The sequence below is a fragment of the Hypomesus transpacificus genome, chromosome 23 (genome assembly GCF_021917145.1).
Source record: "Hypomesus transpacificus isolate Combined female chromosome 23, fHypTra1, whole genome shotgun sequence".
Classification (NCBI taxonomy): Eukaryota; Metazoa; Chordata; class Actinopteri; order Osmeriformes; family Osmeridae; genus Hypomesus; species Hypomesus transpacificus.
Window position 1 is genome coordinate 18,336,101 of NC_061082.1, and position 135,612 is coordinate 18,471,712.

Consider the following 135,612-nt stretch of genomic DNA (forward strand, 5'->3'; position numbering starts at 1 on the left):
AATGTAATTTCTGTTTCAAGAATTGAGCTAAAGCAATCGAGAAAAACTGTAATAGAATAAAAACGACCGAAAGAGTCGGAAACCTAACCGTACATGCAATACCACCTACATCCACCGGGGCCGTTGCTTCAAGCCGAGGGGCGAGGGGTGGGGGCTTGGTAGCTAACTGTAGGAAAAATGAAACGCACATTTGAAAGCGGTGCCCAAAAGCGGCATTCCCCCCCAAAAAAATCTGAATTAAATGCCAAATTTACAAAACTTACTAGTCTATTTCGACTAGCCGGTGAAGGAGGGTGCACAGAAGAGACAGGTATTAGCCTACTGTTTGCTATTGCTAACATTACTGTACCATGTAGGCGCCCCATTATCGTCCACTCTAAATCTCCAACGTTTGGGGCCCCGTTATCGTTCACAACCGTTTCTTCTGTTAATTTCTTAAAGAAGATATGCAGCAGCAACGAAAGAAAGTAAGTTATCGATATGTACACATCTTATATTGTTGCACACCAAATTACAGCTTCTTACTTTGAAATTTGAGTATCTAAATACGCTCTCAAACCGCAGCATCTGCCTTGCGCAGCGTCAAACTGACATTTCTCCATTGAAAGTGGTTGGGTGGATGATAATGGGACCCCTGGCTAACTGCTAAAATCAGGAAAATAGCTAGCTAACGTTATACTTTGACAGCTGTACTGCTCTGTCTGTGTTGTGCTTCCTAGCGTTAACAGAGAGCCTCCTCAAGAGCCAGGAAAATGTGCCTTCTTGTTCCTTTATTGACTTCCTATCAAGCTGACAACATTGAAATGGAGTGAAAAGAGAAAGTAGAAAAAGTGCGTAATTAGCCTATAAAATATATTACATAACTGACATTATTAGCAAACATGTTAACGTATGCGACATGGTAGTATCGTGCAGTTGCAGCGATTGCGTTTGACTATTTACAGTAAACATACAAAAAACATAATCAGTTACAATAACTCATTGTATTTCAGTTATATACATATTATGATCGTGTAAAACGTAGGCTACAGTCATTGCTTTCTACAAGTTTCACACGACAGATCGAAAATTCATTAAACTTCACAGCTATTTGACTGTTGCAATGTGAACGATGCCCGGTTTGTGTGGGCTACGTGACGTTGCCTACGTCAGTGTATAGCCGCTCAACATCTACCGCACATTTTTAAAAACTGGATGACTTTTCGCTTACTCGCTTCAGATCAAAGACAGTATATAAGAAGATGGATATCCGTAAGTGGTTGAAAAGCCCAATAACAGTCTCCTCTGCCACAATTGAAACGACACCGACACCTGATGCTGGAGAAGGAGACCCTGGACGACAGTCTGAGCCTGATGCTAGCTCCGTGGAGCCCGACCCTGGGCCTGGCAGGTCAAGTGCAACCGCGACTGCGGCAGCATTTGGGTCACAACAACTGCCTGTTGAATCAGTGAGTGTAGCGTTAAGTGACCTCGGCACAGACAAACCCAAACAGGTTGTGTCGAGGAAATATCCTGTTAAAATGTTTGGTCCAAAAAAGCGATAATTTTCCTATAGCTGGTAGGCCTAATTGAACAGGGACTGGCTTGAGTACTCGGTGGAAAAGGACTCCGCATTTTGTTATGCCTGCAGGAAATTCAAATCTGCATCATCTGACGCGACCTTCTCAATTATGTGATTCAATGATTGGAAACATGCAATCGAAACAGTCAAGGACTTAGATAAGCATGCCGCTTCAAAATAACATTTAGCATGTAAAGCAATGTGGAGAGATTGGTTATGTTCAACGTGATGATTATGTGCTGCGCGAATAGAGTATACGATTATTATAAGTACCTTCTGTAGGTTAATAATAAGTGGGCCCTCCCATGCATTTCATATTTACCCCTTAAGACTGAGGTCTGGCGACGGGTCTGTATAGGGGCGGATGTAGAAGCAATGGCGGAGCCAGGGGGTGGCCGGGGGGCCACCCCCCGTAGAATCCACCCCAATGGAAATTCTCTGGCTCCGCCACTGTGTAGAAGGTCGATTAACACTTGTGTCAACATATCCTTTAACCTCAACAGCTTTTTACAAACTGAGATATGCTAATGTATCCATTACAACGTGTTTCACGCAACCGCTACATCAGTGGTTCTTACCCCTGTCCTCAGGGAACCCGTCCTGCATGTTTTAGATGTTTCCCTGCTCCAACACACCTGATTTAATTAATAATAAATCTAGCTCTGTAGAATCCTGGTAATGAGCATGTATTTGAATCAGGTGTGTTAGAGCCAAGAAACATCTAAAACATGCTGGACAGGGGTTTCCCGAGGACAGGGTTGAGAACCACTGCTCTACACGTTTTCAAGATGAACACAAGTGTTCGAATCGAAGTTCACTAAATACTGCAGTTTGCAGTAAATGCTGTGGAGTGTGGCTCCCTCTAGTGGATGGAGATTGCAGGCTTTGAACGGGAAAGAAACGGAAAGCAGGTGCATCTCAACAGATAATTCGGTCACAATAGACTAGTAATCAAATCTAAATGTATTTGTAAAGTCCTTTTTACACACAAGCATGTCACAAAGGGCTTCACATATGCCCCATAACCAACCTAAACTTACCAGAAAAACTCACTGGAGGAGAAAAAATGGAAGAAACCTTGGGAGGAGCAATTCAGCGAGGGATCCTCCAGAGACGGTTGGTGAAAGGGAGGACCAGCACACAGGCTTAACATAGTCATACAGCAGGAAAGTGTCAATGGGTTTTGAAACACCAAAATCCATTGTTCAACTTGGTAGATATGGGAGGGGACCGGGAAACTTGCTGTTGGTCGTCATGGAGACTGGTTTCCGGTTGACGACCAGGTCCAGCGTTGGCAGGCCGACGACCAGGCAGGTGCTGACAGCTCAAACCCCCCCACACCACTAATAAACTGAGCACATTTGTAAAACGCACAAACCATAAACTTCACCATTAATTGTATAAATGTAAGACCTAAAAAAGGTCTATGTCTTGTGTTTTGGACAAATCCCAGAATATATAATATCCTCCAGTTCCATACATATTTTCACGTACAACCCTCAAACAAAAGAACAGTGTAGGGTTCCATTCAGAACCTTACTTGTTATCTTGGATCCTGGCATCTGTCTGAGGGGCTTTTCTATTATCATCAAACATCTTGACAACGGTGGAACATAAAGCTACACTACTGCTGAGGACACACCAGTAAATGACAAGAGGTTTCCCCCATGGATTTGACTTATGAACAGTTTAGTCCCTCTTGAAAACACTATTATCACACGCTCGTTCAGTTCCACCAGGGGGCACTGTTTGGCTACCACAATGTGAGGTAAGACTATCGCATCCATCCAGTAACCTACTTGGGAAGCGACGGCAGTCACCCAGTCCGGGTCGCAACCTCCTATTATGATGGACATTTTCTTCGCTGTTAGGGTGGTAGGTAGCTCAGTTACAATCAAATAAACCGGGAAACCCGTTAAAGAAGAGTTGCACGGTGAAGCCGATGACTTGAGAGTTATAAGAAGATTTTTGGAGTGATGAATTCATTCACATGACGAAGTCGACCGTGGAGTGTAGCCAACCCTCCTCACCTTCTTATATCTCCTCCCCTCCTCACTTCCCCCATCTCTCCTCCCTTCCCCCATTCCTCCTCCCCTCCTTCCTTTCTCCCCTCCTGTTAGGGCATGCATGTAGCCTTGCAGAAGTCAGTTCTAGTAATGACACTCCAAACAGTGAGGGGTTTATGTTTGCATTGTGAATTATGCGTAATGTATATACACCACACTAATTAGAGCTTAAAATAAAAATGTTTTTCCATGATTGTTTGATAATTACTGTATATTTACCCATAATTCTCAGAAGTCATGGGACCTACAAATCTTGGCAACAGCCATCATTTCTGCTGGCAGCGTCAAGTTCAAAACAACTGCATTTCCTCATGCATGAACTTGCATGAAGAACAGAGGCTGACAGACAAATAGACATCAGACATGAGCAGGAATGCTCTGTACAGTTGAGGACTGGATGCCTGTAGAAGAAGAGATTCATATCAGTTTTCTATATCAGTAATATATTCCATCAGTTACAAAAAGAAAAGATAAAGACATTGTGAACATTTAATAATTAATAAATGTCCAAGTCTTTGTACTTTCTGCAGAAGCTCCCAGTGAATGTCACCAACTCTCTTCATCTCTCTTTCCCCTTTTCCTCCCCCTCTTTCTCTCTCTACGTCCATCTCTACCTCCCTCTCTCTCGTCTTCTTCTTTCTCTTCCTCCCTTCTATTTTTCTTTCTCTTCCTTTCTCTCCCCCTTAACTCAAACCCTATCTCTGTTTTCCTCCCTCCACTTTCTCTCTTTGTCTCTTTTCTCTATCTCTCTCTTCCACCCTTCTCTCTCCACTCTCTCTCCCTGTCTCTCTCTCTGTCTCCTCCCTCTTTCTCTTCCAATCTTTCTTTCTGCTCTTCTCTCTCCCTCTCCCTCCACTTCTCTCTTTCTCCATTTCAATCAGGAGACACCTGGGTTGATTCAAGTGTTATTTATGTACAAAAGATGCTGTATTTAACAACAGGTGTTTGGCACTTAGACCCCACAGGGAAATCAATGATCAGTGGGCATCAGCCCTGCAGCCAAAGAGAATCCCCCCCATGGAGTCCAGGCTCTGGTGGTGGTGGCAGCAGCTGACCAGCCAGCCAGACGGGCGGGGGATCAGAAGAGACAAATACCATCGGGCGGCGGGGAGGTGAAGGGTCGCACACAGTGGTATCGTGGACAAACTAAACAGGGAGGGAAACGTATTTAAAGGCACGGCATCATTATGAGGCATTGCCCTGTGCTAACTTATGACAGCCCCGGCGTAGAGGGAAAGGAGAGAGCGTGTGTAGCGGGAGGAGTGAGTAGGGAGACATGTGTGGCCTGAGCATGCAGAGTTCAGTCCTGCCTGACTGAACTGGTGCTAAGCTTCTGCTCTGTCTTCCTCCCCCTTTTCTCTCTCTTCATCTCTTTGTCTCTTTCCTTTAGTCTCTCCACCCCTGCTGTAAGGAGCCCTACAGACAGTTTAACTCCCCTCAGTCTCACAATGTCTCCATCTCTGGGTTAACTTTGTCTCAAATGCTCTCAGATGAACCAACCTCTGGTACCTGAACCGGTCAGGTTAGCTTTGTCATCTGTTACAGGGAGGGACATGGTCACAACAACTGCCTTTCCTCATTCCTGCCATGGATTCTACAGAATAGAGGCTGACAGACTGATAGGCATCAGACATGAGCAGGAGTGATGAGCACAGTTGAGGAATGACTCTGAGAAGGCTGCTTCTCAGAAAGTAAGATTCATATAATAAACTTTTAGACATTCCATCAGTTACACAAGAGATAACGTTAATAATGTAATATTTAATAATAATGTAATATTTCTACATGAAGCAAGTCTAAATAAAAGTAGTGCCATCTTCCAAGTTAGAGGCATCTCCTTTTTTATCTCTCTGTCCCTCTCTCTCTCTATCTGCCTCACAGTCTTGTCCTCTTCTTCTGTTCTCTCCCCCCCTTCTCTCAATCCCTTTCTCTCTTCCTCTCCCCACTTTCTCTGTGTATTTCTCTGTCATTTTTCCCTCTTTCCCCTCTCTCTCCCTCCTCTCTTTCTGTCTCCTCTTCCTCTCTCTCTCTTCCTCTGTAGCCACACTGTAGCCAGCCAATGTGAGCAGCTAACCCTGCCTCAAAGATAAACACGCCTGCTCTACATATGGTGGCTGTTCAAGACACACACGGGCACACACGTACTTATACATGCTGTTCTGTTGGACTGTATTGCTTTGCTTCTTACCTAAAGTACTCTCTGCCTTTGCCATACATGTTACTGCACTCCTCGGCCAGGGAATGTTGCTACCCCCTAGATGTGAAAACTTTATAAACATTTAACAATCGATTGAGGGATGTATGTTGTCTTGGTGTTTGTGTGTGTACATGCATGTACAGGATGCAGGTGACGTCCTGTAATGAAACTCCAAACAGGATCAACTGGTCCAAACAGAAGTGTGTGTGAGTGGACGTATGTGTGTGTGACACATTCCATGAACAGTACCAATAACAACAGCAGTAAGAGCAGTCTTCAAGGCTGGGGTCAGATGAGTACAAGGCAGCATTACAGGTGATCAGACTGTCAGCATTACTGTCAGACACACACAGAACCAGAGCACAGAGAGGAGGCTGATGGGGAAACCAGAGTTTTATAAAGGTCAGTAGAAGGGTGTTTATTCATATGTTGGAGAGTGAAGGATTTACTGTCAGTCTAGGATAAACTGCTAAATGACAACATGTAAATGTAGGATAGGTTATGATTAAGTACATTTGCATCTTTACTCCAAGTTGGAATTCTTATCCTTTGAAATACTGGATGTGTGTTTGTTTGACAGCATGGATCCTAGTCTGTCAAAAACTAAACTATACAGTGGAAAAAGAGAGAGTGGGCAGGCAGAGGGATTAAGAAGGGAGGTGAGAGAAAGAGAGAGAGGAAAGATGGACATGGATCAGGACTGTGTACAGGAGCATCTGTTCAGAAAGGAGGAGAAAAGAGAGAGAGGGGGAGGCAGAGGGGCAGTCATACTTCCTGACTACCTCCACCTGTATCTCCCTCCTGCTCTCCTTATGTCTCACCTGACAAATGCTGACTGTATCCACTATGATTTCTACAGAACAGAAGCTGACAGACTGATAGGCATTAGACATGAGCAGGAATGATGTGTACAGTTGAGTAGTGAGTGTGGTTAGGGTTAGAAAAAAGAGATTTAGTTGTGTTCAACTTATAATCTATAAAGCAAACCAAATTAGTGACACTCCAATAAATAATGCTGTTTTTGTGATGAATTAGATAGTGTGTGTTTCGAAATTAATCAATATTACCAGTTTAATTAATCCCAGGACACATAACGTTCAAACTGAACCCTGGTGTGAGTCCTTTTCCAAAATGTAGCCCTCTACCTCTGAAATGTTGTTTTGATGGACAATTCTGTGGTAGCACTGTCTGACTTCAGCAAACCGCTCTTGTTCACTTTACTCAGGTGTTGTCTTCTGTACACACCCCGTGTCGTCCAGGCGTGACACCCCCCCCCCCCCCCCCCCCCCCCCCCCCTGGCCGAAGCCCCGCTCAGTGGGACAGTGGGGCATGTAGGGCATGTGGGGCATGTGGGGCATGTGGGGCATGTAGGGCATGTGGGGCATGTGGGGCAGTGGGACACGTGGGGCAGTGGGACACGTGGGGCATGTGGGGCAGTATACATGCGAACAAGCTCTGCAGACTTGCCTCTTACACCCGCTAGAAACGGAGAACATTTTACAGTCCTTCTTCACCATCTCTTCCTCATACTGGCAGAGACCGGTGAGGCCAGTTCTACTGATCAGGGGCGTGTTCAGGGAGTGGCCTAGGGTGGCATGGGCCACCCCTGAAATCTGATTGGCCACCCCAATATATGATTGGCTATATGCCCAGTCAGAGGCGGGCCACCCCGGTGCCACCCCTATCAAAAATGTCTGGACACGCCCCTGCTACCGATGCTGCAGCATCTTCAGGTTTTGTATCAGGAAATATCAGGATGTTGTCCTCAGGAATGATGCTAACCCAGCCTGGGTTCTGGAGGATTCTTCTGCTGCTCCACACAGCAAACTGCGGTAAACAAATCACTGTCATAGAGTCGTGTGTTTTACCATCTAGTTATCTGTAAGGTTTTGTCTCTTAGGTACACTATAATAGTCATAGTCATAGTTAATAGTAGTAGTAACAGTAACAGTTTTATAGTATGTTTGATAGTAACAGTTTTAAGTGATGCAGATCAACTAGATTGCAGGCCTCCATCAGACCAGAGCAAGTTGAGGAGAGAGGATGTTTGTCCTCTGAGATTCACTCTTTATCTGTTCTCTTCTCTTCAGTTACTCGTACAGTCATTACTCCAGTTCAGCAAATCACTGTTGTGGTGGGTGAAAGTGTAGTTCTGCCGTGCTACGTCGACCCCAGCCTCAGTGCTGAGGGCTGGACGGTGGAGTGGTTGAAACTCTCAGTAGACAGAGACCAACGCAACATCCATCTTTACAAAGACGGCAGAGATGACAATGAAAATCAGAATCCCTCCTTCAAGGCAAGAACAACTCTGTTTAAAGAGGAACTGAAGACAGGCAACACCTCCTTGAAGCTGCTCTGGGTTAAAGGCACTGATGAAGGAACTTACAAATGTTTTGTTTGGTCACGTACCTTGGAATGGTATGATGATTCCAACATCACAGTCAGTGTTAAAGGTGAATTTACTTATCAAGTCTAGTTTTTGTAACTTGCTGATGTAACTAAATTAAGCTGACTGAATGACTGAAACATGACTGAATCAGTGAATCTGTAGTTTACCTGTCCTTCTAATAACATGATTGAATCTGTATCTGTGTGTTTGTAGCTGAAGGATCCCAGCCAGTGGTCTCCATTGAGGGACACAGAGGGGCCGGGATAGGTCTGGTGTGTGAGACACAAGGCTGGTACCCTGAACCAGAGGTGGAGTGGCAGGACAGTGAAGGAGTCCCTCTCTCTGCTGATCTTCCAGAGACGACCACAGACTCTGAGGGACTCTACACACTCAGACTGAGGGTCACTGTTCAGAAGACAGATAGAAATCGCTTTAACTGTAGAGTTAAACAGAAATACATGAAGGGAGATGAGACGGCAAGGATTCATGTTCCTGGTGAGTTATTCAGCCTCACATCTTCCTCTGAGAATCCAGAAGGTTTGGGATTTTCTGGGAACGTGGGAATTTCTACTAGTGAAAAAGAGGGGAAGGACAAAAACAACCAAAAGCACCACAACAAAAAGGACAATGCTATACACTTCAAAACCAATATATACATAGTGATAGACAGACATTGCAGCACTAGGTGTAAACAATTGTAAAATAATAGCACTGCTTTAAATATGCATGTTTCAGGTGAGCTGTTCTATCAAGATCACTCTTGGAAAGTGCCCTTGGCTGTGGTGTTTGGTGTCTGTGTCGTGGGATTAGCTGTGGCCATCTGTGTCCTAGTGAAGAGACATAGAGATAAAGGTAAATGATGGAGGAATACAAGACAGACATGTTCCATTGAATTATCCTTCATAGTCATGTCATTAGTCAAATCTCATGTCTTACGTGTAAATGAATCATGAGTGGATTCATATTCTATATCTGACCTGACCTCTACAGAGTCATGTTCTATATCTGACCTCTACAGAGTCATGTTTTATATCTGACCTCCACAGAGTCATGTTCTACATGTGACCCATAGAGAGTCATGTTCTATATCTGACCTCCACAGAGTCATGTTCTATATGTGACCTCTACAGAGTCATGTTCTATATCTGACCTCTACAGAGTCATGTTCTATATCTGACCTCCACAGAGTCATGTTCTATATCTGACCTCTACAGAGTCATGTTCTATATCTGACCTCCACAGAGTCATGTTCTATATCTGACCTCCACAGAGTCATGTTCTATATCTGACCTCCACAGAGTCATGTTCTACATGTGATCAGCTGTTGTTCTCACTGTTGTGTTCCCACCTCTGTGTTTCCTTTGCAGAGAAGAGTTTTAAGGCCCAGAAAAGTAATAACCAGCATTAATCTGCAGAGGGAAGTGACCTCACTATCAGGACAGAAGCAAGTATAGAAAGGTTAACATGTTCTTAAAGGGTTAATGTTTTGAGATGGTCAGTGCATGTTCTTATCAGATAACATTGTACATTTAAACACCATCTGACTGATTGTAAACTCAGATTATACATCAGTTGCTACTGCAGAGTAGTCTCAAGGTAAGATGTGAAGTGATGTTAAATTAAAACTGTTAACAAAAGACTTCTGATGAACAGTCACTAGAGTACAGTAGGTAGTGGTAGGGTGCCCAGTCACTAGAGTACAGTAGGTAGTGGTAGGGTGCCCAGTCACTAGAGTACAGTAGGTAGTGGTAGGGTGCCCAGTCACTAGAGTACAGTAGGTAGTGGTAGGGTGCCCAGTCACTAGAGTACAGTAGGTAGTGGTAGGGTGCCCAGTCACTAGAGTACAGTAGGTAGTGGTAGGGTGCCCAGTCACTAGAGTACAGTAGGTAGTGGTAGGGTGCCCAGTCACTAGAGTACAGTAGGTAGTGGTAGGGTGCCCTTACAGCTGCTCACTATAGATCCAAGTTCTTATTCAGATTCTGGTGTTCTGCTCTCACTGTGGCTCATCTCACTTCATTTACAGATCGTCTTAAGCTAAAGAAGGGTAAGTAATATCCAGTTTATCACTATGTGATGATGTTGAAGCACCACTGTCATGGTAGAACAGCTGTGCAGCGTGGTGGAACTGTAAATGCTGGTCTAATACAACATTGTTGACAAATAAAAATGGGACAAAATGTGGTTTACAAAATAAAAACGAGACGAAATGTTATAGCAATATTTCGTCTAGTTTTTATTATTAGCCAACTCATGAGGTTGTGGTTACGTAATGTGTCTCATTTTAATGTTAGCTATAGACGTTAGCTTTAAACGTTAGCCACTGGAGCTGAAAACAACTGAGACAAACGTGTGTGACTAGCTTGTGTGTGTTGTTTGTGAGAGAGTGTAAATTGCGTTAACATGTGTGACTAGTGTGTGTGTGTGTATTTGTGTATTTGTTTGTATGAGAGAGTGTAAAGTGGGTTCTTAGTTCCTACCTGACTGACTGCATGTGTACTAAGCATCCCTTGTTGGCCTAATACTGTAGCTAGTTTTGTCATTCACATAGAAATCACACTGAACTGAATTTGGCATCAACAACATGACTTTGAATACATTGAGACCAATACAGTAAACAAACGGTTTTGACATTACAGTAACATGCCTCCCGAGACTACTGCTTAGACTACTTCTGTTTTGGTTCAAAAGAGACTAAAATACAATTTTCATCGACTTAGACTAGACAAAAATAGTCATGGATAAGACTAAAATGCTCAGAATTTTTGTAGACTGAAACTTGACGAGACTAAAAAGAGTATGAACGTGACTAAAACGAATAAAAACTCAAATGACAGCTTGACACAAAGACTAAACTAAAACTAAATTTAAAACAGGCCGCCAAAAACAACACTACTCACCACTGACCTACGCTCTCGTCTTGTCCTCCTCTCGTCTCTCCTCCTCCACTCCCCTCTCCATTCCACCTCTTTAATCTCCCAGTTCCTCATCTCCTTTCATCCCCTCTTCCCCTCCTCCTCTCCTCTCCTCTCCCCCTCCTCCCTCTCCTCTCCTCCTCCCCTCTTCTCCTCTTCTCTTGTCCTCTCCACCTTTCACCCCCTCCTTACCCCCCCCCCCCCCTCCCAGTGTCTGCTCTAAGCTCCAGTCACTGATTGTGTGTAAGCGTGTGTTTTCCCTCTCTCCCCTCCCTCCCTTCTCATCTCAGCTCTTCTCCATTCTCCTCCTTTCTTCTTCTCTCTCGTCCTCTCTTCTCCTCCCCCCTTTCCTCTTCTCTCCCCCTTTCCTCTCCCCCTCTCCTTTCTCATTTCCTTTCCTTATCTCCTCTCTTTCCCTCGTCCCTCCTCCATTCCTCCCCATCGCTCCTCTTCTCCCTCCCTTCTCATCTCATCTCCTTCACCCCCCCTTCTCCCCTCCCCTCTCCTCCTCCACTCTCCAACATTATTGAGATGATGGGATGGAGATCCAGAGAGAGAGAGGGGAGGAGAGAGGGGGAGACCATGGGTACAAAGTGGTTGTAGAGGAACACAGGATGGATAGTTGAGAGAGAAAGGAGGATGAGGAGAGAAAAGTAAAGAGTAGAGAGGGGTGGGATAGAGAAAGAAAGAAAAGGGGGAATGAAATAAAATGTGAAGGAAACAGGAGGATAGAAAGATGGAGTGATGGGGGCATATCAGGGGTAAGGAGATGGGATGATGGACAAATGGGATTTGGAGGGAGGGAGGGAGGGAGAGAGACAGGGGGGGGGGCAGGAAGAGGGACACATTCTAATGTGAATGACGATGATCAGTAATGCATTGTGTCTTGGTCTCCCCCATCAGATGCCTGTGAGCTCACACTGGACCCAAAAACAGCACACAGATATCTCTCTCTGTCTGAGGAGAACAGAAAGGTGATAAGGAAAGAGGAGCAGCCGTATCCTGATCACCCAGAGAGATTTGAGGAGTGTCCACAGGTGCTGTGTAGAGAGGGTCTGTCCGGGTGCTGTTACTGGGAGGCAGAGAGGCGTGAAGGATGTGTTGATATAGCAGTGACATATAAAGGAATCAGCAGGAGAGGAAAGAGTGAAGACTGTTGGCTAGGATACAATAACAAGTCCTGGAGTCTGTACTGTGGTAGTAACAGTTACGCTGCCTGGCACAATAATAAGAAAACTGACATACCTGTCCCCCCCTCCAGCTCCCACAGAGTAGGAGTGTATCTGAACTGTCCGGCTGGCACTCTGTCCTTCTACACAGTCTCCTCTGACACACTGACCCACCTGCACACATTCCACAGCACATTCACTGAGCTCCTCTATCCTGGGTTTGGGGTTTATACTGACTCCTCAGTGTCCCTGTGTCAGGTAGAATAGCCCACACACACTCTCACACTGTGCTCACATAGATGTTATTGAAGATTGAACTGTATACAGTTGGAATTGATATCTCAGGAGGTTGGAAATATTGATGTGTAGAATGTTTGTTTTGTGTCAGTTCCACTTAATGTGATGAATATAGACTGCCTGTGTGTCTAGTGTGATCCCTTATCTCCTTGACCTGCCCCCCCCCCACCCTCCCTACCTAGTGCCTACTCTCTCCCCCATCTCCTCTCCCACACACCTCTTACCTAGAGAGAGAGGAAGTGAAAGATCATATTCTGCTCCCGTCCTTCTCACATGCAATCTACAACCTTTCTCTCTCGCCATCTCTCTCCCCTCTGACAGAGGCACAAACACATCCCTTTTCCCTTAAATCTGTATCAAAAGCAGTGCCGGTCCTAGCACATTCGGCGCCCCAGGCAAGTTTCTCTGGTGTTTAGAGAGGAGCTGGTGTTTAGGAGTTTCTCTGGTGTTAACCCTCCCGCTGTCCTCATTGTCTGTATAGGCAGCACATGTCAGGTGGCGCTGTCTGACTTCAGCAAACCCCTCTCCCATTTACTCACTGTCTGTATAGGCAGCACATGAAAATGCCCATACAAAATGTGAAACCATTCCTTTTTGTAGGTTGAGAATGCAGTCAGGCAAGGTGAGACAGGGACAGCATGTACTGATGTGCAAAGGGAATGGAATAGTGGTGCAAAAAAGAATGTAGGTCTGGTAAAGGCAAAGCATATTAAGTTTAGGCGCCACAGACCCCAGGACACATATCCCCACCCATCAAGGCGAGAACAAATCAATTCCACACCATCTCCCCGACTCTTCAGAAACCATGAGGATTTCAAAACACAACTCCTCAGTAATGGCCCCACTCTATCAGCTCCAAACTAATGGTCGTATCCAGCTTCCTTACAGAGCAGATGTAGAGAACAACACTGAGCCAAGCCTAAATTCAGAATTGAGAATCACACTGATCATAGTACACGTCTGACATGTAGGAAGTGTTCAGGGTTTTACCAATCCTACATTGCTTTATCCCCCGATCAAATATCTACATTGGAAATAGAAACAAAGACCCAGAGTAGGTCAAAGGTGTGGCATGATGCTAGGAGACTGCGTCTAACTGCAAGCACAGTGAAACAAGTCCCCAAACGACACACCACAGACCCCCAAAGATTCCTCCATGAGCACGTGTACCCCACCTTCACTGGGAACGCAGCCACAAAATATGGCTCTGAAAATGAAGTGAGGGTCATCACACTCCTTGAGAGCAGAGGGCATGCTGTGCACAACAGAGGCCTTGTGGTTTATCCTGACCACCCCTGGTTGGCAGCCAGTCCAGATGGGATCCTTGATGGGACAAAACTTCTCGAGATCAAGTGCCCCTTCAAGAGTCAGATTGTCTCTTGAAGAACTTCTCACCCGGCCAAACGGTGACATCAAAATCTTGGAGGATGGAAAGTACCTCATTTGTCCAAATGGAAGAGCTGGATACTACCTTCAGGTAAACTGGATTGTTTTCAAGGGCAAGATATACTAGTTGCATTATTACAAGAGATAATTTGAGCTAATATTCTTAATTTGGTGCCAATTAAATGTACGGTATGTTTTATTCTTTCAGACACAAGTGGCTATGATGTGCCTAGGTCTACAGAGCTGCAAACTGGTTTTCTGGACACCAAAGGAACATTTAGAATTGGACATTCCATTCGACAAAGATTACACTGACAAACAAGTAGAGCAACTGGAACATTTTATTTTCAACATATGATTCCCAGGTTGGCTGATGATTTTGGAGGAAAGAAACTACATCTCTGCCCCAAGTTCCTCTTACTGTTTTGTAATGAACCCACATATCAGTTGGCAATGTAAGTCTCACTCTGTGAGATGCAAACAATGGTTCAAATACATTTGTAGTATATTTTACAATTTGAAAACAGGAATAAATAAATATATTCAGAAATATACAAGATGTTGTGTAAGATTATCTAAAACATTACAGATTAGATTGTGTAAGATCAGTGGTGTATAAAGTACCCAAAATCCATACTTGAATAAAAGTAAAGATACCTTAATGGAAAATGACTCAAGTAAAAGTAACCTTTTAGAATACTACTTGAGTAAAAGTCTTAAAGTATCTGATCTTTACTGTACTTAAGTATCAAAAGTAATTTTCTGATAAAAAATGTACTGAAGTATTGAAAGTAGAAGTACAAGTAAAGGCTGTTAATAAAAAAGCAAAGGGTCAGAATTCTTTGAATTATGAAGTTTATTCCGACTACAATGAGCATACCTATAAACTGGGCCTTATTAGAACACAATTTTAACACACTAGGCAATACTAAAGCAGCACCGAAAGTAACAACCCAGTCATTACTTATACTGTAAATGATTTTTTTGTTTGTTCATCTTCTAAAGAAGGTATGCATAAGGCACAACCTGAGAGCAATAACCTGGTGATCTGATACAAAGCCATAGCATTACATCAGGATCCTCAGTTTAACAAGCAAGTTATCAGTACAGTGACTGTGAAATACTTTCATCAACATGCACACACATCCCTTGAACAATATTGTTACTAGCAGCTACTTGCTCCACACTGCTACGTTACTGTACTACTGTACTTTAGATTGTCACCATCCTAGCTAGTGCTAGCTAGCTAGCTAGATACCTCGCCAGAGATGGAATAAAAAATAATAACAATCTTTGTAGTTTATTAGCTAGCTTGAAATATGATATACAGATCTTACCTAGCGGTGAAATAAAGTGACTACAGTCTAGGTTGTGCTGGTGGCATTAAATGAAGAGGTCGTGGGGTTTCTCATTTTTGGATTGAGACCTTTTTTTGCTTTGATTATTGTTGTGTCCCCTTCGTTGTTGGTCTTAATGTTTTGGATACATCCTTCCACTGCATATTATTGCAGTCCATTTTGCCTTGATCTGGAGGATATCGCAAAGATATTATTCCAAAAAGAATCACTGACACTGACAGACAGTGTTGTGCATGAACGAGTTCAAAAGACGTAGCAACAGTAACTAAGGGCGCGGGGCTTTTGCAAACGGTCATAGTGCATTAACATGCGCTTATACCATGGTCTGGGTGAATACTCAATTTTGATTGGCTGCAGGGGTGTACATTATAGGGTGATAACGGACACCTGCTGCGTCATTGCAGAAAAACTGTCTTTTCACCGTTCTAAATTATTCCGCTGGCTACACAGGAGCCTGTACACAATATCTTAAATATGTAACCATAACAACAGTGACGTAGTCAAAGCCTCCATTTACAATGAGTGAAATACTTTAACAAGCTAACTTGTATTTACAACAATGAGTGACTTCAATATTTATTTTAACCTATTTGAAAAATGTTTCTTTTCTGAATGTAGTGTGTCAGTGTCAAGTAACCGCTCATCTCACATCCCATTCGCTATTCACCTCGCTTGTCAATCTACTTCAGACAGTCTGCGGCTAGCAGCAACTCTACACATGGCCGATTATTTTCTTCTTAAAAATCTTGATTTTATTTGGGGATAATAACATGGCTTGATAGCTGGCTAGTCATGGTGTTAAACATACTGTCAAATTATAATCACTGATTGGAGAAAATGTAAACTTTGATGCGATCATCTCACATCCATTTGCTATTCAACTCGCTCCACAGGCTGCGGCCATACTGTAGCCCTAGTACTAGTATATGGCCGATATTGTTTGTGAAAATCTTGATATTGATTTTGGGACAGTGACATGGCTGGTTAGCTAGCAAATCTTATTGTCAAACATACTGTAAAATTATATTTACTGTTTGTCAACCGTACACAATGTTATTGGCTTTGAATCCTGCCAGCATAACGTTAGCTTTTGGGCTAAAAGCTCAGCCAAAGGAAAACCGGTGTTGGTTCTATGAGCTGAGCGGATCAGAATTATCAGAGTTGGCTGACGTTAAAAAAACGTTAGATTTCTATTGCAAAACGCCTTAAAACATAAATTAATGTTTGTAAAAAGAAATCGTTGGCAAGTGACCATGGTATAAGCGGGATAATGCCCTTCGAGGTGTGCAATATCATCTGATAACGGACTCCGCGGAAGCTCCGCTGCGCGTCGGACGGTTCACGCCTCTGCATCGTCCGTTATCAGATGATATTGGACACCTCGTCGGGCATTATCCCTTACTTGGACCACTGATTCGCCAAACCTGCTTGCTGTCTGTGTTCTATCACAGTCCTCGACGTTTGGTCTCATCACTCTCATGATAAAAAAAAAATTCTAAACATGATTTGATTTTGTAACGAGTAACAAAGGTTTCAGGGGTAATGTATCGGAGTAAAAGTATCAGTTTTCTCTGCATAATGTAGCAAAGTAAAAGTAAAAGTAAACAGAAATATAAGTAGTAAAGTCAAGTACAGATATCCAAAAAAACGACTTAAGTACAATAACGAAGTATTTGTACTTCGTTACAATACAACACTACTTACTAAGTCATTACTTAAGACATTACTTGCTGGAGATAAGCTCTCCTCTCAGATTTATGAGAGCTGCACAAATCTGAAGTATCTTATCGATTTTAGGAACTAAGCTTATTGGCACGGTTTGGGACAGGATCTTGTAGCCTACACTTTGAGACGCCTTATAGCCCGTTCCACATGAATGTGTACATTTGCTATCCGTCTCATCTGAGTCACTTGTTCATTAGTTAGTTGGCTTTGTTTGCGTGTAAACGCAGGTATGACTAGCTTTACCCTCCTCTCCTCCACAAGATCTCTAATTGTGAACCCACGGTCCCCCATCACCAAATCACCAGGACGTAAACAATCAAGAAACCCTGAGTTCTCAGTTAAAAGTATTTTAGCCTCATTGTCACTAGGCAGTGGATGGAAGCTGTACCATTTCGGGCACGAACACTCTTTTTTATTCTTTGGCTTGTGGTCAAAACACTCCGATTTCACCAAGTGTTGAGTTTAGTCTGGTTGTAAGTCCACCCTCGAACGGCACATGCTTCACTTTAGTTTTGTATTAGGTAAAGATGTCACAACACGACGGTGGATCACAATGACTCGAAGGCAGCACAAGGGTTAAGACAATGGCAGTTAGGTCTTTGTTTGTGCATGTGCAAACAGTAGTAAGAGCAGGGTGAATCTGTTCCAAGCCTATGTAGCGTTCTTATAATAGAAGTATACTATCGCGAGATCATAACAAGACTAGAATGTTAGAGTGTGAACCGTTGATGCACATGTGTCCATGCGAGGTGAATGTGTTTAATAAAGCGCCATAAAACTGACATACTTTCGTGTGTGTGATTGCTAACACACCACAACCTACCAATGCAAACACACACAAACCCACCAAAAAAACAAACAGACTCACTACACGCATCAATTAATTGCTGCTGCACCAATATATACCTGTCCAGCAGGGGGCGTTATAAGACATTACTGCTGCATCAATACTATCCAGCAGGAGACATTGACCAGCATGACATGACGAGGAACATCCCAGTCTAGACAGATTCTACTGAGACGTAGAAATAGCACTTTAGAAATTATATTTTAAGAAGGAAAGACTGGATTTGTGAGCTTTCATTGTCAGATAAACTACAGACATTACCACTGCTACGCTGACGACACGCAGCTGTACCTGTCATTCCCTCCGACCGATCCGGGGATCTCAGCCAGGATTGAGGCCTGCCTCGCAGACATCTCCGCCTGGATGACTGAGCACCATCTCCAGCTGAACCTTGCCAAAACAGAACTTCTCATCATCCCGGCCAAACCTTCCATCTCCCATGACTTCTCAATCACCCTGGGATCTGCGACGGTGACCCCCTCATCCTCTGCCAGGAACCTTGGGGTTACCATGGATGACGAGCTCTCCCTCACGGCCCACATTGCTGCGGTCTCCCGGTCGTGTAGATTCACCCTCTACAACATCCGGAAGATTAGGAGATACCTGTCTGAGCACTCCACCCAGCTGCTTGTCCAAGCACTTGTCCTCTCCAAGTTGGACTACTGCAACTCGCTGCTCGCCGGTCTCCCATCATGCGCAAACCGCCCTCTTCAGAGAATTCAGAATGCAGCGGCCCGTCTGGTCTACAATCTACCCAGACGCTCCCACATTACCCCGCTCCTCATCTCCCTCCACTGGCTACCCATAACGGCCCGCATCAGATTCAAGACCCTGGTACTGACCTTCCGAGCAGTGAACGGGACTGCGCCCGACTACATCAAGTCTCTCCTGCAGCCTTACACCCCCACCCGCCACCTACGGTCTTCTTCAGACAACCGCCTGGTGGTCCCACCTCTCAAGACCGCCCGGTCCCAGCACAAGCTCTTCTCCTGCCTGGCACCCCAGTGGTGGAATCGACTCCCCACCTCCATCAGAGACACGGACTGTCTCTCCACCTTCAAGAGAAGGCTCAAGACGCACTTGTTCCGGGAGTACAATGGTACTTAGGAATGGTTTGCTGAATCCAACGCTAGTTCCCTCAAGGTTCACAATGACTCTTGCCTAGACTGTTGCTCTTGTTGGTTAGTGGTAGCTGATTTAAACTGCTGTATTCTTCGTTTTTAGTTAATCCTATTTTTATTGCTTTCCTACAGGTACACCTGCACTTAGAGATTAATGTTGTGTAATTTTGACTTGTTTAACTACATGCTCTTATGGTTTCTTCCCTTTAGCACTATTTTTTTGGTTGTTCACAATATGTACTTCTTGTTTTTTGACTACCCGCAATGCTGTGGGGCTATCTTGTTGTTATTATCAGTGACCTATGCACTTTGTGAAGCTCTCTCTTGGAAGTCGCTTTGGATAAAAGCGTCTGCTAAATGAATAAATGTAAATGTCTGCTAAATGAATAAATGTAGACATTCAAACTGAAGTTACCTTTACTAACCTTTTCTGCATCTCTCACTTCATCCTCTCTCCTGATATTTAATCTTTCACTTATTGTCTCTCTCTCTCTCCTCACTCCCCCCCCCTCCCTTTTAACTCCACCCTCTGACAGAACCAGGAAGTCAGTCCCTCCTCCCTCAACAGCTGTTCTTCAGACCAGACTAAACACTCTTTCATTACCTCTCTCCCTCCCCTCTCCATCTCTGTTTCTGTGAGACTCACTACTACTACCACTCAGGAATGGCCCAGCAGGGAGCTGTGCTGGACCAGAACCAGTTCTGCTGTTCTGTTTGTCTGGACCTCTCAAAGGATCCTGTCACCCTCCCCTGTGGTAACAGCTTCAATTCAACATGTTGAATGCTTACGATCAGAAATCCTGATGTGTGGGGGGAACCCCGAGGACAAACCCGCGCACGCTCTGGAGATTATCACGTGAAACTAAACTAGGGCTGTCCCCACTCAGTTGACTCGTCGATTTTCTGGTCGATATGCTCTTGGTTGACTAAGATTTTTTTAGTCGAGCTGCCGTATGGCAGTGTGAGATCTGATTCCCGCTTGAGTCATCATTGCTGAATTAACTAAATGTTCTACAGAAATTGTATATTATATTATTTAGGACAAATAAACCAACTCTAAAAATATATAATTTCAAAGAAAAGGTGCTACTATTTTCCCTTTCGTTAATCTGCGGTTTGTTTTGGTTTGGTATTTTGCACACGGCACGAGCACAATTGGCTGCAGAACTACAATGCTACAACGCTCATGCTAATGCGCTGGGTTGAAAAATGAACATGCCTATTATAAGAATCACATCCAAATCGAATGACATTATCTTCTCCGGCCAAGACAACAAAATATTTATCTTTTGCACCGTTCCCCACTCAGCTTCTACGTAAGTTCGCATGCTGCAAGTTCGGGCAGTGATAAGCGCGCTCTGATGATTCGCGTGTAAACAAACAATATTTTTAATTTGTAGTACATTGTAAGAGATACTAAATACCATCGGCATTCGGTTACAACAGGACTGGTGATACGAGTCTTATTATTAGTAGGCTATTAGCGGCTGAATCTGCAATGTCCAGCAGCCATTGAGTCAGGTCGCGAAAATGTTGGTAATTTTTTTGGGGAGGAGGTGAGAGGGAGGGTGGAGGGAGAGGATGTGAGAGGGAGAGGAGGTGAGAGGGAGGGTGGAGGGAGAGGAGGTGAGAGTGTAGTGGAAATTTTGGTCATATGCATAGATGTATGTGTATGAAATCTATAATCTTCTATGTTCATTGGTAAGAGACAGGAAGGGAAGATAATTAAGTTGAGTTCAAAGGAATGTGAGGTGCTGATGGCTCTGTGGGCAGCTTGCCCTGGGGGATGGGTGAAGCATCTTATATGGCCTTCTGTCCTCTGGTTACTGTAAGGGGTCAATGAGACAGTTGCTCTGAACTTTGGCTAGAAGGACTGTGTCCTGTTTCATTGTTTGTGTTAATTAAAAGTATTGTTTGAAGATGGTCACACAAAGGACAGTTGACCATTTGACTGGTCAACCCCTGTGGCTTTATTATCTACTGCTCTGGAGAGAGCTGTGACATCAAAGAACTTTGGGACACACCGGAGATGTATTGTTTCAAACTGTCACTAAGTTGAGTTAGCCAATCACAGAGTTTGCTACATTGATTGATTGACCTTATAGAATGCCATTTGATCTTAAGTTTATATAAGTCAGTGCATGTGTGATGGTTGGCCATCACTCCTGCGAACGACCTGTGTGGAAGGCACCTCCTTCGTTGAGACTGATCAGCAAAGCTTTGTTTATGTAATTGTATAGTCTAAATAAATCGTATTGAAACCATATCCCTTGACTATTCAGATCTACACAGTGCCACTCGAATTCTTCCATAACAAGAGGGAGGGTGGAGGGCGAGGAGGTGAGAGGGAGGGTGGAGGGAGAGGAGGTGAGAGGGAGGGTGGAGGGAGAGGGAGGGTGGATGGAGAAGAGGTGAGAGGGAGGGTGGAGGGAGAGGAGGTGAGAGGGAGAGAGGGGATCACACTAGACACACACAGTGTATATTTAAGTGGGTAATACTGTCATATTACTGGTTATAAAGGTAGTGTTTCCAGTGTATGTGTGTGTATGTGTGTGTACACGTGTGTGTGTCCATGTGTGTGTGTGTGTCTAGGGCCACTGGGTCACCAACAAACACACAGTATGTCTTCTATCATCCTGTATAAAACATCTTTATTTCTCCTTATTTAGTCACTAAGACACTATTTAGTTCATCACATTCAGTGGAACTGAGATCAAAGACAGGATTGTTGTTTGTCAAATGAAAACAAAACAAACATTCTACACAAATCAATATACAAACTTTCCGGGATATCAAGTCCAACTGTATACAGTTCAATCTTCAGTAACATCTATGTGAGCATAGTGTGTGAGAGTATGTGTGGGCTATTCTACCTGACACAGGGACACTGAGGAGTCATAATCAACCCCAAACCCAGGATAGAGGGGCTCAGTGAATGTGTTGTGGAATGTGTGCAGGTGGGTCAGTGTGTCAGAGGAGACTGTGTAGAAGGACAGAGTGCCGGCCGGCCAGTCCAGACACACTCCTACTCTGTGGGAGCTGGAGGGGGGGACAGGTATGTCAGTTTTCTTATTATTGTGCCGGGCAGCGTAACTGTTACTACCACAGTACAGACTCCAGGACTTGTTATTTTGTCCAAGCAGACATTCATTACCCATTCCTCTCCTGCTGATTCCTTTATATGTCACTGCTATATAAACCAGTTCTCCACTCCACTCAGCCTCCCAGTAACAGCACCCAGACAGACCCTCTCTACACAGCACCTGGTGAAGGTCCTCAAATCTCTCTGGGTGATCAAGATACGGCTGCTCCTCTGTCCTTGTCACCTTTCTGTTCTCCTCAGACAGAGAGAGTTTTCTGTTTGCTGTGTTTGGGTCCAGTGTGAGCTCACAGGCATCTGATGGGGGAGACCAAGACACAATAGATTACTGATCAACATCATTCACATTAGAATGTCTCTCCTTCCCCCCCCCCCCCACCCATGTTGGGGGGGTGGAGAAGGCAGGGGAGGGAGAGAGGAGAAGATAGATAAAAGGAGGGAGGGAGGAATGGAAGATGAGGCGAGGGAAAGGTAGTAGATAAGAAAATGATTAAAAAGGAGAGGGGGGAGGAGAGGAGAGGGGGGAGGAAAAGAGCTGAGATAAGGGAGGAAGGAGAGGGAAAACACACACAGAGACTGGACCTTAGAGCAGACACTGGGAGAGGGAGGGGAGAGCAAAGGTAAGGAGGGGGGGGAAGGTGTTGAGGAGAAGAGGGGCAGTCAGGTGGAGGAGGGAAGAGGGAGAACTTCCCAGAGAAGTACACATCTTATCCATCATTCTGATACAGTGACCCATCTTTTGTGACAGATGTCCATGATCACCAGCAACAGTCCCCTGGTTTGTTACAGAGATTCTGCTGGACTTCCTGCTGTAATTGTTCCATCATAAAGGGAATTACGTTAAGTTGTGTTCTGTTCTTTCCACTTCTTCCACAACCAACGTTTTAATTCCTTGTAACATTTTCCCCATTTAATTTTCTTGTTCAGCTTTGCTGTCTGTTACAACTGTATTAGGTTCATAATTTCGTCTCCTGTTCTGACTGCAAAAGACTTGAGTCTGGCTTCTAGATGGAAATGATTCTGTGACGTTTCTTTAGTAAGAGCAATGATGGTCTGCTCATCCATGTTCCCAAGCGCTATTCACGCTGTGATGAGGTGTCTTATCCAGAGACGGAAGGTGGAGTTACCAGTGACATGTCCTCAGTACTTGCCAGGTAGGGTGGTGATTGTGTAGCCTCCACTGGAGGATCTGGACTAGCCTGTGAAGTCTCAAGTAGCAGCCTAAAGAAGTTCGATTCAAGCGTACATAGTACTCTTTTACTAAATAACCCAAACAATAAACACACAATCAAATATCTCTCCTTTCACTCACGTCAAGGCAAACGCAACAAAAGCGACGTTAATAGACACCAAGGATCTGCCCCGGTCCACATGGAAATAAAACGGCAGGTTGGCGGTTCAGGTTGACGACCAATTTTGAAACTCCTTGAGAGGAATCCGGGCTTTTAATATATCGGGTGGTTTTCCGTGTTGCGTCTGGAGGACTTCTCCGGACCACAAACTCCAGCACTGACTTTTAGTGTGAAACGCTGACAGAACCAGCAGAATTCAGGCCATTTAAAGTACCCGGATGGCGCACTGCAAACGGTCAAAAAATGCAGTGTAAAATGATGGACACTACTGTTACGGTCGTCGTTGTTTAGGGGGAATATTAAGGCTAAACCAGATGCTACACTAAACAGCGGCCGGCCCCAACAGGTGGAAAGGGGAAAGAGAAAACGGGAACACTCACCCTCATTCCAGTGGACTCCCACCCCGGTCTCCAGGACACCCCAAGCCGCCGTTCGGTTCGGCGGACAGCTCGCTCGCGGTGGGTCGGGTCGATCAGAATATAAATGTTCGGTACATTAAGCACACACTTGATGTACCGACATCACTCTGAAGGTTCCCCCCTTCTTTCCACCATCCGTGAGTTCAAAAACAGTAAACTCCTCCCCTTAATTACCCGGGGCCCAATCAGGACACCGTTCCACCCCCCTTTCCAATCACCACCATGTGCAAGGCCGCCGCGCCACTAAAGTGTTATATTTAAAAGTTACTTTGAGAAAGGCCAATAAACCTCCCTCTCACCCTGCCACTAGGCGTGCGCGTAACACTACTCACCCTAAAACAAGCGCCATCTTGGCTATGTAGCGGAAGAGGAGGAGCCCTTTTATGCAGCTTTTCTATTCATGGGCTGGAGAAAGGGGTAAACGAGGGACAAGAAGATGGCAAGAAGCACGTTCATTTTGGCAGGTGCCGCGAGCGTATTTGCCTCCGTCACTTCCGCAAAGTGGTTAACGTAAGTGTTCCATTTGAGACGGCACTAATCAGCGACGGAGTGCACTACAGATGTAAGTGCACTGTATTGCAGTGTACTGTTTTGCAGTGTACGTGTAAAGTGTTCGGTATTAGACACAGTCTCACTTTGACTCTCTGCTACGTGGCTGTGTCTCCATCTGTTTCTTACTCTGCCGCCATTGATTCTGTGAGCACTCTACAGGAACCACTCCCACATTGACGTGACACTGACGTGTATTGGAAACTACGTTGTAAAAAGACATCTGGAGATCAAAAATACTGTTTTTCTGTCCTGACAGTTCAGTTAAATCCACTCTGCAGGAATCCTTCTAACAGTTCCACCACGCTGCACAGCTGTTCTACCATGACAGTGGTGCTTCAACATCATAACATAGTGATAAACTGGATTTTACTTACCAATCTCATCCTTGAACTGAACTGTAAATAAAGTGAGATGAGAGACAGTGAGAATCAGACATATGAACACCAGAATCTGAACAAGAACTTGGATCTATAGCAATCATCTGAACCAGCACCCTACCACTAATGACGACACTAAACAGTCCTGACCCTACTCCTCAGTCAAGAACTACCAGTGTGAACAGTAGGGGTCAGCACAGCACAAAGATATGAATGGAAAGACTGGAGATTGTAAATAAGGCTTTCGGTCCCATTTGTGGCCAATTTTCTCAACTTTTCAGAAAAGCGCTGTGTGACGTCAAGTGCCTTTTTGACAGCTGACCAATCAGGACGAGGAGAGTAGGTACGAGTGTGCCTTCCCTAGTAACCTAACTTAGTTACCAGGCTAGGGCTCGGGCTCGGGCTATGGCTATGGCTATGGCTATGGCTATGGCTAGGGCTATGACTAGGGCTATGGCTATGGCTAGGGCTATGGCTCCTCAAATGCCAAAGCTAAAGCAAGTATTGCATTTTATTCGCCATACTAGCTAGCTGTCGATAAGTAACTAACGGAAAATAATGGATAATAATGTATCGCTAGACTATATGATTCCCGTTCAGGTTACAAAATTCTCATCAGAAAGGCGCTTGACGTCACCCAGCGCTTTTCTGAAAAGGCGTTCAAAAGGCACTGAAGGCAGCGCTTTTATCTGAAAAAAGAAGTCAAGCGTGAACGCGGCCTTAACTAATGCTTTTATAGCCAGAGAATGTCTCATATGGGTGCTTTGGCCACTGAGGGAAAACTTGGGAAACTCGATCAAAGAGTATGGGAGTTGAATCTGTGTGCGTGAAGCTGTTTGTCTAGAAATTGCGGAATGGAATTCTATTGCTATGGGTATTCTCCCTACGGATGAAGTGGAACGGATTTGATTGTGAAGCAATGCAAAGATCGCTGGACTAGTAGACCAGTCATGCACTAATATTTTGATCGCAAATGTGGGGGGGTCCAAACAACTTTTTTAAAGTGAGGGGGACGCGACCCCCCCAAGTTACATTGCGGCGATGCCCATGCCACTACCTGAAAAACGTTGGTCTAGCCCTACTTCGCTCATGCTAATGCGCTGGGTTGAAAAATATGGAGTTAGATTAGTTTCATAATTCAAACAAACAAACGCAACACGATTCAAACAAACTTACCACGATCCAAACAAACGTAACACGATTCATACAAACATAACACGATTCAAACAAACGTAACACGATTCAAACAAACGTGACACGATTCACAAATGTATTTCGTGATTCTCAAATGTAACGCGATTCACAAATAAATGACCCTATTACATTCGTTTGCAACCTGACAAACACAAGTTATGAATCCCTGCATTCGCTCGTGTGAATCCCTGCATTCGTTTGTGTGGATTTTTGGAACTTTCCTGACGCGCTTAGATTCACAAATGCATTTTTTCTAAAAGATATCCTCTGCAGCCTATCAGATGTCTCCAATTTTAGCACATCACCGGAGAATGTCTAATATGGGTAAACGGGCTCTGCGTTAGCCTAGGAAACACGGAAAATGACTAAACATAAATCCAGCCATTCTCAACCATATTTAATCACGTATGATCATCGGTTTAATAAGATTAACAAGCAACATTTCACCTACATGCTACCAGACGACATTGCTCGTGATCTGAAGGAGACGATGTCCGTCATTATGGCAGGTTGTTGAAGACCACATAGACACGTTAATGTGATTGGCTAAAATTGGAAGAGACGATCTGATAGGCTGCAGAGGATATCTTTTAGAAAAAATGCATTTGTGAATCTAAGCGCGTCAGGAAAGTTCCAAAAATCCACACGAACGAATGCAGGGATTCACACCAACGAATGCAGGGATTCACACCAACGAATGCAGGGATTTGTAACTTGTGTTTGTCAGGTTGCAAACGAATGTAACAGGGTCATTTATTTGTGAATCGCGTTACATTTGAGAATCACAAAATACATTTGTAAATTGTGTTACGTTTGTTTGAATCGTGTTACGTTTGTTTGTTTGAATCGTGTTATGTTTGTATGAATCGTGTTACGTTTGTTTGGATTGTGTTAAGTTTGTTTGAATCGTGTTACGTTTGTTTGTTTGAATCGTGTTATGTTTGTATGAATCGTGTTACGTTTGTTTGGATTGTGTTAAGCTTGTTTGAATCGTGTTGCGTTTGTTTGTTTGAATTATGAAACTAATCTAACTCCATAGAAAAATGAATATGCCTATTATAAGAATCACATCCAAATCGAATGACATTATCTTCTCCGGCCAAGACAACAACATCTTTCTCTGTTGCAACGTTCCCCACTCAGCTTCTACGTAAGTTCGCATGCTGCAAGTTTTCAGGCAATGATAAGCGCTCTGATGATTTGTATGTTAAACAGACAATATTTTTAAAGGTCACATGAAATGCTGTTTTTGGATGCTTTTATATAGGCCTTAGTGGTCCCCTAATACTGTATCTGAAGTCTCTTTCCCGAAATTCAGCCTTGGTGCAGAATTATAGCCTCTACGAGTAGTCCCACAATGAGCTTTCCTCAGAACGCGCTGTTTCTGTGTCTGTAGCTTTAAATACTAAATGAGGAGGAGAGAGGCTGCACCATGCACTAATGTTTACAGTGGATGTATCGCAATGGCTCGTAGCCCCCGTTGCTGTAAGATGCCTCGAATTTGCCCATTCTCATCTGATAACACTGGTTTGCAGAGCTGTACACTCAGTCATTTCAATGTGGGGAAAGGCAGATATCGCGCGCGCCATAACACCAACAGCAGAACGTTATCCACATAACAACGAAGCGTACAACACTGCGTTACAGAATGTGTATTCACACACATACTTGATGCTATCAACCTTTACATTAGCGACAGTACCTCAGCTGATAGCTGCAGAGCTAATGTTTCAGCCAGATTCTAAGGGTAGCAAGCTACAGTGGGTAAACATATAGTAAGCAACAAAATGATATAGCGTTAGTTGACTTACTTGTCCGAGGTCTGTAGCTGGACCAAGGAGTACTGATCCAGAATTTAATTTCAGACGGTCAGCAAGGCCAACTTTGTATTGGCTCAAGTTAAGGAAACAGTGGTGGCTGAAATGTTTGGCGCAGACATGCAAAACTTTGAGAGGTTGTGTCGGCGCATTTCCAGCAAAAATAAAATTAAGATACTGGTTGTGCAGAGGCTCCTTGTGACGTCATAAGGAGCAGATTTTCAAACAGCGTTTGAGCCTTCATTTCTCAAAGGCGGAGAAGAACACCCAGGGCTTGGTTTACACCTATCGAAAATTCTCATCAATGTTAAATAACCTCCTATAGTGAAGTTTTCATGTCATGTGACCTTTAATTTGTAGTACATTGTAAGAGATACTAAATACCATCGGCATTCGGTTACAACAGGACTGGTGATACGAGTCTTATTATTAGTAGGCTATTAGCGGCTGAATCTGCAATGTCCAACAGCCATTGAGTCAGATCGCAAAAAAGTTGCGACCAAAGAAAATTTTAGTCTGGGACAGCCCTAGAGACCACACACATGAAGAGAAACAATCCTAGATTTTAGCCATTTTGCTCCTACAGTGTGTGGTGTGCCATGATTTGACAAGACAGCACACACAAAGATTTCCAACCAGTGTCCCAACTGTTACCACAAGAAATCTCGCAAAATCTGTCGAGATTTAAGAATAAGCATGGTGGACGATATGCAGGAAGAAATTGCGATGATAGTGTTTGGAATGATTTTCACAGAAAATTCACAGAAAAAAAGAAAATGGTTTGCTGTTGCCACAAATCAATTCTATTTAACTTTGTGCTGCGCCATGACTCAGTTTGTTATGCTTCTGTCTTCTCTCAGCTTGCTTTCTGATTGGATATCGTTTCATTTCACGTGATAAACTCGGCGTTTGTCCTCGGGGTTGCCCCCACACATCAGGATTCCTGATCGCAAATATTCAACATGTTCGCGATCGGGGCGCCTCCGACTAGCCTGACGTTGTCATACTCATAATTCTAGTCAGAATATGAGTCTGAGAACTCTCCGTTGGGCTTTGACTACAGGGCGTGTTTCAAACGAGCCTGGAAAACAAATGCCTCTTCGCTCAATTGGATAGATCTACAACCAATCAGAGCAACAGAGTATGTGACGTATGTTAAGCACCGCATAGTTGTTGTCAACAGAACTAAACTACAAGCAGACTTGAAGTATGCTTGAAGAATGAATACAAACGATTTTTGCCTGTGTTGTAAAATTAATTTACGGGTAGGGAGAGTACTTGTTCACACGGTCAACCTTTTTGAGCGAAACAATAAAGGGCAATGCATATACAAAGTTCTCCGTTTAGGATTACAACTCCATCGGGGCCAGCTGATAAATTAAACTTTTACCGAATCCCGTAGGAAGGACGGCAAAAACATCTTTTCCATCGACAAATGCCTTGATTGCGTCTCTCTGTTCCTCTTTCAAAATTAATGCGCTGTCGATGTCTTCTAAAACAGACTCGATGGCAGTATCATAACATCCCAGATCTCCAGCGGTAGCCATGTTTGTTCAAAACGAATTCAACTTAAGCGCTCTTTTGTGACGTGGGTGATTACGTTACTGTTGATCATCTGTCCATCATCGTATAAAGCCCGCTCTGGCAATTTCATTGGTTCGCCCAGATTCTGGTTTTCTGTAGTTGGTCCCCAATACGAGACCCTCCAGACCCAATTTCCCGAACAAATTTCTTTTGGGCGGGGAGAAGTTGGGCTGGCAGCCAGGCTAGCCTCCGACGTCCTTCCGAGCAGATTCGGAAGGGGCGAAATCGTCCCGATTATCCTGTAGTGTGTCCCCAGCATAACTGTGTCTCTAATGCGGACACACTACAGGATCATCGGTCCGATTTCGCCCCTTCCGAATCTGACAGTTCCATCACGCTGCACAGCTGTTCTACCATGACAGTTACATTTAGTCATTTAGCAGACGCTCTTATCCAGAGCGACAGTTGTGCGTCAACATTATCATATAATGATTAACTGGATATTACTTACATTTCTTATGAAGGAGCTGACCTGTAAATGAAGTGAGATGAGAGACAGTGAGAATCAGACATGAACACCAGAATCTGAACAAGAACTGGGATCTATTGTGACCAGCTAAAACAGCACGTTACCATTACCTACTCGCCCTCTAATGACGACACTTAACAGTCCTGACCCTAGTCCTCAGTCAAGAACTACCAGTGTGAACAGTAGGGGGCAGCACAGCACAGAGATATGAATGGAAAGACTGGACATTATAAATGAGGCTTTCGGGCCCATTTGTGGTCAGACCAGAGATACTGACATGAAGAGATACAGCAGTACATCACTGTTCTTCATGCTTTGTAACAACCATGTACATGTGACAACCTCTTCAACTCTGTATGACATCAAGATATCAAGGTCTTTATCAGTGTTCAAATAACAGCTGAACAAGAGGAGACATTCCTGAACAGTCTCCTGTCCTGACAGTGCAGTTAAATCCACTCTGCAGGAATCCTTCTGACAGTTCCACCATGCTGCACAGCTGTTCTACCATGACAGTGGTGCTTCAACATCATCATATAGTGTTAAACTGGATATTACTTACATTTCTTAACAAGGAGCCGAACTGTAAATTAAGTGAGATGAGAGACAGTGAGAACAGAACAGAATCTGTGTACGATCTTGGATCTATAGTGACCAGCTGAACCAGTATCCTACCACTACCTACTCTACTTTAGTGACTGTTCATCAGAAGTCTTTTGTTAACAGTTGTAATTTAACACCATTGTACAGCTTACCTTAAGACCACTCTGCAGTAACAACTGATGTATAATCTGAGTTTACAATGAGTCAGATGGTGTTTAAATGTACAATGTTATCTGATAAGAACATACACTGACCTAAAAAATTAGCCTTTTAAGAATATGTTAACCTTTCTATACATGCTCCTGTCCTGATAGTGAAGTCACTTCCCTCTGCAGACTAATGGTGGTTATTACCTTTCTGGGCCTTGAAAATCGTCTCTGCAAAGGAAACACAGAGGTGGGAGAACACAACCGTGAGAACACAACCGTGAGAACACAACAGGGAGAACACAACCCTGAGAACACAACCGTGAAAACACAACCGTGAGAACACAACAGGGAGAACACAATAGGGAGAACACAACAGTGAGAACACAACAGCTGATCACATGTAGAACATGACTCTGAAGAGGTCAGATATAGAACATGACTCTGTAGAGGTCAGATCAGATATAGAACAGGACTTTGTAGAGGTCAGATATAGAACATGACTCTGTAGAGGTCAGATATAGAACATGACTTTGTAAAGGTCAGTTTAGATATAGATTATGACTCTGTATAGGTCAGATCAGGTATAGAAAATGAATCCACACATGGATCATCTACACGCAAGACTTGAGATCTGACTAATGGATAGTTGAATGGAACATGTCTGTCAATCTTGTATTCCTCCATCATTTACCTTTATCTCTATGTCTCTTCACCAGGACACAGATGGCTACAGCTGATGCTAAGGCACAGACACCAAACACCACAGCCAAGGGCACTTTCCAAGAGTGATCTTGATAGAACAGCTCACCTGAAACATGCATGTTTAAAGCATTGCTTATATTTTACAATTGTTTACACCTAGCGCTGCAATGTCTGTCTATCACTATGTATATATTGGTTTTGAAGTGTAGAATGTTGTCCTGTTTGTTGTGGTGGTTGTGTGATGTTGTTGTTCTTCCTCTCTTATTCACTAGTAGAAATTCCCACGGTCCCAGAAAATCCCAAACCTTGTGGATTCTCAGAGGAAGATGTGAGGCTGAATAACTCACCAGGAACATCAATCCATGCCGTCTCATCTCTCTTCATGTATTTCTGTTTAACTCTACAGTTAAAGCGGTTTGTATCTGTCTTCTGAACAGTGACCCTCAGTTTGAGTGTGTAGAGTCCCTCAGAGTCTGTGGTCGTCTCTGGAGGATCAGCAGAGAGAGAGACTCCTTCACTGTCCTGCCACTCCACCTCTGGTTCAGGGTACCAGCCTTGTGTCTCACACAGCAGACCCATCCTTGTCACTCTGTGTCCCTCGATAGAGACCACTGGATGAGATCCTACAGCTACAAGCACACAGATACAAATTCAATCATGTTATTAGAAGGATGGACTTGGTTTAGGCACAATAGAAAGTTACCAAAACTCGACTTGAAAACTAAATTCACCTTTAACATGGACTTCAATGTTGGAATCATCATACCATTTCGAGGTAGGTGACATAACAAAACATTTGTAAGTTCCTTCATCAGTGCCTCTAACCCAGAGCAGCTTCAAGGAGGTGTTGCCTGTCTTCAGTTCCTCTTTAAACAGAGCTGTTCTTGCCTTGAAGGAGGGATTCTGATTTTCATTGTCATCTCTGCCGTCTTTGTAAAGATGGATGTTGCGTTGGTCTCTGTCTACTGAGAGTTTCAACCACTCCACCGTCCAGCCCTCAGCACTGACGCTGGGGTTGACGTAGCACGGCAGAACTAGACTTTCACCAGCCACAACAGTGATTTGCTGAACTGGAGTAATGACTGTACGAGTAACTGAAGAGAAGAGAACAGATAAAGAGTGAATCTCAGAGGACAAACATCCTCTCTCCTCAACTTGCTCTGGTCTGATGGAGGCCTGCAATCTAGTTGATCTGCATCACTTAAAACTGTTACTATCAGTCCTACTATTAACTATTACTATTACTATTATAGTGTACCTAAAAGACAAAACTTTACAGATAGCTAGATGGTAAAACACACGACTCCATGACAGTGATTTGTTTACCGCAGTTTGCTGTGTGGAGCAGTAGGAGAATCCTCCAGAACACACAGTCAGGCAGGGTCAGCATCATTCCTGGGAACAACATCCAGAACACACAGCCAGGCAGGGTCAGCATCATTCCTGAGGACAACATCCAGAACACAGTCAGGCAGGGTCAGCATCATTCCTGAGGACAACATCCAGAACACAGTCAGGCAGGGTCAGCATCATTCCTGAAGACAACATCCAGAACACACAGCCAGGCAGGGTCAGCATCATTCCTGAAGACAACATCCAGAACACACAGCCAGGCAGGGTCAGCATCATTCCTGAGGACAACATCCAGAACACAGTCAGGCAGGGTCAGCATCATTCCTGAGGACAACATCCAGAACACAGTCAGGCAGGGTCAGCATCATTCCTGAAGACAACATCCAGAACACACAGCCAGGCAGGGTCAGCATCATTCCTGAAGACAACATCCAGAACACACAGTCAGGCAGGGTCAGCATCATTCCTGAAGACAACATCCAGAACACACAGTCAGGCAGGGTCAGCATCATTCCTGGGAACAACATCCAGAACACACAGCCAGGCAGGGTCAGCATCATTCCTGAAGACAACATCCAGAACACACAGTCAGGCAGGGTCAGCATCATTCCTGAGGACAACATCCAGAGCACTCACTCAAATATCTTTTTCATAAACTTTCATGGTCAATACGTCCAGAAATGACCAAAGATACATTAAAATGTATTTAAAAATAAAATGCCAAATAACTTAATTGTAAGTGTATCAAAATAAAGCACAAATACAGCAGCCACAACATAATGATATACTACTGTGTTTTTACATTAAAAAAATACTCAAAATACTTATACAAGGGAGCATTAAATCACTTGACCAACCTATCTACCGGCCTATTTGATCTATTGCTTCACCAGTACACTAATACAGTTTAAAGTAGACAACGTTTGATAGCAACAGCTTTTCTCTGCTTACAAGTCAGGCAGTGAATCTGACATGTGCATTCAGTTGACAAAACAAATATCCCTGTGATAACCCAGATGGAGGTTAGTTTTAAAGTAACAAACAGTTTAATGTTTAACCCTTGTGCTGTCTTCAGGTCATTGTAACCCACTGTCGTGTTGCCACAACTTTACCTAATACAAAAATAAAATGAAGCATTTTATTTTAACCTTCGCGCTGTCTCAGGGTCATGTGACCCCCTGCCGTGTCGGCGCAACTTTTCCACTTTTTACAACAACGTAGATGCGTTGGGGAGGGAATGTGAAGGGGGGGTATATGGGTATACACGTTATATCACTAGTTACCACTAGGAGGAACCCTCTCACTGTCTCCGGGTCGTTGTGACCCACCACCGTGTCACAACAATATTTCCTAATACAAAACCCGAAGATGCTGCAGCATCGGTAAAACTGGCCTCACCGGTCTACCAGGAAGAGGAGGAGATGTCAAGTCTGCCCTGTGAAGGACTGTAAAACGTTCACCGTTTGTCACGGGTGTAAGAGGCATGTCTGCAGCGCCTGTTACCATGTGTACTGCCCCACATGCCCCACATGCCCCACATGCCCCACTGCCCCACATGTCCCACTGTCCCACTGAGCGGGGTTTCGGCCAAGGGGGGGGGGGGGGGGGGGGGGGGGTTACTCCTGGACGACAAGGGGTGTGTACAGAAGACAACAACTGAGTAAAGTGAACAAGAGGGGTTTGCTGAAGTCAGACAGTGCAACCACAGAATTGTTCATTGACAAAACAACATTTCAGAGGTACAGAGCTACATTTTGGAAAAGGGTCAGGGTTCAGTTTAAACACTGTGTATCCTGGGATCAATTATACTGATAAAATTGATTCATTTTGAAACACATACTCTCCAATTCATCATGACAAAAGCATTATTTATTGGAGTGTCACTCATTTGGTTTGAGTCATAGATTATAAGGTGAACAACACAACTAAATCTCTTGTTTCTAACCCTAACCACGATGGAGGTAATCAGGTGGAAGAGAGCAGGAGGGAGATACAGGTGGAGGTAGTCAGGAAGTATGACTGCCCCTCTGCCTCCCCCTCTCTCTTTTTCTCCTCCTTTCTGTACAGATGCTCCTGTACCCAGTCCTGATCCTTCTCTCACCTCCCTTAATCCCTCTGCCTGCTCACTCTCTCCCTCTCACTCTCTCTCTCTCACTCCCTCTCCCTCTTTCACTCTCTCCCTCCCTCTCTCTCTCTTACATTTACATTACATTTACATTTAGTCATTTAGCAGACGCTCTTATCCAGAGCGACTTACAGTAAGTACAGGGACATTCCCCCCGAGGCAAGTTGGATGAAGTGCCTTGCCCAAGGACACAACGTCATTTGGCACGGCAGGGAATCGATCCAGCAACCTTCTGATTACTAGCCCAACTCCCTCACCGCTCAGCCATCCGACTCCCTCCTCTTCCTCTCTCTCTCTCTCTCTCTCTCTCTCTCTCTCTCTCTCCTCTCTCTCTCTCTCTCTCTCTCTCTCTCTCTCTCTCTCTCTCTCTCTCTCTCTCTCTCTCTCTCTCTCTCTCTCTCTATCTCTCTCTCCCTCTCTCACTCCCTCTCCCTCTCTCTCTCTCCCTCTGTCTCTCTCTCTCTCTCTCTCTTTCTCTCACCTCCTTTCTTAATCTCTCTTTCTGCACCACTCTATCTTTTTCCACTGTATAGTTTAGTTTTCGACAGCCTAGGATCTATGCTGTCAAACAAACACACATCCAGTATTTCAAAGGATAAGACATCCGACTAGGAATAGGGATGCTAATTTACTTAATCATAACCTATCCTGGACTGACAGTAAATCCTTCACCCTCCAACATATGAATAAACACCTTCTACTGACCTTTATACCATCAGCCTCCTCTCTGTGCTCCATCTGGTTCTGTGTGTGTCTGACAGTAATGCTGACAGTCTGATCACCTGTAGTGCTGCCTTGTACTCATCTGATCCCAACATTAAAGACTCCTCTTACTGCTGTTGTTATTGTTACTGTTCATGGAACGTTCTGTAGATATCTGAATGTGTCACACCCACATACATACCTTCACACACACACTTCTGTTTGGACCTGTTGATCTTGTTTGGAGTCTTATTACTTGAACTGATTTTTGTAAGGATACATGCATGCCAAAACAGGATGGGAGAATGGCAGAGGTTTGAAGGAGAGAGGGGGAGGTGTAGAAGAGGAAAGAGGAGGTAAAGGAGACAGGGGGTGAGGAGGAGAGCGGGTGAGGAGGAGAGAGGGGCAGGAGTAGAGGAGGTGAGAGGAGGTAAAGGAGACAGGGGGTGAGGAGGAGAGAGGGGGAGGATTTGATCCTGGTTAAGGCACGTTGTGACTCGCACTTTAGATGTAATTTTTTTTCTAAACCTGAATCTTGATTGGAAGGAGAGAGAGATACAGAAAAAGAAAGAGAATGTACACTATGTATATGTGTGAATTAAATTGTATCAGTGTAGCTACTGTATATATAAATATATGTTTGTAGGTGCGAGTGGAGGAGAATGTAGTACACCACTGTGTGGTGTCTGTATTTATGTGTATGTATGTAGGTTTATATAATAATAATATTATATGTGTATGTTTGTAGGTTTGCTCTATTTATACTGTGCAGTATTGTGTTTTATGAATATTTGATCTATAATATCTTAACTTGCCAATAAAGCACTTAAAATGTTTTGATAAAAAGTGAAAGAGATAAAGAGGAAGTGAGAGAGAGAGAGAGAGAGAGAGAGAGAGAGAGAGAGAGAGAGAGAGAGAGAGAGAGGGAGGGATAGAGTGTTTTCCATTACTGTGTGTGGAAGCACTAATAAGTGGTTCACAATGCAGCCATGTCCTAGTGCTACCCCCTAGTGGTACTACAGGACACTTGTCTCATTAAAACAATGTCAAGACTTTAAAAGTGTTTAAGTCCTCAATGTGTTTCTTCTGGTATTAGTCACCTCTTCATGGGCTGACAATGCAGTTAAAGCCACTCTGCAGGAATCCTTCTGACAGTTCCACCATGCTGCACAGCTGTTCTACCATGACAGTGGTGCTTCAACATCATCACATAGTGATAAACTGGATATTACTTACCCTTCTTTAGCTTAAGACGATCTGTAAATGAAGTGAGATGAGCCACAGTGAGAGCAGAACACCAGAATCTGAATAAGAACTTGGATCTATAGTGAGCAGCTGTAAGGGCACCCTACCACTACCTACTGTACTCTAGTGACTGGGCACCCTACCACTACCTACTGTACTCTAGTGACTGGGCACCCTACCACTACCTACTGTACTCTAGTGACTGGGCACCCTACCACTACCTACTGTACTCTAGTGATTTGGCACCCTACCACTACCTACTGTACTCTAGTGACTGGCCACCCTACCACTACCTACTGTACTCTAGTGACTGGGCACCCTACCACTACCTACTGTACTCTAGTGACTGGGCACCCTACCACTACCTACTGTACTCTAGTGACTGGGCACCCTACCACTACCTACTGTACTCTAGTGACTGGGCACCCTACCACTACCTACTGTACTCTAGTGACTGGGCACCCTACCACTACCTACTGTACTCTAGTGACTGGGCACCCTACCACTACCTACTGTACTCTAGTGACTGTTCATTAGAAGTATTTTGTTAACAGTTTTAATTTAACATCACTTCACATCTTACCTTAAGACTACTCTGCAGTAGCAACTGATGTATAATCTGAGTTTACAATGAGTCAGATGGTGTTTAAATGTACAATGTTATCTGATAAGAACATGCACTGACCATCTCAAAACATTAGATATATAACATGACTCTCTATGGGTCACATATAGAACATGACTCTGTAGAGGTCAGATATAAAACATGAATCTGTAGAGGTCAGATATAGAACATGACTCTGTAGAGGTCAGATATAGAACATGACTCTGTGGAGGTCAGATATAGAACATGACTCTGTGGAGGTCAGATATAGAACATGACTCTCTAGAGGTCAGATATAGGGAGTCAGATGGCTGAGCGGTGAGTGAGTCGGGCTAGTAATCAGAAGGTTGCCGGATGGATTCCCCGTCGTGCCAAATGACGTTGTGTCCTTGGTCAAGGCACTTCACCCTACTTGTCTCGGGGGGAATGTCCCTGTACTTACTGTAAGTCGCCCTGGATAAGAGCGTCTGCTAAATGACTAAAGGTAAATGTATATAGAACATGACTCTGTAGAGGTCAGATATAGAGCATGACTCTGTAGATGTCAGGTTAGATATAGATTATGACTCTGTATAGGTATAGAAAATGAACCACTCATGGATCATCTACATGTAAGACATTTGAGATCTGACTAATGGATAGTTGAATGGAACATGTCTGTCAATCTTGTATTCCTCCATCATTTACCTTTATCTCTATGTCTCTTCACCAGGACACAGATGGCTACAGCTGATGCTAAGGCACAGACACCAAACACCACAGCCAAGGGCACTTTCCAAGAGTGATCTTGATAGAACAGCTCACCTGAAACATGCATGTTTAAAGCATTGCTTATATTTTACAATTGTTTACACCTAGTGCTGCAATGTCTGTCTATCACTATGTATATATTGGTTTTGAAGTGTGTAATATTGTCCTATTTGTTGTGGTGGTTGTGTGATGTTGCTGTCCTTCCTCTCTTATTCCCACGGTCCCAGAAAATCCAAAACCTTGTGGATTCTCAGAGGAAGATGTGAGGCTGAATAACTCACCAGGAACATGAATCATACATACATAGGCCAATCCCCCCCATGGAGTCCAGGCTCTGGTGGTGGCAGCAGCTGACCAGCCAGCCAGACGGGCGGGGGGATCAGAAGAGACAAAACCATGATGAGTACAGTTGAGGAATGACTGGCTGGTTCTCAGAAAGTAAGATTCATATAATAAACATTTAGACTTTCCATCAGTTACACAAGAGCTAATGTTAATAATGTAACATTTAATAATAATGTAATATTTCTACATGAAACAAGTCTAAATAAACCTAGTGCCATCTTCCAAGTTGGAGGCATCTCCTTCTTTATCTCTCTGTCCCTCTCTCTCTCTATCTGCATCACAGTCTGGTCCTCTTCTTCTGTTCTCTCCCCCCCCCCCCCCTTCACTCAATCCCTTTTCTCTTCCTCTCCCCACTTTCTCTGTGTATTTGTCTCTCTGTCATTTTTCCCTCTTTCCCCTCTCTCTCCCTCCTCTCTTTCTGTCTCCTCTTCCTATCTCTCTCTTCCTCTGTAGCCACACTGTAGCCAGCCAATGTGAGCAGCTAACCCTGCCTCAAGGATAAACACTCCTGCTATACATGTGGTGGCTGTTCAAGACACACATGTGCACACAATGCGGCAGAGATGACAATGAAAATATAGCCTTTATAACAGCTAGTTACACGGATTATTCCAATAGTTAGATTTTAAAAGACCAAAAAGGTCGAGGAGGACGACCTTATTGGGAGAAAGCGATTCCACATTGATCTGTCACATTAGAATTTTGATTTGGGGCACGAAAGTCTTGAAATTTGAGTGAGAATGTCGCCCGGTAGACCGCATAGGCGGCAGCCATGTCTTCACGTCATGACAAACTTAATCTTTTTTACAGTTTTACAGTCAGTCCTACAACAACAAAAAAGTCTAGCATGGCAGCTTTCAAGAGATCTGGGAATTCTGCTTTTTGCCAGCTGGTCCAATTATTTTTGTGATTTGTGTGAAACTGGCAATCTGAGTGAGACTGCGTCCCCGTTACTGTACAGTAGTGTTTTGACGTTAGCCTCAGTCAGACTCGGGTCGCTCACTGGCAGTGTGCACAATGTTGTTTGTCACTCCATTCTACACTTACTAGAACGTCAGGGAGGATTGCCTTTGGAAGATACAAGCCTGCTGAAGATAGCCAGAATCTCAGATTTCTTCAACCAAACCATCATTTGTCTGAGAAAGCGACCTCCGTTACTAGCTAGCCAGGCTAGTTTTGCCCGTTTCACTCCTCAGGCTATTTAAAGGTACATGTTAGCCAATGAACGCCAGCAAGATTGGCACGTGACTTGAGCATATAAATTGATGTGTTCCTGTCAAATAAATATTTCTCTCGTTTCTCTCCCATGAGAGCTAGTTCAGAAAACGTGTTTCTTTCAACTGCAATGTTAACACTGGGTCAAATACTTATATCCACTACAGTAGGTAGTGGTAGGGTGCCCAGTCACTAGAGTACAGTAGGTAGTGGTAGGGTGCCCAGTCACTAGAGTACAGTAGGTAGTGGTAGGGTGCCCAGTCACTAGAGTACAGTAGGTAGTGGTAGGGTGCCCAGTCACTAGAGTACAGTAGGTAGTGGTAGGGTGCCCAGTCACTAGAGTACAGTAGGTAGTGGTAGGGTGCCCAGTCACTAGAGTACAGTAGGTAGTGGTAGGGTGCCCAGTCACTAGAGTACAGTAGGTAGTGGTAGGGTGCCCTTACAGCTGCTAACTATAGATCCAAGTTCTTATTCAGATTCTGGTGTTCTGCTCTCACTGTGGCTCATCTCACTTCATTTACAGATCGTCTTAAGCTAAAGAAGGGTAAGTAATATCCAGTTTATCACTATGTGATGATGTTGAAGCACCACTGTCATGGTAGAACAGCTGTGCAGCATGGTGGAACTGTCAGAAGGATTCCTGCAGAGTGGCTTTAACTGCATTCCAATCAAGATTCAGGTTTAGAAAAAAAATTCACAACGTGCCTTAACCAGGATCAAATCCTCCCCCTCTCTCCTCCTCACCCCCTGTCTCCTTTACCTCCTCTCACCTCCTCTACTCCTGCCCCTCTCTCCTCCTCACCCGCTCTCCTCCTCACCCCCTGTCTCCTTTACCTCCTCTTTCCTCTTCTACACCTCCCCCTCTCTCCTTCAAACCTCTGCCATTCTCCCATCCTGTTTTGGCATGCATGTATCCTTACAAAAATCAGTTCAAGTAATAAGACTCCAAACAAGATCAACAGGTCCAAACAGAAGTGTGTGTGTGAAGGTATGTATGTGGGTGTGACACATTCAGATATCTACAGAACGTTCCATGAACAGTAACAATAACAACAGCAGTAAGAGGAGTCTTTAATGTTGGGATCAGATGAGTACAAGGCAGCACTACAGGTGATCAGACTGTCAGCATTACTGTCAGACACACACAGAACCAGATGGAGCACAGAGAGGAGGCTGATGGTATAAAGGTCAGTAGAAGGTGTTTATTCATATGTTGGAGGGTGAAGGATTTACTGTCAGTCCAGGATAGGTTATGATTAAGTAAATTAGCATCCCTATTCCTAGTCGGATGTCTTATCCTTTGAAATACTGGATGTGTGTTTGTTTGACAGCATAGATCCTAGGCTGTCGAAAACTAAACTATACAGTGGAAAAAGATAGAGTGGTGCAGAAAGAGAGATTAAGAAAGGAGGTGAGAGAAAGAGAGAGAGAGAGAGAGAGACAGAGGGAGAGAGAGAGAGGGAGAGGGAGTGAGAGAGGGAGAGAGAGAGAGAGAGAGAGAGAGAGAGAGAGAGAGAGAGAGAGAGAGAGAGAGAGAGAGAGAGAGAGGAAGAGAGAGAGAGGGAGGGAGAGAGTGAAAGAGGGAGAGGGAGTGAGAGAGAGAGAGTGAGAGGGAGAGAGTGAGCAGGCAGAGGGATTAAGGGAGGTGAGAGAAGGATCAGGACTGGGTACAGGAGCATCTGTACAGAAAGGAGGAGAAAAAGAGAGAGGGGGAGGCAGAGGGGCAGTCATACTTCCTGACTACCTCCACCTGTATCTCCCTCCTGCTCTCTTCCACCTGATTACCTCCATCGTGGTTAGGGTTAGAAACAAGAGATTTAGTTGTGTTGTTCACCTTATAATCTATGACTCAAACCAAATGAGTGACACTCCAATAAATAATGCTTTTGTCATGATGAATTGGAGAGTATGTGTTTCAAAATGAATCAATTTTACCAGTATAATTGATCCCAGGATACACAGTGTTTAAACTGAACCCTGACCCTTTTCCAAAATGTAGCTCTGTACCTCTGAAATGTTGTTTTGTCAATGAACAATTCTGTGGTTGCACTGTCTGACTTCAGCAAACCCCTCTTGTTCACTTTACTCAGTTGTTGTCTTCTGTACACACCCCTTGTCGTCCAGGCGTAACCCCCCCCCCCCCCCCCCCCCCCCCCCCCCCCCCCCCCCCCTTGGCCGAAACCCCGCTCAGTGGGACAGTGGGACATGTGGGGCAGTGGGGCATGTGGGGCATGTGGGGCATGTGGGGCAGTACACATGGTAACAGGCGCTGCAGACATGCCTCTTACACCCGTGACAAACGGTGAACGTTTTACAGTCCTTCACAGGGCAGACTTGACATCTCCTCCTCTTCCTGGTAGACCGGTGAGGCCAGTTTTACCGATGCTGCAGCATCTTCGGGTTTTGTATTAGGAAATATTGTTGTGACACGGTGGTGGGTCACAACGACCCGGAGACAGTGAGAGGGTTCCTCCTAGTGGTAACTAGTGATATAACGTGTATACCCATATACCCCCCCCTTCACATTCCCTCCCCAACGCATCTACGTTGTTGTAAAAAGTGGAAAAGTTGCGCCGACACGGCAGGGGGTCACATGACCCTGAGACAGCGCGAAGGTTAAAATAAAATGCTTCATTTTATTTTTGTATTAGGTAAAGTTGTGGCAACACGACAGTGGGTTACAATGACCTGAAGACAGCACAAGGGTTAAACATTAAACTGTTTGTTACTTTAAAACTAACCTCCATCTGGGTTATCACAGGGATATTTGTTTTGTCAACTGAATGCACATGTCAGATTCACTGCCTGACTTGTAAGCAGAGAAAAGCTGTTGCTATCAAACGTTGTCTACTTTAAACTGTATTAGTGTACTGGTGAAGCAATAGATCAAATAGGCCGGTAGATAGGTTGGTCAAGTGATTTAATGCTCCCTTGTATAAGTATTTTGAGTATTTTTTTAATGTAAAAACACAGTAGTATATCATTATGTTGTGGCTGCTGTATTTGTGCTTTATTTTGATACACTTACAATTAAGTTATTTGGCATTTTATTTTTAAATACATTTTAATGTATCTTTGGTCATTTCTGGACGTATTGACCATGAAAGTTTATGAAAAAGATATTTGAGTGAGTGCTCTGGATGTTGTCCTCAGGAATGATGCTGACCCTGCCTGACTGTGTGTTCTGGATGTTGTCTTCAGGAATGATGCTGACCCTGCCTGACTGTGTTCTGGATGTTGTCCTCAGGAATGATGCTGACCCTGCCTGGCTGTGTGTTCTGGATGTTGTTCCCAGGAATGATGCTGACCCTGCCTGACTGTGTGTTCTGGAGGATTCTCCTACTGCTCCACACAGCAAACTGCGGTAAACAAATCACTGTCATGGAGTCGTGTGTTTTACCATCTAGCTATCTGTAAAGTTTTGTCTTTTAGGTACACTATAATAGTAATAGTAATAGTTAATAGTAGGACTGATAGTAACAGTTTTAAGTGATGCAGATCAACTAGATTGCAGGCCTCCATCAGACCAGAGCAAGTTGAGGAGAGAGGATGTTTGTCCTCTGAGATTCACTCTTTATCTGTTCTCTTCTCTTCAGTTACTCGTACAGTCATTACTCCAGTTCAGCAAATCACTGTTGTGGCTGGTGAAAGTCTAGTTCTGCCGTGCTACGTCAACCCCAGCGTCAGTGCTGAGGGCTGGACGGTGGAGTGGTTGAAACTCTCAGTAGACAGAGACCAACGCAACATCCATCTTTACAAAGACGGCAGAGATGACAATGAAAATCAGAATCCCTCCTTCAAGGCAAGAACAGCTCTGTTTAAAGAGGAACTGAAGACAGGCAACACCTCCTTGAAGCTGCTCTGGGTTAGAGGCACTGATGAAGGAACTTACAAATGTATTGTTATGTCACCTACCTCGAAATGGTATGATGATTCCAACATTGAAGTCCATGTTAAAGGTGAATTTAGTTTTCAAGTCGAGTTTTGGTAACTTTCTATTGTGCCTAAACCAAGTCCATCCTTCTAATAACATGATTGAATTTGTATCTGTGTGCTTGTAGCTGTAGGATCTCATCCAGTGGTCTCTATCGAGGGACACAGAGTGACAAGGATGGGTCTGCTGTGTGAGACACAAGGCTGGTACCCTGAACCAGAGGTGGAGTGGCAGGACAGTGAAGGAGTCTCTCTCTCTGCTGATCCTCCAGAGACGACCACAGACTCTGTGGGTCGCTACACACTCAAACTGAGGGTCACTGTTCAGAACACACATAGAAACCGCTTTAACTGTAGAGTTAAACAGAAATACATGAAGAGAGATGAGACGGCAAGGATTGATGTTCCTGGTGAGTTATTCAGCCTCACATCTTCCTCTGAGAATCCACAAGGTTTGGGATTTTCTGGGACCGTGGGAATTTCTACTAGTGAATAAGAGAGGAAGGACAACAACATCACACAACCACCACAACAAACAGGACAACATTCTACACTTCAAAACCAATATATACATAGTGATAGACAGACATTGCAGCGCTAGGTGTAAACAATTGTAAAATATAAGCAATGCTTTAAACATGCATGTTTCAGGTGAGCTGTTCTATCAAGATCACTCTTGGAAAGTGCCCTTGGCTGTGGTGTTTGGTGTCTGTGCCTTAGCATCAGCTGTAGCCATCTGTGTCCTGGTGAAGAGACATAGAGATAAAGGTAAATGATGGAGGAATACAAGATTGACAGACATGTTCCATTCAACTATCCATTAGTCAGATCTCAAGTCTTGCGTGTAGATGATCCATGTGTGGATTCATTTTCTATACCTGATCTGACCTATACAGAGTCATAATCTATATCTAAACTGACCTTTACAAAGTCATGTTCTATATCTGACCTCTACAGAGTCATGTTCTATATCTGACCTCTACAAAGTCCTGTTCTATATCTGATCTGACCTCTACAGAGTCATGTTCTATATCTGACCTCTTCAGAGTCATGTTCTACATGTGATCAGCTGTTGTGTTCTCACTGTTGTGTTCTCCCTATTGTGTTCTCCCTGTTGTGTTCTCACGGTTGTGTTTTCACGGTTGTGTTCTCAGGGTTGTGTTCTCCCTGTTGTGTTCTCACGGTTGTGTTCTCACGGTTGTGTTCTCCCTGTTGTGTTCTCACTGTTGTGTTCTCACGGTTGTGTTTTCACGGTTGTGTTCTCAGGGTTGTGTTCTCCCTGTTGTGTTCTCACGGTTGTGTTCTCACGGTTGTGTTCTCCCACCTCTGTGTTTCCTTTGCAGAGACGATTTTCAAGGCCCAGAAAGGTAATAACCACCATTAGTCTGCAGAGGGAAGTGACTTCACTATCAGGACAGGAGCATGTATAGAAAGGTTAACATATTCTTAAAAGGCTAATTTTTTAGGTCAGTGTATGTTCTTATCAGATAACATTGTACATTTAAACACCATCTGACTCATTGTAAACTCAGATTATACATCAGTTGTTACTGCAGAGTGGTCTTAAGGTAAGCTGTACAATGGTGTTAAATTACAACTGTTAACAAAAGACTTCTGATGAACAGTCACTAAAGTAGAGTAGGTAGTGGTAGGATACTGGTTCAGCTGGTCACTATAGATCCAAGATCGTACACAGATTCTGTTCTGTTCTCACTGTCTCTCATCTCACTTAATTTACAGTTCGGCTCCTTGTTAAGAAATGTAAGTAATATCCAGTTTAACACTATATGATGATGTTGAAGCACCACTGTCATGGTAGAACAGCTGTGCAGCATGGTGGAACTGTCAGAAGGATTCCTGCAGAGTGGATTTAACTGCACTGTCAGGACAGGAGACTGTTCAGGAATGTCTCCTCTTGTTCAGCTGTTATTTGAACACTGATAAAGACCTTGATATCTTGATGTCATACAGAGTTGAAGAGGTTGTCACATGTACATGGTTGTTACAAAGCATGAAGAACAGTGATGTACTGCTGTATCTCTTCATGTCAGTATCTCTGGTCTGACCACAAATGGGCCCGAAAGCCTCATTTATAATGTCCAGTCTTTCCATTCATATCTCTGTGCTGTGCTGCCCCCTACTGTTCACACTGGTAGTTCTTGACTGAGGACTAGGGTCAGGACTGTTAAGTGTCGTCATTAGAGGGCGAGTAGGTAATGGTAACGTGCTGTTTTAGCTGGTCACAATAGATCCCAGTTCTTGTTCAGATTCTGGTGTTCATGTCTGATTCTCACTGTCTCTCATCTCACTTCATTTACAGGTCAGCTCCTTCATAAGAAATGTAAGTAATATCCAGTTAATCATTATATGATAATGTTGACGCACAACTGTCGCTCTGGATAAGAGCGTCTGCTAAATGACTAAATGTAACTGTCATGGTAGAACAGCTGTGCAGCGTGATGGAACTGTCAGATTCGGAAGGGGCGAAATCGGACCGATGATCCTGTAGTGTGTCCGCATTAGAGACACAGTTATGCTGGGGACACACTACAGGATAATCGGGACGATTTCGCCCCTTCCGAATCTGCTCGGAAGGACGTCGGAGGCGCCCCGATCGCGAACATGTTGAATATTTGCGATCAGGAATGCTGATGTGTGGGGGGAACCCCGAGGGCAAACGCCGAGTTTATCATGTGAAATGAAACGATATCCAATCAGAAAGCAAGCTGAGAGAAGACTGAAGCATAACAAACGGAGTCACGGCGCAGCACAAAGTTAAATAGAATTGATTTGTGGCAACAGCAAACCCTTTTATTTTTTTCTGTGAATTTTCTGTGAAAATCATTCCAAACACTATCATCGCAATTTCTTCCAGCAGATCGTCCACCATGCTTATTCTTAAATCTCGACAGATTTTGCAAGATTTGTTGTGTTAACAGTTGGGACACTGGTTGGAAATCTGTTTGTGTGTGGTGTACTGTCTTTGTCAAATCATGGCACACCACACACTGTAGGAGCAAAACGGCTAAATCTAGGATTTTTTGTCTTCATGTGTGTGGTCTCTAGGGCTGTCCCAAACTAAGATTTTCTTTGGTCGACCAAGACTCGACTAAAACGTCTGAAAATCGACTAATCGAACTTTGAAATCGCTTAAAAAAAAAAAAAATACAAACATTTTTGCGATCTGACTCAATGGCTGTTGGACATTGCAGATTCAGCCGCAATAGCCTACTAATAATAAGACTCGTATCACCAGTCCTGTTGTAACCGAATGCCGATGGTATTTAGTATCTCTTACAATGTACTACAAATTAAAGGTCACATGACATGAAAACTTCACTACAGGAGGTTATTTAACATTAATGAGAATTTTCGATAGGTGTAAACCAAGCCCTGGGTGTTCTTCTCCGCCTTTGAGAAATGAAGGCTCAAACGCTGTTTGAAAATCTGCTCCTTATGACGTCACAAGGAGCCTCTGCACAACCAGTATCTTAATTTTATTTTCGCTGGAAATGCGCCGACACAACCTCTCAAAGTTTTGCATGTCTGCGCCAAACATTTCAGCCACCACTGTTTCCTTAACTTGAGCCAATACAAAGTTGGCCTTGCTGACCGTCTGAAATTAAATTCTGGATCAGTACTCCTTGGTCCAGCTACAAACCTCGGACAAGTAAGTCAACTAACGCTATATCATTTTGTTGCTTACTATGTGTATACCTACTGTAGCTTGCTACCCTTAGAATCTGGCTGTAACATTAGCTCTGCAGCTATCAGCTGAGGTACTGTCGCTAATGTAAAGGTTGATAGCATCAAGTATGTGTGTGAATACACATTCTGTAACACAGTGTTGTACGCTTCGTTGTTATGTGGATAACGTTCCTCTGTTGGTGTTATGGCGTGCGATATCCGCCTTTCCCCACATTGAAATGACTGAGTGTGCAGCTCTGCAAACCAGGGATATCAGATGAGAATGGGCAAATTCGAGGCATCTTACAGCAACGGGTCTACGAGCCATTGCGATACATCCACTGTAAACATTAGCGCATGTTGCCGCCTCTCTCCTCCTCATTTAGTATTTAAAGCTACAGACACAGAAACAGCGCGTTCTGAGGAAAGCTCATTGTGGGACTACTCGTAGAGGCTATAATTCTGCACCAAGGCTGAATTTCGGGAAAGAGACTTCAGATACAGTATTAGGGGACCACTAAGGCCTATATAAAAGCATCCAAAAACAGCATTTCATGTGACCTTTAAAAATATTGTTTGTTTAACATACAAATCATCAGAGCGCTTATCATTGCCTGAAAACTTGCAGCATGCGAACTTACGTAGAAGCTGAGTGGGGAACGTTGCAACAGTCAAAGGTGTTGTTGTCTTGGCCGAAGAAGATAATGTCATTCGATTTGGATGTAATTCTTATAATAGGCATATTCATTTTTCAACACAGCGCATTAGCATGAGCGAAGTAGGGCTAGACCAACTTACGTTTTTCAGGTGGTGGCATGGGCGTCGCCGCTATGTAACTTGGGGGGGTCGCGTCCCCCTCACTTTAAAAAGTCTTTGGACCCCCCCACATTTGTGATTAAAATATTAGTGCACGACTGGTCTACTAGTCCAGCGATCTTTGCATTGCTTCACAATCAAATCCGTTCCACTTCATCCGTAGGGAGAATACCCATAGCAATAGAATTCCACTCCGCGATTTCTAGACAAACAGCATCACGCACGCAGATTCAACTCCCATACTCTTTGATCGACGCATCACGCTTTTTTTCGAGGAAGAGGAAACTAAGTCAGAGTTTCCCAAGTTTTCCCTCAGTGGCCAAAGCACCCATATGAGACATTCTCTGGCTATAAAAGCATTAGTTAAGGCCGCGTTCACGCTTGACTTGAAAAAAGTGCTGCCTTCAGTGCCTTTTGAACGCCTTTTCAGAAAAGCGTTGGGTGACGTCAAGCGCCTTTCTGACGAGAATTTTGTAACCTGAACGGGAATCATATAGTCTAGCGATACATTATTATCCGTTATTCTCCGTTGGTTACTTATCGACAGCTAGCTAGTATGGCGAATAAAATGCAATACTTGCTTTAGCTTTGGCGTTTGAGGAGCCATAGCCATAGCCTGGTAACTAAGGTAGGTTACTAGGGAAGGCACACTCGTACCTACTCTCCTCGTCCTGATTGGTCAGCTGTCAAAAAGGCACTTGACGTCACACAGCGCTTTTCTGAAAAGTTGAGAAAATTGGCCACAAATGGGACCGAAAGCCTTATTTACAATCTCCAGTCTTTCCATTCATATCTCTGTGCTGTGCTGCCCCCTACTGTTCACACTGGTAGTTCTTGACTGAGGACTAGGGTCAGGACTGTTTAGTGTCGTCATTAGTGGTAGGGTGCTGGTTCAGATGATTGCTATAGATCCAAGTTCTTGTTCAGATTCTGGTGTTCATATGTCTGATTCTCACTGTCTCTCATCTCACTTTATTTACAGTTCAGTTCAAGGATGAGATTGGTAAGTAATATCCAGTTTATCACTATGTTATGATGTTGAAGCACCACTGTCATGGTAGAACAGTTGTGCAGTGTGGTGGAACTGTCAGAAGGATTCCTGTCAGGACAGAAAAACGGTATTTATGATCTCCAGATGTCTTTTTACAACGTAGTTTCCAATACACGTCAGTGTCACGTCAATGTGGGAGTGGTTCCTGTGCATATAGGGTGCTCACAGAATCAATGGCGGCAGAGTAAGAAACAGATGGAGACACAGCCAAGTAGCAGAGAGTCAAAGTGAGACTGCAAAGATTCGCCACCCCTGGTTTAGACTGTTTTGTAGTGGACTGCAAAACCGACGTATTGCAACACCACATACACACCAACACTGAAGTATCGATGAATCACACCTTAGTAAAGTGGCAGGATTTTGGGCCTGTCTGGCCTTCCCTCTCCACTGCCCTACCCTCTCCTCTTGTCCTCCTCTTCCCTCCAACACTTTACGAATACACTGCAATACATTACCAGGGCTCTCAAGTGTCACGCATTGAGAGTGACAGTCATTCATTTCGGTCTTTAGTCACGCCCTCCCGCCACACATTGTATTTCTCACGCCAACATTTTTTTTTAAATAATGTATTTAATATGCCTCAGCATCCAACCAAAATTCCTCTGGCCGCCCCACTCTCACTATGGAACCGGCAGTCAAGCGCGTCTCCCCTGGAGTTCTTAGTCGAGCCTGCCACGTATCAGCCAATCCAAAAAAAGAAAGAGTCTATACAATAGCCAATCGGAAAATAGCACCATTGTATCTGGGTAAGATTTAATGCAACAACCAATGGAAAAAAGCATATCCTGTCATTTTTCGGGATTCTGCTACGTCTTCCGAAAGTTTTGTTCACCTACAAAGCAAACCGCTGGAGCTCGAGCATCACTTTGAGTACAGTCATGATCTCCTGTTTTGATGTTACACAAAATTCACAACTTGTTTGACACAAACAATGGCCGGGTTTCCCAGATTCGTTAAGAAGATCTTAACGCTCAGAGCTTCTTTGGAGCGTTCTAAGAACACTCTAGAACGCTCTTAAAACGTTCTTAAGAAGTTCTGAGCGTTAAGAGCTTCTTAACGAATCTGGGAAACCCGGCCAATGACAACTTGACTGCTGTTAAAAAATGTTTCCCAGATTATTAGCATCAGTTTTTCAGGAGTCTCTTAACCAACAGTTTTACAACCTGTTCACTGACAACACCTGCTCAGAACAAGTAGTTCATAGATGTAGCCGGTGTGTATCGGTGAAACTCACTGGTCAGGTAAGTAAGAGGCCACCCGCAGCAACGGTTATCTAGCTTTTCGTTGGCGTAGTTGGTAGTGGCGGCGGTTGGGATGTGAGAGGCGGCAGGATCGAACCCAGTGCGGGATGTAAATAGGCCCGATTCCTTTGACTTTTAAAATAATGTCATATTTTATTATTATATCCTGGCCATGGATGCATTAATCACAGCTGCCTTTCAAAGATGTCAGGTCAAAAGCAATTAATAAATTAATTAATTTTGACCCCCTGACGAGGGGGGGGGGAATGTCACTCTTGCCTGTCTTCAAAACTTGAGAGCCCTGCAGTACACTGCAATACAGTGCACTTACATCTGTAGTGCACTCCGTCGCTGATTAGTGCCGTCTCAAATGGAACACTTACGTTAACCACTTTGCGCAAGTGACGGAGGCAAATCTGATAGTAGGCACCTGCGAATCCTGCAAAAATGAACGCTCTTCTTGCCATCTTCTTGTCCCTCGTTTACCCCTTTCTCTACCCCATGAAAAGCTGCCGAACGGGCTCCTCCTTTTCCGCGACGTAGCCAAAATGGCGCTCGTTTAGGGCGAGTAGTGTCCAAGACTCCACCCCTCGCCCCTCGGCTTGAAGCAACGGCCCCGGTGGATGTAGGTGGTATTGCATTTCTTGTTAGACTTCCGGCTCTTCCGGTCGTTTTAATTCTATTAACTCAAGTCAACATTTACAAAACGATCTCCCCCCCAAAAAATTGTTCGATTCTTGAACCTGTCTCATACTACTAGCTTTTTCATCGAAGAATTTTGAAACCAATCTGAATTGGGTAAACTAACACCCCATGTATTTGCTTACGTCAATAAAAGTTGCCTGCAAATGTGCTCGCGGATACTAACAGGGCACGAGCACAAAAGTTCACATTGGCCGATAGCCGATTTACCTGGAGCTGAAAGAAATGGCTTGAGTTTCCTGCCTTGTTGTAGAAAGTTTAGCAAATGGTTGTCACACATACAAGAAATGTTGGTAATATAGTTTATTCCCGTTATTTTAAAACAGATTTGATTTTTCGTAAAAACGTTCTTGACATGATGGCAAATATTATATTATGTTAAGCGTGAGCATATATTGTTGACATGTCTATCTGGAGCAAAGATGAAGATTAATACATCAACTGATAACCATAATAGGAAATTATACATATTAAAATAATATTAGTCTTGCCTTCAGAAGCTTTTGCTAAACACACTCATTATTCTTTTTTTGATCGTGTCATCAAGCCAGACTGCTTTTGTAGGACAATATAGGTCCTCAGTGACTCTGTTTCACCCCCACATATATCTGATGGAAACGTCTTGTATATAGTTCTGTTAATATGCCCCTTTCAAAGGCAATAAAGTAGACTATATTTTAGACACACTTCTCAATTTATTACATTATTACCAAGTCTTGTTAGATCACGTTTTAACCATTAATAGGCATTTGGTTTTGTAGGTTGAACATATAAAACACAAGCTACATTTCTACACTGGCAGAGTGAATTTCGTGGCATTTCGTTTGAATATGAAGTTGACAGTAAGCTATGGTAAGTCTGCATTGTGGAAGATTTCTTTTACAAAAATAACTAAGCTTTCTTTGCCTGGCGAGAACAACGACAGAGCTAAGTGTTCATGTTAACAGTTTATTTAATCCGATACAATGCGTTGGAAATCATACTCATATCACAAAGAAAAAAAGCAACATATGTGATGAGTTCCATCTAGAATAACCCTATATTTAGCCCTATAGCCTATTTCTAAAAACAAGTGAAAGGAATACTATACAGTGACAGAATACATTTCCGTTCTCACACGCTCGTAACCATAAATCGTATAAATCTATGCTGGCGGTTGTCGAAAAGTATGACGTGTACAGCTAGTTGCAAGCGTGCACGAGGTCTCGGAGCTAAGGAAAAAAAGAGCCACTGGCTGTGTCTACTACCACGCACTTTACTAAGTACACTGCAATACAGTGCACTTACATCTGTAGTGCACTCCGTCGCTGAGTAGTGCTGTCTCAAATGGAACACTTACTTTAACCACTTGACTGAAGTGTCGGACGCAAATCTGATTGTGACACCCGCGAATCTAAGGTGGAAGTGACGGACTCAAATCTGCTCGCGGGTCACAAGTGCGCGGGTCACAAGTGCGCGGGTCACAAGTGCTTAGGGTGCTTACACTCACAAAACCAGCAGAATTCAGGGCACTGAAAGTACCCGGATGGCGCACTGCAAAAAAAAATGCAGTGTACAACGATGGATACTACTCGCCCTAAACGGCGCCATATTGGCTACATAGCGGAAGAGGAGGAGCCCTTCCGCAGCTTTTCATTTCATTTCTAAAATAATGGCGGACGAAATGACTCGCGAGCAGATTTGAGTCCGTCTCTTCCACCTTAGATTCGCGGGTGTCACAATCAGATTTGCGTCCGTCACTTCTGCCAAGTGGTTAATGTAAGTGTTCCATTTGAGACAGCACTACTCAGCGACGGAGTGCACTGCAGATGTAAGTGCACTGTATTGCAGTGCACTGTAGGCTATTAATAAAGTGCGCGGTAGTTGACACTGTTTAAAGCTAGACCGGAAGAGACGAAAGTGGAAAGATGGTGCGGTCCAGTTCCGTGCTCTCGCTTGCCTCACTGCGCCTCTGAGCACTTTTCATAGAAATGAATAGGGATGCCATCTTGGAAGACAAAAGTTGCTTCCTCTAGTTATATTAACTCTATGGTAGTGTCCATCGTTTTACACTGCATCTTTTGACCGTTTGCAGTGCGCCATCCGGGTACTTTAAGTGCCCTAAATTCTGCTGGTTCTGTCAGCGTTCTGCACTGAAAGTCAGTGCCCGAAGTGCACAAGTGCTCGGTAGTAGACAGAGCCTCAGAGCCTGAAGGAGTTAGCTAGTTAATTGGAACACGTGTCATATTGCCTACCGCAAAGAGTGCTGGAGTTCGTGGTCTGGAGATGTCCTCCAGACGCAACACGGAAAACCACCCGACATATTAAAACCTCGGATTTCTCTCACAGAGTTTCAAAATTGGTCGTCAACCTGCCGTTCTATTTCCATTTGGACTGGGGAAGATCCTTGGTGTCTATCAACGTTGCCGTGAGTTCAGACTGGAGAGCCCCTTGCTTATGGAGTGAAATTAGTGTCGATAATAATTTGCAGTCGCAGAAAACGATTAGCAGTCGCAGAAAACGATTTGCAGGAGCAAAAAACAATTTGCAGGAGCAGAAAAAGATTTGCATGAGCAGGAATAGTTTTGCATTCGTAAAAAATGCGACTGCTAATCGTTGTCTGCGACTGCTAATCGCTTTCTGCGATTATGGATACAGGCATTGAAGTTGCTTATGTTTTTTTTGCTTTTGCCTTGACATGAATTAAAGGAGATTTGTGATTTTTGATTGTGTTCATTTTTTGGATTATTTAGTAAAAGAGTACTATATACGCTTGAATCAAACTTCTGAGCTTTTCTTCTTATTTACATTTGCTATTTTTTGTTACATTGCTGATGGTATCACACCTTAGTTATGTGGCAGGATTCTGGGCCTCCTGGCGCCCGAACTTACACTACCTGGGGTTTCCACCGTTACAAAATGGCGCCCAAACAGGGACTTGAACTGAACAATTCGAGATTTGGCTGTTGAACTTGTTGAACTCTGTCCACTTTTCTTGGATAATGTAGAAACAGACACACCTCTTGGCTGGTCTGAAGGGACCATTGATTTAAGTCACGATGCTTGCACCTTACCCGCACGGAGACTGTCCATAACTACTCTCCCCTCCCTCTCCCAGTGTCTGATCTAAGCTCCAGTTGCTGTGTGTGTTTTCCCTCTCCTTCCTCCCTTCTTATCTCAGCTCTTCTCCCCCCTCCCCTCCTCGTCTTTTCGCCTTTCTAATCATTTCCTTATCTACTACCTTTCCCTCGCCTCATCTTCCATTCCTTCCGCCCTCCTTTCATCTCTCTTCTCCTCTCTCCCTCCCCTGCCTCCTCCACCCCCCAACATACGGAGGGAGAGACAGACATTCTAATGTGAATGATGATGATCAGTAATATGTTGTGTCTTGGTCTCCCCCATCAGATGCCTGTGAGCTCACACTGGACCCAAACACAGCACACAGAAAACTCTCTCTGTCTGAGGACAACAGAAAAGTGACAAGGACAGAGGAGCAGCCGTACCCTGATGGCTCAGAGAGATTTGAGGACCGTTACCAGGTGCTGTGTAAAGAGGGTCTGTCTGGGCGCTGTTACTGGGAGGCAGAGTGGAGTGGAGGACTGGTTTATATAGCAGTGACATATAAAGGAATCAGTAGAAAAGGAATGGGTGATGACTGTGTGCTTGGATCCAATAACAAGTCCTGGAGTCTGGACTGTGATAACAGTTACTCTGCCAGGCATAATAAAAAGATCACTGACATACCTGTCCCCCTCTCCAGCTCCCACAGAGTAGGAGTGTATCTGGACCGGCCGGCCGGTACTCTTTCCTTCTACACAGTCTCCTCTGACACACTGACCCACCTGCACACATTCCACAGCACATTCACTGAGCCCCTCTATCCTGGGTTCTGTGTTCATCCTGACTCCTCAGTGTCCCTGTGTCAGGTAGAATGGCCCACACACACTGTGCTCACATAGATGTCATTGAAGATTGAACCCTATGCAGTACCGGTCGTGGCACATCTGGCGCCGCCCCCCCCCCACCCCCCCGGGCCGCCCCCCCCCAAACGCAACACGAAGATATGACGTGGCGTGGTTGGCGTCTTCTGCTGGTTGTGCGGGAGGGTTCATCAATGGAGGCACTTGGGAAAATGCCCCTTCTTCATGACGCCCTAGGCAGCTGCCTATGTCGCCTGTAGGAAGGACCGGCCCTGACTATATACAGTTGGAATTGATATCCCAGTGTGTTTGTTAATATCGGTGTGTGTAGAATATTACGTTTTGTTTTCATTGTTGACAAACAACAATCCTGTCTCTGATCTCAGTTCCACTGAATGTGATGAACTAAATAGTGTCTTAGTGACTAAATAAGGAAAAATAAAGATGTTTTATACAAGATGATAGAAGACATGCTGTGTGTTTGTTGGTGACCCAGTGGTCCTAGACACACACACACACATGTACACACACACTCACACACACATGTACACACACACATTTACGTTTACATTTATGCATTTATGCATTTAGCAGACGCTTTTATCCAAAGCGACTTCCAAGAGAGAGCTTTACAAAAAGAGCATAGGTCACTGATCATAACAACGAGGTAGTCCCAAACATTGCAAGCAGCCAAAACATGAAGCATACATTGTGAAAAAACTAAACAAACATTGTGAAAAAACTAAACAAGTGCCAAAAGAGAAGACCCATAAGAGCATGCAGTTACACAAGTTTACAAATTAAAACAACATGAACCATAAAAAAAAAAAGTGCAGGACTGTACCTGTGGAAGAACAATCAATAGTAAAATATTTCCCAGCGAGTACAAGACTTAACTTCATTATAACTAACCTACAAGAGCAACAAGTCACTCAATAAGAGTGTGACACACACAAGGTAAACACTGGAAACACTACATTTAGGACCAGTAATATGACTGTATTACCCACTTGAATATACACTGTCTGTGTGTGTGTCTAGTGTGATCCCCCCCTCCCCTGTGGCTTGCCCCCCCACCCTCCCTACCTACTCTCCCCCCCACCCTCCCTACCTACTCTCCCCCCCAACCTCCCTACCTACTCTCCCCCCCACCCTCCCTACCTACTCTCCCCCCCCCAACCTCCCTACCTATTCTCCCCCCCACCCTCCCTACCTACTCTCCCCTCCAACCTCCCTACCTACTCTCCCCCCCCAACCTCCCTACCTACTCTCCCCCCCACCCTCCCTACCTACTCTCCCCCCCCCCCAACCTCCCTACCTACTCTCCCCCCCCCCCCCAACCTCCCTACCTACTCTCCCCCCCACCCTCCCTACCTCCTCTCTCCCTCCACCTCCTGTCCCCCCACCCTCCTTACCTAGAGAGAGAGGGAGAGAAAGATCCTATTCTCCCTGCCAACTTAACAAACACATTTTCTGCGGGAAACCCTGCATGCACTCTACAACCTTTCTCTCTCTCCTCTATCCATCTCTCTCCGCTCACTCAGAGTCACAAAATCTCTTTTCTGGTTAAATCTGTATCAGAAGCAGTGCCGGTCCTAGCACATTTAGGGCCCTCTGCAAGGGTTAGGAGTTTCTCTGGTGTTTAGAGAGGAGCTGGTGTTTAGGAGTTTCATCATGAGAGCTGTTAACCCTTCAGGTAGAAGGCCCCTGGGTGTACTGTCACATCAGAACATCAGACACAAGTGAAGTTACAGACCTACGACTAGCTGAAGAAAGATAATATCCCTGAGACAAGATCTTTATAGATGCAGAGTTGTTGGTCTGGATATCTACAGGACTTCAGGTGACAGAATCCACCTCTCCACTGCCCTTGTTACCTGAGATCACAGTGACTTCACAATACCCATGGTGGCAACACACTCTAGAATGTTGAATCATTAACATGAACATCATAAAGCAGATTATTACACTCTGACCAGAAGTTCTTCTCTCCTGTATAAACCCTGCCCTACCCCCCCTGTCACACACACACACACGCACACACACACACAGTACACACACACACACAGTACACACACACACAGTACACACACGCAGTACACACACACACACAGTACACCGTTCTGGTCTGGATGATGTCTGTGTTGTTTGTTCACTCCCTTCCTCTCATTCAATCGCTCAGGTCCCAATTCGCTGTCTGATTGGACCTGGGAGGGGACCGGAATGGACCAATCAACTGCCACTATCCCAACCATCAGCACGACCTGCCTCCCATAGAAGATGCTCCTTTCTTCAGCCCCAGGAGAGGGAACTGATCCATGATCTGTAAAGAGCTGTTTGTATGAGGACTGTGTTTTGTGTTGACTTTGTTTGTACTTGGTAGAAAAATGGCCATAGTTTATTTTAGTCTTTATGCGAGGAGATCATTTTATACACTCCAGGAAATCACCCCCACATAATCATGAGTTGACAGAAACACATCTTGTCATTGCATATCTGTTCCCTGTTTCCAGTCTGGCTGTTTGATCAGTCCTGTTTGTGTTTTGTCAGCACTTCTTATCAATGTCACAGTGTTTCTGTCTCCTAAACAGGTCACATCTGTGCTTTGGGGCTTATCTAGCTCCAACTGGTTTCTGGGCCTATCTGGGTTTGGTCTTGTTTACCTGAGGACATTTCAGACAGTTTGTCTACAGTCGGCATGCTGCTCTCAACAGCACACACCAAACAGCTCAACTCTCCATCTCTGTTCCTGTAGCAACGGCCACCGGGTCATAGTACGCGGTTGCTGAGGCGGCGGTGGTCTCAGTAGAGGAGTGGGTGTCCTTACTTCCTGTTGCCAGGTCGTGGGTGGTGCTGACGGCTCGTGTGTCTCCCTCTCTGGTCTCCCCCCGTCGTACCTCCCTCCCCAGGCTGGAGGCTCTTGGCTTTGGGGGGCAAGCGGGGGGAATTGAACCTCCAGGGCTGGGGCAGGGAGCGCAGTCTGTGGTACTGGAGATTGGCTCTGGCCTGAGGCGGAGAGGGATGGGGACCAGGAGAGAGAGGGGGTGCAGACGGTGGGCTGGGACAAAGGCTGGGGGGGCCAGAGAGAGGGAGGGCTGAGGCTGGACTGGCTGCCTGACTTGGCCTGCCCCAGCTGGGGCTTGCAACACATGGACAGATTGCTTACAGTCATTTTGTTTTACAATCGCTAAGACCTATTTTTCAATACTTAGGTCACATCTACAAAACTCAATACACGGAGCTAAACTGTGGATACTTGTTCATTGCATACACACATAATGCATTCATTTCCAACATCTTTCAAACTGCATGAATTATTTTCTCACTCGGACACAACCACCATCAAAACTTGATGTACCCATGTTGTAGAAAAAAGCTGAATCACTGCTCAAGGCAAGTATGAAATACCTTTAATATGTAATATCACAATAGTTACTTTTGTAAATTGGACGAAACTGCAACAGATCGTGTTAACCAACAGTCTGTTCCCAGTCTGACAAACTCCTCCCTGCTCAGACACACATTTTAAAGGAGCTTTTAAGGAGGGTGGAGGGAGAGAGGAGGTGAGAGAGAAGATAAGGGGGGGGGGGGGGGTCAAGGGAGTGAGGGGATCACACTAGACACACACAGTGTATATTCAAGTGGGTAATACTGTCATATTACTGGTCCTAAATGTAGTGTTTCCAGTGCATGTATGTGTGTGTGTGTCCATGTGTGTGTGTGTGCGTGTGTGTGTGTGTCCATGTGTGTGTGTGTGTGTGTCCATGTGTGTGTGTGTGTGTCCATGTGTGTGTGTGTGTGTGTGTCCATGTGTGTGTGTGTGTGTATCATCCTGTATAAACCATCTTTATTTCTCCTTATTTAGTCACTAAGACACTATTTCGTTGATCACATTCAGTGGAACTGAGATCAAAGACAGGATTGTTGTTTGTCAACAATTAAAACAAAACAAACATTCTACACACCAATATTTACAAACACTGGGATATCAATTCCAACTGTATACAGTTCAATCTTCAATGACATATATGTGAGCACAGTGTGTGAGAGTGTGTGTGGGCTATTCTACCTGACCCAGGGACACTGAGGAGTCGGGATAAACCCAGAACCCAGGATAGAGGGGCTCAGTGAATGTGCGGTGGAATGTGTGCAGGTGAGTCAGTGTGTCAGAAGAGACTGTGTAGAAGGACAGAGTGCCGGCCGGCCAGTCCAGATACACTCCTACTCTGTGGGGGCTGGAGGGGGGGACAGGTATGTCAGTGCTCTTATTATTGTGCCAGGCAGAGTAACTGTTACCACCACACTCCAGACTCCAGGACTTTTTATTGAGTCCAAGCACACAGTCAGCACCCTCTCCTCTCCTGCTGATTCCTTTATATGTCACTGCTATATGAACCCCTCCTCCACTCCACTCTGCCTCCCAGTAACAGCGCCCAGACAGACCCTCTCTACACAGCACCTGTGTCCAGTTCTCAAATCTCTCTGGGTGATCAGGATATGGCTGCTCCTCTCTCCTCCATGTCACCTTTCTGTTCTCCTCAGACAGAGAGAGTTCTCTGTGTGCCGTGTTTGGGTCCAGTGTAAGCTCACAGGCATCTGATGGGGGAGACCAAGACCCAATATATTACTGATCATTATCATTCACATTAGAATGTCTCCCTCTTCCTGCCCTCCCCCTTTCATTCATTCATTCTCTCTCTCTCTCTCTCTCTCTCTCTCTCTCTCTCTCTCTCTCTCTCTCTCTCTCTCTGTCTATCTGTCTGTCCGTCCGTCCGTCCGTCCGTCCCTCTCTCTCTCTCTCTCTCTCTCTCTCTCTCTCTCTCTCTCTCTCTCTCTTCTCTCTCTCTCTCTCTCTCTCTCTCTCTCTCTCTCTCTCTCTCTCTGTCTGTCTGTCTGTCTGTCTGTCTGTCTGTCTGTCTGTCTGTCTGTCTGTCTCTCTCTCTCTCTCTCTCTCTCTCTCTCTGTCTGTCTGTCTGTCTGTCTTTCTCTCTCTCTCTCTCTCTCTCTCTCTCTCTCTCTCTCTCTCTCTCTCTCTCTCTCTCTCTCTCTCTCTATTTCTCTCTCTCTCTCTCTGTCTGTCTGTCTGTCTGTCTTTCTCTCTCTCTGTCTGTCTGTCTTTCTCTCTCTCTCTCTCTCTCTCTCTCCTCTCTCTCTCTCTCTCTCTCTCTCTCTCTTTCTCTCTCTCTGTCTGTCTGTCTTTCTCTCTCTCTCTCTCTCTCTCTCTCTCTCTCTCTCTCTCTCTCTCTCTCTCTCTCTCTCTCTCTCTCTTCCCCTTACTCCCTCCAGATCCCTCTCTCCATCATCTCTCATCTCCTTACCCCTGATATGCCCCCATCACTTCATCTTTCTATCCTCCTCCTGTTCCCTTCACATTTTCTTTAATTCCCCCTTTTCTTTCTCTCTCTATTCCACCCCTCTGTACTCTTTACTTTTCTCTTATCATCCTCCTTTCACACTCAGCTATCCATCCTCTACAACCACTATGTTCCCATGGTCCCCCCCTCTCTCCTCTCTCGCTCTCTGGATGACATCAGTATAATAGTACTAAAGCACAAGTGATGAGTGTATGACATATTTCTATCCACCTCATGTTCCCTCCATATTCCATTTCATCCCTCCTTTTCTTTCTCCCTCTATCCCACCTTTCTCTCCTCCTTCCTCCACTCCTCTCTCTCCGTTTTCTCCCCTCATCCTTCTCTCTCTCAATTATCCATCCAGAGGGGGGAAGAGAGGGATGGAGAGGAGAGAGGAGGAGGAGAGGGAGGAGAAGTGGGGGGAGGAGGAGAGAGAGGAGAAGTGGGGGGAGGAGGGGAGGGGAAGGGAAGAGGGGAGGCGAGAAGGAGGAAAGGATGAGAGGGAATGAAAGGAGGGGTAGAGGAGACAGGGAAGGGGAGTGGAGAAGAGGAGACGATAGAAGAGAGAAGATGTGAGGGAAGAGCAGAGAAGGGAAAGGTGTAGGAGAGAGGGCAGGGAAAAGAGGAGGAGAGGAGAGAGAAGGGAGGATGAAGGGAGGGGACACAGCACACACAGACATACACACAGTATTGATGTGGATAATTGTGTTAAATTACTGCTTCTAAAAGTAGTGTTTAAAGTGTGTGTGTCCATTTTTGACAGTGTCCATGTCAATAATGGTATTGTCCCTTGTATGACCTTGCGTGCTAGAACCAAGTAGCAGTCAACACTCACATTTCCAGGCCTTCAAAAAGCCAGGTTTGATCCAGCACTCTCCACCATGATCCACACTGCAGGGATAAGCAGAGGAATGATGAAAATACACTTGTTGATAAGTGACATAGCAACTGACTTTCTAAGTAAACATGTTGTTTCTCTCTCATCATCAGAGGTGTATTCCAGAAAGCAGGTTTTACAAACTCTGAGCCTAACCCCTGAACTCTGACTTGATGAACCCTGAGATGGGAAGCTCAGTTATCGCTTCCAGAACAGCTGATCTGAGTTCAATTCTAATTCACTGGAATTAGAAATTCTCATGCATGCAGGCGAGTATGAAGACATTTTCTGAAAGCAAAAAACAACTGCAACAGCAAAAGAGAGGCACTTGGTCATTCAGAACATTTCATTGCAGCAGTGTTTCCCACACAGACTAATTTGGCATCAACACCGGCCGCCACAGTTTGTGTTTCGTTATCATAATTTTTTTTACACTATTTAAAACAGCAGCGTATTCGTTCAGCTGCATTTTCTTTCCCTGCTCTCCCTCCGTCTCTCTGTCACTCACGCCTCTCACACACACACAGTCACAATGTTAACACACGTTAGCAGCCAGCCAGAACTGTGTGTAGTTTGTCCTTTGATGATCAACTCCAAACATGCTTTCATCAATCCAACAACATTAGTATTTTACTGATAATGCTGCAAAGTGCTGAACCATTCCAGTTTATAGCTTTTTGAGCCCTCACTGCCTCTTGCACTAAATCACTAACTAGGTGACGTCAGGTAAGTGTGTGAAGGTTCAGGGCTCAGGGTTTAGGGGGACATTGGGATTGTATGGTGGATTGGGCCTTATTATCATAATTCTCTGCACAAAGGTGTCCATAACTGATATCAAGTAAATGTAATAATATGTGTAGTTAAATACATTTGGCAAATATAACTATGAGTCCAATGTAATGTTTATAATACATGAGGCTCAAAAAACAATTTTGCGCTCAACTTAATGCAATTTTTAATTTTCTTGTTGAAGTCACAAGCTACATTCACTTCAAACCAACACTAGGACCTAGGTTTGAGCTGAGCTACATTTTACAACGTCTGGTTTTAGTGACCTCTCTTTCAGGAACTAAAAACCCAGTTTCCCTCATCTCAGGGTTTAAAATTGTGTTTTCATTAAACCCGCTTTCTGGAAAAAAGACCCCTGGAAATACAATTATGATTGTGGCTACAATCATAGTTGAACCATATTGTAGATTGTAAAGTAAACATGCAGTTTTTATTTGTATCATCATGAAATGCAAGGCCTATTAACGTAGTTTGATATGTGTTCAGTGTTAAGCAACATTACACAAAGAGGTATATAAAAAACAAACATCTCCTTACTTGAGTTTCTCCAGTCTGCAGTGTGGATCCTCCAGTCCAGCAGAGAGCAGCTTCAATCCCTTTTCTCCTGGATGATTGTAGCTCAGGTCCAGTTCCCTCAGGTGGAAGGGGTTGGACCTCAGAGCTGAGGCCAGAGAAGCACAGCCTTCCTCTGTGACCAGACAGCTGGACAGCCTGTGGAAAGAGGATCAATATTGTGACAGAATCCATCTGGGCCTCCAGAGTGAGTTGTTAATGTTGCGGGGCGGTGCCACAGTGTTGGAGTTTTATTTTAAATTCTGTCAGGAGTTGGTGCTACAGTGGCCGCAAAAGTGGCCTTGCAACATGCAAATTAAGAAAACATCTTCATTACACACACTCAGCGTTCAGCAAATTTGCTGCAAATAAACACAACACAACCAAATACATAAATGCGCTGCAAATATAGAAACAATGCAAAACGGGAAGTACACCAACTCCGAAAGAAATGTCAGAAAAAAACGCTGCATCCAGTTTTCACAATGAAAGTGCTCCAGGCCTCTAGGGGGAGCCCTCAGCTTTATTTTCGTGCGAGAGAGAGAGAGAGAGAGAGAGAGAGAGAGAGAGAGAGAGAGAGAGAGAGAGAGAGAGAGAGAGAGAGAGAGAGAGAGAGAGAGAGAGAGAGGAGAGTGCAGAGGAGAGTTTGTTTTGGAAATGGTAGGAAATAGTAGTCTACCTTTAATAGACCACAAGCTTACAACCAGTGTGTGGTTCAGTGCATGGTGTGAGATTATAACCATAGTTGTGTCATGTTGAACAAGAATACAGACCTCAGTGTCTCCAGCTTGCACAGTGGATTCCCCAGTCCAGCAGAGAGCAGCTTCATGCCTGAATCCCCCAGGTTGTTGTTACTCAAGTCCAGCTCTGTCAGATCTGAGGAGGGGAGAGCTGAGGCCAGCGCTTCACAGCACCGTTCTGAGAGGTTACAGTCATTCAGCCTACATGACATAAGGAGAACATGAGACATCATCAGAGTCATGTTTATCATACAATCATGAAATATAATATCTAACCCTTATACATACAGAGCAGTTTTTGAGTCTTTGACCACTGGCAGCAGCCTCAGAAAACCTTCCTCTGATCTGGAGTATATCTTCAGGTCAAACACGTCCATCTTCTCTTCTGAAGTCAGCAACACAAAGACTAGAGCTGACCACTGTGTAGATGAGAGCTTCTTCTCACTGGAGAGACTTCCTGAGCTCAGGTAGTGTTGGATCTCCTCCACCAGAGAATGGTCATTCAGTTCATTCAGACAGTGGAACAGATTCATGCATCTCTCTGGAGTGGGATCCTCTCTGATCTTCTCCTTGATGTACTTGACTGTTTCTTCATGGCTCTGCGTGTTGCTTCTTGTCTGAGTCAGTAGGCCTCGTAAGTCAGTTTGATTGGACTCCATTGAGAGGCCCAGGAGGAAGCGGAGGAAAAGGTCCAGTTGTCCATTCTTACTCTGCAAGGCCCTGTTCACAGCACTCTTGTAGAAACTGACTTCTGGTCTCTCTCTGAAAAGAGCCAACAGTTTGTTGGAACTGGAAGCTAATGGATTCTTAGACATCAGATTCTCATCGTTGTTGATGAATGAGAGAAACACAAACACAGCAGCCAGAAACTCCTGAAAGCTCAGATGGACAAAGCAGAACACTTTTTCCTGGAAGACTTTACCTTCCTGTCTGAATATCTGTGTGAACACTCCTGAGTACACTGAGGCATCACAGACATCAATGCCGCACTCTGTCAGATCTTTCTCATAGAAAATCAGGTTGCCTTTCTCCAGCTGGTGGAAGGCCAGTTTTCCCAGTGACAGAATACTCTGAATGCTCTCTTCATTCCAGTGTGGATCGGTCCCAGTTTTCCCAGCATACTTCACCTTCTTCTGTTTGGTCTGTAACACCAGGAAGGTTGTGTACATCTCAGTCAGGGTCTTGGGCATCTTCTCTTTCTTCTCTGTTCTCAGCATGTGTTCAAGGACTGTAACAGTAATCCAAGAGAAGACTGGTATGTGGCACATGATGTAGAGGATCCTTGATGTCTTGATGTGTGAGATGATTCTCCCGGCCAGGATCTCATCACTGCATCTCTTCATGATGTACTCATCCTTCTGTGGGTCATTGAACCCTCGTACCTCCGTCACCAGATCAACACACTCAGAAGGGATCTGATTGGCTGCTGCAGGTCGAGTGGTGATCCAGATGAGAGCAGAGGGAAGCAGGTTTCCTCTGATCAGGTTGGTCAGCAGCACATCCACTGAGGTGGACTCTGTGACATCACACCAGCTCTTGTTCTTTTTGAAGGCTAAGGGCAGTCGACACTCATCCAGACCATCAAAGACAAACAGAACGTTGTACTTGTTGTAGTTGAAGATTCCTGATTCTCTGGTTTCCGAGAAGAAGTGATGGACAAGTTCTGTCAGACTGAACTCTTCTCCATCCAACAAATTCAGCTCTCGAAACGGAAGAGGAAAGATGAACTGGATTTCCTGATTGGCTAGTCCCTCAGCCCAATCCGTGATGAACTTCTGCACAGAGACAGTTTTTCCGATGCCAGCAACTCCTTTTGTCAGAACAATTCTGATAGGTGTATCTCGTCCAGCTGAGGGTTTAAAGATGTTGTTGCATGTGATGGCTGTTTCTGTTCTTGCTGATTTCCTGGATGCTGTCTCAATCTGACTCAACTCATGTTCTTTATTGACCTCTCCACTCTCACCCTCTGTGATGTAGAGATCTGTGTAGATCTTATTGAGAAGAGTTGGGTTTCCTTGTTTAGCTATGCCCTCGAACACAGTTTCAAACTTCTTCCTTAGTTCAGATCTGAGTTTCTGTCGACAAATCTCAGGACGCTCATCTAACAAAAAAACAAGATTTATGTTAAGTGTGTGTTTTGTTAAACGTAGTTTTGATTATTCACAGATTCACAGATCATTTATCAGGTACACAATAATCAAACAGCTTAGTATTCTCACACATAAAAGATCTACTCAACATTGGGCTACTCTGAGTCTCATAACTTTCTTTGTATATCTAACCTTCATCATATACCATCAATCAGTCAACTCAGACTAAATATGGAGTCTCTTACTTTTCTCCAGAGTGTCAGCCAGCTCCTTCTGGTTCATGTTCCTCAGGATGAGCAGTGTGATCTTCAGAGCTCCCTCTCTGGCACTGCTCTCCTGCTTCTGATATTCAGGGTCCACCACTTCCTGGTCCTTCCTCTGACTCTCTAAGCCTTCTGGGAAATCTGAACTCAGAATCCTCTTCATCCTCTTCAGCTCTTCCTTCACAAACCTGATGACAGTCTCCTCAAGCACCTGAAACAGAGAGGGAAGATATCAGATGAACCAGGAACTCTATACACAGTAGAACAATATGATACAAATGATTCTGTGTTGTTTGTACTTTATACTAACACAAAACTCACGGTGAATATGGAGGACAAGTCCTCATGGTGACTCTGGTCTGACTTCTCCTGTTGATATCTGAAGACAAGAAATGACATTACTTAACCACATGTACAAGGGCTGATCTCCTAAAGAGTTTATCATACATAAGCATGAATGGTAAACTTAACTGTATCCACTCATGCATACACACAGACACACTGTATAAGTGTGATACCATCACTACCAAGTAAACCATCTTCTATACCACTACAAGGCACTATTCCTTTAATACATTCATCAAAGATAGGAGCACTGTCACCCCCAGGTAAACAAGTGTGTTGTGTTTCAACCAGACACTGAAGAATGACATCAGGGTCCACCTCACATAGGGCTGCATGTTTGCTAGCAGCCTGCTTTAGACACTGCAGCACTGCTCCACCCAGGAGTTGAAGACCTTCTGGTCTCAACCAGTCTAAGTGGGCTGAGCCCCACCTGGTCTGTGCTCATACCAGGCCTGGTACCTGCAGGGCTGGACACTGACTCTCATGCTGTCTGTGTGTGTGTGTGTAGGGAGGTTATTGTTGTCAAACTTTCACTAGAGCTGCACTCTCTTATTTGTATGTAAAGCTATTATAACAAAATTACATGTTTACAATAAATGTCAAGTCTTTTAAGGTGGAGAAGTAACTCACAGGCTTATCCTGGAGTTTGTTCTAGTCTCTACTGAATTAGAGAGAGCAGCTTAGAAAAAATGTTCTGCACCGACATGGAATGACCTAATGGTAGTACGGTATGGCTTGCATAACTGCATTAGTTTCAGGGAAGTTTGTCGCTAGTCGCTAGAATGTCGTAGCCTGGCTGCCAGCCCAACTTCTCCCCGCCCAAAAGAAAATTTTGTCGGGAAGTTGGGTCTGGAGGGTCTCGTATTGGGGACCAACTACAGAAAACCAGAATCTGGGCGAACCAATGAAATTGCCAGGGCGGGCTTTATACGATGATGGACAGATGATCAACAGTAACGTAATCACCCACGTCACAAAACAGCGCTTAGGTTGAATTCGTTTTGAACAAACATGGCTACCGCTGGAGATCTGGAATGTTATGTCTGCTATCGAGTCTGTTTTAGAAGACATCGACAGCGCATTAATTTTGAAAGAGGAACAGAGAGACGCAATCAAGGCATTTGTCGATGGAAAATATGTTTTTGCCGTCCTTCCTACGGATTCGGTAAAAGTTTAATTTATCAGCTGGCCCTGATGGTCGCGAAGAAGATGGGACACAATGAAAACCTAGTGGCCATTGTGGTTTCTCCTTTTCTTTTGTGGAGTTGTAATCCTAAACGGAGAACTTGTTCGTATATGCATTGCCCTTTATTGTTTCGCTCAAAAAGGTTGACTGTGTGAACAAGTACTCCCCTTACCCTTAAATTAATTTTACAACACCGGCAAAAATCGTTTGTATTCATTCTTCAAGCATACTTCAAGTCTACTTGTAGTTCAGTTCTGTTGACAACAACTATGCGGTGCTTAACATACGTCACATACTCTGTTGCTCTGATTGGTTGTAGATCTATCCAATTGAGCAAAGGCATTTGTTTTCCAGGCTCGTTTGAAACACGCCCTGTAGTCAAAGCCCAACGGAGAGTTCTCAGACTCATATTCTGACTAGAATTATGAGTATGACAACGTCAGGCTAAGAATGTCGGGCCGTAAACACAAATCAGGGTTTCGGAAAAGATCAGAGAAAAAACAAAGAGAGGATAGACAAAAGAGAGGGTTTGAATCAGTAACCCAGTTTTTTACCAAGAAAGGTGGGTAGCCAATCTGTGAGTGGTATTAACCTGTTGGTTTAATGTCCATATAAGCCATCTAGCTACCCAGCTAACAAGGGACGTCCTGGGGACGTCATTTTGTTTAATGGGTACAGTGTTAGCCTACATTTCATCAACATTTAATCAGTGCAGGGAAACATTTAGCAATTTTCAGATTAAATCATTGTCCCGACTCCCTACCCTTTTTAACAGACTTAACAACAGATGCGTCAGCAGCACCCCATTACTATCGAACTCCACGAGGCAAACATTTTAGTCATATGTACAATAAATGTGCTTTAATAGAAGTTTTAAGATAGATTTAAGAAGCTTTATACAATGACTGTTGATTTAACTCCATTTGGTAGAGATACCATTTGGAGACATGAAGTCTGGGTGACCTGAAAGAGTTTTTACACCCGGGGGGAAGAGACAGTTGGTCTAAGGACAATGAGAGTTCAGCTGTATTGTTCTTGTGACCTGGGGGAAGGTAGATAAATGGATCAAGCTGCTCTGACCCTTCCTGCTTCATAGGTGATGTAAATTAAATTCTTGTTTAAAGATGGTCACACAAAGGACAGTTGACCATTTGACTGGCCAACTCCTGCTGCTTCACTATCTATTGGTTTGGGGAGATATGCCCCATCAAAGAACAGTGGAACAATTGCTAGGGAGATGTATTGTTTCAAACTGTCACCAATTCGAGTGGGCCAATCAGAGTTGGTTACATTGATTGATTAACCTTATATAATGCCATTTGATCTGACGTGTATATGAGGTTGTGATCTTTGGATGTTCGGGATCACTCTTGCGAACGATTTGTGGCTAGCACACCTTTCGTAATGACCGATCACAAAGTACTTTGTTTAAATCATATGTAATTGTATAATCTAAATAATTTGTATTTGAAACCGCCATCTCCGACTATTCAAATCTACACAGTCCAGCTAGAATTTTCTTCTACAATACACAACAGGGAGGTCATAGGTGTCGATGTGTCTGATGGTGGTCTAGTGGTTAAACCATAGATACATAAAGAGAAGACCAACACCACATGTTAATGAATTAATATTAAATAACAGCTCCCTCTCACTGTGTAGCTCTACCTCATGGTCTGAACATAGCCGGGCTATGAGTTCTGACTTTGTTTAGCAGAAATGTCACATCCTGAATCTAATGATGATGTTATACTTCAAATTATTTATTGTGTGTTGTCAATGACTGTGTGAGGCCTACCTACCTGTATACAATAAACACAGACGGCTTCTTCACATCATGTCACCTTCATCATATAACATTGAACTCCAGCAGAGGTCAGTACATACCCTTCCTCATTAGAAGGTCCTCCTCCATCACTGAACTTGAAAGGTGGTTCCATAGACCTGTCACTCTTCATGGACACACAGCTGGGTACAGGTGAGGCTGGTCTCTGCTGGATTGGGCTTCAACACAACAGAGACAGACCCTCAGTCTCTCATTTATTCTGACTAATGATGATGTCATAATATCATTGCTGAGCTCTGAGATGGAGAATAGTCATGAACAGGTATGGATGATGTTTAGAATGCTGAACAGTATTCTCACAACTAGAAAAGGCTGTTCCTGCAAAACAGCAGTGAGAATGCTGAAAACCTGAATGGGGATAGCTGACCATGCTAAAAAAGCTGAAAAGTGAACATTTTGTAGAATGTTATAAGCTGAAGCTTCAAAGCAACCGAAAGGTATTTTTGAAAGGGGCTGGAGCAGCATTCCAACAATGATTTGAAAGGATTTACCATTACTTTTAAAGGTAGAATAATTTGCACAAAAACCTTTATATTTTAAAAAGTATAAAAGTGAGAAATGAGAAAATACCCGCAAGCTGAAATGAATTTCAAAAATGTGTGAGTGACACAAAAGAGGCAGTGTGGAAGCTGAACTGCATCATCTAACAAAGCTAAGAGCTAAAATAGCCTACATTGTGGGAGAAGCTGAACTGTTAAACAGAAGAAGTAGGCTAGCTAGTCGTAACAAGAATATTATCGTTTTACCAGCTGAAATTATATTTGGGATAGTAATAGCAGTAGCAGATGTAGCCTACCATTGAGTGCGTTTACTCGGCTTTCTTAGTAGGATTCAATGCGTTGATGGAATGAAACATACAGCAGTAGGGCCAATACAGGAAGACACAGCGACACTTTGTTGCAGAAGGATGATGGTGCAAGTTTTGTCCGTGGAGCATACAACAATTAATAAAAAAGAATCATGTAGACGCGTTTATTGAGTAATCGCGTAATTAATTACACATGTAAACGGAGTAATCGTATAATTGGCATAAACCGACAATTGCTAGTAATCGGGTTTCTCATTGTCAAGTAAACGCACCAATCACCTGTGTGAGAGACTGAGTGGTGCGTGTCTGTCGTTGCGGACAAGTTTTCCTATATTTTAAGGTATAACTTGTTTCTGTATTGTGTTTGACAATTTAGTTTGCCACTCTGCTGGCTGCTCAATCATAAAAATCAAGAAGGAGCTCATTTTTTCATGTATTTAAAACTGTCAAAATTCAAAATTGGCTGAATATATTTGAAAAAGCTGAATCATTTGGGAATAGCTGAATGTCTTGTGAACATTTTAAAGGTTGAATGGTGTCTCTAGCTGAAAGTATGCTGATGTAGTTAAGTTTGAAAGAGGAGGAAGCTTTTTAATAATTTGGAAGGATTTACCATTACTTTTAATGGGAGAATAATTTGCACAAAAACCTTAATTCTTGAAAAAGTATAAAAGTGAGAAATACCAAAAGTCATGGCCATCATCTCCTGAAGGAGCTGAATGTTTTGATACAAAAAAATGTAGGAATCTGTGAAAGTATGCAGGACTAGTTAAAGGCCAAAAAACGGCGGAAGAACTCAGAAGTTGAAAAACAATTGTGAGAATGCTGAACAGCATTCTCACAATAAATATATATGTGAGAGAACAAAGGTTATGCACTTGCCAAAGGCAAAGCACAACCAATAAGCAGTAGGGATAGAGGCTGGCAGGTTGTGCTCTGACATGAATAAGTAATGTTGCATTGATTCATGTGGGCCCAAATACATGTAAACACTATCGCTATCATCACATATAAACTATAAGACAAATATATTATAATCTAGGAATATTGAGTCCCAGTACAGACAGCTTCTTCACATAATGTCACTTTCATCATATAACATTGAAGACCATCTTAGGTCAGTACATACCCTTTCTCATTAGAAGGTCCTCCTCCATCACTGAACATGATAGGTTGATTCATAGACTTGTTACTCTTCATGGACACACAGCTGGGTACAGGTGAGGCTGGTCTCTGCTGCCCCATCCTGTCAACAAACACAACAAAGTGTCTTACAAACATAAACAGAGTAGAGCCACAAGATGTGTTGCTAAAATAATTCATTGGAATTGTCAGAACCAGGCTTGACTGTTCATGTTGCTGTTCAACATGAATGAGAGTCAGATAGGCAGGTTTCCAGACCTGTTGTTACTCTGTATCTCTCACTGTGAACCACCTTTACCACATGGTCTGTATGTCAGCCAGGCTGGCAGTCAGCAGCTCTAACCCTGTGTTTTAGTAGGGATGTGATGAGGGATACTTTAGTATCTACAGTCAGCAGCTCTGACCCTGTGTTTTAGTAGGGATGTGATGAGGGATACTTTAGTGTCCACAGTCAGCATCTCTAACCCTGTGTTTTAGTAGGGATGTGATGATGGATACTTTAGTGTCTACAATCAGCATCTCTGACCCTGTGTTTTAGTAGAGATTTAACATGATAAAGCAAAGGTCGGCATTGGACTTTTAGATTATAAATACTACTTTATACTTTGCTTCACTTAAAGAAAATCGATGTCTTTGCCAGTGAGCAGCATGTCCCCTTTCATAGATTCTTTCCAAACATTTTAACAGCTCAATTTTACCAACAAACAGGTGTTGGAAATTAATGGGTCTGGCCTGGCCAACTGTATACACTTAACAATCAGACCGTCAAGACAATAAACAGTAGGGATTACGGCTGGCAGGTTGTGCTCTGACATGAATAAGTAATGTTGCATTGATTCATATGGGCCCAAATACATGTAAACACTATCACTATCATCACATATAAACTACAAGACAAATATATTACAATCTAGGAATATTGAGTCCCAGTACAGACGGCTTCTTCACATCACGTCACTTTCATCACATAACATTGAACACCAGCAGAGGTCAGTACATACCCTTCCTCATTACAAGGTCCTCCTCCATCACTGAACTTGAAAGGTGGTTCCATAGACCTGTCACTCTTCATGGACACACAGCTGGGTACAGGTGAGGCTGGTCTCTGCTGGATTGGGCTTCAACACAACAGAGACAGACCCTCAGTCTCTCATTTATTCTGACTAATGATGATGTCATAATATCACTGCTGAGCTCTGAGATGGAGAACAGTCATGAACAGGTCTGGATTCTCATCTTACCTCTTAGCTTTGGTGTCCATGTCATGTTCCCCAGAAAGACTCATTTTAGAGGCAGGGCTCCCCTCCTCACTCTCCCCAGAGAGACTCATTTGAGAGGCAGGGACCCCTCCTCTCTCTCAAAGTCAGACCTTCTCTCCTCAGGGTCAGATTAGAAGGATTTTAAAGCCAGACCTGTAGACCTGTAAACAAATAACAGATATAATTCAACCCTGTCAGACTTTTACCTCAAGAGAGGAAGGAAACCTAACTTGATACCCTCATTAAGAACACACCATTATGATGTAAACAACTCAGTTAAAATTGATTCAGTACCTCAGTCATTTACCTTATAGTACTGACATAAAACAACAGAAGACAACAAGCTCCACTCCATCATACTGCACCATCAGCTGTACTGAGCACTACCTCACTTCCTCTTACAACAAGCTCAACTCCATCATACTGCACCATCAGCTGTACTGAGCACTACTTCCTCTTAGAAAACCTTGATGGATCAGTAACGTATGACATGTGTCTGTGTGGATGTATGATTATCTATGTTTATAGACTTTACAGGATAACAACAATGTCATTGTAATGACAGTATTTAGAATAACTTGATAAATGACCAACAACAGCATGGCTGGTTGATTAAGTGAAACAATAAAAGTTATTTTTATCTTGTTAGATCATAGTTGGATTTGTTTTAACTTGGTATTGAATGTCGGCCATCAGACTTGAGCAAAAGGCTGTTTCACTTCCTTTTAGAAAAATCTTGTTAGTTACTAAGATGAAGTAACTCTGGAACATCACATTCTCTGTTAATGTATGTGCACAATGATAATGTGAAGGAATATTATAAAATCACTTACTTTAAAGTCTGCTTTTCAGTTTGAGAATTTGCTTTACCGATTCTTGTAGTCACAAAATGGATCCTGTGCAAAATATTTAGACTTTCACTTTTACCTGTGCCTCACCCCAAGTCTCTCATGTCAGGCCCCACCCACCTCCATATATGGACCAAAAGGAAACAAAAGTGTGAGCCTACCTGCATATATGGACCAATAGGAACCAGAAGGAGGAACATTCCTGTGTATATACACCAATAGAAACCAGAAGGAGGAACATTCCTGTGTATACACACCAATAGGAACCAGAAGGTGGAACATTCCTGTGCATATACACCAATAGGAAGCAGGAGGAGGAGCTCAAAGTTGATTCTCAGAGCAGGAACTGAGAAACACACTAGGTGAAAAAACAGAAATGAGAAATTAAATAATTTATTTTGTTTCATTATTTTATATAATAGATTTTAATGACTCAACAACAAATGGCTAACAAGGTACAGTTACATCAATCTATTTTTTATGTATGATACAATTCAGTATGATTATCAATATTTACATTTAGTAATTTAGCAGACGCTCTTATCCAGAGCGACTTACAGTAAGTCATATATCATGGGGTTATGGTTTGTCTCTGACGGGCTAAATGATTTGTATAATATTATTGTGTAAATCCTAAATGAATGATTCAGTGTGTTAAGCTTCAGATATACATTAGTAACCTGAAGGCACTACATTTACATTTACATTTATTCATTTAGCAGACGCTTTTATCCAAAGCGACTTCCAAGAGAGAGCTTTACAAAGTGCATAAGTCACTGATAATAACAACAAGATAGCCCCAAAGCATTGCGGGTAGCCAAAAACAAGAAGTACATATTGTGAACAACCAAAAAATAAGTGCGAAAGGGAATAAACCATAAGAGCATGTAGTTAAGCAAGTTACAATTACACAACATGAATCTCTAAGAGCAAGTGAACCTGTAGGAAAGCAATAAAAATAGGATTAACTAAAATAGAATACAACAGTTTAAATCAGCTACCACTAACCAACAAGAGCAATAGTCTAAGCAAGAGTCATTGTGAACCTTGAGGAAACTAGCGTTGGGTCCAGCAAACCATTCCTAAGTACCATTGTACTCCCGGAACAAGTGCGTCTTGAGCCTTCTCTTGAAGGTGGAGAGACAGTCCGTGTCTCTCATGGAGGAGTTGATTCCACCACTGGGGTGCCAGGCAGGAGAAGAGCTTGTGCTGGGACCGGGCGGTCTTGAGCGGTGGGACCACCAGGCGGTTGTCTAAAGAAGACCGTAGGTGGCGGGTGGGGGTGTAAGGCTGCTACAGGCACTACTACAGCCTACAGTATTACACAGCCTTATACTGACATCTAGTGTACAACAGTGGAAAAAGTTAGGCTAGTTCGTCCTGATGACATGACCATGCTGACCACCTCCACTGTAATACCATGTTGCTGAACACACTCAGTTGAGGCAGCACTGCCAAGTCCCTCCACCAGGGGGAGCCGAGTTCTACACCCCTAGTTTCACACCAAACACCTGTTATTAAGTAGACTGGTGAGACATTATCATGAACAGTGTGAAAATCATGAAGCAGATTATTAGAATCTGACCAGAAGTTCTGCTATCCTTTGCAAACCCTGCCCTATCTCCCCTGTCCCCCTATAGACCTGCTGTACCTGGACTGACCCTCACCTGTCCCTGACCACCACGCTCCTATAGACCTGCTGTACCTGGACTGACCCTCACCTGTCCCTGACCACCACACTCCTATAGACCTGCTGTACCTGGACTGACCCTCACCTGTCCCTGACCACCACGCTCCTATAGACCTGCTGTACCTGGACTGACCCTCACCTGTCCCTGACCACCACGCTCCTATAGACCTGCTGTACCTGGACTGACCCTCACCTGTCCCTGACCACCACGCTCCTATAGACCTGCTGTACCTGGACTGACCCTCACCTGTCCCTGACCACCACGCTCTTATATACCTGCTGTACCTGGACTGACCCTCACCTGTCCCTGATCACCACGCTCCTATAGACCTGCTGTACCTGGACTGACCCTCACCTGTCCCTGACCACCATGCTCCTATAGACCTGCTGTACCTGGACTGACCCTCACCTGTCCCTGACCACCACGCTCCTATAAACCTGCTGTACCTGGACTGACCCTCACCTGTCCCTGACCACCACACTCCTATAGACCTGCTGTACCTGGACTGACCCTCCCCTGTTCCTGACCATGATTCTGGATCAGCTCTTGGTACATCTGAACCTGTGTTCTGATTAAAAGTTCTGCACTTGTGTTCCACACCTGGTCTCTCTTTTACAACCAAGAGTCTTCATGACCAAAAGAGACAACTGCTCTCTGCTGATTCAGCAGCAATGAAATGAGAGCCAAGTTGTCATGGCTGTGTGCTTGTGACGGCTTCCTCAGCCGTCAAGTGGCTACACCTGGGCCCAGTGGTTTCCTCCCCTTTAAGAGGACATCAGGAGAGAGAGACGGCCCTTCTGTTTGTCCACAGCACGTTTTGTTTTGAGTTGTGGCAACCTTTTGACTTTTGTTTTTACACCCTTCAACACCGCTCACTATCATGAGACAGGCACCCACACGTACACCACTGATTTACTGAATTACATACCTCACTTTTGTTATGTTATATTGATATTCTTTAATAAATTACCACAGCATTAGTCCTCGCGCATGTGTTTCCCTTTGTTTGTCTCAACCCCCGAGCCGGTTTCGTGACACTGACCACCACGCTCCTATAGACCTGCTGTACCTGGACTGACCCTCACCTGTCCCTGACCACCACACTCTTATAGACCCGCTGTACCTGGACTGACCCTCACCTGTCCCTGACCACCACGCTCCTATAGACCTGCTGTACCTGGACTGACCCTCACCTGTCCCTGACCACCACGCTCCTATAGACCTGCTGTACCTGGACTGACCCTCACCTGTCCCTGACCACCACGCTCCTATAGACCTGCTGTACCTGGACTGACCCTCACCTGTCCCTGACCACCACGCTCCTATAGACCTGCTGTACCTGGACTGACCCTCACCTGTCCCTGACCACCACGCTCCTATAGACTTGCTGTATTTGGACTGACCCTCACCTGTCCCTGACCACCACGCTCCTATAGACCTGCTGTACCTGGACTGACCCTCTCCTATCCCTGACCACCACGCTCCTGTATTAGACCTTGGTACAGAAGACAACAGAGAAGACAACAAGCTCCACTCCTTAATACTGCACCATCAGCTGTACTGAGCACTACCTCACTTCCTCTTACAACAAGCTCCACTCCATCATACTGCACCATCAGCTGTACTGAGCACTATCTCACTTCCTCTTACAACAAGCTCCACTCCATCATACTGCACCATCAGCTGTACTGAGCACTACCTCACTTCCTCTTACAACAAGCTCCATTCAATCATACTGCACCATCAGCTGTACTGAGCACTACCTCACTTCCTCTTACAACAAGCTCCACTCCATCATACTGCACCATCAGCTGTACTGAGCACTACCTCACTTCCTCTTACAACAAGCTCTACTCCATCATACTGCACCATCAGCTGTACTGAGCACTACCTCACTTCCTCTTAGAAAACCTTGATGGATCAGTAACGTATGACATGTGTCTGTGTGGATGTATGATTATCTATGTTTATAGACTTTACAGGATTACAACAATGTCATTGTAATTACGGTATTTAGAAATACTTGATATATGACCAACAACAGCAGTGAAACGATAAAAGTTATTTTGATCTTGTTTGATCATAGTTGGATTTGTTTTAACCTAGTATTGAATGTCGGCCATTTGACTTGAGCAAAAGGCTGTTTCACTTCCTCTTAGAGAAATTTGGTGATGAAGTAACTCTGAAACATCACATTCTGTGTTAATGAATGTGCACAATGATACTGTGAAGGAATATTGTAAATTTACTTACTGTTGTGTCCCGGTCAAAAGTGACCGATTTACTAGTTTTCTCCCTGAAAAAATGTAGTTAATTTATTCTGATTGCCATAAGGTTCCATGACTTTGTCCACACAGGGTTTCTAAACAGCCCAATTTTTTTTTTCTGAATTTCATAAAAATGTGGGTGTTTTATTTAACTTTTGTACACCTTTGGTGTTCCCGGTCAAAAATGACCGGTCATTCAAAAAATGGGTAAAACAAAAACATTTTTGATAACATTTTGTTCAGGCACACACCCATACAACAGATAGACACACTTAACCTCCCAGACCCAACATGCACATGTGTTTGAGTACATATGCACACACATACACACACACACAGAATATGATCCAGACGAAGAGACAACTGATGTTGAACAATCTAGTGATGAGGAAGAGGGCCCTGCTAAGGTTGTTGTGACATTCATGTCCAAGAATGGGAGTTTGTGGTTTGTTCTTCATCACCACTTGAGTGGAGAAGTCGACTGTCGACTGAAAATGTCATCAGGATGACCCCAGGGCCAACCAGATATGCCATCTCCCAGGTTGGTGACATCAAATCCTGCTTCAAGCTGTTCCTGACAGAGTCCATTGAAACCATAGTCATAAACATGACTAACTTGGAGGGTAGATGTGTTTACAAAGACAACTGGAAGGAGATAGAACGGACCAACATCCAAGCGTACATATTCAAAATGATCCATATATTATGCTTCTTTCACTCAAAAACGAGTTGCATACGCTTGTCTTAATGAGGCCTACAGGCCATAAATGGCAAACAGAAGTTTAATACTTGTAATGTTTGCAAGAACTTAAGTTGCTAAAAAGATGTAACACAACATTAGTTGATAATATACGTATTATTAGGGAATTATAGTCAGCTATAATGGGGCGGTCCCTTTTGACCGGGAACACAAAAGTGGTGAACAAGAAACAAACACAACAGGAGGGTTAAAGTCTGCTTTTCAGTTTGAGAATTTGCTTTACCGATTCTTGTAGTCACAAAATGGGAGCTTGGGGGTCTTCGGTTTGGTGCTCCAGAGACACTTGTGTCAATTTGTCTCTGACTCTTTGTTGATCAGGCCAAAACAGTGGCATCCAAAGGTGTGTCTTGGAAAAAAACTGGAACACGTGTGAACAGCAAGGTTGTTTGACTATGTGGTTGTGTAGATGTAGACAAGACCAGCCATGCAAAACACAACACAGTTGAAAGGGTACTTTGTTTGTGGCTTCTGTTGACATCCTGGTACTCTAGTAGAGAAACAGGTGAAGGACACTGTGCTGCTACAGAACATCCTGACAGAGAGGTAAAGAACATGCTGGAAGATACAGAGCAAGCAGAAGCACCAAACACAAGTGGAAGAGGAGTGAAGGTCCATCAGCACTCATAAACAGCCTTATTCTGATATAGTGTGGGCTTTGATCCAGACTAGATGAATGCTCTCTTACTTGGTGTCATTACACAGCTCACAGAGCTTCTTCTGTACAGTAGTGATCCACCCTACTACATGAGGGTACTGAAACAACAGGATCAAGGATATAAAGGCACCACACCTAATAACACGACTACCCAGACCCCCTGCAGCGTTCAAGTCCTGGAAAGCCTCACAGTGGAGAGCACAGCTCCTGTTCTACAGCTTAGCCAGTCCTGAATGGTGAACTGGAACCCAGCTGTGTGGAGCACCCAGGCCTGCTGGTGTCAGCAGTGTCTCTACCTCTGAAAGAAAAGGTCACCTTCCAAGACATCAACAAAGCAGATAACATGCTGGTCCAGTTTGGGATGAGGTTTCAGTTACTGTCTGGGGAAGCATCCATGACATGTCATGTGCACCTGCTAACTCACCTTGCAAAGTCAGTACGACTGTGGGGGGCACTCTGGGCACACTCAGCACTTGCTCACACTGGTTCATGGGACAACGTGTGTAACTCTGCAGATTGTAAACACATTCCTGTTGCACAGAGCAATGCCACTCCTCACCACAAGGTGTGCAGTTAGTGAGCAAGTTGACCGATTCATATCAAAGTAAACATATATTGTATTATTGGTGTAGAGTATGTTATGGGTAGAATTCTTCTGGCTTTGTTTTGCAGCAGCTGTGATTTTGGACCCCAACACTGCACATCCCCTGATCGATACTTAATCAACACATCATCAAGATAAACTGGGGAGGAAGGAAATATTCTCTAGTATGTGGGAAGTCCAACCATACATAAGCAGTTTCATCCTTCTCCAGATGAAGAGGAGCCCAGGACTGCAGTACTGATGAAAACACTGTAGCAGTAACAGTGAGAAATGTCAAGTTCCTGACTGGTTAATGGGAGTGGCTAAAAAGCCTGTGGGATAGAAGGGGGAGAGAATGAAACCAACCTAGGTTGGGGTCTACAGCCCAGAAGGATGGTCCATGTCCACAGGCAGCAGAGACCCCTACTGTGCAGAGGACACTCCAGAGGATCACAGTGCAGCTGGACTATGAGAAGGGGAGAGGTCCTTGCATGACTGCAAGGACAAAACTGAACATGTTTACAGGTTTCTCGCTCTGGATAAGAGCGTCTGCTAAATGACTAAATGTTTCTCAGAAGATGTCATACAAATGACTGAAACTCAAATCTAAAATTGATATTAAAATATTCCCAAATTGTTGTAAATACAGATTGTTGCTTTCAACACATACCATATTTCTTTGAATAAACGCTGCAGCGTTTATTAAAGAACATTGAATGAATGAATCATGCAGCTAAAAACGCAGGTTTCATTTACTATCGCTGACCTCCTTGTCTATTCTTTGTTTGTCTATGAGGGCGGCAACTCCCTTTCTCATTGGCTATCAATTAGGTGTGCGTTGGTAATACAACTGTCTCAAATACAAGTGTTCTACATTGTGTAGAAATCTGAAGCAGCATGCCGAAACGTTCATACACGTTAGCTTTCATACAGAAAGCTGTGCAGAAAGTTATGTACATGTGTAATAAATACTTTATGTAATAAATTTATGTAAATTACTTTATGTAAATAATTTATGGTTGAATTTACCGTTCAACCATAAATTGGTTGAATTTACCGTTTTCAACCAATTTTTTTGGGTGTAGCGTTTATTCGTGGGCGGTGTAAACACAACGTTCATGTTTGTCTGAAACAAACGTACTTCCACACCTTTTTAGACAATTTTCCTGGTGGAATGTTTCCACGTCTGAAGGAAAGACACCTCAACACTTCTGTTTGTGCGTGACAGTTTTCAGTGGAGGAGACTCTCTGTAATCTGTCTCTGTGACATGTACCTGTGTCAGCAGGCTCTGAGGTGCTCTGCAGTCTGCACAGTGACAGGAACCTGTGTGAGGCCTTGGTAGAGGAGAGAGTTCAGAGGGTCTGACATCCTCTGCAGGATATGAGGTGCTCTGCAGGATATGAGGTGCTCTGTAGGATATGAGGTGCTCTGCAGGATATGAGGTGCTCTGCAGGATATGAGGTGCTCTGCAGGATATGAGGTGCTCTGCAGGATATGAGGTCCTCAGGAGGATATGAGGTGCTCTGCAGGATATGAGGTGCTCTGCAGGATATGAGGTGCTCTGCAGTCTGCACAGTGAAAAACTCCAGCTCTTTTGTCTGGAGGATCAACGACTTATCTGCTTGGTGTGTCAGAACTCCAGAAAACACAGATGTCAGACCTGTGTTCCAATACATGAGGCTGCCCAGCATCACAGGGTAAGAAGGACAAAAACATGTTTGATATTATAGTAGAACATTATTTACTTATAATATGTTCTTCACACGATAAATACGATATGTTCAGGTTGTCAGTGTTTGTCATGTCACAGGTGAGACTTCCGACTGCCTTGGAGCGAACACCCTCGTCTGAACTGTTTGTTGAATGAATTTGAGTTTGTGTCATCATGAAAAATAAATATTGTGTAAGTACAGAGACTGTGCCTGCGCTTGGTTTAGTTGAGGTTGTTTTTGTACTCAGTGGGCAGCAGTTGTGGAGTCAGAAGGGAGGCCCTGGACCCCCTGATATCAGACTGGTGTGGTGAAATCTTATCATTAAAAGTCTGAGGTCAGAAGAATGTTTTTATCTGTTCATTCTTACAGGAAGGAGGAGCAGTTCTAAAACAGTACTGAAATCATGTCTGGAATAGAATGGCTCTCTGACATGACATTATCTGAGCACTACTTTGAACTACTTTTCAAACAGTTACATAATCAGTTCAATAGTTCATGTCTGTCAAAGGAGGAACTCCACAATATGTAAGGAAGCAAAAAGAAAACAGGCTGCAGAACTTAATACAGATGTTCAACACTAGAAACAGAGCTTAAGACAAGATAGAGGAACTTGAAGAATCCCTGCTGTGTGGGCAGAACAACCAGGGTCAAACAGTCAAACAGTCACATTTGTTACACGTTTGGTCAGCAAACAATAACTGTTCTAGGCCAAAGAATATTACAGACATCTTGAAGAAAGTACTTATATATTACATGAGTTAGACATTCCCCTACCAACACCCCTCTTTATCACACACAGTGAGTTAGATGTGTGTGTATGTGTGAGTGTGTGTGTATGTACAGTGTATGTGTGTGTGGTTGGGTTACAAGCATGTCTCTCTTGTCTGACACTGACAAAAGTGAAATCATGCAGTTTGAAAGAAAAACACACACCTCCACCAGGCGACATGGGCTTGTATTAAGGGTTTCTGAACAAAACACAGCTTTATTAAACATGCATGGCATGTCAGCAGTGGAGAATCTGGGTAAACACACAAACACACATTCCTGGTTCTCAACAGCACAGCTTTGGACATGTCAAACATGTCCCCAAGTTACCAAACACCAGCTCCTCTCTAAACACCAGAGAAACTCCTAAACACCAGCTCCTCTGTTAACATCAACCCCATCCCTACACCCCCCTACCCCACTCACCAACGAACAAGTATAAGAAGCAGTATAGAGAAAGGTGAGATCAGAAAGGAAAAGAAAAACATTTACTGAAACCACCAAGGACTAAGCTGGATACCATAGGAGTTCAGGGTTTCTGCTCAGCCGCTCTCAGTCTGTGGAATTCAATCCCTGATAATCTGAGGACACCACAGACTGTGTAAGTAACTAAGTGAGACACTATTTAGTTTATCACATTCAGTGGAACTGAGATCAAGACAGAATTGTTGTTTGTCAACAATTAAAACAAAACAAACATTCTACAGACACCAATATGTACAAACACTCTGGGATATCAATTCCAACTGTATACAGTTCAGTGTTTCCCCTAGGATTTTTTTTTTAGCAGTGGGGGCAGGTCAGGTCTAAACCCCCCCCCCCCCCCCCCCCCCTCCCCCCCCCCCCGGCCAAAACAAAGTGCTAACCCTATATTTCGGAGCAGCTTCATGTAATAGTCTAATAGCTAATGTAATATCGCACATATTTTCGTCCTATTTCCCCTAAATAAATAAAATTAGCATACTTACAGTATGTTCTAAATGGCATAAATGCTGCCAATCAATAATTGACGTAACAACTTATTGTAAATGCAGTGGCCTAGCCTACAGATTAAGGTAGGCCACTCGGAAGCATGTACACTGTCTGCTTCATTTGATCTTGATAGGCTAAGCATTCTGTAGCAAATAATAACAATATACCCACCATTTATTCATTAAAACTAGGCTACTTAAGCATAATAATGCACCTAAAATACAAACGTGAGCAAGGGCAGCAATCGCTATCGAATCAACAGACGTGCAATTTCGCTAGCAGGGGAAGAATACAAACAACGAAAATCACCAGTTAACTTAATTTAAATTTGCAAGAGCCATAGACTAATACAATAACGGGCTTAAATGAACTGACAACATAAGTTATACGACTTTCAGTTCTCAAGGATGCACACGCGCAATCTCAACTGCGCTGTATAGCGCGTCTGTGCTATTCTACGACATGCGCTCTAACAATCACGGCTGATAGACGGCCTAACATTTTGTACAGCTCTAATTCTGATACCGTGGCGGCAGAAATTTAACCGTGGCGGGCCGCCACGGTAAAATCAACATAGGGGAAACACTGCAGTTCAATCTTCAGTAATATCCATGTGAGCACAGTGTGTGAGAGTGTGTGTGGGCTATTCTACCTGACACAGAGACACTGAGGAGTCTGACCTAACATAGAACCCAGGATAGAGGGGCTCAGTGAATGTGCTGTGGAATGTGTGCAGATGGGTCAGTGTGTCAGAGCAGACTCTGTAGAAGGACAGAGTGCCGGCAGGCCAGTCCAGATACACTCCTACTCTGTGGGAGCTGGAGGGGGGGGCAGGTATGACAGTTCCTTTATCATTGTGCCAGGCATAGTATCTGTTATCATAACACTCCAGACTCCAGGACTTGTTATTGAGTCCAAGCCCACAGTCAGCACCCTCTCCTCTCCGGCTGATTCCTTTATATGTCACTGCTATATCAACCCCTCCTCCATTCCACTCTGCCTCCCAGTAACAGCGCCCAGACAGATCCTCTCTACACAGCACCTGTAGATAGTCCTCATATCTCTCTGGGTGATCAGGATACGGCTGCTCCTCTCCCCATGTCACCTTTCTGTTCTCCTCAGACAGAGAGAGGTTTCTGTGTGCTGTGTTTGGGTCCAGTGTGAGCTCACAGGCATCTGATGGGGGAGACCAAGACACAATATATTACTGATCATCATCATTCACATTAGAATGTCTCCCTCTTCCTTCCCTCCCCCTCTCTCTGCCCCCCCCCCCTCTCTCTCTCTCTCTCTCTCTCTCTCTCTTTCTCTCTCTTTCTCTCTCTCTCTCCACCTTTCATCCTCGCTCTCTTTCTCTATCTCCATTTCTGTTCCTACCTCTCTACCCTGCTCTCGGTCCCTCCCTCCATTCTTCTCTTCCACTCTACCTCTCCTTTTCATTCTCTCATTCTGTTCTCCCTCCCTAACATGCTACCTCTCTCCTCCAAATCCCTCCCTCCATCATCCCTCATCTCCTTTCCCCTGATATGCCCCCATCCCTCCATTTTTCTAGGGAGAAGGAGAGGGAGGAGGGGAGGAGAGTAGAGGAGAAGGAGGATGGAAAGAGGGGAGAGGGGAGGAAGAGAGCAGATGAGGGGGCGAGGGGAGGGGAGGAGAGGGAGGAGGGGAAAAGAGCAGAGGAGTTGAAGAGGGGAGGAGAGTAGAAAAGGGGAAGAGGGGATGAGAAGAGAGGGAGGAGGGGAAGAGTGAAGGAAAGGAGAGGGAGCAGGGAAAGAGGGGAGGAGAGGGAGGATGGGAATGGGAGGAGAGGAGGGGAAGAGGGGAGGAGAGCAGAGGAGGGGAGGACAAGAGGGGAGGAAGAGATGAGAGAAAAGGAGAGGAGGACAAGAGGGGAGGGTAGGGCAGTGGAGAGGGAAGGGAGCGAGGGGTGAGGGGGAGAGGAAACACACACCAGCTACTGGGAGGAAGAGAGGAGAGAAGAACAGAGCAGGAGGAAAGGAGAGAGGAGGGGAGAGGAGAGGAGGAGAGGCAGGAGGAGAAGAGGAGAGTTAGCTAGCTACCATCTTGGAGAAAAGAACTTGCGCTGTGGGGACTGTCGGAAATATTTAAACTCACGCATCTAAATGTTGATCTTAAAAGAAAAAGAAACACTGTCTGAACATTTCTGATCCAGTCAGTAGCCTAACAGAAACAGTATGGCACAGACAGCCACAGTGATCCTACTGTATGTGTATCACCGAGGGGCATCATATCTTTCATGATGAACGCTATTACTGCTTGAGTCATTTCGATCAATGATCCTGTCGGGTGTTATTTGTCTTATTTGACACACTGGTGTTCAGCATTTTAACTATGCATCGTACATGGCTTTGTGGTGTTTTTTAGGGCTGAAATGCGGTTGTTGGTGTTGCCCCGTGAGGGAGCAACGTTAGCCAGGAAGGTTTTGCACCATACCTGACACTTGCAGTATCTTTTTTAAAGGCAAAATTGGCAAAGTGTCTGTAGTGTCAGGTTCTGTGGAGCCTAAGGCCATCGTACAGGTCAAGGTAAAGTGTAACGTGCTCCAAAGTAAAATTGCAGCCTTTGTGATTACAAAATCTCGTTTTGTCACATTGCGATATAATCGCAATTAATTGTTCAGCCCCACCTCTCTCTCTCTCTCTCTGTCTGGAGTGGAGTGGAGAAGATAAGAGGAAAAGAAAGGAGACGTGAGGGGAAGGGAGGAGGGGAGAGGAGAGGGGAAGGAGGGTGAAGGGAGGTGACATAGCATACACAGATGTACACACAGTATTGATGTGGGTAATTGTGTTAAATTACTACTTCTAAAAGGAGTGTTTACAGTGTCTGTGTGTCCATTTGACAGTGTCCATGTCACTAATAGTATCGTCTCTTCTATGACCTTGTGTACTAGAACCAAGTAGCAGTCAATACTCACGTCTCCTAGGGCCAGGTTTGATCCTACACTCTCCACCATGATCCACACTGTAGGGATAAGCAGAGGAATGATGAAAATACACTTGTTGATAAGTGACATAGCAACTGACTTTCTAAGTAAACATGTTGTTTCTCTCTTATCATCAGAGGTGTATTCCAGAAAGCAGGTTTTACAAACTCTGAGCCTAACCCTGAACTCTGACTTGATGAACCCTGAGATGGGAAGCTCAGAGTTATCGCTTCCAGAACAGCTGATCTGAGTTCAATTGTAATTCACTGGAATTAGAAATGATCATGCGTGCCGGCGAGTATGAAGACATTTTCTGAAAGCAAAAAACAACTGCAACAGCAAAAGAGAGGCACTTGGTCATTCAGTACTTTTCATTGCAGCAGTGTTTCCCACACAGACTAATTTGTGGCGGTACACTTTCGTTAATATTATTATTTGTTTTAAGGTATTTAAAACAGGCAGCGTATTCGTTCAGCTGCATATCCTTTCCCTGCTCTCCCTCCGTCTCTCTGTCACTCACGCGTCTCTCTCACACACACACACGCAGTCACAATGTCAGCACACGTTAGCAACGACACATAGACACGCCGTTCTAGTAAGACAGACAGCGTTATCAGCGAGCCTTCAGCATTAGTACCGTAGCTAGTCTAGGAAAGGTTGAGGCTACTTTTCGCTAGGTACCTAAGAACATTTCTTTATCTGCTAGACAAGTGGGTTCCCATTCTTCTTTTGGTGAGCTGTCTCACGAGCCCTACTTACCCGGAGTCATGGAGCCGACCAGCTAAATAGTTCTTTAGAACTAGCGTTGCTACCTGCATATATGCAGAAATAGTTTACAATATTTTCAGGCTTCAACCAGTGCTGCTCAAGCAGAAAGACAGGGTCAGGGAGAGAAAGAGATAGATGCGTTAGGCATTGAAGAAAGAGTAGGAGAGGATGACAGCATCCATCATGCTGCTGTGAGAGAGCCAGCTGAAGCAACAGGTGAGGTGGACAAACAGATGTAGAAACAGGCAGGTAAGAAAGCAGGTCTCAGGACAAGGGAACTCATTTCTAGTCTTTGGTTTCTGGCAGATAGGACTTGAATGGGGTGTGAATTTTGTATAGGGTGTTAAATGTGTGGATTTGGGGTTGGGCGTGTGGATTTTGTGAAGGTGTGAATAATTTTTTATTCATATTAAATATAATAAAGTTATGTGTAACTAATTATTAACAAAGAAATTATTTGTCTGACAGTTGCTTCAGGCTCAGCATCTCAGGGTTTAAAAACTGTGTTTTCATTAAACCCGCTCTCTGGAAAAGACCCTTGGAAATACAATTATGATTGTGGCTACAATCATAGTTGAACCATATTGTAGATTGTGAAGTAAACATGCAGTTTTTAATTGTATCATCATGAAATGCAAGGCCTATTAACGTAGTTTGATATATGTTCAGTGTTAAGCAACATTACACAAAGAGGTATATAAAAAACAAACATCTCCTTACTTGAGTTTCTCCAGTCTGCAGTGTGGATCCTCCAGTCCAGCAGAGAGCAGCTTCAATCCTTTTTCTCCTGGATGATTGTAGCTCAGGTCCAGTTCCCTCAGGTGGAAGGGGTTGGATCTCAGAGCTGAGGCCAGAGAAGCACAGCCTTCCTCTGTGACCAGACAGCCTGACAGCCTGTAGAAAGATGATCAATGTTGTGACAGAATCCATCTTTCAGTCTTCTTCTTTCAGTCATCTTTCAAGCATTCAGTTTCTCTGACCCGTCCGCTTTGAATGCCCTTCAATCAGGGAATTCCAACTTAACTTAAAACTTAAAATTGCAAACCTTCTTCCTCTAAAAACATTCCGCTCTATTAAAAAAAAAAAAAGACAAAGGAGATCTTTTGAACAGTGCCTATGCTCTTAAATTGTTACTGTATCGATAACTTCTGCACTTTATTTTTGTCACTCTTAAGATTTTAAATGTTGTTTTGTCGGGGACAGGCATACCGGGGTGGTGGTTCCCCTCTTTAAAAAGGGGGACCGGAGGGTGTGCTCCAACTTTAGGGGGATCACACTCCTCAGCCTCCCTGGGAAAGTCTATTCAGGGGTTCTATTCAGGCTCTATACCCTCCGCAGAGTCCTGGAGGGTACATGGGAGTTCGCCCAACCAGTCTACACATGTTTTGTGGATTTGGAAAAGGCGTTTGACCGTGTCCCTCGGGGGCTCATGTGGGGGGTGCTCCGAGAGTACGGGGTACCGGATTTCCTGATCGGGGCTGTCCGGTCCCTGTACGACCGGTGCCAGAGTTTGGTCCGCATTGCCGGTAGTAAGTCGAACTTGTTTCCGGTGAGGGTTGGACTCCGCCAGGGCTGCCCTTTGTCACAGATTCTGTTCATTACTTATATGGACAGAATTTCTAGGCGCAGCCAAGGCGTTGAGGGGGTCCGGTTTGGTGACCTCAGGATCGGGTCGCTAGCCAATTCCCTGGCCTGAATATGTCCACTATTTAAACAGTTGTCATATTCCAAAGGAAGAAATCTTAGTGCATCTAAACCAGCCAAGATAAATTAGAGTAGGCTATAGGGAAGGGAATTGCACATTTGTGTGCCAGATAATATTTCCCCAAAAATTCCCCCTTTAAATACAATACATCATGACAGTTTTTATGATTGAATGGTCACTAATTATCACAAGTCACATGTTTTTGTATTCCACAAAATCTGGCTGCTATCCCAAATCAAGGGACATTGTCGTCACCTGCCCTGGTATGATTGACGGACATTGGTAACCCTGAAGTTCAACGTGCAGGGAGAGTGCGTATGGGCAGCATCAATCACGCTTTATTGATGCTATATAAGCCGTATTGGGAAACAGCTAATATAATGGGGTTGTTCGACTGAATGCTACAATCTTACAACAATATATGATAGATCGTGCCGTCGGCATACAACCTTTCCTGCATTACGCCAATGAGGTCTTTTGCTTAATAAACAACTAAACGGCAAATAAGGACTGGAAAATCTGATAAATTTTGCCTGCGTAAGATTACTCCTAAACTACCTGTGTATAATGGCAACAATATAGACGTGTTGGAAAACTAGAAAATTGCCATTACAGTACACTAACTACAGAGATCCTCCCTACCCAGATGTTACATTTGTCTCTATCTTTGAATTTTCTGAGCAGATATACATCGCTGGTTCCGACGCCATCAGTTAACGTTGTTCTTTTTAGCAACATGGCTAACTGATCCAGAGATGGAGATCACATGACAGAGCATGCAAACACGTCATGCTATTGGACAATATTATCATAGTCAAATAACACCAAGTTCTTCTGAAAAATCTAGGGTAATTAAATGGAGGTGAAATTAACCTATTGTATGCAAAAAAATATATATATATTTTTAAATAACAGAGAATGCTTATCAGTATGTATTTAATTATGTTAGGTCATTAGATAACCATATTCTGCTCCAAAGAGCAACATAACTGCCTGTTGGCTCTGCACTCCATCCTGAGAGAAGAGGAGCTGCTATATTCAGGTGCTGTTCATGGATAACGGTTAATCATTTAACCCCATCATGCCTATGTCTTTCTGTATTTCAACATTTTATATTCTTGCTAAATATATATATATATGTATATTATAGTTTAAAGTTGTAACATTCTTGTCTGCATTTTGTTCTCCTTTTGACACTTAAGACTAAATATACTTATATAAGTACGTGTTACATGCTGAATAGCTGCAGCACGTATCCTAAGTTTGTTTGGTGCGTACTTTGTGCACGTCTCCCTGGCCCTTAAATGTACAACAATATGATGAATAGTATATCTTAACCCTTGTGTTGTCATAAGGGTCAAAGAAGACTGCAGTTTTACTTAATAGCAGACAAAACTCCCAAATCTGTTTTTTTCCCCATCACAACAACCACAAAGACACACTTCCACAAGGGAAACTGATAATGTGTGCTACTGATTTAGATTACAGAGTCTATAAAGGTGCTGCAGATGATATTCCCTCCAGTTCTCTCTTTGATGAAGCCATGAGTGAAACTCTGTTGTCTAAATCAACCAGACAAATACATTATGTGATTATAACTTTACTAATGTCTCATGTAAAACATAAATACAGACCTCAGTGTGTCCAGTTTGCAGAGTGGATATCCCAGTCCAGCAGAGAGCAGCTTCATGCCGGCATCCTTCAGATCATTGTTACTTAGATCCAGTTGACTCAGGAAGGAGGTTGACTTCAAAGCTGAGCTCAGAGAAGCACATCCTTCCTCTGTGATGTGACAGCCTGACAGCCTGTAGAAGGTTATCATGATATGGATTACAAACACTACTATCTTCTAAGGTAGAAATAAAGAAAATCTGTCTGATCATTTCCTATGGGTGTTGTGGTGAGTTACTGTTGCAAGCTGAAAACAACAGGTGGACAAGTTGTTCTCATATAGAGCTTCTCTCCTTTGGAACAGACTTCATGTTTCAATCAGGGAGGCTGGCACTGTCTAGGTGTTCAGGGTTACATCGAGAACATTGAGTTGGAACTCTGATTATCTGTGTTCAACAGCCATTTGCACATGTTATTTTCACATGGTTGAAAGTGATGGTTTGGGGGCTCTTCTGCTGGATCCAGAGTCAGCGACTTCCACAGAGTGAGTGGCACCCTGAACCAAAACTGCTACCACAGCATTTTGCAGCATTTCAACCATCAACTTCCTGGTTTCCTGACGACATACCGCATGACGACATACCGCATGACGACATACCGCATGACGACATACCGCATGACGACATACCGCATGACGACATACCGCATGACGACATACCGCGCACCTGAGCTGCTCCAAACCTTTCCCAAAAGTTTTTTCTTGTTAACCGATATATATTACTTCATTTATTCATTTACTTTGTCGTTACCGATTTAATCTATACACCTACTGTCTTATTTATAGGTTTACTTGGCACGGCTTTTTTCCTTGGAGCTCGACGCTACTGTTCCTGTTGAACTAGCCAATTCAACGCTCTTCACGAATTATCTTGGCTGGCTTAAACTATTAACGTAAGTTAACTATAATGTCTCACACCCACTCACATTGTCCCACATGTGCCATTTTGTTCGAAAAGTTGACTCTGTTAGAGAGTCGCATCCAGTCGCTTGAGGAAGAACATATGCTAGTAACTTTAGATGCGACTGGCGCAACATCACAGACAGGGATTCCTAGCGTGAGGGAGGACTCAAGATTAGCCCCACTGGTTTCACCTTTGCAGCATGGTGGGAGTGGGACTCCTCAGACGTTGGTGATCGGTGACTCCATCACTCGTAACATTAGATTGGAGCAACCAGCGACAGTTTACTGTGTACCTGGGGCCAGAGCTACCGACATAGAAGCTAATCTTAGGGTGCTGGCTAGCACTAGGGCTAAGGCACATGGCTCACGCACTGATGATAGGTATGAGAATATTGTCATTCATGTCAGCACCAATGATGTTAGGCTGAGGCAGTCAGAGGTCACAAAGGTTAATATAGCTCGGGCATGTGACCTTGCTCAAAAGATGAGTCGGCATCGAGTAATAGTCTCTGGCCCACTACCTGCTAGGGGGACTGACGAGATCTACAGCAGGCTTGTCTCTCTCAACCGCTGGTTGGCTCGCTTTTGCCCAGAACAGGGTTTAGGATTTGTAGATAATTGGTCTCGTTTCTGGGCCAAACCTGGCTGGTTGAAAAGTGACGGGCTCCATCCTAGCTGGAGAGGTGCTTTTCTTTTGTCTAGGAATATTGAAGCTATTCTAAAGCAGACCTGACACTCACTAGAACAAGCCGGGCCACAGTCTCTTAGAGAGTCTGATAGGTATGTTGATAGGCATGTTGTGAGCTGTTGGGGCCCCGATAGCTCAGCTTGTAGTGTAGCCAGGTGGTTGTTGGTTGTCAACAACCACCTGGTGGTTGCTGATGTCGTTTTTCCCATTGAGACAGTGTTGGTCCCCGCCCTTTTTCCAAATTCCGGCCCTCAATTATTAGGAATTATACCAATTTAATATGTATTCAGCCTTGCTCACCCGTTGCTCTTCCTACTAAGTTTCCTGATAACAGTGCCACCTTTCCAGAAGTATTATCTACGTCTAAAGCTGCCAAAAACCCATACTGGAATGTTGGGCTCCTAAACATCAGATCTCTATCCACAAAGGCCGTTTTGATTAATGATCTGATGTCTGAATGCAGCCTGGACCTGATTGGTCTCACCGAAACCTTGCTAAAACCTGACGAATATTTCTCCCTGAATGAAGCATCGCCTCCGGATTTTGCGTACTCACACATCCCTCGTGTTTCAAAGACAGGTGGTGGTGTTGCTATGACATATAAAGCTAGCTTCAACCTCAGCCTAAAATCTGTAAATACCTTTAAATCATTTGAGATAATTTGCATGAAACCACCAACTACTAAAGGACTAATTCTACTACTGTTGCCCCCCCTCCCTCATTTTGTATAGTTGCTCTATACCGGCCCCCTGGCCCGTATTCCCTCTTCCTAGAGGAATTTGCTGATTTTAGTGCTGATCTTGTGACATATACTGACAATATCTTAATTATGGGTGTTTTTAACTTTCACGTGGATGACCCAAAAGATCCTCTAAGTAAAAGCCTTTACTGCTCTAATGGATTCCACAGGTCTCACTCAGGTGGTTTCCAAACCTACCCATCTTCACTCGCATACATTAGATTTAGTTCTCACGCGGGGAATCAAGATTAGTGATGTCATTGTCCATCCCCACAATCCTATATTATCAGACCACTGCCTGGTAACCTTTAAAATGGATCTCTGCCAGAGCCTTGGAGGCACCCAGAATTTCTATTAGCCGCTGCTTAACCCCAAACACAGCTCTGGAACTGGCTAGTATTCTACCCGCTGCACTAGAAGCACTTGACGTCCCAAATAAATCATTAAATGCTAAAACAAGGGATCTGAATTTGGTTCTTCAGCAATCCCTATATTCTGTTGCCCAACTCAAACCAAGGAAAAGAAAAGACAAGAAACTAGCTCCATGGTATTCAGAGGAAACCTGCACTCTCAAGAGGTCCACTAGAAAATTTGAGCATAAGTGGCGTACTACTAAATTGGAGGTTTTCCGCCTGGCCTGGAAGGACAGCCAAATGGAGTACAAGCTAGTCCTCATCAGGTACAGATCAGAATATTTCTCTAAGTTGATTAGTAAGAACAAACACAACACTAAGTTCCTTTTTGATACTGTTGCAAAACTCACTAAGAAAAGTACACTCTGTGTTAGTTCAGATCTCTCTCCCAATGATTTCTTAGATTTCTTTGACCAAAAAATCTATGCAATAAGGGACAAACTACAGACTAGTCCTGGAGGAGTGGCCATCAACACTGATTTTCCCTCTGTACCCAGCATGCTTCATGTTGAGGCTCTCACTCACTTTAACCCTATTTCTATGGAAGCGTTCATCAAGCTGATAGATTCCTCGAAACCCACGAGTTGCCTTGCCAACTTCAAATGTCTTACTTTTCTTAGTGACCCCAACATTCGTAAAATGTTAAAAATAATTAACATCACAACAACCACAAAGACACACTTCCACAAGGGAAACTGATAATGTGTGCTACTGATTTAGATTACAGAGTCTATAAAGGTGCTGCAGATGATATTCCCTCCAGTTCTCTCTTTGATGAAGCCATGAGTGAAACTCTGTTGTCTAAATCAACCAGACAAATACATCATGTGATTATAACTTTACTAATGTCTCATGTAAAACATAAATACAGACCTCAGTGTGTCCAGTTTGCAGAGTGGATATCCCAGTCCAGCAGAGAGCAGCTTCATGCCGGCATCCTTCAGATCATTGTTACTTAGATCCAGTTGACTCAGGAAGGAGGTTGACTTCAGAGCTGAGCTCAGTGAAGCACAGCCTTCCTCTGTGATGTGACAGCCTGACAGCCTGTAGAAGGTAATCATGATATGGATTACAAACACTACTATCTTCTGGAGGTAGAAATAAAGAAAATCTGTCTGATCATTTCCTATGGATGTTGTGGTGAGTTACTGTTGCAAGCTGAAAACAACAAGGGGACAAGGTGTTCTCATATAGAGCTTCTCTCCTCTGGAACAGACTTCATGTTTCAATCAGGGAGGCTGGCACTGTCTAGGTGTTCAGGGTTACATCGAGAACACTGAGTTGGAACTCTGATTATCTGTGTTCAACAGCCATTTGCACATGTTATTTTCACATGGTTGAAAGTGATGGTTTGGGGGCTCTTCTGCTGGATCCAGAGTCAGCGACTTCCACAGAGTGAGTGGCACCCTGAACCAAAACTGCTACCACAGCATTTTGCAGCATTTCAACCATCAACTGAGACTTGCTTACTTCGACCGGTGTTAAACTGTGCTTGAAGCTGTTGTCCTGTGAGCCGCCTATCACACAAGCTGTTGAATCTCAGTCTTGTCTTGTGATTCTGTTGTGGCTTTGGGTCTGCCAGACCTCTTCCTGTCAGAGTTTCCTCCAGTTTCCAGGTGCCTTTTGATGGTGTAGGAAACTGGACTCACTGACACCTTGGCTTTCTTGGCAATTTCCATCTAAAGTAAAGACCTACACTTTTAAGGGTTATAATGGTCTGTCTTCCTTTGTTAATTGAAAACCTAAACTATTTTTTTAACCTCTGGCAGTTTACCGCTTACCTTTGTACTGTGGTGGAATTTTAGAATATAGTTACAATGTATGTGTTTTATATAGATAGATAATGTAATGAACTGGGGCTTTGTAGGATGCAAGCTCTGTAGAATGGATGTAACAGATTGTCTTAAGGTATTTATGATACCTAACTAAGAGCCAGGGGCATGGAGAAGGAGGACGTCAGCTTGAGTTCCCGTGACCTGAGGATCGGTCATAGATGGATCAGTTGATCAGGCCGACCTGACCTTTTGGCTAAGGAGATGGCCAAGTCAGACATTCTATCTGTGTTTCATTAATTATCTTCTGACTTAGAGAAGTAGCTGCTACATCAAAGGACTGTGGGACATTGGCTTGGGAGTTTATTGTCTTAGACTGTCACTGATCAGTGCTAGACAATCACAGAGACCACTGCATTGATTGATTAGAACCATCTGTTCTAAGTTTGTATAAGGCTGGGTTTTATGGTTGTTCTTCACCTCTCTCTCGAACGATCTGTAGGTTACCGCTTGCATGTCCTTTGCTATGACGGGTCCAGAGTACTCTGTTAATCTTAAGTTTGTACAAACTAAATAAATGTTATTGAAACTGCCATTCTTGAGTCTTCGTCATTCTTGTCTAAATCAACCATACAAATATATCATGTGATTATAACTTTACTAATGTCTCATGTAGAACATAAATACAGACCTCAGTGTCTCCAGTTTGCAGAGTGGATTCCCCAGTCCAGCAGAAAGCAGCGTCATGCCGGCATCCTTCAGATCATTGTTACGTAGATCCAGTTGTCTCAGGAAGCAAGTTGACTTCAGAGCTGAGCTCAGAGAAGCACATCCTTCCTTTTTGATGTGACAGCCTGACAGCCTGTAGAATGTAATCATGATATGGATAACTAACACTACTATCTTCTATAGGTAGAAATAAAGAAAATCAGTCTGATCATTTCCTATGGGTGTTGTGGTGAGTTACTGTTGCAAGCTGAAACCAACAGGGGGACAAGGTGTTCTCATATAGAGCTTCTCTCCTCTGGAACAGACTTCATGTTTCAATCAGGGAGGCTTGCACTGTGTAGGTGTTCAGTGTTACATCAAGAGCACTGAATTGGAACTCTGATTATCTGTGTTCAACAGCCATTTGTACATTTTATTTCCATCTCTACTCTTGATGCATGATTATGCTTTGCTTATTGTCTGCACCTCTCTTTGTCACCGACCACCTCTGGAGAAGTGGAACTCTCACTGAATTGCTCCTCCCGGGCTTTCTTAAACGTTTTAACAGAGTTTTCCTGAGTTTTTCCATGTCTTCCTTGAGGGTTTAGGTTGGTTTAGGTGCAGTTCTATGGTAGTGTGTGAAGCCCTCTGCGACACTGCTTGTAGAAAGGGCTGTACAAATAACATTTGAATTGAACACAATGACACGGTAGTCAGTAACCAATGTGAAATTTTAACCTGTCTGAGAAGCTGATGTCAATGGGCTGGATTGTACCTGTGGAATATTCTATCTCTTGTCTACTGTGTTCATTTTAGGACATCCTCAGATCTCAGACTCAATTGTCAGACTCAAACGAAAAGGCATCAAGTCTCGGACCAAACGTCGTCAGACTCAGGCGAAACGGCTTCAGTCTCAGAAAAACCTCTGTCCTTCTCAGACAAAACGCCCTCAAACTAAACGCCGTCAGAAAAACCTCTGTCATTCTCAGACAAAACGCTCTCAAACCAAACGCCATCATTCTCAGACAAAACGCTCTCAAACCAAACGCCATCATTCTTAGACAAAACGCTCTCCAACTAAACGCCATCATTCTCAGACAAAACGCCCTCAAACTAAACGCCATCATTCTCAGACAAAACGCCCTCAAACTAAACTTTGTCCGAATTTTTGCTGCTGACTAGCTTTCTGAATTAGTTAAAGTAGCTTTTAAAATGAATACCATGGTGTTGTTTCTGTTAACTGGTACAGCAAGAAAACTTACTTTTGATATAGCTAATACAAAATAGTTGTTTTCTGCAAGCTAGTTCACTCGTGTAACGTAAACCCATGTGTAGTCCTCCGGTCGCCTGAGTCTGACGACTTATGGTCTGAGACTTGACGCCTTTTCGTTTAAGTCTGACAATTGAGTCTGAGATCTGAGGATGTCCTAAAATGAACACCGTACTTGTCGTATACTAAGACATCATGTGGTCATCCTGAGGTATTTCTATTATGATTATAAGAAGAATTATCAACACTACTACCCTCTGGAGGTAGAAATAAATAATATCAGTCTGTCATTTTCCTCTCAAACACCAAGGTTTGATCAGTCAGAGGACTGTCTGTTCAGGTTGACTGACTACTTTTATCCCAAATGGAATCGTACCAAACTATTGTGTCAGAAATTGTACCTGCAGTGCACCTTTTTCTTTCCTTTAAAAAAAAGTTGAGAAGGACCATTTTGAGGGTTGAACAGAAGGGTAATATTTGCAGTGGCCTCTTAAATCTTACCCTTCTGTTCCTCACAAAATCGTCATAGTAGTACAATACACCAAGAAAGTATTACATATTATATCCAATAGCAGGTCTGTCAGTATACCACACAGCATACGTTTCTGGTTATTTCTGACACACAACCCTTGATGCAGGGATAGTGGTGTCAAGCACACGGACAACAGTACACTAGCAGAGAGATACAATACACAATGCCATATAAATCTACAATAACATGATGAATTGGTATTCTTAGTAGCAGTCTTATATATATTCCTGTCCCATCCTGTTCTGTTTCACCCATCTCATGTTTGTCTCCACCCCCTCCAGGTGTCTCCCATCTACCTTCCTACCCTCATTTATCCCTGTGTTTTCTGCACTTAAAAAGCACTTTGAGCTGCAATTCTTGTATGAAAAGTGCTATATAAATAAAGTCTTACTTACTTATTGTTTGGGGTCAGTTCTTCTTGTTTGTCAAGCCTACAGTACCAGCATGTTTTTCTCTACCTCCTTTAGTATTTTCTGCCTGGTCCTTACATCGTGCCTGCCCTGACTCTGAGTCTGCCTGCTGCCCTGTACCTGAATGACTCTGCCTTGTGGATGACAAATCTAGCCTTCCCTGAATATTCTTTGTCCGGCCCCCTTGTACCTTTAATAGACCCCAAACTTACAACCAGTGTGTGGTGTGTGATTCAGTGTGTGGTGTGATTATAACTGTGGTTGTGATATGTTGAACAGGTATGCAGACCTGAACTACAAAGAGTTTACAATAACATCCAAAAGAAAACACAAACCTGGCTGGGACTAGGCCTACATAAAACCTTTACCGGCATTTCAAATTTCGTTTAAGTTGCTTGGCAGATTTTGTTTGTGATAACGAGCCAGGCCACCTAAAGCTATGTAGCTAATGATGAATATAAAGTTATGTTATGTTTGTGTGTTTTGAGTGGTCTGGTCTTGACCCGATATCGCCCTAACTTGGTCTCGGACTTGACTCGGTATCGCCCATTCTTGGTCTTAGTCTTGACCCGGTATCGACCCCTCAAAGTGTTAGTCTTGTCTCGGTCTCGACACACCTTGGTCTTGGTTTAGGTGATCATGACTACAACACTGTCCCCTGGTTGTGTCATGTTGAACATGAATACAGACCTCAGTGTTTCCAGCTTGCAGAGTGGATTCCCCAGTCCAGCAGAGAGCAGCTTCATGCCTGAATCCCCCAGGTTGTTGTTACTCAAGTCCAGCTCTGTCAGATCTGAGGAGGGGAGAGCTGAGGCCAGCGCTTCACAGCACCGTTCTGAGAGGTTACAGTCATTCAGCCTACATAACATAAGGAGAACATGAGACATCATCAGAGTCATGTTTTGTATTATGGGAACATATGATAATCAAACACTATCACAATATGTGCTGTTGTAATATTATAATAAAAAATCTAATGCCTTATACATACAGAGCAGTTTTGGAGTTTTTGACCACTGGCAGCAGCCTCAGAAGACCTTCCTCTGATCTGGAGTATTTCTTCAGGTCAAACACGTCCATCTTCTTTTCTGAAGTCATCAACACAAATACCAGAGCTGACCACTGTGTAGATGAGAGCTTCTTCTCACTGGAGGGACTTCCTGAGCTCAGGTAGTGTTGGATCTCCTCCACCAGAGAATGGTCATTCAATTCATTCAGACAGTGGAACAGATTTGTGCATCTCTCTGGAGAGATATTCTTTCTGATATTCTCCTTGATGTACTTGACTGTTTTCTCATGGCTCTGCGTGTTGCCTCTTGTCTGAGTCAGTAGGCCTCGTAAGTCAGTCTGGTTGGACTCCATTGAGAGGCCCAAGAGGAAGCGGAGGAAAAGGTCCATGTGTCCATTCTTACTCTGCAAGGCCTTGTCCACAGCACTCTTGTAGAATCGGACTTCTGGTTTCTCTCTGAAAAGAGCCAACACTTTTTTGGAGCTGGAAGCTGATTGAGTCTCAGACATCAGATTCTCATCGTTGTTGATGAATGACAGAAACACAAACACAGCAGCCAGAAACTCCTGAAAGCTCAGATGGACAAAGCAGAACACTTTCTCCTGAAAGACTTTACCATCCTGCCTGAAGATCTGTGTGAACACTCCTGAGTGCACTGAGGCATCATGGACATCAATTCCACACTCTGTCAGGTCTTTCTCATAGAAAATCAGGTTGCCTTTCTCCAGCTGGTGGAAGGCCAGTTTTCCCAGTGACAGAATACTCTGAATGCTCTCTTTATCCCAGTGTGGATCGGTCTCTGTTTTCCCAGCATACTTCACTTTCTTCTGTTTGGTCTGTAACACCAGGAAGGTTGTGTACATCTCAGTCAGGGTCTTGGGCATCTTCTCTTTCTTCTCTGTTCTCAGCATGTGTTCAAGGACAGTAACAGTAATCCAAGAGAAGACTGGTATGTGGCACATGATGTAGAGGATCCTTGATGTCTTGATGTGTGAGATGATTCTCCTGGCCAGGATCTCATCACTGCATCTCTTCATGATGTACTCATCCTTCTGTGGGTCATTGAACCCTCGTACCTCCGTCACCAGATCAACACACTCAGAAGGGATCTGATTGGCTGCTGCAGGTCGAGTGGTGATCCAGATGAGAGCAGAGGGAAGCAGCTTTCCTCTGATCAGGTTGGTCAGCAGCACATCCACTGAGGTGGACTCTGTGACATCACACCAGCTCTTGTTCTTTTTGAAGGCTAAGGGCAGTCGACACTCATCCAGACCGTCAAAGACAAACAGAACGTTGTACTTGTCGTAGTTGGAGATTCCTGATTCTCTGGTTTCCGAGAAGAAGTGATGGACAAGTTCCATCAGACTGAACTCTTCTCCATCCAACAAATTCAGCTCTCGAAACGGAAAAGGAAAGATGAACTGGATTTCCTGATTGGCTAGTCCCTCAGCCCAATCTGTGATGAACTTCTGCACAGAGACAGTTTTTCCGATGCCAGCAACTCCTTTTGTCAGAACAATTCTGATATGTGTATCTCGTCCAGCTGAGGGTTTAAAGATGTTGTTGCATGTGATGGCTGTTTCTGTTCTTGCTGACTTCCTGGATGCTATCTCAATCTGTCTCACCTCATGTTCTTTATTGATCTCTCCACTCTCACCCTCTGTGATGTAGAGATCTGTGTAGATCTTATTGAGAAGAGTTGGGTTTCCTTGTTCAACTATGCCCTCGAACACAGTTTCAAACTTCTTCCTTAGTTCAGATTTGAGTTTCTGTCGACAAATCTCAGCACGCTTGTCTAAACAAAGAACACATGTTAAGAGTGTTTTTTTATTAAACGTAGTTTTGATTATTCACAGAATATGAACTGACAATGTTTCCTCTATATTCAATTCAAAACCTATTTCAAATCTATGATCATTTATCAGGTACACAATAATGAAACAGTTTAGTATACTCACACATAGTACAAGGTCATAGGAAGATCTACACAACATTGTGCTACTCTGAATCTCATAACTTTCTTTATCTAACATTCATCATATACCATCAATCAGTCAACTCAGACTAAATATGGAGTCTCTTACTTTTCTCCAGAGTGTCAGCCAGCTCCTTCTGGTTCATGTTCCTCAGGACGTGCAGTGTGATCTTCAGAGCTCCCTCTCTGGCACTGCTCTCCTGCTTCTGATATTCAGGGTCCACCACTTCCTGGTCCTCCCTCTGACTCTCTAAGCCTTCTGAGAAATCTGAACTCAGAATCCTCTTCATCCTCTTCAGCTCTTCCTTCACAAACTTGATGACAGTTTCCTCAAGCACCTGAAACAGAGAGGGAAGATATCAGATGAACCAGGAACTCTATACACAGTAGAACAATATGATACAAATGATTCTGTCTTGTTTTTACTTTAGATTAACACAAAACTCACTGTGAATATGGAGGACAAGTCCTCATGGTGACTCTGGTCTGACTCAGACTCCTCCTGTTGATCTCTGAGGACAAGAGATTACATTACTTAAACACATGAACCACATGTACAAGGGCTGATAATCTACTAAAGAGTGTATCATACATACTAATTACTTCATCAATATTGTAGTTAAATTACTTTTGTAATTACTCTGTCTGAAAAGCAATTTAATTACTCAATAAGTAATGTAATGCATTACTTCTTACAATCCCTAAAAACCTTGACTGGATAGACAACAGAAAGGAAAGTCTTTCAATAATTAAATACACAAGTCAAACTTGGAACAGTTTAGCCTTTTAGCTTTTAAAACATAGCCTACTAGTACTTAACATTTTAGTAACACTTGTAACCTGTAACCAAATGTAACCTTCTTTCATCTTTAGTTACCAAACAATATGAGCATAACACAAAAGCTTAACTTTATGTTTAACATGACATCACAGGATTCTACAGTACGCAGCAGTAGCGTCTCCTCCTGCAATCTAGTTTGCAATATTTTTTTTAAGCTCACCTTAAGACACTTTCTGCACTGGCGATGTAAAATCAAGTTTTGCCTGCTTAATAGGTGTTGCTGAGATGTTATCTGTCGATGCCAAAGTAAATTCCTAGTCTGTGCAAACTTTCATGATGAACATGGATCACTCAAAACTGTTCGTCGATGCTGCCTTGAGAGGTGCTTAAGTAGGTTGTGCTAGCCGCAGCCGCATATCGTTTTTTCTCCCCAGGACATAGCTTGCACTTGACATTAATGTTTTTTTTAACCTGTGACAAAAAGGTAAAATACTTGGAATATTTCCATTTAGTAAAACAGCTAGAGCTACTTGCTGCAGCCGAGTCCGAAATCTTCCACTTCAAACAGCTAGATCCCGCGCTTATGCAGCAAAAACTCGCATCTCCCGTGCAACTGCACTACAGCTAACAATTTTAAAGAGGCACCCTTCACTTTTACCCTAAAACGATACATTTAGATTTTAATTCAATATTGATTTATACAGAACTGTTTGACTCATTTACAGTATGTAACGCAAGTACATTACAAGTAACTGTAATTAAATTACCTAAAAATGAACAGTAATCCCTTACTTTACTTTTTCAGTGGATAAGTAATTTAATTACAGTAACGCGTTACACCCAACACTGGTCAGTACATACCCTTTCCCATTAGAAGGTCCTCCTCCATCACTGAACACGATAGGTTGATTCATAGACCAGTCACTCTTCATGGACACACAGCTGGGTACAGGTGAGGCTGGTCTCTGCTGGCTCATACTGTCAACAAACACAACAAAGTGTCTTACAAACATAAATCACTAAAGTAGACACCACAGATATATCATACTGTCCAACATGTGTTGCTGCAGTCATTCATCAGTAGGGTCAGATCCAGGCTTGAATATTGTTGGTCAACATGAATGAGTCAGACAGGCAGGTTTCCAGACCTGTTGTTACTCTGTATCTCTCACTGTGAACCTTTACCACATGGTCTGTATGTCAGCCAGGCTGGCAGTCAGCAGCTCTAACCCTGTGTTTAGTAGGGATGTGATGAGGGGTACTTTAGTATCTACAGTCAGCAGCTCTAACCCTGTGTTTTAGTAGGGATGTGATGAGGGGTACTTTAGTATCTACAGTCAGCAGCTCTAACCCTGTGTTTTAGTAGGGATGTGATGAGGGATACTTTAGTTTCTACAGTCAGCAGCTCTAACCCTGTTTTAGGGTTAACCAGCAGAGGTCACTACATACCCTTTCTCAGTAGAAGGCCCTCCTCCATCACTGAACATGATAGGTGCTTCCATAGACTTGTCACTCTTCATGGACACACAGCTGGGTACAGGTGAGGCTGGTCTCTGTTGGATTGGGCTTCAACACAGAGACAGACCTTCAGTCTCTCATTTATTCTGACTAATGATGATGTCATAATCTCACTGCTGAGTTCTGAGATGGAGAACAGTCATGAACAGGTCTGGATTCTCATCTTACCTCCTAGCTTTGGTGTCCATGTCATGTTCCCCAGAGAGACTCGTTTTAGCGACAGCCCTCTGAAACACAGTAATGATTCATAAATTAATAATCATTGATAATAGGGAGACAGGGGCAAGTTGTCACAGGATCAAGTTGGAATACTGCTGTCAGACTGAGGTTTGATCTCAAAAGTTCAGAGAATAATTTATCTTTATCATTAGAGGCTATCTTCATTAGATGATGCAGTCTACAGTCATGAAGCCAAAACACTCAAACACAATTTTCAATATTATAGGATGACCTAACAATGCATTTTAAAAGCAAACACAAGCACATATTAAGTGACATGGATTAAAACTCAGTGTCACATGTTAACACTTTGTCAGGTGTTACCCACTGTCCTTGTACACATGCTCCCTGTGTTGTTTCAGGGAGGATCTGTACAGCATGTTTCAGGACAGTGTCTCATCCTTTAAAACAGTTCAATGTCCACTGCTGTAACACATCATTCTGCACACCACATTTCTAAACTAATAATGCTTCTAAATCTATGTGAATGGTTCTGTTTCTGTTATTTCACTGTCCCCCCATGTTGTTTTACATTCAGTACGACCCTGTTCCCCACACTGAAACCCACCTGTGGTGTCTTGTGTTGTTGTCTTGGCTCAGGGACTCTGGTGGTCTCTGGTCTGGGGGGGTGAGCAGGGTCCAGTGGGAACCTGCTGGGAAGTTCCCTGACACACCTGGGGGGGACGTTGAAGGGCTCGGTCCTCTCATCCTTGCAGACAAGCCACCATTCATCGCTGGTCTTCTCCAGGAGGAGGTATTCTTCATTAGGTTTGATGGAGATGATGCTGCCATTTCTATCTGTGTACTGATACGCAAACTCCACCACAACCACACCTGTGCTGCGCCTCTCATAGCTCATAGCTACAGCGACCACCCTGTGGCCACGCCCACTCCGAGGGAGGGGGGTTGACCTGCAGGTGCAGGCTGGGAAGGGTGAGGGGCGTGGGTCAGACTCAACAGCAGTCTTCCTAGGGAGGGAAAAGAAAACATTGCTACATATTAAAACACACTAACACACAGGCATGTAGACACTATCACAGGCACCGTGAAAGAAAGGCTGAGGGCAAAGGTGTTCTGTAGCTTTAGTCTAATGCAAACCCAAGCAGCTCCTCAGCTTGAAGGCCCTTATGGATCTTGGTGGTACACGGCTCTTTTGGGTTATTCCATTCCATGAACTTCATTTTAATATCCAAAACTATCTTCTCCATTAGTTTTTTCATGTCTAGTCCTATCCTACAAATGTTATTAATGGAAATGTACACAGAAATGTTTGTTTAGTTTAGGACTAAGCTTAATCCATGTCTGGGAAAGGTTACACCACTAGGAAACTGCAGAGAGGGGCAGGACCAAGAATGTACCTAAAGAAGGAGAACTGTATGTCCACTAGAACTAGACTGTCCTAACTCATCTAACTAATATTACTGATGCCTTCAATCCTGTTTTCCTGGTTTAATGCAACTTCATCAACCCAGCATTGATCAAATATCCACTTCCAAGGTGTTGGTACATCACTCAGGTCATTTATATCAGTCAAGCATCCTAGACCTCCTAAGATATGATCCTGACTGAACCATATAGACAGGTTATTCTTTCTCTTTCTCTGTTCCTTTCAGACAGAACAGTGATGATCCTGACAGAAAAACTGTAAACTTGGTAACAGTAATAACTAAATTACCTATTACCTATTATCTTCTGTGTTGCCAACCTCTGTGTTCTGTGTAAACTATGTAATGAATGAGGAAACACCTGTAGTTTAGCCCAGGCAGCACCAGCAGTTATGGATCCCATGACAAAGTACTGGGTACCTGGTTAGTTTGGGATTTGAAATAGTAACTTTGCTTTGGGTATATTTATAGGGAAGATATATGTCGATGTAGAGACAGTCATATTTACTAAAAACATGACCTGTCCCTTATGAATATAATCATGCCACTCATGACCCTTCACGCCAATGAATCATTTAGCAGTGTACAACGAAAAGTCTAATGGAGCAACAAAAGCTGTTTCTAAGCTAAACTTAACCCTACGCTGACAGTGCTAGCTAGTCCAATCTACCGTCTGAAGGTGCTCAAAATGAAATATAGAAATGTATATTTTAATTGCCACATTAATCATAATGACATTTTGTATTTATCAATTATTCTTCAAGAAAATGTCATTTTCCTGTCACTCAGCACCCTTCCCCCCCTCTATCTCCACTGTAGAGTTGAGTTTGATTCTCATCTATCTGGTTTGACCCATTTCTACATTCCAGTCCTGTGCTGCTACAGGGCTCTGTAGAAACCATGTCATGGATGAGGAAATGCAGTTTCACTTGACGCTACCAGTAGGAATGATGGGTGTTGGGTGGAATTGTGAGTCTCATGACTACTAAATTAATAAAAAACCTCTGCCAGTCTGATGTACAATCACCTGTAATCATTCCAGAAACATGACTTGTCACCCTGTCACATGATCATCACTGTACTGTGTTCTGTACTGTAACTCTGGATGTTTGTCCTCCCTCACCTGCAGCCTACATCACCTGCCCTGCCAGAACCCTCCTCTCTCTGTCCTGTCTCTGATCACCTGCCCTGCCAGAACCCTCCTCTCTCTGCCCTGTCTCTGATCACCTGCCCTGCCAGAACCCTCCTCTCTGCCCTGTCTCTGATCACCTGTCCTGCCAGAACCCTCCTCTCTCTGCCCTGTCTCTGATCACCTGCCCTGCCAGAACCCTCCTCTCTCTGCCCTGTCTCTGATCACCTGCCCTGCCAAAACCCTCCTCTCTCTGCCCTGTCTCTGATCAGGGTCTTTCTCATGCTCGGGATACTCTTGCACAGTGCAAATGAAACATTCACCGATGCACAGAGGAACACATGGAACAGGTTTACACTAGATGGTGTATTGAATGAAGGTTTATGTCATAATAGGTTGTCATAGGCTAGCCATCTCTTTGACCCACAATCAAAAGCTGTAAACACTAGCTCCTCAGTCTATAGAGGACCAAAGTAGTCTAAACAGGATATATACATTTGATATGTTCATTTAAACCCTTGATTACACATGTACAGTTTTCTGCTTCTCAAATGTCATAGTCTGTCTCCTTCCCTGGTCACTGTTTTCTGATAACACAGCCCCTCCTCTTCCTGTAAATCAACACAGGTGGGAGGTCCTAAACCACTGTAGTGGTTAACATACGTTAGCCTGTGATCACATTTACAGACACACTAGACATGTTTAATGGACATGAAATCATGTTATATTGTAGTCTCGGATCTATGCTGATAAACAAACACATGTCCAGGATTTGAAAAGATGAGACATCAGACCAGGATAGGGATGCTAATTTTCTTAATCATAACCTATCCTGGACTGACAGTAAATCCTTCACTCTCCAACATATGAATAAACACCCTTCTACTGACCTTTATAAATCTCTGGTTTCACCATCAGCCTCCTCTCTGTGCTCCATCTGGTTCTGTGTGTGTCTGACAGTAATGCTGACAGTCTGATCACCTGTAGTGCTACCTTGTACTCATCTGATCCCAACATTAAAGACTGCTCTTACTGCTGTTGTTATTGGTACTGTTCACGTAACATACAGTACATGTTTGAATGTGTCACACCCACATACATACACACACACACACACACACACACACTTATGCTTGGACCAGTTGATCCTGTTTGGAGTCTTATTACTGGAACTTTCTTATGTAAGGGTGCATGCATGCCAAAACAGGATGGGAGAATGGGAGGTTTGAAGGAGAGATGGGGAGGTGTAGAGGAGGAGAGAGGAGGTAAAGGAGAGAGGGGGAGGCGTAGAGGAGGAGAGAGGGGGTAAAGGGGACAGGGGGTGAGGAGGAGAGAGGAGGAGGAGTAGAGGAGGAGAGAGGAGGTAAAGGAGACAGGGTGAGGAGAGAGGGGGAGGATTTGATCCTGGTTAAGGTGTGTTGACTCACACTTGAGATCCATTTTCATAACCAGAGTCTTGACAGTAAGGAGAGAGAGATGGACAAAAAGATAGAGATTGTACACTGTGTATATGCGTGAATGTGTTTGTGTCAGTGTACTGTATATGTAAATATACTGTATGTAAGTGTGAGTGGAGGATAATGTAGTACAGCACTGTGTGGTGTGTGTGTTTGTATGTGTTGACTTTAGGAATGCACCGAATCCAGGATTCCGTTTCAGATTTAGCCGAATATTGGGCTTTTTGACAGGGTTCAGTTTCGGCCAAACCCCAACCCTACGCCCAGCACTACGCGCGCTACACTGGTTGACATAATGATGCCGCCGTTGATCACGGGAGGGTGTTTGTTTGTTTGCTGTTCAATGCAGTACGCTGACAGAAAGTGAAAATGGAACTCGTGATCAGAAAAAGTGTTGTTTGGCAGTAGGCTACTTTCAGTCAAAAAAAGGCGATTCAAGTCGAGTTACATGTTCAATTTGCAATAACGATTTGTATCGTGGTGGCAAGGACCCTAAACAATACACAAAATCTCCGCTGTTAAAACATTTGCGTATGAAACATCCAAAATAAATTCAAGAAATTGGTAAATGTCAGTTTAAACAGAGGTAGCCACAGGGCTGGGGACAGTGATCAGCGCAGCATCACAGGCAGTGCAGCATCACAGGCAGTGCAGCATCACAGGCAGCGCAGCATCACAGGCAGTGCAGCATCACAGGCAGTGCAGCATCACAGGCAGGTGGATGGACAGGAAGGGAAGGGACTAGGAACTAGCTGTTGTCCATCAGGGAGACCGATGTCCACTTGGCGACCAGGTCCAGCTTTGGCAGACCGACGACCAGGCAGGTGCTGACAGCTCAAACCCCCCACACCACAGGGGAGGTGTGGAGGGGGAACAGAGAGAGGAGAGCAGGAATTAGAGAATGCCTGGAGAAACTAACAGTTGCAGTTCTATTACTGTAAGAACGAGGTCCCCACCGGTCAGGTGTGGACTAGTGCAGCAGGTTAGGGTTAGGAGACCAAAAAGGGATTTAATGTTCCAGCCCCCCTCGGTTGGGTGATAGGGTGCAAAGACACCAGAGAGGTATGGTGGTGATAATCCATGGAGAGATTTGTAGGTTAGTAGTAGGACTCCTGTGGAAATCAGCACTGGCTTGGATAAGGAGCCAGTGTAGAGAGACGAGAGTAGATGTTATATGATCATACTTTCTGGTTCTGGTCAGTAGTCTAGCAGCAGCATTTTGCACCAGTTGGACATTTTTTATGTAGGTTCTTGGAAGGCCAGAGAATAATACTAACTACTTACTAACCGAGAGTGAGGTCATGCCGGGAAATATCAAACTGAGGCTTGAATGTATCGACCGAGCGATAGCGAGGCATGACCGAACGGTCGAGGTTAGTAAGTTGTTTATTATATGGCATTTTTAGCTCTTTTCATTTAGTAAATGAAAATAATTGGTAGGCTAATTGTAGCTAGCTCTCAAGTCTTCTCAACTTGTGTTTCAGGGGTTGCCTAGCACCCAATTACTTTTGATGCAACACGGACAACACGGTTCTGCTAAAATGGGTTTAATTCCAACACAAATAACAACTCTTTTAGAAAGTTAACAATTTCTTCGTCGCTGTTGATGTCTTCAGTATCTTCTGGATAGTAAACTCAGCTGACTCCTCGATATCGCTCATTTTGAAGATGACGTCAGAGGAGGGCAATAACGATCTATATCAGACCGTGGACCGGCGATGAGAGGTTAATACGCGGCTGGCATGACTACCCATTAGCCAATCAGACTGCTCGTACTGTCGTTGCCATATAATAAATTGCAGTAATCCAATCGGGATGTAACAAATGCATGTATTTGTTTTCAGCATCATCCTTTAAGAGGAAATATCTTATTTTAGCTGTGTTACGTAGATGGAAAAATGCTATGTTAGTAATATGCTTACAGTTTTTCACAATTGCTAAAACACTAAACCCCATTCTCTGAATCAAATGTTCAGTGGCCTAAACCCAAGGGGGTCACACTGTCTCTAGAGCTCTTTTACAGAAGAGACAAAAGGAAAGAGACAAAGAGAGGAAGAGAAAAGAGAGAGTGGGGAGGAGAATAAGACACAGATAGGGATTGAAGAAAGGGGGGAGAGAAAGGAAAAGAAAGACAAATAGAGAGGGACATAGAGAGAGAGAGACAGAGAGAGAAAGAGAGAGAGAGAGACAGAGAGAGGGGCGTAGAGAGAGAGGGGGGGAAGGGGGAAAGAGAGATAAAGAGTTGGTGACATTCATTGGGAGCTTCTGCAGAAAGTAGAAAGACTTGGACTTGCTTTATTTATAAATTATTAAATGTTTACAATGTCATTCTCTTTTCTTTTTGTAACTGATTGAATGTATTACTTAAACAGAAAACTACGGAGCCCCAGACATGACATCCGAAAAAAGATTCCCACGAAATACTAAATCGTTCCCACGAAATACAAATTCGTTCCCACGAAATACCATTTTGGAGATAACGATGTAGCCTAACTATATTGCGGGCAGTGTGGGGCACATATAGGCTACCCAGAGCACGCTAAAGGTGCAGTCATGGACAGAGCTGATTTGATTGTATTGTATTTTAGGCTGGTGAATGACCGTGGTAAAGTTGGTTTGAAGTTCGATATTCAAAAGATATGCTGACGCCCAGTATTGTGTTATTTTAACCGGTGTTAGCACCGCTACGACCTGCCGCTTAGCTAATGCTTTTGGCTGCCTAAACAACGCGTATGTTTAGGTACCGTCAACAAATTACACGTTTCAAAAGTCAATAGCTTCTCAACAACATGAACTAGGAGTGTCAAAATAATGTTAAACTGTTGAAGATGTATGCATTCATGCTGCACAGCCTTTATTTTGTTCATTTTCATCTCAAGGTATAAAAAATTTATTCTTTATTCAAAATAAGCCTTCAAAAGTCAATAGCTTTTTGGTCATGTGACCTATAATCCTCAAATTCATTTCAGTGTTCACTGACTATGCATACATGTTGCAGAGCCTTTATTTTGTTCATTTTCACCTCACACTGTTTTAGATGAATTTTTGAATATTTCAAACTTCAATAGCTATTTGGTCATGTGACCTGTATATTTCAAAGCCCTGTTTAACTACTAAGAAAGTACATGTCCATTTGGAGGCTGAGACTTTCTCTTATCTAATCACAATTTGTGTTAATGACAGTGACATATCCAAACTCTTCTACTCCTAGGAAGTGGAGTCAGGTGTAAAACCCAAAGGCCAACTGTAAAGTCAAATAGGCCTGGACTGGTAATCTGTCATACCGGGCAAATAACCGGCTGGCTGAGTCACCTTTTGGGCCGGTGTAAAATAAAAACGCAATAAAAAGAATAATAAATTGCCCATTGACCGGCCCCTGAACCAGGGACGGCATTGGTTCTGTCTATATGCTGACACTGGGATATCCCATTCACTTCTCTTAAGAGGCTCCGCCCCTCTCCCGCTGTTTCTTTTGTCAGATGCAGTGGCTCAGAGTCTGACCGATTGCGGTGGGCCGGTCTGAGAAAAAATGCCAGTCTAAAGCTACAGACTACTGTAAAAGAATGTGACTATACCTGCATGTATCTGCAGTTTGCACACTTAAGACATGTAAACTGTCTATGTGTTCAGGAGAAAACAATGGCTCATAATCACAACAAAAAAGCATAACCATCAAAGTGCTGAGATGAGGAGAAGGTACTCGTGCAAAAAAGGAAAGAAAATGTCGGTATGCGAGCCTCCCGAGAAGAGGTAAAATTGCCAGATCGATCCACAAAGGTGTGAGCAACTACTACTATCAGCAGCTCAGGAAGACTCCAAAAGACAAACTATATGGTGGTAATATCATCAGGAGTCTTACAAAAGATGTTCTGAAAATTATTTCCTCTGAAGTGCAAAAAAGTACAAGACTCCATAATGATGTCCTGCTGGAGCTGATGCTCACACAGACCATTATGAAGGAGTGCAGCAGCAATGTCTCTTCTGGTGGTTATATTCAGCACCTGCAGGTGGACCCATTTGGAGTCCATCTGTACATGGATGTAGCAATAAATGTATGGTCGAGCATCTTAAACAACCCACACCAGTTACTCTCCATATTGATGCTACTGGTGGTGTTGTGTCAAAGATCCCAAATAAAAACAAAAGGGTTCTGTACTACGCCCTCGTACTGCTAAGTATGGGTAAAGATAAGCCACCTGTCCCCATCTCTGAACTTATCACCAATGAACATCCTATACCAACATTAACATATTGGTTGATGGAAACAGTCAGAAAGGTCTCCAGGTGCACATCGTGCAGAGTCCGACAGGTAGAGATAGACTACAGCTGGGCTCTGATGGATAATGTGCTGCTGTCCTTTAACAGGGAGACTATATCTGCCTATCTTGAAAGAGCCCATATTGTCATAGAAATTCAGAAAATCCACAGTGACCTTCATAAGTTCACAGTTTTACACCTTTGCTCTGCCCACAATGTAAAAGCTGTCTCAGAGGGATTTGGTAAAAGGATGCAAGACAAAGGACTGAAGGAGTATGTCACATGTTGCTTTGCAATTTTGTTGAACAGTACAAGCATGGATGAAGCTCTTCCTGTGTTCCAACACGTGTGTACTTTTCACTTCAATGGAGGATGGTGATCTCGTCAAACATGAAAAAACAATCTGAGCATATCGCATGCTAAACACATAAAAGTATAGAGCATGTGAATGAAGACTCCGAAGATCAGTGTCATGGTGAAATGAACAATCCTTGTTTTCATTGTATTATATGCAGTCAAAAGCCCTATGGGGAAAAAACCTCTGATACCCGTTTTCCACTAATGCATTTTGGGTGCCGGTTCGGAGCCGGTGCCTAATCGCGAACCAGTTCTTCCTCTTTCGACAGACTGGGAACCAGAAAAGTGGTTCGTACGTGGTTCGTACGTGGTTCGCAACGAGCACCACTTCGGAGTTGGACTAGTTTACGAACCAACAAAGAACTGCTTGGGGCGGGGTTACCGTGACCAACAAAACGCTTTGGCCGCCATTGCTCTAAGTTTTACAATTCATATTTCAGCTAAACGGTACTGGTAAATCAGAATCTGATTGAAAATGTATCGAAAAGGGGGCAGGGTAGTTGCTGAAAATGTGCTTATTTTATTGATGAAACTGCTCATTTGTAAATTTTCTCCGACTTTTATTATTCTCGATTGTAATGTAAACATTTGGGATGCGCGCGCCATGTGGCTGCAGAAAACTGGGAAAGGATAGCATTTTTAATGGCAAAAGGACCACACGGATAATACAAATAGTTAGATTCAAAAAGACCAAAAAGGTCGAGGAGGACAGCATTTAAAAGAGAAAGCGATTACCCATTGATCTGTCCCATAACATTTTTGATTTGGGTCACGAAAGTCTTGACATTTTTGTGAGAATGTCGCCCGGTACAGACCGCTTAGTCGAGCGGCAACCATGTCTTCGTCATGTCACCAAGTTCATAATTTTACAGTTTTACAATCAATTTTACATTTAAAAGTCGACAAGGACAGCTTTCAAGAGAAATGGGAATTCTGCTTTTAGCCAGCTGGTGCGATTGTTTTTCTGATTTGTTCAAACTAGCAATCTGAGTGAGACTGCGTCCCCGTTACACTCTTTAGACGTTAGCCTCAGTCAGACTCGCTCACTGGCATTGTGCACAATGTTGTGATTCACTCAATTTTACACCAGAAACGTCAGGGGGGACTGCCTAATGTAGATACGAGCCTGATGAAGATAGCCAGCATCTCGGATTTCTTTAACCAAGCCTGTTTAATTCGTCATTTGCCTGAGAAAGCGACCTCCGTTAGCCAGGCTAGTTTTGGCCGATCACTTGGTCAGGCTATTTAAGGGTATCGGGGTCAAGTGAATTTTGTGCATAGACAAGTGAAACGTAAATGTATTTGTCCAAAGGCCAAGAGCCTCAAAAAGTTCATATCAAGCCCTGCAATCCAGTGGCCAGAGATATATGATGACCTGATAGACATTCCAAGTGTAATAGACCAGGGAGAAGTTCGTCTTTTACAACCGACATGCGCATTTGAGACTGCTTGACAGTTGTGTGACGTAGGGTGATAATTGGTCTATACAAATGGAGAGTTGAACAAACACGTCGGATGCGCCGTGTTTGGATGCCGATGTAGGTTCGCAAAACCATGAGCAACAACAGCAACGAGACGTCCGCCATTGTTGATGTTGTGTTTGGCGCTACCGTGCTAGCGTTGCTGTGAAATATGAGACGCATACAGTGACGTAATGACGTGGCTCTGTGGTGGCTCTCGCCCGTGGAAAAGCAAACCGGTTCTTAGTAAGCTCCATTCTTGAACCAGCTCCGAACTGGCTCTAGCACCAGCTCCGAACTAACTCCCAGTTCACTTTGGTGGAAAGGGGGTATGAGGTGGTGGTTTCACAATAATGTGCTTTAATTAATGTGAGATAGAAATGAAAAACCTAAAGGCTGTGCAACCTGTACGCATAGTCAGTGAACACTCTGAAATGAATTTGAGGATTATAGGTCACATGACCAAATAGCTACTGAAGTTTGGAGGTTTATATTGAATAAAGAATACATTTCTAATTAACTTGAGATGAAAATGAACAAAATAAAGGCTGTGCAGCATGAATGCATACAACTTCAACAGTTTAACATTATTTTGACGCTCCTTCATGTTGTTGAGAAGCTATTGACTTTTGAAAGTGTAATTTGTTGACGGTCCCTAAACATACGCGTTGTTTAGGCAGCCAAAAGCAGCCAGAAGCGGCAGGTCGGTTGAAATAACACAATACTGGGCGTCAGCATATCTGTTGAATATCTAACTTCAAACCAACTTTACAACGGTCATTCACCAGCCTAAAATACAATACAATCAAATCAGCTCTGTCCATGACTGCACCTTTAGCGTGCTCTGGGTAGCCTAAAGGCCTATGTGCCCCACACTGCCCGCTATATAGTTAGGCAACATCGTTATCCCCCAAATAGTATTTCGTGGCCACGAATGACTATTTCGTGGGAACGAATTACTATTTCGTGGGAACGAATTAGCATTTCGTGGGAACGATTTAGTATTTCGTGGGAACGATTTTTTTTTTTTTTTCTTCGGCTGTCATGTCTGGGGCTCGGTAGAAAACTGATATGAATCTCTTCTTCTAGAGGCATCTCCACTCCTCAGCTGTAGGCTACACAGCATTTCTGCTGTTGTCTGTCTGTCAGTCAGCCTCTGTTCTGTAGAAACCAAGTTAATGTATGAGGAAATGCAGTTGTTTTGAACTTGACGCTGAAATAATGTGTGTTGCCAAGATTTGTAGGTCCCATGACTTATTAGAATTATGGGTAAATATACAATAATTATTACATTGAACAAACATGGAAAAAGATTGTTTTATTTTAAGCTGTACTTAGGGTGGTGTATATACATTACTTAAAATTCAAAATGCAAACATAAACCCTTCACTGTTTGGAGTGTCATTACTAGAACTTACTAGGGTACATGCATGATCTAACAGTAGGTGAGAAAGGAAGGGGGGAGGAGGAAGGGGGTAGAGAGGAGAATGAGAGATAGGTGAAGTGAGGAGGAGAGGGGAGAAGGAAAGATCGGGGAGGGGAGATAGGGGAGGTGAGAAGTTGAGATTGGACCACCACCCTTTTCTAACCATTTCTCTTTCTTATCCCTCTCTTCATCTCTCTCTCTCTCTCTATGTCCCCAATGTCTGCTACATCCTGTATATCAATTATTAAATGGTTACAAAAGTGTTCTCCTCTCTTTTCGGAAACTAATGGAATGTTTTTAAACTGATATGAATCTCTTCTTTCTGAGACCCAGCCAGTCACTCATCACTCCTGCTCATGTCTGATGTCTATCAGTCTGTCAGCCTCTGTCCTGTAGAAACCATGTTCATGTATGAGGAAATGCAGTTGCTGTGAACATGTCCCTCCCTGTAACAGATGACAGAGCTAACCTGACCGGTTCAGGTACCAGAGAGGTTGTTTCATCTGAGAACATTTGAGACAAAGTGAACCCAGAGATGGACACATGGTGAGACTGAGGGGAGTCACACTGTCTGTAGGGCTCCCTTACAGCAGGGGTAGAGATACAAAAGGAAATAGAGAAAGAGAGGAAGACAGAAAAGGGGGAGGAAGACAGAGTTATGAAGCTTAGCACCAGTTCAGTCAGGCAGGACCGAACAGAATCAGACTCTTTTGGCAAAACTCTAAACACATTCTCATGCTGATGTCTGTCTGTCAGCCTGTGTTCTGTAGAAACCAACTTCATGTATGTGGAAATGCAGTTGTTTTGAAGTTGACGCTGCCAGCAGAAATGATGGGTGCAGCCAAGATTTGACTTATTAGAAATATGGGTAAATATACAGTAGGAAGGGAAATATAAGGAGGTGAGGATAGAAGTTGAGATATAGGAAGTAAGGTCCCCTCCAGTGGATCTCATCCTACCTACCGGGAAGATCCTACCAGGTCTCCTGGGGAGGCAAACCGTCAGGCCCTCGCCAGCTCTCCACTGGTGTCCCACAGGGCTCCGTCCTTGGACCCCTCCTCTTCTCCTTGTACACCACATTGCTTGGACCAATCATCACCTCCCATGGGTTCTCCTACCACTGCTAAGCTGACAACACACAGCTGTACCTGTCGTTCCCCCCGACCGATCCGGGGATCTCAGCTAGGATTCCGCTCAAGAGCGCCCGGTCCCAACACAAGCTTTTCTCATGTCTGCCCCCCAAATGGTGGAATCAACTCCCCACCTCCCCACCCATCAGAGACACTGACTGTCTCCCCACGTTCAAGAAAAGGCTCAAGACGCACTTTTTCCGGGAGTACAACGGTACTTAGGAATGATGTTAGTTTCCTCCAGGATCACAATGACTCTTATTGAGAGCATAGCTAGCATCAAGAGTGGAGCTAGCAAAAGGGAGACTCACCAAACTGTTTCTGTTGGTGTGCTTACACAGGAAATAAATATCACGTCTCAGCAACAGTTGTCCACGGGTCACATTTATTACAGAACACAGAAGTTACACCGGTTACACAATTGAGGGAACTGAAACTGCGTATGAAACGCCAATAATAGTTAGCAAACCCCCAAGAACCATTGCACCTCTTGATGCTTCGGGGGTTAAGTCCAGTCACGTACGGCCGAGATCTTCCCGTCGTCCATACCAACCCCTCCAGGTGACAGTATGTATTAAAGGAAGGTGCCAGAGTACTTAGCGGAGACGAGGTTGTCGCAGGGTTTTGTAGGAGTTCCTCAATTCGTTCTTCCTGTTGTGTATAGCTCCGCTGCATCCATCTTGTGGTAGTAAGGTGAGGTATTCTGTAACAAATACTCTGTGGAGACTGAGGACTACTCAGGGGCGTTGTTAGACCCTTTTTACTAGGGCACGCACCCCAGTATAAATCTGCTGTGCCCCAGTAAAATCGAAAGTTTGAGTTTTAACAATATATTATTCAGTGCATTCATTTAGATTAATAATCCCGTAAAGAATGTATGCCGTATCCCAATCATTGCTTGTAAAATCAAAGCAGTTTAACCGAAAACACAAACCGATGCCCGCAGTTGCCAAATAGCTACTGCAGCACGCACATAAAAGTATGGCACACAAGTCAGAATTGAGGCAGGCTAAGAAAACTTTACAAAACTAAAGAAAGTTTTTAAATGATAGGCCTACTGATCATCTTATTTTGACTAAAACATAAAAACAATATTACATGAAGCTCAAAAAACAGTATTTGCGCTCAAATCAATGCGGAAAAAAATGTGCGTGCTGGTATTAACTATTGATGTCCCAGCCAAAGTTGATATCAAACTTGCGTCCAGAACTATGGGTTAAGCAAGGGGAGTTTCTATAGCCGAGTAGTGGATTGTGCGCAGCAAGCTTGGGAGAAAAAAAGGGATATGAATAGGGGCCTGTGCCCCAGTAGAGCTTTATGTCTAATAACGCCCCTGGGACTACTGCAGTCTCTATGAGACTACAAGCGCAGAACGCACACTTTTATTACTCGGACAAAAAGGAGCTGGCAAAAGACAAAACATAAGGCCAGGCAGAGTTTGGTACACGTAGAGGCATCCAGCGGCAAACAAGGTCCAAGGCAGGTCAAAAAGGCTGGTCAAAAACACAAGAGCACAAGAGGTTAATGCACAGCTTGGTACCGAAAGCTATCACTAACAACAATACCTCACAAAGCACCAAGGGCAGATGGGAGGCATAAATAGGGAGTGCTTAAGGGACAACAGGTGCTAGTACTCAGGTGAGTGTGTTCTACGAGTGGAGTTGCGTTCAGGAGAGGGGGGTTGTGTGGGTGTTTGTGAAGGAGCTGCAGGTAGAGGGCGTGAAGGAGCTGGAGGCTGTTTGAGGGAAGACCTAACAGAGTCAGACTAGCAGGTTTCCAGACCTGTTGTTACTCTGTATCTCTCACTGTGAACCTTTACCACATGGTCTGTATGTCAGCTAGGCTGGCAGTCAGCAGCTCTAACCCTGTGTTTAGTAGAGATGTGATGAGGGGTACTTTAGTATCTACAGTCAGCAGCTCTAACCCTGTGTTTTAGTATCTACAGTCAGCAGCTCTAACCCTGTGTTTTAGTAGGGATGTGATGAGGGGTACTTTAGTATCTACAGTCAGCAGCTCTAACCCTTAGTTTTAGTATCTACAGTCAGCAGTTCTAACCCTGTGTTTTAGTATAAATTTTACATGATAAAGCAAAGGTCTACATTGGACTTTAAGATTATAAACAGGGCCGGCGCGAGTAGCCTACCTTCGCCGCCCTAGGCAAAATATTTCAACAGCACCCCCCCCGGCGCCCTCTGCTGGTGGTGCCGGACGGTTAATTAATGTAAGGTGTTTTCGCAACGTTACGGTGCGTTCACACTGCAGCGGGGCGGGCAGAGCGGGGCATCGGCTTACAATTCATTCATTCAATGAAACCAGGCGTTGACGCCCGCGTAGGGCATTGTGGGAAGGCAAGCGGGGCGTTGACGCTCGCGTAGGGCATTGTGGGAAGGCGAGCGGTGCGGCGAAAGTTGGATTTTCTCAACTTTATGTAAATGAGGAGTCTGAAAACGCCAGCGATGGCCAATCGGGTTGGTTTCTTGTTTCTTGTAACGTAGCAACTGTTGGTCATGGTAAACATTTCTAGGTTTGACAATTTCAAGATGGAAGAGCAACTCATCGTATGTGTGTCTTCATACCCAGTATTGTATGATACGTCTTTGTTCGATTACATAGACGTAAACAAAAAGAATGATGCCTGGCGCAGAATTGCTGAGGTTGTCGGCGTCCCTGGTGTGTATTTTGTACTTTAATTCATTTTCTTCACATGAAGTAACTTTCTTCTGTGCTAGCTGCATAGTCTAGCTAGCTCACCCGGCACACGATTGACATTCAACGCTGAAATGCTGGCTGGTAGCCACTCGCTATCCATACAGTGAATGTGTAGTGGCAAGTCATAATCTAGCGATTGATTTACAGAGATTTCGAGTAATATAATAAAAGGTTACACATGTCAACGTTTATGCCTGATGCATCTTTTTTTCCAGCCGGCAAAAGACCCGTTACATAGTGCGGGTGGCATTTAATCTTTCACTCGGCCTAAAAAAAGTGTGGAAAAAGATAACCTATTGTGTGCTGTAAATAAGATCATGTCAGATCTAGAAAGCTTATTGGATTTTTGCTTAATGTGTGTAAAAGTTGTATTTGTCTGCACATTTGCCATGAAATTATACGAACTACATCAGTGATTTAAAAGAACTACAGCTCTGAATTAATCTGTCTAACACGCCCCCGAGGGTGGTGCACTGTGGGAAGGCCAGCAGTGCAGAGCCGTAAAAAACGCTGCAGTGTGAACGCCCCGTTAGTGATGTTAGTAATGTCAGTGACTGTGACTAGCAAGTTAGCCACCGTTAGCTTAACTTTTCGCCACTAAAACGTAATTTCAACTAAACCATGCAACGGAACGTAAATAAAAATACAAGCAACTCAAGCGTTACCAAGACGAACTTTGACATCAACGTTGTCTATGTTGTCCAAATATTACGACAGCGTATTAGGGCCAGTAGGTAAAAAAAATCGTAGCCTGAGGAGGGGGGTAATATTCCAAGATTAAAATCATAAATTTGCAAGAAAAAAGTTGGACATTCTCCCAGTTTATAAAGTCACAAATTTGCGAGAAAAAAGTCAGAATTATACTTTTCAATAGGATTTAGCAATAAGGAAATATAGGCTACTCCTGATTTTAGCCCAGAATAACCAGGTTGTAATAAGCATTATTCTGACCATGAAAAGACATTGACATGATTTGGGCCTACTCAGAAGGAAACATCATACTTACTTGGATGAGGTGATAACATTTGTGCATCAGGAACTACAATACAACGGATACATATTTTCGACTGTAGGAGAATCTCCAAGTTTTTTTCTCGCCAAACTACTAGTTTTTTTCTAGCAAATTGTGACTTTATAAACTCTGAGAATCTCCGACTTTTTTCACGCAAATTTACTAGTTTTTTCTCGTAAATGTGTGACTTTATAAGTTCCGAGAATCTCAGACTTTTATCTCGCAAATTTACGACTTAACACTCAGAATATTAAACCCCCACCCCTCCTCCGGGTCCTTTTTTAACATTTTTCCTACCCGGCCCTAATACGCCGTTGTAAAATATTGAGGCATCCTTAGGGGTGGGAAAATAAATAAAAATTATAATGATACAAATATATATCAGAGAGAAAAATGGTTGTGCTCTCGCCGAAGGCTTGAGCACACCCAATAAACAGTAGGGATTGAGGCTGGCAGGTTGTGCTCTGACATGAATAAGTAATGTTGCATTGATTCATATTGGCCCAAATACTTTCAAACACTATCACTATAATCACATGGAAACTATAAGACAAATATATTATAATATAGGAATATTGAGTCCCAGTACAGACGGCTTCTTCACACCATTGACATCACATAACATTGAATCCCAGCAGAGGTCAGTACCTACCTCATTACAGTATAAGGTCCTCCTGCAGCACTGAAATTGATAGGTACACCCATAGACCTACCACAGGCTGGTGTCTCCTGCTGGATTGGGCTTCAACACAACAGAGACAGACCTTCAGTCTCTCATTTATTCTGACTAATGATGATGTCATAATATCACTGCTGAGCTCTGAGATGGAGAACAGTCATGAACAGGTCTGGATTCTCATCTTACCTCCTAGCTTTGGTGTCCATGTCAAGTTCCCCAGAAAGACTTGTTTTAGACGCAGTGCCCCCTCCTCTCTCTCAAAGTCAGAACTTCTCTTCTCAGGGTCAGATTAGAAGGATTTTTAAGCCAGACCTGTAGACCTGTGACCTTAAGAGAGGAAGGGAAATTAACTGTATATCCTCTTTTATAACACACCACTATGATGAAAAAAACTCAGTTAGAATGTATTCAGTACCTCAGTCATTTACCTCATACTGACATAAGACAACAGAAGACAACAGAGAAGACTACAAACTCCACTCTATCAAACTGCACTAAATGACTTAATGTTCCTATGGAAAGAGAACGTGTGTTAGTGTTTTGGTGTGACATGGTGTAATGTTTAGTGTATTTTTGTGTTATGACAATTAGTGTTTGAGTTTAGTTTACAATGTGTGATTTTGAGCATGAAATTAGCCGTTTTGCCAATTGTGTGTCGTAGGTGTCTTGGTGCGTTAAGAGTTTAGGAAACTTGCCAGAAGTATTGAAAAAAAATCATAGCGATTGTAAAAAACTGTAACTTAATCATAACCTATCCTGGACTGACAGTAAATCCTTGACCTTCACTCTCCAACATATAAATAAACATCTTCTACTGACCTTTATAAAACTCTGGTTTCACCATCAGCCTCCTCTCTGTGCTCCAGCAGGTTCTGTGTGTGTCTGACAGTAATGCTGACCGTCTGATCACCTGTAGTGCTGCCTTGTACTCATCTGGTCCCAACATTAAAGACTGCTCTTACTGCTGTTGTTATTGGTACTGTTCATGGAACATACAGTACATATTTGAATGTGTCACACCCACATACATACACCAACACACACTTATTTTTGGACCAGTTGATCCTGTTTGGAGTCTTATTACTGAACATTTCTTATGTAAGGGTGCATGCATGCCCAAACAGAATGGGAGAAAGGCAGAGGTTAAAAGGAGAGAGGGGGAGGAGTAGAGGAGGAGAGAGGAGGTAAAGGAGACAGGGGGTGAGGAGGAGAGAGGGGGAGGAGGAGAGAGGAGGTAAAGGAGACAGGGGGTGAGGAGGAGAGAGGGGGAGGAGGAGAGGAGAGAGGAGGTAAAGGAGACAGGGGGTGAGGAGGAGAGAGGGGGAGGAGGAGAGGAGAGAGGAGGTAAAGGAGACAGGGGGTGAGGAGGAGAGAGGGGGAGGAGGAGAGGAGGCGAGAGGAGGTAAAGGAGACAGGGGGTGAGGAGGAGAGAGGGGGAGGAGGAGAGGAGGCGAGAGGAGGTAAAGGAGACAGGGGGTGAGGAGGAGAGAGGGGGAGGAGGAGAGGAGAGAGGAGGTAAAGGAGACAGGGGGTGAGGAGGAGAGAGGGGGAGGAGGAGAGGAGGCGAGAGGAGGTAAAGGAGACAGGGGGTGAGGAGGAGAGAGGGGGAGGAGGAGAGGAGGAGAGAGGAGGTAAAGGAGACAGGGGGTGAGGAGGAGAGAGGGGAAGGAGGAGAGGAGAGAGGAGGTAAAGGAGACAGGGGGTGAGGAGGAGAGAGGGTAAGGATTTGATCCTGGTTAAGGTGTGTTGACTCACACTTGAGATCTTGAATCTTGGCGGGAAGGAGAGAGAGAGATGGAGCAAAAGATAAAGAATGTACACTGTGAATATGTGTAAATGTGTTTGTATCAGTGTAGCTACTGTATATGTAAATATACTGTTTGTAAGTGTGAGTGGAGGAGAATGTAGTACACCACTGTGTGGTGTGTGTGTGTTGACTTGCATATGTGTAAATCAAATCAAAATGTATTTATATAGCTTTTTTACAAGCAATGTCACAAAGGGCTTCACATACACCCATAGAGCTGCCCCCAACCAACCTAAACCCTCAAGGAAGACAAGGAAATCTCCCAGAAAAACTCACTAGAGGAGAAAAAATGGAAGAAACCTTGGGAGAAGCAATTCAGTGAGGAATCTTCTCCTCCAGAGACGGTTGGTGACAGAGGGGTGCAGAACATAGACTAAACATAGTCATACAGCAGGGAATGTAAATTGTGGGAGTCAGGTGGCTGAGCACAAACCTTAACTAAACATAACTTAAACGTAACTCAAAAACACATTACATTAACTCTGAACGGAAAGGGTATGTACTACACTTTAGCGCTGATTGGATGCAGTAGGCTAACTAACAAGAAATAAGAAATTGATCGACAGAAGTACAAAATGCCATAGTCTGACAGAGTTACGTGCACCAAGACATGTATTTGGGTATGTGTTTGGGTATGTGCGCCAATGTGTTTTTTTCAGTTAATGTAATGTCGTTTTCCATTTGGGGGAGCGTGTTTTTGTATTGGGGGGAGGTGAACAAGTCATCCGATTTGGGGGGAGTTGACTCGTATTGGGGGGGGGTGTTTTCATTTGGGGGATGTACTCATATTAGGGGGTGTGGTTTGCACTTCAGGGCCACCATACAATGACCCAATATTTCATGCCACGTTTGCATATCATGACACCCTTTACATTGATCAACATCCTTCTCAACAGTTGGTAAGTAGTACAAGTTTCCCTCCTCATGGATGTCAAACCTGCTACCACCCTTGGTGACCATGCGACTGTCCCCCTTTTTGAAAGTGATTGTCGCTCCTCCATTTGTTCCTCTTGCCACTGAGAAGATGTCATGTGGGTACGATGGCATGTAGAGCGCATCTCGTAGCTGCGCTGTGTGTTGTCGTCCTGCGTTGTCTAGAAAATGTATCACCGCCGTTCCTCTCTTTTGTGCTATTCCACTACATTTGCTTCCGTCTGCTAACTCCACTGAGTGGGTCTCTGACTGGAACGAGTTGTCAAAGCTTTTGAACTTGTTGATGTCATTCACAATGTGGGAAGTCGCCCCCGCATCCACCATGATGCCTTTCATTTGCATGTTACCTGGTGGTCTATCACTCTTGACTTATTCGGCCTTGAAGAAGTGGTCTTGGTCGCCATCTTGCTCCGCTGCAACTTTTCTGACGCCATCTTGTCCCCCCTTTTTCTTACAAAGTGACTCTGCATGCGTATTGTTCTTACAGTAATTGCACCACACTTTTCTGTATCATGTTCTCGCCCTGTGTCCCTTTATTCCACACTTGTAGCAAGTAATGTTGGCATCTTCTTCTTTTCTGTTATTGTGTGGCTTGCTATAGCCTCTGCCCTGTCTTGTGAATGTTTTCATCACATTGTCTGTAGTTGGTTCTGTCATTTTCATTTTTTCTGATTCCTCATAGACTCGTAGTCTTCTTTTGAAGTCTGCAAATGTAACACTATCTTCATTTTTTGTCACATGGACGGCTAGCGGCTTGAACGAGTCTGGTAGTCCACCTAGCGTCATGGCTACGATCAGTCCATCACTTATGGTCTCTCCTGCCTCTCTTAATGCTGTAATGATGTTCTCTGCTCTTATTAAATAGTCAGTGACAGTCTCACTGTCTGCCATACGCAGTTTGGTTAATGATGTGTACATATTTATAATCCGTGGCTTGCTCTTCCCTGAATAATGTTCTTTGAGTATACGTAGGGCTTTCCTGCCATCATAAGCAGCCTCATGTCTGATTAGCGATAGGCTTTTATTGTCTATTAGCCTTACCAGCTCGGCATAGCAGTCGGCATTCTTCCGACTATCTTCATCACTTGCTTCACCTGGTTCTCGTAAGACAGTCTCCTTTAATTTCAGAATATTTTTTGGGGGGGGGGATCACACATTCTGACGGCCGTCAGAAATGGTGACCTCTGTGGTATTGGCTCTGTGATGACTCCAAATCAGAAAACATGGCTCCAGACTGCGGTTATCTGACCCAAACAGCCAATACCTCACTTACTGTATCTGCATGTCAAATGGAATATGTCTTAAATTAACATTTCAGTGGAATAAACCTAATTAACTTGTCATTTGTGCTGGGTTTTGTTGGTCAACCTCCATCATTAAACAGTATTACACATGGTGTTATGAAACGACCTCACAGTATTTTCGAACTAGTTATCACTAATATCAGTCCACAATATTCTTAAATCCAAATTAGATTTGTGCCATGAGTTTGTATGTATGTATGTTTGTATAGTACCGTATCCATTACAACGTGTTTCACGCAACCTCTACATCAGTGTTTCTTAACCCTGTCCTCAGGGAACCCCTGTCCTGCATGTTTTAGATGTTTCCCTGCTCCAACACACCTGATTCAAATAAATGGGTCGTTATCTAGCTCTGTAGAAGCCTGGTAACAAGCATGCATTTAAATCAGGTGTGTTGGAGCAGGGAAACATCTAAAACATGCAGGACAAGGGTTCCCTCAGGACAGGGTTAAGAAACACTGCTCTACACGTTTTCAAGATGAACACAAACTGAAAGTGTTCGAATCAAAGTTCACTTCATGCTGCAGTTTGCGGAGTGTGGCTCCCTCTAGTGGATAGAGTTTGCAGGCTTCGAATAGGAAAGAAACATGAAGCAGGTGCATGTCAACAGATAATGAAGTCACAATAGACTAATAAACTGAGCACATTTGTAAATGTGCAAAAAAACATAAACTTCACTATCAATTGTATAAATGTAAGACCTAAAAATGGTCTATGTCTTGTGTTTTGGGCAAATCCCAGAATATATAATATCCTCCAGTTCCATACATGTTTTTACGTACAACCCTCAAACAAAAGAACAGTGTAGGGTTCCATTCAGAACCTTATTTGTTATCTTGGATCCTGGCATCTGTCTGAGGGGCTTTTCTATTATCATCAAACATCTTGACACCAGTGGAACATAAAGCTACACTACTGCTCAGGACAGTAGTGTAGCCTACTGTACACCCCCACCCGCCACCTACGGTCTTCTTCTAACATCCGTCTGGTGGTCCCACCGCTCAAGAGCGCCCGGTCCCAACACAAGCTCTTCTCCTGTCTGGCCCCCCAATGGTGGAATCAGCTCCCCTCCTCCATCAGGGACACTGACTGTCTGCCCACCTCCATCAGGGACACTGACTTTCTCCCCATCTCCATCAGGGACACTGACTGTCTCCCCACCTTCAAGAGAAGGCTCGAGCCGCACTTGTTCCGGGAGTACAACGGCACTTAGGAATGCTTGGCTGGACCTGATGTTAGTTTCCCCCAGGATCACAATGTCTCTTATTGAGAGACTTGTTGGTTTGTTTTAACTGTCCTAAAATGATTGTACTCGCTGTGAAATATATTATTGTTGCTTGCTTTTTCCACAGGTACACTCTTGCACTTTTGAGGTTCTTGCTGTTTAATTGTAACTTGTCTAACTACATGCTCTTATTGTTCTTCCCTTTGGGACTTAATTGGTGTCACAATGTATGCTTCATGTTTGGCTACCCACAATGTTTGGGGCTATTTCGTTGTTATGATCAGTGACCTATGCACTTTTATAAAACTCTCTCTTGGAAGTCGCTTTGGTTAAAAGCGTCTGCTAAATGCACACATGTAATGTAATGTGACACACCAGTAAATGGCTTGAGGTTTCCCCCATGGATTTGATTTATGAACAGTTAGTCGCTCTTGAAAACACTATTATCACACGGTCGTTCAGTTCCACCAGGGGCCACTGTTTGGCTACCACAATGTGAGGTAAGACTATCGCATCCATCCAGTAGCCTACTCGGGAAGCGACGGCAGTCACCCAGTCCAGGTCGCAACCTCCTATTATGATGGACATTTTCTTCGCTGTTAGGGTGGAAGGTAGCTTAGTTACAATCAAATAAACCGGGAAACCCGTTAAAGAAGAGTTGCACGGTGGAGCCGATTTCTTGAGAATTATGAGAAGATTTTTGGAGTGATCCATTCATTCACATGACGAAGTCGACCGTGGAGTGTAGCCTAACCAACCGTTGCCAACGTCATTTGCGCACAAGATTCACACATCGGTGATTCAGTAACAATGTTGCTTTCTGTAATATGAAGCGTGTGTCTATTCGCATGTTTGCATTTCGGTTCACACCACAGATGGAGTTATCGCAGTAGACTGCAAAGATGGTTTTGGACATATTGTCGCGCAAGATGCCTCCAGCCTTTTTCGCGTCGTGCGCTTCTTAAGCAGAGGTCTCACGGAGTTCCGTTTGGAATGATCGAAGTTGTGCTTCACGGTTTCTTTATTTTTGACACTCTGTAAATAGTTATAGCCTAGATGACATTTTTTAGTGTTATTTTGTTCATACGGTTCACCGAGAACCATCCTAACAACAGACATGGCAGTGTCGAACATGGTATTTTCTGACGTTGAAAGTTTTCTCGACAAGCATCCTGAATTGTTTGAGGACTACCTAAACAGGAAAGGAAAGCATAGTATGGTGGAAAAATGGATCAAGAATCACCAGGCAGGTAAAACGCCAGCTGCGACCCCGGCAGAGCCAGAGAAGACCACGGTGTGCAAGGACAGCTGGGCGAGCAAAGGTGACGGTCTTAATCGGCGGACCTCGCAGAAGGAACTGCGGAAAACTTTCGCCAGATCAAAAGCTATGAACTGTAACAGAACATACGACGAGCATGTCAATTCCAGAGCCCAGGAGCCGCTGACCAGCATGAGACGCCGAGCTCTTCTGAGGAAAGCCAGCTCTCTCCCCCCTACGACCGCTCACATCCTGAGCGCTCTCCTCGAATCGCGAGTGAACATTCCTCAGTATCCATCCACAGCTGTTGATTTCAAATATTACCTGAAGGAACACAATGAAAGAGAGTTTTTCTTGGAACTAGTCAAAGACATATCTAACGACTTGGATTTAACAAGTCTCAGCTACAAAATCCTGGTGTTTGTATGTATTATGGTTGATGCCGACCGCTGTTCGTTATTCTTAGTGGAGGGTTCAGCCAATAAGAAAACCCTGGTATCCAAATTCTTCGACGTCCATGCAGGTATCACAGTTTTACCATCTCTGACTAACTCTGATGAAGTTCAGGTCCCATGGGGGAAAGGAATCATTGGATATGTCGCTGAGCATGGTGAAACTGTCAACATCCCTGATGCCTATCAGGTGTGTGTTTAAGTGTGTGTCTGTGTGTGTGACGTTTGTTTCAGTTCAAGAGCTGGAGTGCACTGTCAGATAAATCCCACATGCCAATCACTTACTTTTGCACTCAGAAACAAATACAAACGGTTTAACAACCAATTATAATTAGCCTCTTTCAAGAGTCAGGTTTATTACATTAATTTGCTATTTTCCAGATTATAGGCTCAGTTTATTCCACAAATGTGATCACTGTAAAGCAAAAGGAACAATTCTAGCTAATTCCATTGGGAAATATACGCCTACCATAACTGTCTGACTGTCACAAATGACAGTGACATGCAACAGAGCCCGAGGCCTGTACTGAACATGATTATCCTGCATCCACACATTCACTTGCAACACGTGACACTAAACCAGGACTTTTTTGACACACTATCCGTTATAAAAAATAACATTTATTTCAGATGACTTCATTGTTCATTGCAGACATGTTAGAAATGGCCGCCTGCTATTATTACAGTTAGGTGTATCCCAGCCAAGCTGAATAGATCACCACTCTCATTTCAAATCTTGTGACTCACATTTTTATTTGCAACCCTACCTGGGGGATCGTAGGACCGTCGCTTCAGCGATGAGATTGACAAGCTGACTGGCTACAAGACCAAGTCCCTCCTCTGTATGCCCATCCACAACAGTGATGGAGAGATCATCGGGGTGGCCCAGGCCATTAACAAGAGCCCTGGAGGAGTGCTCTTCACTGAAGACGACGAGAAGGTAGGCCTACCGCTGGAGGGGGAATCGCTCGAATGAAACCAACAAATCCAAAACAAAGCAAAAAGTACAAATGAATTCGGAATGCATTCACTACTCACAAGCTGCAGGCTGACTGGTGAACACCAGCAGAAAGCTCAAACAAAACAAACAGAAAACAAAATTAATGAATTCCCTCCGCTAGTAATAATCAATACATAGGTTTGAACTGTTCTCACTGGGCACCTCCCGTATTGTTGACTTACTAGCTGTTGACTGTGGATAACACCTAGAATGGTGCAGTGTTGGAAATAGTCTGATTTTGGTTTTATGGTAAACGAGGTATTCTTCTCTGATGGAACAGCCCACCTCCTCTTTATGGGATTCCAGAGACAATTAGCTCACTGAGGGAGAAAACCATGCAAAGCAATAACTGCTCTGTGTAATAAGCCCACTTATATTGCAGAGATCGTTAGCTCGTTCTCATCCGTGAATCACTTGAAATGAAAAATAGTTAAAACCACCAAGGCCACAAAAGTGTCGACCCATTTGATTGAGGTGCTCTCGTTAATTTCTGGAGGAAATGATTCTGGCAGTGGAATTTAAATCTTTATGTTTTTAGAAATTGATCATTTTAGCCCCAGAAAATATCACTTTTCAGAAATGTGCTTTTTGCTATGTCATGTGATTGCATGGTTGTCCATTCACAAAAATGGACTGCACCGTTGTATGGTTTTTGTATGGCTACTGTATGGTTATTTCAGTTCTATATGTGTTACCATAGCAAAGATTCAGCCAGGAAGGCAGGTCAGGCAACCGAATAAATCCCGCTCATATATCACTCATTTTACTGCGGAAGTGATCCTGTGAATGGACTACAAAGCCAATTGCTGCAAATGTACATTCAAACCAATTCGTTTCGCGTGAAGGAAGTCCATAACTGATCGCTTTACCTAAATACAAGTAAAGAAGTAATCTCAGAAAAACCACAGGAGACGACACTGTGGTGGTGTGCGTGGGCTTCATTCAGAGAAGAGTGTTCTGGCTGCTGCTGCGTTGCCAGTATTACCCAGCGAGAGGCAACACTGAGATACTGCGCTCGTGTGTTGACACATTAAGGATCGCAATGTTGAATCAGTTCAAGCTGTAAATGAGCCTGTGACGAAGCAAAGACATTTGCCAACATAGACAGAGACGCAAGCCTGTCTGTGGATGACGACAACACAACATAGACAGAAACACAAGCCTGTCTGTGGGTGACGACAACACAACATAGACAGAAACACAAGCCTGCCTGTGGGTGACGACAACACAACATAGACAGAGACACAAGCCTGTCTGTGGATGACGACAACACAACATAGACAGAGACACAAGCCTGTCTGTGGATGACGACAACACAACATAGACAGAGACACAAGCCTGTCTGTGGATGACGACAACACAACATAGACAGAGACACAAGCCTGTTTGTGTGGAGGACAACAAAACATAAACAGAGACACAAGCCTGTTTGTGTGGATGACAACACAACATAGACAGAGACGCAAGCCTGTCTGTGTGGATGACAACACAAAGCCGTAGCCGTATGTAGCTCCTGATGGAATCTGTTGCTTCCTAATGAGCTGTTGTTTGGCAGTGTCAGCAGTTGAGCGCCTCCACGGTCTGCCACAAGCGTAGTGAGCCATACTGTGCTGGTCCACTTCCAACCCTACCATGGAGACGTCCCTGTGACGTGGGTGGAAGTTGTGCCGTGTAGGGGCAGATCTCCAGCCCCACGTCGTCTTGTGTCATCAACGTGTCTCTAAGCCCTTATGGGCTCGGAAGCAACATGGAGAATAAATCTTTTCAACATCAACATTTAGTCATTTAGCAGACGCTTTTATCCAGAGCGACTTACAGTCAGTACACGGACATTCCCCCCGAGGCAAGTAGGGTGAATTGCCTTGCCCAAGGACACAACGTCATTTGGCGCGGCCGTGAATCGAACCAACAACCTTCTGATTAATAGCCCGACTCCCTCACCGCTCAGCCATTTGACCCCCAACATTTCACCCATATATGACTTTGTCTGGTTAGACTAAATGTTGAGCTGCAGGTAGACTCAAAGCGGTTCCTTACTAGCTTCAAACCCGTCCCACTGGATGTAATGAATAGAAATGGCGCACTTGTTCATCTGTGTGGTTTCAGCATTTTTCACATTGCATTAGCATCCCACTAATTCTTGAGATGGCTACAGCTGAATTAGTCATGAAATGCTAAGCTGGGATCTTGCACAGTCGTGAGCGCGGTGCTACATTGTGTTCCACATGTATTTCCACAAAGACATGTATCTAAAGATCACCATTAGGAGTGATATCTTTGATAAGCAGGATGCCTGTTGTATTGGTTCACACACTGCAAAGCCCCCTGGTTGGTTTGTTGCTGTTGAGCATCTGTTGGTGGGACACATCAAAACAAACTAAATTATTTTCTCTACAGGATACTGTTCCCTGATGGAATAGTTAAATACATTATACAAATCTGTTCTTAAATGCCATGCTCAGTAAATTGTGTTATGTTGATTCCCTTCAGGATTGGATTTCTGAAGGGAGCAGGTTAATGGCTTAACTCAAGCATAATTGTATTTTTTCATTATCATTATTTGAACAATATACCCAATATCTACATATATTGACCTCATGAAGTAGTCCCTACATCATTATTTCTGTTTAGTTTCTTTTTATTGCAGCTCATGATAGTAGTTAACGAAGATGGATGTTTATAATGTCATTATTGATGTTCTCAATAGGCCAGTAAAAGTTTGTTACGTACCAGTGTCTTGATTAAAACCGTCGCAGCACTTGTGTGAGAATATTAAACAGTCCCCTCTCCTCTTACCTCATTTCTGTCCCCACGGTGCCAAATCTCCTGCTAAATTGAGTTGAAGCAACAATGTGACAACCAGTTTCACACAATTTCCTAGCATGAATACAGAGAGAGAGAGAGACAGAGAAAGAGACAGAGAAAGAGAGAGAGAGAGACATAGAGAGAGACAGAGACAGAGAAAGAGAGAGAGAGCGAGAGCGAGAGAGAAAGAAGAAGAAAGGGGGAGTAGACAGAGAGAGAGAGAGAGAGAGAGAGAGAGAGAGACGAGAAAGAACAAAAAATGCCTTGTGGAGTTAATGATTTAAGATTGGAACAGAACACAACATTCAGACAGGTGTCTGTGGTCCGCTGGTGCCCTGGACGACACTAGGCGACGGAGGATTCAACTCCTTAGTTGGATATGAAATGAGATCAGAGACACTACTGGAACATTTGGTTAATGCCATGTAAGGTAACGAGACAACAAGCCAGACAGAAGCACGGCGTACCATCCCCTTGCTGCCATAACAGTAATGATCCTCATTGTCTCAGTCACAGAGCTGTGCCATCCAGCCCTTTAGAACTGCTGATGACACTGGAGAGGGCCATGTTCCTACAATGTCGACCGCCCTCACTGGGGAAGAGGCTCTCACCTATTAAAGAGCCCCAACTCCTCTGAAATCTAAATCAAGGGGACGATGAAGTCTTCGGAGCTGTCTGGTGTGGCGTGAGGGTGTCAGGGCTGTTGCCAGCGACGGCTTTGAAAGGGGACCCCAAGGAAGGACAGTGACACGTGACAGCTAGAGTCACGTGAGGAAGGAAAATGGTGCTCTCTCCTTTTGATGGGCTGCACTCATGTTGAACTGAAATGATGTACTGTGGCTCTCTGCCCATGGAGCAGCCCCTTGGAGGAAATCGAAGTCATTAGTGGCAATTTGGGCTTGAAACGAGGATCGTTATGAAGGGCTAGGGCCTGTAACCTTTCAGCAAGGGTGCTGTCGGTGCCCTCCATCCTCCCTGTCGCCCTCAGATCGTCAGGACTTTGTGGTCGAGGTCAGCCTAGTGACCTGAGATCCGACGTCCTCCATTTTGAGAAGCTCCCCGACGTACGAACTGAGCGACGCGGAAGGGAGGCCTGTTGCGTGGCTTTCCGCTTTTGAAACCACCCCAAACACGCCCCCCCCCCCCTCCCCTCCGTCGTGGCACGGAACCGGGGAGCGTCTGATGACGCCAGACAACAACACCCCCCAGGTTTAGAACTGATAAAGCTGTCTGCCCTGTTATCGCACCCTCGTCTCCACGATGGGGCATTTGTTTTTACAGAGGCGAGGGCTCTCGTGGCTGTCGAGGTCTGGAGAACACAGGAAACACACAAAGGAGTCACTAGCGTTTAAAAGCTCTCATTCATTTAGAGGAATTAAGGTCTATAAAGAACCAGAGCACTTTATAGCCTCAGCACCTCTGGAGAGTAGGTCTGGGGGGCGACATATGTGCAGAAATTCTCGCATCGATCCTGGTATTATTGCACTAATACAATCCATTGCAACTGTGGTATTTATTGTGTTCCTGCAAGCTGAGATGCACAGTTTTTACTATGGTAAATGATGACGATAATATGTGAGTTTCATATAGTATGCCGTTTGTTGTTTACTTGATGTAGTAGCCGCCTTCTTCTGAATTGTGCTGCCTTGCTCATGGACATGCGTGTGCTGCCTTGCTCATGGACATGCGTGTGCTGCCTTGCTCATGGACATGCGTGTGCTGCCTTGCTCATGGACATGCGTGTGGCCATTGTCCTGTTGTGGCGCTTGAAAGCTAGCTTGAACCCGTTCAGTTGCTGAAATGAAGAGAGAGACACTGTGCTCTTCAAGTGTTCAGGGAGAGTAGGCCATGGGACAGTCTCTCCCCTTCCACATCACCGTCAATGAACTCTACTAACACTCTTCCTGCCTGCGTTCAGAGGGAAAAAAAACACAGGACAAAGAGGAAAGCGGATCATTCATTTCCACCTGATCTGGGAACCGTCTGGAATTATTCATGAGCTAATTGAATAACAAAGAGCTAGCTGCATTGTGAAATTGTACCTCGGTGTGGATTCCTCTGGTATTAATATTTGATGTCACTTCCATAAGGAGCAATCATGGGATAAATGCATCTGAAAAAGCTTTGCGTTGCTGACGCGAGCCAGAGGGACCCGCGCGACACCAGGGAAACTGGAGAGTGCTTCACATACGGTTCAGGGACAGTCACAGTGCTGGGACGGTCACAGTGCTGGGACGGTCACAGTGCTGGGACGGTCACAGTGCTGGGACAGTCACAGTGCTCCCACGACACAACCCAGAGCTCCGGAGACCACAACCATCACATCAGCCCAATCAGTAGAGCATTAGCTGGCTCCGCTAACCAAAGAAAATGCATTCGCAAGTAGAGCTACAGTAAAACTGGAGCCTAACTCTCTCCAACACAAACAATGTCATAAACCTTTAGGATAGTGATCTTTGTATTATGGATATGAGCGATGAAGTACAGGGTATGAAAGACACTGCCTGCTGTTAAGACTCTCCCCCCCTCCCTTTCCTGGGTCAGTTAGTTTCACTGCTAAACCTCTCTTTATTGGTCAATCCCAGGGTCTCTAGGCAGAAGCGTTTTTATTTGCAATGCGGTCCTGTATAATGACCCACCTGACAGAATCTAATTAGAGCGAGCCCTATTCGACCTGGTTCCCCCTTACCTCCACAGACAGATCTATAGCTGGGTCCTCTAAGTCCAGCCTGCTAATGAATGGGATTGTCCCAGCTTTATTGAGAGCCTCAACCACCACCCTGCACGATCATTACCACCGCGGAGGCCAGTGGAGACATGTATGGGCATGTTACAGTAATAACATCTAAGTTCCGTCCATCTTTGTGTGAAAGCGCCGCTCGATAATCGAAAATGTGAGTCGGGACGACCTGCTGTGGAGGGTCACCTTTATCCTCTCGTGCACATGGTATTACACTGTACACGGTCCGGTGAGATCAATGACTCAGGATGAAAGGGATTGTGGAATGGGTTTGTAATTGCCCACCAATGGAGTTGAGTGTCCAAACCATGTACAGTTGACTGTTCATAGAGCAACCAACTTCCCCTTGGGCAGATATGGAACTTAAACTGAGGAAGCGATGTCTGGCCAAGCCCCAGCGAAAACATGTTGACAAGAAGTTGAACGGAGAATCTGAACGACAGTGACACAAACATGAAGACTTACAGCATTACACCAGTTGTGTCTAGTTGTCCGTTCACCCTGAGCTTTAGAAGTGGTGAAGAGGAGGAGGATTATATCCTCATTGTACGACCACATTAATAATCAACTGAAAGAGGATCTTTCATGTTGGCTGATGGCTTGTCTTCATCAGGTCTGCTGTACAGATCCCATAGAGAGATCGGCAGCCTGACAGATGCATAAAACAGTATCTCAACAGTACGACTCAGTTTGGAGGGAGAAGAGCGGTTTGATCGATTATTGGTAAAAAATAAATACAGATACAGATCGCAATTGTTCCACACCAACCACTGGCATGCAGTTTTAACTGTGCACTTTTGGTTCTTGACTGTGTGCTACACCAGTCGCTTTGTATAAAATAAATAAATGGATACATGAATATTAGTCTTAAAAACGTCTAATGATGTAGTGTTTGCTACGTAGGGTCAAATGGGCCAGGAACATCGGACTTGTATATAACCAGTGGTACTGAGGGCACACCAGCGTGTTAGGCACAGGTACTGAGGGCACATCAGCGTGTCAGGCTCAGCCTCAGGTACTGAGGGCACACCAGCGTGTCAGACACAGCCTCAGGTACTGAGGGCACACCAGCGTGTCAGACACAGCCTCAGGTACTGAGGGCACATCAGCGTGTCAGGCTCAGCCTCAGGTACTGAGGGCACACCAGCGTGTCAGACACAGCCTCAGGTACTGAGGGCACACCAGCGTGTCAGACACAGCCTCAGGTACTGAGGGCACATCAGCGTGTCAGGCTCAGCCTCAGGTACTGAGGGCACAGCAGCGTGTCAGACACAGCCTCAGGTACTGAGGGCACATCAGCGTGTCAGGTTCAGCCTCAGGTACTGAGGGCACACCAGCGTGTCAGACACAGCCTCAGGTACTGAGGCCACACCAGCGTGTCAGGCACAGCCTCTGGTACTGAGGCCACACCAGCGTGTCAGGCTCAGCCTCAGGTACTAAGTGCACACCAGCGTGTCAGGCACAGCCTCAGGGAACTGCGTGACAGGAGAGATGCTGGTCCTACAATATCTGGCAGAAAACACTGCTGATTAGAGTCAGAACACGCTAATTAACTCCAGTCATCAAGAAATACGCTGCGAGTGCTGTGTCTGTGACCCAGCCTGGGCCTGTTTGTTTACATAGTCAGGAAAGAGGACCAGGGGAAATAGCACCAAACCGCTCATGGAAATGAAGTCATCGCCTGAAGGGATCGTGGCCTGAACCACTCAGTCAACCAGTAAAATGTCAACTGGATCGATTTCTTTGAATTGTCAAGTAAACCGCGGCAGAAAAAAAAGCTTTCCAAGCGTGGTGTAGAAGAATGTACACATCTACACATTATGTTGCCGTTCACTGGAGAATGACGTGGCCTATTAACTATTCATGGTATTTGAAAGACAGCTGTAGGTATACACGCTGCAGTGACATAGGTAAGCCCTGAGGTAGAGCAGCTCATGACTGGACCTGTTCCTCTGCTCTGCAGTAACCGAGAGGACATGACAGAGAAGCAGCTAGTCTCTATTATTCTGTTGTTCTCTCTCTCAGACTCGCTCGTCCTCATCCTCCAGGCGGACCTTGGACTATTGAGCAGCAACTTTGTTCTTTTCAATCTATGTGCTAAGCGTCTGTGGCTGCCTGAGAATCCTGTCTCCTTTGTTCCTGCTCGGGGCTTAGAGGCAGGGAGGGTGAGGGCAGTGGAGTCACTGGGAGACTGGGAAGCTTGGAGGCTGGGGGTCTGGGAGGCTGGGGGTCTGGGAAGCTGTGAGGCTGGGGTTCTGGAAGTCTGGGGGTCTGGGAGGTTGGGGGTCTGGGAGGTTGGGGGTCTGGGAGGCCGGGGGTCTGGGAGGCTGGGGGTCTGGGAGGTTGGGGGTCTGGGAGGCTGGGAGGCTGGGGGTCTGGGAGGCTGGGAGGTTGGGGGTCTGGGAGGCTGGGAGGCTGGGGGTCTGGGAGGTTGGGAGGCTGGGAGGTCAAATTGAGGTCAAGGCTGCGGTGCTGACCAGCCTCAATTGTTTCCACAGGTGCTGCAGATGTACCTGCCCTTCTGTGGGATCGCCATCTCCA

The 135,612-nt window shown here is 44.0% G+C and overlaps 4 protein-coding genes and 2 long non-coding RNA genes across 9 annotated transcripts; 2 read left to right on the forward strand and 4 right to left on the reverse strand.

The window, feature by feature from the left end:
- Positions 1–6,080: 6,080 nt before the first annotated feature.
- On the forward strand, positions 6,081–55,457 carry LOC124484958 (butyrophilin subfamily 1 member A1-like). Of its 4 annotated transcripts, none has more exons than XM_047046119.1 (10): positions 6,081–6,226; positions 42,981–43,049; positions 43,282–43,644; positions 43,747–44,028; positions 44,270–44,386; positions 44,962–44,985; positions 45,359–45,379; positions 45,939–45,959; positions 49,104–49,124; positions 54,500–55,457. In XM_047046119.1, exons 1-10 carry the CDS (start codon positions 6,202–6,204, stop codon positions 55,051–55,053), a joined length of 1,497 nt encoding a protein of 498 aa, XP_046902075.1. In that variant the 5' UTR covers positions 6,081–6,201; the 3' UTR covers positions 55,054–55,457. The 4 variants fall into 4 exon arrangements, with proteins under 4 accessions (XP_046902075.1, XP_046902073.1, XP_046902076.1 ...); XM_047046117.1 differs by having other exon boundaries at positions 42,887–43,049; positions 54,500–55,456; XM_047046120.1 differs by lacking the exon at positions 54,500–55,457 and adding an exon at positions 51,877–52,070 and having other exon boundaries at positions 42,887–43,049.
- LOC124485020 (neoverrucotoxin subunit alpha-like) lies at positions 7,599–14,825 on the forward strand. Its single transcript, XM_047046265.1, has 7 exons — positions 7,599–7,656; positions 7,915–8,157; positions 8,427–8,537; positions 9,581–9,604; positions 10,159–10,257; positions 12,029–14,068; positions 14,186–14,825. The coding sequence occupies exons 1-6, from the start codon at positions 7,599–7,601 to the stop codon at positions 12,559–12,561; spliced, it is 1,068 nt and encodes a 355-aa protein (XP_046902221.1). The 3' UTR covers positions 12,562–14,068; positions 14,186–14,825.
- LOC124484959 (butyrophilin subfamily 1 member A1-like) lies at positions 21,663–32,827 on the reverse strand. The gene is made up of 9 exons (XM_047046121.1): positions 32,673–32,827; positions 32,078–32,440; positions 31,694–31,975; positions 31,336–31,452; positions 30,849–30,872; positions 30,455–30,475; positions 29,875–29,895; positions 24,826–24,846; positions 21,663–22,425 (listed from the first exon to the last, which is right to left on the reverse strand). Exons 1-9 carry the CDS (start codon positions 32,800–32,802, stop codon positions 21,893–21,895), a joined length of 1,512 nt encoding a protein of 503 aa, XP_046902077.1. The 5' UTR covers positions 32,803–32,827; the 3' UTR covers positions 21,663–21,892.
- A 3,517-nt stretch (positions 55,458–58,974) lies between the features above and the next one.
- LOC124484962 lies at positions 58,975–106,312 on the reverse strand. The gene is made up of 14 exons (XM_047046127.1): positions 105,951–106,312; positions 103,115–103,514; positions 102,496–102,554; positions 102,259–102,375; positions 101,671–101,787; positions 100,477–100,540; positions 100,138–100,366; positions 99,154–99,848; positions 65,662–65,881; positions 63,615–65,427; positions 63,360–63,527; positions 62,572–62,745; positions 61,204–61,259; positions 58,975–59,610 (listed from the first exon to the last, which is right to left on the reverse strand). Exons 2-14 carry the CDS (start codon positions 103,403–103,405, stop codon positions 59,075–59,077), a joined length of 4,539 nt encoding a protein of 1,512 aa, XP_046902083.1. The 5' UTR covers positions 103,406–103,514; positions 105,951–106,312; the 3' UTR covers positions 58,975–59,074.
- Positions 71,973–73,173, reverse strand: LOC124484964. Its single transcript, XR_006958026.1, has 3 exons — positions 73,100–73,173; positions 72,249–72,427; positions 71,973–72,125 (listed from the first exon to the last, which is right to left on the reverse strand). It is a non-coding gene; the product is annotated as an uncharacterized LOC124484964 (long non-coding RNA).
- A 9,198-nt stretch (positions 106,313–115,510) lies between the features above and the next one.
- Positions 115,511–120,532, reverse strand: LOC124484963. The gene is made up of 4 exons (XR_006958025.1): positions 120,367–120,532; positions 119,734–119,874; positions 119,521–119,610; positions 115,511–116,640 (listed from the first exon to the last, which is right to left on the reverse strand). It is a non-coding gene; the product is annotated as an uncharacterized LOC124484963 (long non-coding RNA).
- Between the last annotated feature and the right edge of the window lie 15,080 nt (positions 120,533–135,612).

What these genes read in the sequence shown, in the direction of transcription:
- LOC124484958 (XM_047046117.1), top strand. Translation starts at nt 42,920, where the DNA reads ATGTTGTCCTCAGGAATGATGCTGACCCTGCCTGGCTGTGTGTTCTGG. An exon ending in GGCAAGGATTGATGTTCCTG is followed by an intron (nt 44,029 to 44,269) that starts GTGAGTTATTCA and finishes TGCATGTTTCAG; the next exon opens with GTGAGCTGTTCTATCAAGAT. An exon ending in TCGGCTCCTTGTTAAGAAAT is followed by an intron (nt 45,380 to 45,938) that starts GTAAGTAATATC and finishes CTTCATTTACAG; the next exon opens with GTCAGCTCCTTCATAAGAAA.
- LOC124485020 (XM_047046265.1), top strand. Translation starts at nt 7,599, where the DNA reads ATGCTAACCCAGCCTGGGTTCTGGAGGATTCTTCTGCTGCTCCACACA. An exon ending in AGAGGTGGAGTGGCAGGACA is followed by an intron (nt 8,538 to 9,580) that starts GTGAAGGAGTCC and finishes TTTCCTTTGCAG; the next exon opens with AGAAGAGTTTTAAGGCCCAG. An exon ending in GAGTTTTAAGGCCCAGAAAA is followed by an intron (nt 9,605 to 10,158) that starts GTAATAACCAGC and finishes GTGCCCTTACAG; the next exon opens with CTGCTCACTATAGATCCAAG.
- LOC124484962 (XM_047046127.1), bottom strand. Translation starts at nt 103,405, where the DNA reads ATGAGCTATGAGAGGCGCAGCACAGGTGTGGTTGTGGTGGAGTTTGCG. An exon ending in GGACCTTCTAATGGGAAAGG is followed by an intron (nt 100,541 to 101,670) that starts GTATGTACTGAC and finishes TCTTGTCCTCAG; the next exon opens with AGATCAACAGGAGGAGTCTG. An exon ending in CAGCCAATCAGATCCCTTCT is followed by an intron (nt 65,882 to 99,153) that starts GAGTGTGTTGAT and finishes CAGGTGCTTGAG; the next exon opens with GAGACTGTCATCAGGTTTGT.
- LOC124484959 (XM_047046121.1), bottom strand. Translation starts at nt 32,802, where the DNA reads ATGTTGTCCTCAGGAATGATGCTGACCCTGCCTGGCTGTGTGTTCTGG. An exon ending in TCGGCTCCTTGTTAAGAAAT is followed by an intron (nt 29,896 to 30,454) that starts GTAAGTAATATC and finishes CTTCATTTACAG; the next exon opens with GTCAGCTCCTTCATAAGAAA. An exon ending in TCAGCTCCTTCATAAGAAAT is followed by an intron (nt 24,847 to 29,874) that starts GTAAGTAATATC and finishes CTTTATTTACAG; the next exon opens with TTCAGTTCAAGGATGAGATT.